This window comes from Ischnura elegans, chromosome 2 (genome assembly GCF_921293095.1).
Source record: "Ischnura elegans chromosome 2, ioIscEleg1.1, whole genome shotgun sequence".
NCBI lineage: Eukaryota > Metazoa > Arthropoda > Insecta > Odonata > Coenagrionidae > Ischnura > Ischnura elegans.
Genome location: NC_060247.1, coordinates 60,967,141 through 61,111,319, shown reverse-complemented (window position 1 = coordinate 61,111,319; position 144,179 = coordinate 60,967,141). Strand labels below are relative to the sequence as shown.

Sequence of the window (144,179 nt, the reverse complement as noted above, 5' to 3'; positions counted from 1 at the left end):
CGAAGTCCGCTGGCCTTGAAGTCCACGCGAAGGGGGCCATATAGATTAGTGATAGTGGCCGAAAAGTCGGACAAATGGCGTAGATATTTCTCGACTGTGTTCCAAGCTAAAACTATTTATAGACTATTTTCATAACTAGAAAAACAAAACAGACTCCGAATAAATTACTAGGAAGAGACCTCATGTAGATTTTTGTGCAAGTATTTTTAAAGTACTTTTGTGCACTTTTATAAATTCGGCATACATCAAAAAGTTAAATAAAATTTTTATAACTTGCAGAAAAAAATCAGAAATTTATCTACTGCTATTTGGGACAAAAATAAATTATACAAGTAAGAAAAGGGATGTTAGATATTTAGTTACCAATCAGAAAAAACCTTGCCTACTCGATCAGTACAACACGTTACTAAATTAAACAATGGGAAATCGTACTGCAATTATTCCTCTTAAATACTATTCATTTGTTTTTATTTATTGATCTCGTTGCAATTTCAATTGCTCTCAGTAATAATAACCACTTCCTTAGTTATATACAAAAATTTTTCGCCATTCGATAATTTTATCATAACTGTTTATTTAAATCTTATGATACGATTTTAAATTACTTTTAGCCGATTAATTAGTGAGTTAAAAACTAAAGACAAGTCCTAATAAATTGAAAAAATGTCGTCACCAAATACGGCATCCAGTAACACTGCTATTGAGCAATGAAACCCAGAAGGTACTTTACGATACAGTGAGCCTCGGAGGTGTACGAGATACACTTGTGCATAAAACAATTTTCATTTCAAAAAAATTTTTGTCCATTATTATAAATATTATTCTGGTATGCCTCAAAAAGTTAATTACTAATATACTTTTTGGAACTTACAAATTACAAATACTTATCTTACAAATTACAAACAATATATCTTACAAAAATAAAATTAGAAATTTATCGACTGCCATTCGATTAAAACTTTTACCCGCGCGGTATCCTGAGAAGAGTTTTTACATGTTGTTCGCCGCGAAAGTGTTAAATCTTACATAAATAAAATAAATTACGTAACTAAGAAAAAGGATAAAATATTGATTTTTATTATTATAGTATTCTAACGATTAAGGTAGGCTTCCATGGAGTATTAAAGAAGTAATATGGGAGCCTCCCTTTCCTCTCAGCACTGCCTTCTTCGATTTACTGTAAGGCCTACTCCCTTTCAATCCATCTAAAAATCCTAAATTCTCTTTCTTCTCCTCCCTCGTTTACCTAATATTCTACCCTCTAACAACGTTCTCAGCAACCCCTCCCCGCTAAGTACTCCCTCCGATACATCGACCACCTTCTAACCCACCTTCTATCTCCTCCCTATCTCATCTAAAAGTTGCCTCTCCTCACCCACCATGTCCAGCACTTCGTCGTTTCTCCTCCTCTCCATTCATTTCACCTTCTCCATTCTTCTCCATACCCACATCTCGAATGCCTCCAATCTTCTCTCATTCTCTTTCCTTAGTGTCCACGTTTCCGCACCGTAGAGAGCTATACTCCAGATTGAACTGTTAACTAACCTTTTCTTTAAACTGTTACATAACGATCCCCTCAGAAGCTCCTTCCTGTTTATGAACGCCTCCTTTGCTAATGAAATTAGATTCCTTATCTCCCTTCTAATGTATCCGTTTTCCTCTAATGTGCTGCCTAAATAGTTGAATTGCTATACCTGCTCAAGCTTCTCCCCACCTACTTTTACCTTGAATCTCACATTCCTCGCTCGCGATGCTTTACAAAGCCGCATTATCTTGGTCACCTTGTGATTAATCCTCATCCCATACTTCTCGACCGCTCGTCTAACGAATCCATTAGAGCCTGCAGTCCCCTCGCTGACTGGACAATAAGCGCCTGATCATCCGCGAACCTTACCGATTTAAACTACATTTCTCCCACTTTCACTCCAGCTTTATTCCAATATGTTAGTTAAATTAGGCTATTATGTGAATTACTTCATCAGTCAGTAATGTATTTTAATGTTTATTCGGCAGAATTTCCGTTACGTTTGGATTTTCCCCCGTCCCGCATAAAATCGAGATAATTGAGGGACCGAGTATCATGCAAGCGAGAGAGGAAAAGAAAACAAAAAGAACAGCTTCACCCACTTCCAACTGAAATCGATTACCTTCCTTGGACTGGAAGGACGGCTACTTTTAAATATAAGCGGGATTGAAATGTCAATCTCTACGTGCGTTAAATTGCTTATTCAATGCAAAAAAAGAGGCCGAAAATCGCGAGGTAACCCAAGAGAATTGCGTAAAACTCACGAAATCTCAAATCCTCCTTTAACTCCTTTTTAGGTCCACCTGGCCACAGGTCTCATTATTTCAGCGAAGGTCACCAGGTCGGTATTATGTGCGGTCACCAGATTGACTTTCACCTCATGAATTACAAGCGCTGGGTTGTGGAAGGTTCCCTGCAACAACATGAGCTACTCACGTTTACCATCCCTGCAATGCGAAATCCTTGACTGGAAAGTGTGGGAATCCCGCCCTAAGATAATCTTGGCGTTTGAGTGCGAATTATAATTGCTTTCTCTGGGTGGAGAGCGCGGCCGACAGCAAAATAATGAACAGAGTGAAAAAATTGGCAATTTTCCAGGGGCTTATAACGCTCTGCGGCTACAGACTTACTTCCGGAAACTTTAAAAATGTGGGGTCACTTCACAGGTGCACATAAATCAAGGCTGTAGCATACATCCATCGAGAAGAACTTCTTTCACATAATAATTGCAAAGTAAAACTTAAAAAAATACACACTCTCTTCATTAAATATGCACCGGGTGAATAGGCTAAAGCTGACGGAAACGGGTAAGGTCAACGGTGAATAGTTGATAGCAATTTCCATCATGGTAGAGTGTTGAAAAACAATATAGGTTGAATGAAAGCAGGCAGTATTGCTAAATCACTCGCATTTAGTCTTTCCAACGTTATCATTCATTTTCCAACGACATCATTGATTGGTTCCATTTTTCCAAGAGGGCCCGCAAACTTTAGCCAAGTATGATCTCTGCATTCTCTTCGGGTTTTCACCGCGTCCGTTGGGTTTTGGTGACAACAGTTTCGCTGATATTGCAGTCAGCGTCTTCAGGTCAAAGGTGAAGTACCTCGGAAATTTTCCGCCTTATATAGGCTTCTTCATCCCGCTGCTGCTCTCTCATTGGTCGGTGGTTGTCCAAGCATATCATTAAAGCTCTAGGAAGGAACGGCTGTAGATTTGTGGAGCAGGAGAACAAAGACGCAGCCCTGAAAAGGACCTCTGAGGAAGAGAACCGGCCGGAGCCAGAAGCATACGCCACAATTCCCTTCGTAGCGGGTACATCAGAAAAGATTGCCAGAGTACTCAGAAAGCACAACGTCATAACACGTTTCAATTACGTGACAAAAATATCAGACAAACTACCCGGAGCAAAGGACGAAATCCCAATGGACCTTTACGAGGGAATATATCGAGTGCCTTGCTCATGTGGAAAATATTACATCGGCGAGACTTGCAGATCGATGAAAATCCGATTGCAGGAACATCGAAGGGCTACTAAAAACAAGCATCACCAACTCTCAGCCATATCTGAGCATGCTTGGAGTGAACCTGGACACAACATGCTCTTTGAAGACGCCAAAATAATAGCAAAGGAAAATAAATACTTCCCTCGACTAATCAGAGAGCTATTGAAATAGCAAAAACGCCGGCGAATTTTAACAGGGATCATGGCTACCACCTGCTTAACGCATGGAAAAGGATTTGGGATTTCTAGCATTACATTAAAATCTATCAGCTTAGCCATCACGATTTTTTCGTGAAAAGAATTGTTAGAATTCATTAAAAGTTATCTAGTCCCATCAACTTACAAAAAATATTGAAGGAGAGAAGAAGCGTTTAACTTTCAAATGTGAAAAATGTCACGCCCGCGGGTCAAGGGTCAACAGCGCGTAGAAACACTAGGACACTATTGTCGCATTTCAAGTTTTCATTGAATTACTTAGAACCTATTTCTGAGAGAAGAACGGGCACCCCATTCCAACTGCAAATAGAAAAGTCTAGATGATATCTCGTCATATTTTATTAAATGAAACCTTTTTTGTGTACGAGGCAGAAAATTATCAGCAAAATTTGCCCTTTGTCGTGATAACTAAGATGCATCCAAGTTTTTTACATTGTGTAAAATATTAATTTGGCTCGAAATTAATTTGGATAGATCTTGTGGTGAACATTTTAATACTTGAAGGCTTTTGAGAGAGTTTGGGGTATTTCTAGGAAAAATCTAGGACTTTTTTCTCCGCTTCACTAATGATATCGAGATGATCGTCATACCATCACCTCTTTCTAACTAATACTCTGTGAAACTATCTGTAAAAGATTATTCATAACCCACCCATTTCTATACAATTCCTACTCACCGTAAATACCTTTCATGGGTACCATAATGACTCTGCTTGCCTTGTATTTCCTTGTCCTTTTTAGCCATTTTTCAATTGTAAAGTTAGTAATTGGTAGTAATTTTTAGTAAATGCGAAATGTTAAGGATAATTATCAGCACCATTTTCAGCAATTATCACCATATAAAATAATCCCTTTGGGCGTCTAATATTTACATCAGAATGGGTGAAATGGTAGCTATAAACCTCAAAAATTCCAGACGGCAAGATTAGTAACAATAAGAGATTTAGTGTTGCATTTATTAATATTACTCTATCACGTTGGACCGGTGTCTGTTCGAAGGAAACAAAACTATCGAAGTTTCCTTTTTGATTGTATTTATATTGATTTTCAGTCTACGATTAGAAATCTGAAATTGCTGTTTCTTTACATGCATTTTTAAATTTTCTTCATAAATGTTTTAAGATGTCAAAATGACATAAAAGTTTCAAATTTGCTTTCGAAAAACAAATAAGTTACATGTTTTTCATAGATTGAGTGTATCTATATTTTTAACACCCATTTTCCTCTTATTACGGTTTTTAGGAGGGGGGATTGATTTTTCTTTTTGTCAAATACAGAAAATAGTCCCATGTCATAGTTTGGTGCATAGTACATGTCCACTACCATATAAAACAAATGTTTATGGAAAAGAGGAGGAAGAATAGCAAAATGCTGGTTTCATTAATTAACTCATTCCATATTTAATTTTTACTTTAAGATTTTAACTTTTCGTAAACATAATGATTGTTATCGAATCATTTTTGTAGAAGTGATCAACTATTGATTCATTAAATAAATATCTCTGGTGTTCTTTCTTTCTTGCATGCATACTTAGGTTAATGTAGGTTCGAAGATTTTCGCGGCGTTGATCAGATGATCTCTGCATTCTTTTCGGGTTTTCACCGTGACCGTTGGGTTTTGGCGACAATAGTTTCGCTGACATTGCAGTCAGCGTCTTCAGGTCGAAGGTGAAGTAACTCGGAAAATTTCCGCCTTATATAGGCCTATATTCCGCTTTTATCGGTGAGTTACGGGATTTATAAAACGCAAAAACTTTTAAGTATTTTGACTAGACTGATTTTTCCATGAATGATATTTGGCCTTCGGGTATCCTGAGAAAAATAGAATTTCCTGCCCCTCCGGAGTCAGCGATAGTGCTTTGCAAGAGTGTAATTCACAGTATACAAGTTTTACAGCTCTTCCGACTTAACTTTATACATTGGCCGTTTTCAATTTTTGCCATTTTGGTTATTCGTATCACATTTATGGCTTGTTTTCATAAAAAATCCGCAATATTAAAAAATATAAATGCTGCCAAAAAATTGATTTTTCAGGTATTGATGGCATTAAATATATTCGTAATGCCTACGTTTTAATTTCAGTGCATTAAAATGAATGTCCCATTCTCTTGATAACGCTCCCAGTAGAAGGAGTGATACGTTGAGAGTGAAAATGTCATCTACGAAGCAATTCCCGAAAACCATCACCAACATTAGTAAAAGAAACTGTGAAAATCTTCATACGAAAATCTCAATAGTATTCCGTGAAAGTAAATATTACAGAAAAGCTATTTAACTAAATCTAATCCTTTCTAAGCATAAGAATACTTCACATGCCTTTCATCGAACAATTCCACGAACCACGAACAATTCCATCGAACAATGCAACTTCCACACAATAAACTTGACTGCACCAACACACGGCGTATAGTGCCAGAAAAACTAGAAATCGTATGTTTGAGAGGAATAAATCCCATATATTCTCTAACTTTCAAGGGCATAAAAATATCAACATGTTAATGTACATTAAAAAAGGCCTAGGTTTTGGTATTAACCAGTTTTATCTCTCGCAGTGGACAAAATGTTTTGATTTTAGCAATATTTTGAAGAAGAAATATTAAGTTGAATGTAAGACTCAGAATTTACTCTTTGAACGAACTTTTGAGTTTTTTTTCGAGTATAAAATAATAATAATTGCTTTTATTTGCTTATACAAACTTGGTCCTTCTAAGCCATATGGCTTGTCAGAAGGTTCCAGTTATTCAATACAACATGTGGAACATTGAGAGTATAGCATTTATATTACAAGTTCCAACTTCAACTTTAGAGACTTTTGAACAAAACTATGATAATTTAATGTATTTTGTACACTTTAGATTAAAATAAAGAAATTACAAATTTACAATATCACTTATTAACCAATCTTTCACTTTTCTTTTAATGTCGGCGAAAGATTAAGAAGAATTTAAGAATTAAGAAGTTTTAAGAATAAGTCTTAGAAACTGTGCACAAATTTGCGCTGGATAAAATCAAATGTTAGACATAAGAAATTTGAATTAAAAAATTTATTCTTGAAAAGTAATTATGATTATATTAACAGACGATTATAAAATGGTTGTAGAAGCGGGTGTAACGATATCTTACGGAGATTTTGAATAAAGCTGAACGCCTAGACACCACTGGAAACAAGAACATTAGAGATGCTCGCAGCCTTGCCATAAAGGGTATGAAAACATTTCAGACTCCGTCTCACAAAAGACATAAAGAACAATAACGTCACGGGGTGTTGTCGCAGGAATTTCGTATTTTAGCAGAGAAATTTCCTCCACGAGCGGCGGATGGGTCCAATAAAAAGCGTCGGTTTGAAAAAGTTTGGCTTGGTCAAGGTCGGCCTTGGCGGTGACCTCCGCTAATAAAAGGGAAAAGGTCTGGAAATTCAAGATTCGAACTTGGGGCTCATCTTCACTCTCACCCCCCACACTCGCGATTCTCGGCCCCCCTGGTACCGGGCCCGTTCAAAAAATATATCCCCCACACCTTCCTTTGAGTGGAGTCTCCCACCAACTTCCATCTCGCACACCACGGGGCGACTCCTTCAGTATGAGGACTGGTTCTGACCAAATTCGGCGATACCCAACTCCCCGTAGAGTCAAATGTAAATGGCTCCCGGGCTTTAGGATACTGCACGGTCGTTAACGCCCGAAGTCTCGACACGTGGGGGAGTGAATGAAGTCCCGTTTTCGACATTGAGCTGCAGTAATTAGTGCAATACTTATTGGAGAGCATCTACATTGGTGTGAATGAGTTCGATGAGGAGTAAAATAATATAACGTATTGTGCTGTACACTGGTTTATTAATAACTAGCAGGCCACCCAGCATTGCTCTGGGAGGATATTACCCATAAAAGTGGGAAACTTAGAATTCATGGTTACAAAGCAGGATATTTAGGTAAAGGAACAAAGCAGGTATGGTGACGGTATATCGGTATCGATTTTCGTACACCACGCATTTAATCATCTTATACCCCGTTCCACTGCATTGATCGTTATGTGTGTATGTACACTGTACAGTGGTCGCCAAAAGTTTCTTCACAAATGGAGCGGTGCCACTCCAGCTCCTCAGAGAAATCGAGCTTCACTTACTGCTATTATCGTCCTTGGTTACGCGCCGCAAATATTTGGTTTGTTCAAGATGTCTATAGTACCAGTAGGAGGGGAATTTGAATAACATTCCCATCTCCCGCAATATAGTCATTACTGTATCATTAAAGGGCAATGCATGCGGGATATGTACAATTGTAATTTAATTCCAAAGGAGTTGTGCAGCTCTTGCTAGAAAAGAAATACATCTCCAGAACTTCGTTTTATTTTCTCTCGTAAATTGACCGATCCATCGAAGAATATTTTCATACATAATATAATATTGATAACAACGCATTTAGACACTTAAGCGCTAAACCTGATGATGACGCTGAGCGTCGAAACGTGCTGTTATAATTAACCAACCACTGGAGAGTATAATAAGTTTTCTCATTTCATTCAGCATGCTCTTCCACCATGTCTTGCCACACACAGTTGAGCTCTTCAATGAGGAGATTCAATCAACTGATGAAATGAAATTAAAATTCAGTGATTTGGGTTTATAATCCTAAGGACATCAAACACATAAATTAAAATGACATTTTCAGTTTATGTTAAGTAAAAACACTACTGAAAACGTGTAATAATATGTATAATAAAAAACAGGCATAATAACATACTTCTCAAATAAGTGTGGATAATTAAAAATAAATAATTCTATTATTGATGTGGCATGTACTAATATTTGTTCTTATTGATTCCAGAGTCGTAATCGTTTTTATATTCTGAGGAATTTCATTCCATACAACGGGTAATCTGATGACTGAAATTAAATTCAACAACGAGTTTCGGATTTTAAACGCATTACGTAAACTTACTGTTTGCGAAATACGGTTTGATACTTTTCCGACGAATTATGTGGGTTAACTTCTCTTGGGATTACCACCGGGTTAAAAACTCCATTTCAGCCGACTTTTCGAGTTCCGACTCGGATCTCATTTATTTTCATTTGTTTTTATTTATAATTTTCTATTTTGTTTGCCAGTCTTTATTACCTAATTTTTGCCTGCGCCATCTTTATTAACGCCTTCGCCTTCGATTCAGAAATTTCGCCCAAGATGCAAAGCAAAAGTAAATGTGCCCGCTGTCTGCTGTGGAACTTGTGCGATTTCCACAGAATCAGATGATCTTGAAAAGGTCCTCGTTCGAAATAAACAGATAAAAGAGAAGCCGTCACAAAATTCCTGCGTGGAAGCACATATATAAAGCCACTGACGTCTAATACGCAATAAATAAAATCTAGACATCCTCGACGACTCGAACAGAAGGTATGATTTCGGAGGGAAACGGTTGAAAAGGTGGGGGGAAGGATGGGTAGTCCAGTGGATACAAGCCCACCTGAGTGTATAATTAAAAAGAAGAAGAGGGCACCCTCTCGGATGAGATAAGGATGACCACCAAATCAAAGGTCAAAGCGCAGTCGCGTCATCGCCGGGAGGATAGTTGTGGGGATGAGGATGGTCGCAACGCCCTACAGAGTGTCGCAAGCGAGGGAAAAGGTCAAATAAGGAAGGTGGGCACACGAGATATGGGCAGAAAGATTCACACTCCGCAGTAGTACCCCCTCGTGGCCAGGGAGGGGTGGGGAAAATGGAAGGCAGTGATCAGCAAAAAGGCAATATTTATGCCCAGAGTGGACCACTAAGAGCCTTCATCACTTCGTATTCACGCGAATGAGGATACCATTAATCTAAGCCAGAGGTAGGGGATAAGTATAACTTACCCTCAGATTGAAAATATTGGCGAGGAATACTCCATGGATTTCAATGGAAATTTTCGCTCTCATCGATGGATAGCGACTCTTTTGTGAAAAATGATACAAGTATGAGCAATAATCTTAAGGAACGATGTTTTTTTCTGTGTCAGACCTTGAATTATTTGGTAAGACAAATGAAAGAAACTACGACGCCAACAAACAAAGAAGCTTAATCGATCGATGATTTAATCACTTAATCACACATCATTTATTTAATAACTTTAGACGAAACAACGAAACCATTACATCAGTTACTCTAACAAATACAGAATTCCCTAATCGCAGTTGTAATAATAGAGATCCTGATAGAAGTTATATTTCGTTCAATCATTGATATAAAAATACAGGGAGATACTTTTTTTCACAAAAATAGTGTTCCCAGTATTCGCAGACAGCTTTATTGTAATGATAAAACTTTTCAACCAAAAATGGTGAAATATATTAAAATCATAGCTAGATCCCACTTCATACATGTAGATACATGAAAATAATAATTTGTTCAGAAAATAACTCTCTGAATAGCAAGATCTGATTTGCATCTCACGTCGCCCGTGCAAATAAGTCTCGAGTCCGCTGGTATGAAAAAGTTACTGACCCCAGTCTAGACGACTTACTTACGCCATAATGGAGGTCAGACATCACTGCAGCTGTGACTTTGTTTAAGAGACATCGGAGGCCAGGATATTAGAATTTATCCATTACACATGCGATATTTAAGACAAGGGTTATTGGGCGGTTATTTGAAATATTTTCACGTATTAATTAAACAGAAATGTGAATTTGAAAGCTCTGGTATAGTAAATTTAAAAAATGAACTCATCAAACATTGCTATTTGATGCCACATTTTTAGGCAAAATACCCAGAGATACATGTTCAAACAAGTAATGTATTATAGTTCCACAGCCGGGATTTTTAAATCCCGGTTGAAAAACTATAATTCCAAATATGCAAATTCATTCTGAAAAAAATAAAGTTTATATAATTTTCCCTCAACAATGCGATGAGTTGACGTTGTTTCTTTATTTATAAAAACCTATTGCATGGCACTTCTTGAAATAAGTTTACCTTTGATATCAATATCAAACTTCCTGCAACACTCTTGCTACCTTTCCCCACGAATATTGTAATTATAAAAAAAATAAACATGCTGCGACATTCAAGTCTAAAAATTAGAAATTTAACACTCGACTTTCTGCTTAATATGGTGACTGTTGCATTAAAAACATGGCTACGTGGAAGGAACAAATAAATTAATGAGATATGAAGTGAAATACTTTGCACTTCCCACATAAAAATTTATTACACTTAAGTCGACATGTTTCGCTTCACTGCAGCATTATCAAGAGACTAGCATCATTGTTATCATAGAATTATCATAGAGACATTATTGATATCATAGAGTCTTGATAATGCTGCAGTGCAGCGAAACATGTCGACTCTAGTGTAATAAATTTTTATGTGGAAAGTGCAAAGTGTTTCACTTCATATCTCATAATGGATCTCCACAAAGTATCTGCCTCATCCATCCAATTCTTCAAATAAAGTAATGCCCAGTGACTACTAGAGAAAATGTTTCAACGACCTAAAAGACACAAGAGTTCATAATGGAGAGCACAAAGTGCTAAGTAAAGGTGAAACCATGAGGCAATGACGATGGGTAGCGCAGGATATTGGGTAAGTTGATGTCGTGGGAGTCTTTGTTTATGAGAGGGATGGAACGCTGGGAATGCGCGTTACACTTTTGCTGGAGTAGGAAAGGCAAAACATTGTAATAGGAGAAATAAGTTGTGAGATAAGATTAAATGAGCACTATTTAGACTACAAGGCTTTTTAAGAAAAACAATTATTACAAGAAAAACAACTGGTGGGAACAAGGCTGAAAAATGAAGCCGGTTTACACGTGTAATTGAGCATGACGTGGTAGTAATGTGTATCCATTGCCATTTGTGCGGGCTCGCTGTTCATAAAATAACCAATAAAAGACATAGAAATATTTGATAAGGAATAAAGAAGTTAAACTTTCCGTTTCTCATACGCTTTCCATGTAATAAATCCACTCAACAATCGTGATAATTTGGAAGCTGCCAGTGCCGATAAGGCTTACATCAAGAAAAACGTGCGGTCTTTATGGGACCCTTTCTAAAAGATCACAAATTTTTAATCAACTTACTTTTCCACCATGCGGGTAACCAAGCTTGTGTATTGGCGCAATAATGAACATATTCAACGCTACCAATAATGCTGCGAATTACCTTGAATCACCGTGAAATTTCCAAAAAAAACAAGGCTTGTATGTTGGAAATTGGTCTTCACTTGGACAGTTGTTCGACTCTAGAACAGCGAGACATTCTTTCATTACACTCATATGCACCGACACAGGTGTCGAAATAGAACTTGCGAATAAAATACATCACTCATCAAACACCGTCGAACATTTCTCGAAATAGTTTGATGCAGATCCTCAATCAATTCGACAATAATGTTTTCATGAACCTCTTTCCCTTCACGTGCTTAATCACTTCATCCTTAAATCTAGCACGAATCCTATGTTAGCCGCGTTTTCTCATAAACTTATCCTGGCTGATAATTACCTTATGTAAATAAAATGCAATACAAATATACCGGACGACCGATGAAAAAACGCCGCTTTTTTAAAGATGTCATAAAAACGCAAAGGATTAATTCTCTACGATGTTATGCAACGTGAATTTATGGTTTTTAGAGTAACTACATACTCGTTCTTAAAAATATGAATATGACTTTATAATCGCACTGAAATATTAGTTTTTTATGTTTCCACATATTTTAGAGGAATGTAAAGATTATTTTCTGCGCGAAATTGTGCCAATAGAGGTATGCAAGTTAAGCTAATGGCTCAACTCGCTCAACTCTACTCAACTAGCTCAAGACTCAACGAACTGAATAAAACAAGAGCTCATATCAGAAAATATCAAGAGAACAAAGGAAATGTAAGCACGTTGAGGACACGCGATAATTTGTACAAGAGATAGCTTGATGCATTTAGTGGGAGGTGTCGTTGAATACGAGCTACACTTTTCCTGGAGTAGAATTAGAGAGTATACCAATGGGATGGTTAAAAACGAAGACAAATTACGAGATTAGAAATTATGAGCACCAATTTTAGACGAAAAATCGTTTAAAAAAGGTTTTAGCAAAGACAATAACGAAACAACAATGCGGTGGCATTGTTCCACCATGTGATGATGAGGGACATGAGATTTATAACTTTTTCAATAGCATTAACTTTTTTTCTAAAGCAGAAATTTTTATTTATTCAATAGTACAAATGTATAAAAAAATTTACTTGAGGACGAGCGGCTATCTCGGGTAGCGACCTGAATGCGAGACGAAGGAAAGACGCCTGTTGTAAGAGGTCGTGATATTACGAACCGAGGATTGAGGAGGAATGATGATCTTAAGAAAGGGCGGACTTTAATGTGTGCACGAGTGGAATGGTGAGACTGGTAGGTACTAATGTGACCGCAGCGAAGCGACTGGCCGATGCCTCCCCGTGGACATGGGTGTCTTCCCATGGGAGAGGAGGAAGGTCGCCCAGAGACCGAAGGTCATAGTTCCGGGAATGGAGTCACCCATGGGACATTAGCACGAGGGTGGTGCCGGAGCATCATCCTTCGGGGGTTGGAGGGAGGTGCTCATCGCATGTGACACCCCCTTCTACCATTTCTGTCTCCCCCTTTGAGACGGAGTACAGAGCGTATAAAAGGATCCGGAGGAAGGCACTAGGATCACATTCGCTGTGTTCCATCTTGGGTAGTCCACTGGACGGAGGAGGACGTGGGGACACCATGAAAAGTCTCGTGAGTACCTACTACTTACACCAGTAATTATTCCGAATTACTCTCTTTTAATCCACAAAAAGAGCGTGTGTGCGCATATATATATTCAAATCGTATATCGAATGGTTTAAGGGTTTATTCAGTGAAATTCTTCCATGACGGAAATAAAAGATATATGCAAATTTTACTTTGTGAATTTTAATCGAAACACGACCTGGGTTCCAATACCCTGTATCATCTTCAGTGGAGATGTATTAATTAAAATTAATTACGTAAAATCAGCCATTTTTATCTCGAATTAAAAAACCTTGTAGATTTCAAATAGGTAATTGGATATAAATATTAGGCAGATAATTTAACAGAATTCTACAAGGTATTTTGCTTCAGCGTGCAGCAATTTCAAGAAGCCCCGCCTCTAACTATCCATTTTAGCAGTTTTTATTTTCATCATATGCATTCAAATCAATTTGACAATACTCAATTACTCAGTGATTCAATCCGATGGTAGTCATGGTTAGTCGACGTGCAGCTCGCGCTCGACTAAGCCACGAGAGTGTTAATTTCTCAAATACAGGGTTGACGGGCCAGTTCCTTTCACTAGGGCATTTCGAACTTCGAGGATTTTGCCCGTGGGGTAGCCGAAGACACTACCAAGGATTCGTTGTAATTAGGCTCATTTAGACTATATTCATGGCTAATGTTGAATAGGCCATCACTAGCCTTTTATGTACTCACTCAGTCATGACGCAACGAAAATTCTCAGGTCAATTTTTTCCTGCATCTCGCTTACAATTTCAAATTAATCAACACCTTCTTAATTCATGAGAGAACCGACCTTTTCCGAGTTCAAATTTTTCTTGCCGCTCTAATTGAAATTAAAGAAATGAAAAAAATTTATTAGTGAACCTTACAAAGTTTTTCTTTCAATTGCATAATGGAAAGGTTTCATAAAGTTAAGCCTGAAATCATCAGTGAAATTAAAGATATTCTGCTCTTCTCTTGCTCATTTTGCGTCTTGGGCTACGACATTTCATGAAAATAAATTAATAGATAATTAATATAAACCACTCTAAAGGCCAACGCAAAAACAATTCGTTTTTGTTTCCACTAATGGGACGCAGAGCGTCGATGAGAGGAAAAAAATAATAAAGGAGTAGAAGAGAATATTGGTGGCACTTTAAAAGAAATTACGTCAAAATCAGTTTTACCCGATACTTTACGCTTACTGAAGAAGCAAGGTATCGAGCAAACGTCTTCAATTCATTATGAAGTACTAGGGTTTCAAATATGAGGAGAGGGATAAAGGTTCTTCATCTAACCAGGAGTATATGAATCAAACTAATATTGAATTTTGAAGTTACCTTCATGTCTAGTCGTGAAAATTAATTCATAATAAATTTCTTTCGTGAAGGTGAATTGGATAGGAGGTGAATAGTATATAATTAGTAAATATCAACAAAGAATCAAACATCATCCCAGACGTAATTATGTAAACTGGCGTAAGATTTTCCTTAACTAACAGAACTGGATATATATCTGGCAGATATAAGCAGGTTTTAGGAATTTTAATATTTTCCGTGAAGTGACTGATTTTTTCTACACTTCAAACACTCTCATTTAGTGATACCCGTATCTGATATGTATAAAGATCTTTTTCTCGTTGTTAAATATTCAAAAATTATTCTTATATTTATTATATTAAAATATTCAAACATCATTTCCGAAAAATGTCTAGATAAATTTTTGTAAAGTAGCTTACTAGCGATCTATAGGGTTAGGTTAAGAAAAAAAATAAAACCAATTTCTTCGAATTTTCTCTTTTACATGACTACATAGCACACCTTGAACATATGCGCTTTTATGGTGTGCATAAGAGCACTGGCTCAAGTCCATTTAAAGGTCATGTCACGTGGAGTAGCAACATGTGATACGTAATACCTAGAAGTCATATTTTCGTTGATGGTTTTCATTTTACTAACTCAAAGCTATCATTGAATTAATCGATTTAAAAGAATTGCTATTCATTTCAGTTATAATTCCAAAGATATATTTACTAATTAGGCGTATCAGTTATTAGCAATTGAATACCTATAAATGGAAAATTAAATAAAATATAAAACCATATTTCACACACGTGAAATGAAAACTTACTGAAATTTATAGAATTTTAAGTCTAAATAATTCTGGAGGAATACGATTGACAAACGAGGAAAAATAAAGGAGCACATTGATCAAATAAATGTCAAAAGTAGTTTTGTAAAAAATATCAATGGCCATATGAATTACCTACATCAATTTCTACCATAAGTCGCCAAATACGTATCCATGAATAACTCAATCGGCATCATCATCAGTCGCACATAGGAGGAAACACTCACAAATAGAAGTATTGGGATAAGTTTCTAAAAACACTCGTGTTTTGGATTGTACTCTATTAGCCGGGGGGTCGTGTTAATGGAATTCTTAGAATGTTAATCTCTCGCTTATGTAACCACGAGTGAGGATCCATCTGTGTCTAGGTCTTGTGCCTATAATTACAAAGTTTCCTCGACTGTCGAGAAGTTATACACGTTGTCCCACGAATCTCCGCTTTGTCTTCCATCATAGATCTCATATTTCTAAATTATAGTAAAATCGAGGTAAGACTTGTTTGTGAAATCGGATTAAGAACTTTCCTCTTGTAAAAAATAAACGAAAGTATTGATTTCATCAATTAACCATTTAAAATATAAAATCATCTTTAAGGTTGAAAGAGGCATTTCCAATTATCTTTTATTCAATTGAGTTATAACATTCATTCTTTGTATTCCTCGATTTTCTCGCAAGTTTCAAGATGTATAATGCCAAAATTTATACTACAGGACTCGATTGCGAAAAAAATTGCACAGGGCCATAGCTAGAAATCATTGCAATAGCTTGATTTTAGGCATTCTTCCTTTTTATTTTTTCTTCCTTAAGACGATTCTATCCGAAAAATAATTTTCTTTATCATTGAACATCTTGGTTGAATGATAATGTCGCAAAATTAGTTGATTTATAATTTCGCGGAATTCTAAAAGCACTAAGGAAAATTTGGGTTATGATTGCATGCCGAGTACTACCCGTGAACCCAGTACTAAAAAGTAATGATTTAAATTATTTCTGATATATATTTTCATCTGATATCGACAGTTATTATACTATCAGCAATCTTCACAGCGATTAGAATTCATAATGCTGCACATTTAACCTCTCATTCAGAAATTCAGTAATACTGAGTACATATTGAATCGTTTCACAAAGCAAAGTGATAATTGAAATAGTATTTCTGCACGTATTTCTTAGATAAAATCATAAAATTTATGGCCATCCTACCATTGTACTAATAAAGGGAAAAATCCTAAACGTCGGTCGTATAGTTGTCCACAAATATTTTCATTAAGCTCTAAGAAACCGATAAAAATCCCAAAATCGTACAAATTATGCGACTAAATATTTCAAAAAATTTACACTGCTTTGAATGAAACCATTGAACCCATTGGTTGTGATCTGCTATCATTCCAGAATTTAAGCTCATATTCTGCTTGCATTGTATTGATGTACTTGTTTTTTTTTTAGATCAAATCAAATGCATCGTAAATTCAAAAAAGAACTCCTACTTATGACGTAATAATTTTGAAATGATGGGATGAGAAATCCACGTTTGAATATTAAACATATAGTTGACCAAAAACATTGTAGGGAAAACTTATCTCCAAAAGATGCTTAAATGATGGAGCGAAAAGTTTGTGGTAAATATTGACTTAATAATTTAACTCTCACTGACCAAACCTATGTAACTCCTCCCTATCATTTAAAAATAAAATCCTAGAACGTCTACCAATGTATAAAGTAAACATGTAATTAGGATATCTTCAATTTAACCATTTCAGATCATCATCGGGCTGCTGGCCCTCAGCGCCCTAGCTAAGGAAGAAGCTGACAAGGATAAGTCCCCGGTGAAGAAGCGCGCCTACTATCATGGCCTAGGCACCTCAAGCCTTGGCTACAGTTCTGGTCTCTATGGCAGCGGAGTTTACGGGAGCGGAGTGTACGGAAGTGGACTGTATGGCGGTGGGCTGTATGGTAGTGGACTCTCCGGCAGCAGTCTCGGCAGTGGAAGCCTCTACCGCAGCGGCGTGAGCTACGGAAACGGCATCTACAACACGGGCAGCGGTATCTACGGAACCAGCAGCGGTATCTACGGAACCGGCAGCGGTATCTATGGAACCGGCAGCGGTATCTATGGAACCGGCAGCGGTATCTATGGAACCGGCAGCGGTATCTATGGCAATTATGGAAACTACGGCAATTACGGCCTATACAAGAGTGGTCTAAGTGGGGTCGTTTCCACACCCGTCGTATCTACTCCAGTAGTATCCACTGGTGGTTTGATTGGAGGGGTTGGCTACCATCATGGAACCGTCATCCAGAAGACCGTTGCAGTCGAGAAACCAGTTCCAGTAGCCGTACCTCACCCAGTTCCTGTTCACGTGGATCGCCCGGTTCCCGTTCCGGTCGCCGTCCACAAGCCATACCCTGTTCCCGTCCCGAAACCATATCCAGTGACTGTTGAGAAGCCAGTACCATACCCAGTTGAGAGGAGAGTCCCATATCCGGTGGAGAAACCCGTCCCCTACCCAGTCGAGAAAATTGTACCGGTTCATGTAGAGAAGAAGGTCCCCTACCCCGTCCACATCCCAGTAGACAGGCCGTACCCCGTTGAAGTTCCCAAGCCATACCCCGTCACAGTTGAGAAGCGCATCCCGTATCCAGTGGAGAAGAAGGTCCCGTACCCCGTCCCATACCGTGTCAACGTTCCTGTACCTCATCCTGTACGTGTGGAAGTCCCTAAGCCCTACGCAGTGCGAGTGGATCGCCCAGTTCCCGTGCACGTCGACAGGCCTTATCCTGTTCACATCACCAAGACTGTCCCCGTACCAGTTGACCGACCCGTACCCTACCCAGTCCCAGTATCCCAGCCAGTTCCCGTCACCGTTGAAAAACACGTTCCCGTTCACGTTTCGACTCCAGTGGCCATCAACACCGGAGTCGTTAGCCATGGATATGACACCTCCCTCCTTTCAAGCGGCGTCTACTCCAATGGCGCCACCTTTGGCTATACCGGCCCTTCATACGGTACATCCTTTGGCGTCAGCGGAAGCACTCTGGATAACAGCGGTGCACTCCTTACCACAGGAGGAGGTTCGGTTATCAGCAGCGGAGAATCGTATGGCACTAACGGAGCTTTTGGTTCCGGTGAAATCTACGGAAACAGCGGTTCATACTTCGGATCTACCGAAGGGGCATATGACGGGTCATTCTCCCAGGGTGCCTTTGATGGCAGCTCTTCCCAATTCGACAAATTTTTCCAATCCGGACAATCATTCGGCACGACCTCGAACGGCAATTCCGGAGGAACTGAGGTTTCGATTGAAAAGAGCGTCGAAATTCCAGTCAAGCCACTAGACAAGTCTTCATCCGGCGCATCAGGATTCTCAACATCCACCTCTGTATCTGGAACGCAAACACTCAACTCCTCTAACTACAAGAGGAAGGCAACGTAAATTTATTTTAAATCTATGCCAGCCGCTTAACCTTTCTGCTCGGCGTTCTTGGATCATACGTGGTTTATAGCCACAATTTTCAGACAAGCATGAACTGAACGAGCATAGCAATAAATCTTCTCCATGTCTGTCTGTTCTGACTGTAAATGTCTGTTCCGACTATAAATGTGTAATTCCTTTTCAGATGCTAATATTAAATAATTTTTCGCAGCAAAACTTGATTTTAGTCATTCAAAAATGGTATTTCCTTCCTATTCTTGTATCAGGTCAATGTAACGCATTGTGCATGTATTTTCCCATTCATAATCAGGTTGCACTTTTCAATGACAAAAGTTCTGAGTCACTTGAAATTCATTCCTAAACGTAATATAAAGAATCATCAACTCTCATTCTAACCTCCAGTAAAATTTATTACAAAATGGTAGTCAATTTCAGTAGTCTTTCTTTTCATTTAGGACAAATTTTTCAGTTACAATAGTTTCTTAATAACATCAATAAAATAAATTAAAATTTTCACTGGAAGAGTCTAAATATAAATTCCTGAATATTGATCAGTTATCACCACAATGGTATCGAAAAAATAACATAGAAAATATGACAGTCACTGAATCAATATTGATTATTTTTCATACAGGATATCCTATTAATCTATGCTGTACATTTAATAACTAAAATTCCATCAAAGTAGAGCACGATACTCCAGTTTTTGCATGTATCTAACTCGCTGAGGAAAATAATGCAGTCTAAAGTTTAATATTCCGGGTGATATTAAGTATTCATCAAACTAAAGGTAAAGAAAAACTTCAATATACGATAAATGAGATTACAAACCTACTGTTATGCATTAGGATAACTAACTTCCCGCGACCGAACATTATTCAAACAGCGAATAAATTAGTGAATAATTAAAATAGCAGTAACGCCTGCAGTTCTCTTGAAGCAGCAAAACCTTTCTGAATTATGTTTCGTCATGGTACTAACTCTCTAACCATGAATTTTCGCGATTATAGAGACCAAGCCATAGGCTTTGAGTAAAAGTAAGAGCTGTAGAAAACCGACATCGTGCAAGGTGTATAATGAAGTATGTAGAAAATTTTCCTCGACTTTTTCACTAATTTAGCAACAAATCGGATGCTCGAGTAATCCCTGAATCTACCTTGCCAATTCACCATGATGTGAGATTCATAATGACGTCTTTATATCCCTCATTGCAACTATTGAAGCCTCTGGTTAATCTTATTTTCATTTGTTACTCGTTTTACTTCAAGTTGTTTTTACTCTTGCTTTGACTTTCTTCTGATGTTTTTATTTCCGTGAACAATTTTAACTTAGAAATGCTTAAGTAAATTCTTGGATTAAGCTTAACCTATATCACGCAAGCATCAACATGTATATTCCACATAAAAGCTTGACATACCACAATAAAACGTTAACTCTATGGAATGTTTCCATGCTGAAGTCTCTAGTGATGAATCGATTATAAACAGGATTCCCTTAGCTCTGTTTCCATGGTTAGAAACAGGAACTGCTCTGCATGAGCCATATCTCAACTGTTATCTATATTGTCACAGAAAAGGAGTGAACAGAGCATATTTTGGTGTTATCGCCTATGTTGCGAGAGAAAAACATGATAAGTATACCCATTCTAAGGACGTCTAATTATTTCTGCCCTTCATGACGATGAGAGAGGTGCACATTCACCTTATCACTACAACTTCCAGCATCAAGCCTATGTATAATTAATTATAAATAATCAAATCAATAAGTCTTAGATGGGGAGAAATTTTTCTAAGCATATTTTAGTTTTAAGAGAATTTCAAAGTACTGCACCTGATATTAAGGCTTCACTCACATGGCAATGGGTTATGATAACTATCAGCCGCGTATGCTAGTAAAACAATCACGACACCTGAACTAAGTTTACGTATGATTGACGCACATTTTAACTCATACATCATAGAGAATATTCGAGGCATTAGGTTATATATCTACTGAATAAATATGAAAAAACTCAAAGCTCTTTCGTATTGTTAATTCAATCGAGAAAGTACGCACAACTTACTGAAGTCTAAGTACAACGCAACTTTCCACGAGTCGATAAATAAATTGAATAATAATACAAAATAAAAATAATTTTATTACAGAAAACAAAGTCATCATGGCGAACTAAAAGGAGTACACCAAGTTCCGTGAGCCTGACACAGTATCTAAATAAATTGCTTCATATGCAACAAAAAATGTTGGGCGCATTACCCACTACAACACCAAAATTATACTATACATAATGAAATAATGATGCATGATGAATTACAGTTAACTACATTTTAATTGACGTTAAGTATAAATTGAGTGTTATAGTGGAACATGCGCCAAAAGTTTTCCGTTGTATATGATGAAATTTAATTAGAGTCACTTGAGGCTCATAGAAAATTCACTGAAGGAATTCTTTTTAGTTAACGAAAAAAATGTTGCTTTTTATAAAAAATATTTTTATTTTGTATTGTTATACTTAATCCTTTTGGGTATAGGTGAAATCTACCCTTACTGTCAGATATCTTCCTTGAAACTTAATGAAACACAATGAATGAAAAATACTTATATGTAACTATTTACGATACAAATATTTACCTAGTTTTAAGCTCATAAATTTCAGTCATTGAGAAGGAATACTATTAAAATTTCGGTAAGGGTAGAACTGGTCTTGAGTCGTAATTATTTGCTCTTGAAACACATTATTTATCCGTTCAGCTGCTTCACTTTGATAGTAGTCCAATTGCATACGCTAGTATAGTTTTCCTAAATAATAATTGCGAAAAAAGATAATATTTATTTATTTAAGGAGTTGCTCACATACAGCATTTCTGCCAATTTATAGTGACGCAGTAACAAACACGAAATTTTAACATAAAAATTCTGAACAAAGAGCACAGGCATAAGATATTAAAGAACAAAATAGAAGGCACGAAAGGGAGGTGGAGAGGGAGGTTTATTCATTAGCCGAGGAATGGGACATGGCGAGTTTGACAAATGAGTTTTAGGGCCGAAAAAACGGGTCAATATTGTCTGGTAATGAATTGAGCAGGGAGTAAAGGCGGTGTTGGAGTGAGCGCTTAACGAGGATTAGTCTAGGGATAGGCGTATGGAGTAAGGAATGTGTACGAGTGGGTCGGCAAGGCACTCTGAAATTAATGGATGGAAGCAAATCAGGACAATCAATGTGTGAATTTAGAATATTGTGAATAAGTTTTAAGTGTTTTTTAATCCTTTGTTGGGAGAGATCAGTCATTGATAGAGAAGATAAGAGTGAGCTGATGGACTTGTCACGTAAGTGGGGAACTCTGCGTCTTACGATTCTGGCGAAGAAGCTGGTTATACTGTCAAGAGAGGTGAGGTTAGAGGGAGCTGCGATGGACCATATGGGAGAGCAATATCCGGTGACTGGAAGGATAAATGCCAAGAAGTATGATTTTAGAGCTGTGGGATCGGCTATTTCTTTTTAGCGGTAGAAGAGACCTAAAAGTGACATAGCTTTGCTCTTGATTAAATGAATGTGTTCCGAGAAGTTAAGGTTGGTGTCGGTAATGACGCCTAAATCCTTCACAGCCGAAACACGTTGAAGAGGCTCGGAATTAATTGAATATTGAAAAATATTAGGGGATTTTTTAAGAAAAATCGAAAGGGAGTTGCATTTACTGAAATTTAAGTATAGGTTCCAAGTATTGAACCATTTTCCCGTCAAGTTTAAAGAATTTTGAAGGACTTTGCTGTCCGAGGTACTTTGAATTTGCTTAAATTGCTTACAGTCGTCCGCGAAAAAAAGAGTATGTGTCTGGGATGGAGGCAAAAGTGTGGCTAGGTCATCAATGAATAGGCTAAATAAATCCTGACACATACCTGCTATTTATAAATATCGGATAAATTTTTATCGGATTTATAAATATCGAGTTTAAAGGGATTAAAACAACAAATGTTTCAGCGTGGAATTTTTCACATGTACACGAGTCATGAATAATTAGATTTTCCAAAAATTACATTGTAAATTTCCCACCTCATCTTTCTCCTTTTTTGTTTTTGCTCCTTCTTCTTCTTTTGTACGTAAATATTTAAGTAAGGGTAAAAAATGGTAGGGATCAATAAACAAATGGCACTGCGGAAGAAATTTCGGGGCATTTGGGAGGGTCAGAGAAGACCGAGAAAAAGGAACGGCGAGTGAGAGGCTGAGGAAGAGAGGACCATCGCAACACGTACTCAACGGAGGATCAATGTGCACGCATTGTAATTGTATTACGGATTATCTCTCGGTTGCATTCGCTAACCGGACGCCATACAGGGAAAGAGTTACGAGAATAATCATGAGAATAAGCGATTGTTTCATTTTATTCACGTGATAAAAAATCATGGCAAGTTATAATTATATTATTATATTAAGTTACAAGATGGATATTTACCACATGGTAACAATTAATATATAATGAAAATACGTTGTGGTCGGCCTTTCATATTCCCTACCCATTTAGCAGGGGTTTTCAATCTTATGTCGAAGTTCCCCCATGCTTATACCCTCAAAAATGGTATGTTATGAGAAGGGAATCAATTTGGAGTGAAAACAGCTGTTATTAATACAAAATTATGATTTATGAAAAAGAGTGTGTAATAGTCAGTATTCATTTTTGAAGTTCCTATACTGCACCTTGGTCCGGGAGTAAAATGTGGCTATCATGGATGCACTTCAAATATCTTCCGGCTTTGCTTTGATTTTCTCCTCCCATAACCCACACACAGGAAATTTTCCGCAGCCCATAAATTTCGATTTACGTTTTTACACCTATGCATGGCGTTTTGAATCTTTAATCAATATCCGAGAGAATACAATGAGTGGAGAATTTTTCAAGGGCAGCACTTGTAAAACGTTCGATTAAAAACCATAAAGACTTTGAAGCTTGTAATCTTAATCAATGAAATAAATGGCAAATCAAGTTTATATAAATAGCCTAAAATACGTGATGGATAGCTTAAATATGAATGGTAAAGCACAGATAATCAAGAAAGATGAGTAAGAATGATTACTTAAAGCAATAAGTAAGATATTGGACAGTTTAATGCACACAAGTAACAAATTCAATTTACTCCTACGCGGTACTATGGCATTTGGTAGGCATGTTAACTTAGATTCTTATTTTTCAATCCGACATATTTGGAGGAACTGTTGACCAAATTTATTCGTATTAAATTTGGCACCCAAGGAGAACAGATGGATATTTATTTTCACGTAAAGCAACGCATAGACTAGAGCTAAAATATCATTCAATTTTATGATATGGTCGCACTTCATTACTTCCAATTAAAAAGTAAAATTTTGCCAGTTCCGGCGTCTATGAAAACAATTGAAAATATGAATATTGCTATCACTGGTATTCACCCATATAATCGCAAAGAAAATGGATAAGTGAGAAACGCGTAGTTAGGATATCGTTGAAATTCGTTTTTCGAGGTAGCCAATTTTGGAGTAACGTATGTGCCCTGACCCAAAGAGCTATATAAAGCACAGATAGCTATCACAATCTGAAAATTTGGCCGCTAATAATATCATAATAACCGATTTAATCTTCGACCATGGCAAAGTTTTAAACAAGCGCATAAAGCAGATGGCATGGAAGCAGTTGTTATATCTCGGAACCGTGAGATCGGCCCATTGGAAAGATGATACATCACTGAGATCCCTGCCTTGAATGGATTTAATTTCATTATTGACCGAAATCTGGATCACAAAATTTATCGCGGAGCAGCCAAGCACGTAGCCAGGGCTTTCTGAGATTCAGCGACCCACAAAATTCTTTCTCTTTCGGCGACTACCCGCAATACATTTGGTGAGGAGACCACCAGTTCAGGAGCACTCCATTCCTCATCTGGCCATCCATTTTTTAATCCCATTTCATGTCTGCCAATTGCCAACGATGAATTTTACTTTCAGAAATATTCAAACAAAACATTTAGTAGATTTTATGAAATGCTCGGTTTTCCCATGTGTGCGACTCGGAAAAAAATAAGAATAGGCAACTCGCATAGCCGACTGCCAATCAATCGTCTTTACCCGAACACCCCACTCAATTAAAGGTCGTTTTTGGCTACGTTCATGGGGACGGCAATAATCAAAAATTCGAGTTAAAGGAAAGAGGAAGAAAGCCTCTAGGAAGGATAGGTGGAGCATTTGAATTACATGAAAAGAGATTAGCAAGAAGATATTTTCAAGAGAAAAATGAAGGAGAACTTCCCAAGGATGGAGTGCACTTAAAAATGTGTACTTGAAAATGAGTTTTTATCTCCCAAGTAATTATTAGAATCCACAGTCAAGTTCTCGCGTGCCAAATGGCTCTGTCCTTCATACACAAGTCATGAAGAAATCACTACGTGAGGTTTCAATACCCTTTTATTGGGACCGGTTTAAATTCACCATACAAATTCTTAGTTAGCTACTCAGTTAGTTCTCTGCGGTAAAGCATCAAAAGGCTCCAGATAGCAAAATAATATATGCAATATGATAATTCTAAAAATTACCTCAGATGCCCAACTTCCTTGGGTTACCTCGGAACTATCCGAGCAATGAAACTTGATAGAAATTAGTAGATTTCGCAAGCGTGAGGATTTTTCATGGCGTTGTCACATTGGACGATGCTCGGCTACTAATGCGAGTTAATTTTAATACCTTCCACGATCGCCAAACTACCTTAATGCTTTAATGCCGCAGTGAAAACACCATCACCAAAAGTTTATGAAAACGATTCCAATAGTTAAATTCATATATTTGCATTTTTTTATTCAAGTACTTTATTCATAAACAGTCAAATATTGTAAATTCCAATTAGCTCTATTAAATAATTGTCGTTTTATGAAATATGTTTGCGGTATTTAGGAGGGTGATATATATACCTACTGCTGACAGCCAAAAAAACAATTACTGTAAATTTTTAATGGATTTTGGCATGTCTTCTAACTGCCTGAAATAATACGTGAGCGTACATTTAAATCAGATATAGGTACCTTCCCTACATTGATTTAAATAATATTGGTTTATTCAAATATTTACAACTTTTTTAAACGAATAATAAATTAATACAAAGAGAAATGTAGCTCAAATAAGTCCTAGTTTATGTGCACAAAAATAAGCTTCACACTATGATTTTTGACTAGTAACAATATTAATTTGTCAGTCTGAATTAGCTGAATTTAACGTATGACCTTAAATCAATCCAATATAGTAGACCGTTCAAAAATTCACATGAATATTTTATACTTATCGTTAATCCTGCTTTCATTAAATGGGAAGTGAAGCTTTTTCAAGAAGTCTCAAACCTCTAATTTATTTCAATAATGGTGAATATTTTGAGTAGTTAATGTCGTTAGCGCATTAAGGGTAATGGATTTTAGACTCGTCAACCATTAGGGGAAATGTTTCCCAAGTTTCTAAACAGGTCATGCGGCAGTTAACAGATCAAAGAGAACACGCTCATTCCCACTTATAGACTGGCATTCAAGGTTTACGGAGAAGCAGAACTTGCAAATTACCATAACACAAATGTAATAGTATGCTGTTGAGATCATCCAGCCGCATTCTTAATGAAATCCTCATCCCTGATGAAATCATCATTCACTGAACTATGCAATAGGTTCCTAAACAGACGTGAAATTAAAAAAAGAAGTTTTCACCGACTAATTTGCATGGAAGAAAAAAATTCTTCTGACAGTCAATTTATAAGTAGAAGAGAGGAATTAAAAAACTTCCAATTTCGCAAGGCTCATAAAACGATTCTCGACCACAATAGACCAGAATGTGACCATTACCTACGGTGTTTTTGTAAAGAAAAGCATTTCAATCTCTATGACCCATTGAATTTGCTTAAGGAGCGGTTGGGCTGCATCAGCGCTGAGATGACTGGCGTTGTCACGGATCAGAACACTTCTAGAAGTCAGAATGTCTCCACTCATGATTTGGATGGGGATGGGCGTAATATTTCACCCAGTTTCACACTTTAGCCACAGTGCATTTAAAAAATTCTCTTGCATTGAAATAAAGGTCGAGACATGTCAATGCGGAAGACATTCGGCGAGTTTTCTGGCTGTCGCCGAAGTGCACACTTGGCGGGAGAATTAGTTTGAGGCAGTGCAGTTAATGAGATTGCCACAAACAAGAAACTAACACCTTAAGGTCAGAAATGACATGAAAGTGTGGTGCGGAGGACGCGCAGTTACCCGATCCGCGCAGCACCCCCTTTCGCTTTTACGGTGTTTTTGTCGAGCGATCAGGGGTTGAAAAAAAACGCCCCCGTGTTAACGATTTTTGAACATACTTATTATGTGTAAGGTTTATAATGTACTGAAACTGTCGAATTAATATACATGCTTAATCACACACATTAAGATAATATTAAAGGAATTATTTTGAACCTTTAAATGAAAATTATTAGGAAGCAGTAAAGGAAAATCTAGAACGAAATATTTTAGCAAGAATTATAAACCACATAGAGAGAAGATGATAGCAACAATCATAGTTGATAAATTTGCAATAAACGTGATAAGAAAAATAATTCCCTCTTTGTAAAATAATGCATGCAAGCTGAGCTGGTGGCGTAGCCATGGGAAGGTTGAAATTGTTTCCGGGTTACAATAGCCCCCCTTGAGCCTTTAAAAGAGTCGCCAAAAACAAGTAAGATTGCCTCCATAAATAACTTTTGATAATTTCTCGTAAAAATTACTGTTTTGAGTCCTAAACATCATTTTTTAACACAAAAAATCCCAACATTTTCTGGGGAGGACCTCCATTTGTTTTCTTTCATACATTCCGATGGGCCCCGAAATCTCAGGTGAATCCCCCATTTCAAAATCTACGCCGATGCCAAAGAGCTGAGCTTGTAAATCGTAAAACTCAGCGGCAAGAATAATCTTAAAAGCGAAAAAATTCTATGAAACAAGCAAAGGTTGATCAAATAGAATAAGGATGATGCCTCTATTTCATTACTTCAGATTGTAGTTGCCAATCACTTCCAACGATATAATTCCGGAAAAAAATATGAATTGAGCGAGAAAACTTGGAAAACAAGTTCTTTTTATTCCAAGATATAACCAGGTGTTATATTAAACATATTACCACCAATCCCACTAAAAAATAATAAAAGAATTTTAAAGAATTCTTCGTTAAATCCTTCGCGAGTACTCGAAATGTTGGACAAAACATTTTGAGCAAAAGTTTTATTTCTAACGTGAAGTTTAAAGAATTCGAAAAGCTTGAGCAAGGGGAAACTACCCGATTATATATGCCAGGGCAATCGGAAAGATGAGCAGCTCTATGAAGAGAATCCGGCAAGTGATGCAACGGCAGCTATAGGTCACGAGAGGAGAGTTCCCTCGCTAAAGGGTGTGAGAAAATAAAAGTGGGCTCGGAGAGCCGGTCAACCTCCTCTTCGGTCTTGGAGAAGTATAAAAGACCTTGTGATGACCCGCCAACGACACACAATTTTAGGAGTTTCTTCTTGTGACACACGTGGAAGAGCCACGGGACGAACGCGATGAAGACGGCGGTAAGTTCTAGTCAATTCAACTATTGGCAATCCATTTAAAAGATTCCTTGAACCAAATGTCTAAGCCTATCTCTATGAATGCTGAATCGATTTCGTTTTCTTTGCCTCAATTATATAATAATTAATAAAGTCTTGGAGAATAGCATATGAAATTCAAAAATGTTCGCCGACGTTTCGATATATTGATAAGTAAATCGACGATCGTTTATCGACGTTATGATATTTAAGAAATATTTTGCAATGTCGGCAAACATTTTTGCATTTCATTCCCAAGCCTAAACTCCAAGTCGTTATTAGTTATTGTATGTACTAAGAATATGGAAATGGACAGGTAAAATATAATTTTCTTCAATCACAAGTATATTAACACAAAAACACTAATGAGACTCTGTGTCAAGAAATTCGATCATTCAGAAAAGGAATGGAAAGAGAAGACAGCAAAAATGTCAATGATGAAAAATAAGTCTTAATTCACTGAATAACTTGATTCCATTGCAATAATGTAATCAGTTTAAAACATGTAATCGTAATAATTGTTGTTCTGAACTCTTTGGTGCAAAAAATTATTTTTTCGCATTCATTCTCGTTTATTACCCGCAACACATGAGTAATCAGTTCTTTCCACGTTTTAAATCCTATTTTGAAAATCATCAATGAATGAAGTCTATATTTATACATATATTGTTTAAATTACCATATGATTTGCAGGCATTGGTCGCCCTATTGGCGCTCTGCGTATTGGCCAAAGAACAAGAGGAATCCAAGGCAAAATTGGAGGAAAGGGTCGACAACCAAAAGCCAGATGTCACCAAGAGGGGCCTCCTACACACTCCTGTCTTGAATTCCGGCATTGACTTCTCCCACACCGTTGGCAGCGGCTCTACTGTAGGAACAGTATTAACCAGTGGCAGTACTATCGGCGGTGGATACAACGGCGCAAGTTTCATCAGTGATGGACTTAACAGTGGCATTGCCTCCGGTAGCGTCACTGATGGAACTACCCTTGTCGGCAGCACACTGGGTAGTGGTTCAATTGGAGTTGGTACCCTTGGGACTCTTGGTGGCAGCACTATTGGATCAAGCAATTACCTCGGCGGTGTACTCGGTGGTCACGCCCTTTGCACGCATGGAGTTCTGCAAGGCGGAGCAGAGCACATTTCTCTTGGTAATACCTTTGTCCATCAACAAGCTATTCAGCCGGCGCCCGTAGTCCAAACGCTGAAGGTAGAGCGACCAGTCCCCGTACCCGTGCACCAGCCTTTCAACGTGCACGTCGAACGACCAGTTCCGGTGCCACATGGCGTTCCGGAACCGTTCAATATTAACGTTCCCAAAGCTTATCCGGTCGGGGTAGAGAAACAAATACAGTACGAAGTCATTAAGCACGTTCCAGTCGAGGTGGAACAGAGAATTCCATATATTGTGAGAAAATTGGTTCCTTATCCCGTAGAAAAGAGGATTCCATACCCAGTTCATGTTCCCGTTGACAAGCCCGTCCATGTCCAGGTTCCAAAGCCGTTCCCTGTAACCCTGACGAGGAGAGTTCCTTACATTGTAGACAAACATATACCTCACCCAGTTAAAGTCAATGTGCAAGTCCCTGTTCCTCATCCAGCACCTTACGATGTTCCAAGGCCTTACCCAGTCAAAGTCCCTCACCCAGTTCCTGTCCATGTTGATCGGCCAGTAGCAGTCCATGTTCCCAAACCCGTTCCTGTACATATAACCCAACATGTTTCAGTTCCCGTCCCCCACCCAGTCCCCGTAACAGTTGTAAAACCTGTGCCGGTACCTGTGCATGAGAAAATACATGTTCCCATTACTGTGGGACACAGCGACATCTCTCATGGGCACATTATTGGGTCCCACATAGCAGGAGCACATGGATCTGTAATTGGTTCTCACATATCAGGTACTCATGGGTCAGTAATCCATCACCCTACAGTTATTGTCGGGGAGTCCAAACCTTTTGTTAGCGGTCAAGTTATAACTCATGGAATAACTCCCACTGCACTTCCAGCCGTGGTTTCCACTCCAACGACATTCGTTGGAGGAATAGGAACTCACCATACGGTCATAGGCCATCATCCCTTCAATATTCCCAACAATTTCAAATTCACGGGCAATGGCTTCGCTTTCGGAACGAAAATAAATGGGGGTCATATCTCTCACGTACCGTCACATGTGGGGGCTCATGGATCATTTGACCTTAAGCATAGTGATTTACCCCACTTATTTCCCTCATCTACATTAAAACCTGACTTTTCGCTAGACCACCACTACAGCCAATTGGACGCCGATCTCCATGGTTTCAATATCCCATTGACTGTGAAATTGTCGAGGTCATCAGAAGAGGGAGATAAAAAGTCTGAGAAGTCCAAAGAGCCACAGTCTAACGCAGAGAAAAAACAGAGTTAAATAAATTGAAAAAAATATATTTCAATGAATATAGCATCTGAACGAGTATAACAACCTGTTCCTTAACTATTCTTCACCATGATGTAATATTTTCATTGTAATAAAGAAATGTTATCGTACCTTCTTGTTTTTTTACCTCAAAATTAAATTTATCATAATATGCATAAATTATGAATTAAATTATTTACTTGAGCGCATTACAGCTCAAGAAGTTCAATTCCCTGAATAATTCAGGTGTAACTAATTGTGCATAAACTCACTTTCCTGAAAATGCATAAAGGTATAAATAACCACTGAAAAAAAATAAAGATTAAGGTAAGATCAACAAACTATCACAAAACAAACCAATAGGTGATTAAAAGGTAGTTCATGAGTAAAGTATTTTTCAAGGAGCTCTCCACAATTTTTTTGCATGAATTGTGCAACCATGAATAAGGAGTGAAGACAAAATACTTCACAAAAAAGGAAGAAACGCCCCTTGGCTGTATGGCGCCCTAAATATCTTCAATTTTACTATCTACTCACAACCTTTTACGACTAATGAACTAATTAGGCATCAATAACCTATTTGGGATAATTTTAAGGAAATTTATTACCCGAAGTAAGGAAAGAAGCATGAGCACCAATTATTCTAAGAAATATTATTATTTTATTATCATCCCATATTATAAAAGCTATTTTATACTTTTCAATTGCTTTAATAAATTTATGTGGACACATTCTTCTCTCGCTTAGGCATTGAAACCCCAGCTTTTATAAAACGATGCCGAAAAAAAATCCAGATATTGGAATAATGCTTGATCAATACAAATAATAATAATTCTCAATGTATTAGCGTTTTCTTATGCATTATTTAGAGCAAAAATAACCCTAACGTACACTCCGTATGATAATTTTACTCATGTAAAAAGATTCCTGAAGAATAATAGTTCTCAGAAAATAAATGTAATACTTACACAAAGATGACATTGAAAAAAAAATAATCACAGCTAGACTTTCATACAACCAAAATAGTTCTTAAGTACTTTAAATAGCAGTGAAACCAATGTATTTAATGCAAAACCGTGAAAAACTTGAGACTAATTTCGGATCTTTATAAAATATGGGTTTAAGGTTTGACATCATGCTTATTAATGTTTAAGGTTTCAATAGATGAGTGGTATATTAGCATGTTAAATTGAACATGAATTAAAACGTACAGCAGCAATAAGCATCAAGATACGTACTTGGGCTAGATTAACTAAATAATATAGATAAACGATTCATTTAAATATGAGAAAATCATTTAATGTACACTAAACGAATACTTATAATATAGGCAGTATCCTAAGTAATTTCTTACTCTGCACTAATTTTACCTCGGCTAAAACTAACACATCAACATATTGCTTTAACCAAACCTTCGAGAAGCGTAATAATTTTTATATACTTATTTTTTAGCTTTTAGGAAGGAAACATTCTTTGAATGTAAAAATTGAAAAAAAATGCCTATCTCGTAGAGCCATTTTCTCCTGCCAAATTAAAAAAATCACCTAAACTTTCGCTTGCACCTATAAGCATTGATTTCATCAAATTTTCAATTGCTATTGTATTAAAAACTTAAGTAACAAAGTAAATGTAAGCTCAATAGTTTCTAGTATGCAGTAAGGTTGGATTACAAAGTGCCATACCGCAGATTTCCTCAGTAAATTTACCATTTGTTACACTATAAATCCATTCAACGCGCAGGAAAGATTTCTCCGAGAAAACCATATTATTATCAGAATATTGAGGTTTTTCTTATTAATTTGTCATATTGTGCTTTGGTGTAAGATTTTTAACATATAAATCTCTGACTATCAAATGTTTTATTCCATCACTTCAGTCACCATCTCTCATACGTATTCCATCCCTCGTTTCAACAAGTAATTCACCTTAATGCTTCTACACTAATATTTGCGACACAATATTTCCAATTTTATTTTCAAAATTAAAATAATTTTAATCCATCAATAATTCTCAATCTCATCGCACTTCTCGCTGTACATGGGCATGAGAGATTTTCTGGTAGAATTTTGTCTCGTTTTGATTTCGGCTAAATTCCAAGTCTTATTGCAGAAAAACTTTTTCCAATACTACCAAACTGTTATTGGTGATACTGTATTTATACCACCTCATATACCAACATCTATGTAAGACTTCCTGCGCATAATTAGATGATTCTTTATGAGAAGTTTCTGTTGGATGTTATAAAGAAACTGCAACAACAGAATTTAAACTCACCCTATAGTATTTAAATGATAAAAATGCGATTTGTTGAATAGTTATGCTTTAAAGGTAATGGAATAAATTTTATCAAAAACAACTACCCTAATTTATGCAGGTAATTCAAAATTTCAAGAAAATATGGCTGATGTTATTTTTCTAAGAAATATTTTGACTGAGGCAGTTGATTGTAACTGTTCCTTATCCTCAATAAAAATTAATTTCCTTACTCGTAGAACTAGGCACACTCCACTATTTCTATACAAGCTCGGAATGGTGGAGGTAACGCGGTTCGAGCCATTTAACCGGATGATATGCACGGCTAAAGCCTTTCTAGAGCATAATCCATGTAACGATATCTCCTGTGATTTGTTGAGAAGTCTTAAGAATAGATTACTTATTTAGTCTGACTTTTAATAGTATCTGCCTTAAGTTATTTTATTTGTTAATTTTATTATACAATTATTTTTTATGTATTCTGGGTATTATAGATCCTTGGGGTTACCTGTTAGTGTTGAAGGAATTATTATAAAAGATCTCCTTTTATGAAGTAAAATATCACCAGTGGAAAACGCTCAACCTGAATGTAAATGACGAAGGTTTTCTCCAACATGGATGTCTTTGCTTTAATTCTCAAGCTCTTCGAGAATTTGAGAATTACTGATTAAAGCTCGGATAAGGATTAACGAAGTAAAAAAGCGATAATCATATCTGGAGTTTCCATTCACACCGTAAGCGGTGTCTTTATTTGAGAGAATTAGTTTGAACAGCCAGTGATTATTTTAAGTACTTCCCATTTTTAATACAAGAAAAAATACTTTGAAGAAAGAATTGTTAAAAGAACCCAAGACTTTCAACCTTACTTTTTGACGGACAGAGAAGATAGCATAGACCAAAGTCATTTTTCTTCAAATTATTTGTTCTTGGAGAGCTCTTCAAATAAAATTATTGTAGAATCTGATTTTTTGCATCTGAAAAATTACTGATAAAATCTTCTTATCAAATGCAGGTAGTGCAGGTAATGCAACCTCGATAGTAGGAATTTGTTAATAAATACCATAGCCAATCCCAAGGTAATGTCCTCTATGTGTTCTGAAATTTATAATTGGATAAAAACATAGCGCAAGACATCCTTAAAATTATTGCATTAACATCCTACAGTACCATACATTAATTGCAGAGCAAAATAAAAATTTCAGGGTAGGAAATTTCAGTAGCTTATACCCACATAGAACCCTTATTTTAGAGAAAGAATAGCTCCAGGCTTAATTAACGAGAAATTAGGAACAAGAAAAATCAGAACCACAAATTAATTTAACATTTTCAGAACTTTATGTAAGTGGCATAGACGGTTATAACATACATCAATTGCTCATGTCAACTATATTTACAATAACTACTGATGAACGGAACGACGAAAATAAATATTAAACTACGCGGCACAATAAAAGGAAAAATATAGAAAAATATGCACCACTGGAGTCAAAAAAAATAGACCTAACCAGTGGTTGAAATTCAATAGGAGTTACATTTGATAAATACTTGAAATGGTATCACCATATAAATGATTTAGTGAGAGTCTTACGATATTATGTATCGAAGCTGTATTTTATTCGACATAAGTGTCCTTACCATTTTCAAGTAATATTGTACAACGCTTTGGTTGGCACTAAGTTAAGTTACGGTTTGATATGTTGGGGTGGTGCCCACAAAACGGCATAGAACCCTGCAGTGATACTTCAAAAAAAGTTAATTAGAATAATTGCCAACAAAAATCGTTTTGAGCCTTCTTACCCCCTATTTGTTAGTCTTAAGTTATTGCCATTAAGGTACATGTTTGTTTATAAAACTTTAAAGTTATTTTTTTTGAGAAGTGGTAGTTTTCCAGCAATTTCTGGAACCGAGCATGGCTATAACTCACGTAGGAATGTAAATTTTCTAGTTCCCAAGCCTAATCTTTCTTTATTTAAAAGATCATTTCTTTATTTTGGGCCGAAACTTTTTAATAAATTACCTTGTTTGATCAAAGAGTTAAAGAGTATAAATAAGTTTTGTAAAAAGGCCAAAGATTGGTTGTTGTCCCATGGTGATATGGATGATCTGTTTGATGTTTGTGAATAATATAAATATTATTATATATTATTTTTATATTTTTGTGAAAGGAGGAAGAAAAGAAATTAATTTTGTTCTGTCCACATATTATACTTTATTCTTGCTTATTGTAAGTGATTGTATCACATGTATGTTTCATAGTGATAATGTTTCAAAAAAATTATATATACTTTCTTTTTGTTTCTGGTCTGCCGTGAAATTATTTTTTTTAAGATGGTAGCTCCCATGCTGGCTTTTTAACCATTGGAGCTACCTAAAGCTCCATTTGTGGTGTCCTGTTTAAAAAAAAGTGTACATTCAAGCTTGGAGTATTAAAATTCAATTCAATTCAATTCAATTCGAAATATAAGGACGCAGGTCTATGTCACTGAGAAAGAAATAACAGCAATACCATGATAGACTAAGTGAAATAATAAAAAGACACAGGGACGGCTAACTTGCATCATGTTGGGTGATACAGTTCGCCCCCTCAAAGTAAAAATAAAACTTTCTAATTCCCTCAGAGAAATTTGAATTCCATAATCTTTAAGGCGAGAGAATACAAACTTTTGAGAGGTTGAGGAATGGATAGCCTTGCCTCCAACCGTGATGACCCAGGAATCCGTATTTCGTGGGAAGGTAGAATGTCAACACACCTGGGTGAGTAAAAATCGCGTAGTGTCGCAATAGGTCAGCAGATGAGAGCGCCGTTCGTAGTGAGGATCAGTGGAGGCCAGCGACACAGGAGAATCGGTAGGGGCGTGGGGAAGGTTGAGAAAGAGCGCATCATTGAACGTGCTCGACCGAAGGGAACATATAAAAGGATCAAGAAATACGCCTATTCCTTGCATTCCTGATCATCTCTCGGTTGCCACAACTGCCAGGAGGACGAACGGGAGAAAAGCAATGAGAATAATCGTAAGTATCTTTCAAAGCTTCATGTGCAGTGAAAAATTCGTGGCATAATTTTAGGAGAGCGTAGTAACTGTGCGAGTGATCAGTAAATTCATTTAGTTCAGGACAAACGGCGTTACTAGCTTTTCTAATACATTTACTTTTCTAATCTAATTTTTCTTCTACTTTTCTTTTCTTACATTCTAATCTAATTTTAATCTACTTTTTTCTTCTTAATTTACTCTAATTTACTAGCGTAATCTATTTTCCCTAATAGTGGCCTGCAGACTGCTGATACATGCTATATTTATACTTGATCAGAGTTTCCGCGGCGTTACTCCATATTGGTAACGGCTTTCGGGCGTTCCTCCGCGTGGTCTTGTCAAAAGGAAACGGCAGTCTCTCCAGCAATATTGCTGGCGTCTTCAGGTCAAAAGTGTTGATGCGTTGAAAAGATGCTCCTATAAAAGCTAGCCAATTTCAACGCATTGACACTTCTGAGCTGAAGACTCCAAGAGGATGACTAGAGAAACTGTCGTCGCCTTTAGACAAGACTACGCGTAGGAACACCGAAAACCGTTAATAATGCCATATAAATACTAAAAGCCAAAAGTTGAATGAATTTATTTTTATAATCTTGTAAAAATATTTCATAATTACGTAGATAAAATTTTTCTCATTTTGATATGAGTTTTTCCTCGCTGGATCAACTTATTATTTACCATAAGTCTTAAAGTTAACTGCGGGTGATGCATGAATACGTGTAGGCCCACAAAATTACTGTAAGTAATTTTAATTTAATTTCAAATGCTATTCGGCAAACTAATTTTCCCGATATTTAAGTAGTATTCATTGATAGTTTTTATCAGCTTTCCTTGAGTAAATCTGTTTGGGAAATATTTGGATAGTTGAATTTTATTTGGGAGTTCAAATTATTTATAAAAATATACTGAAATAGACTACCAGCGAATGAGAACAAGTTAGTCGCCATACTAGTGAAAGAGGAAAATGCTTCGTTGCTACACGTGCATGTTAAGAAATAATCTTCTATCAGTTTCCATTCCAATTACTTAAATTTCATGATGAATGGAGCATGCTTAATACATTATTTAATTTAGTAACTCATAAGAATATCCTTTTATTTCCTTTATAATAAAACGTCAAATAAAATTTGATCACATTTTTATGAGTGTTAAATCCTCACATTTTTAGATATTCAATCATGCTCTAAAAATGTTAAGAAAATATTTCATAGGTTACTTTTCGTTCCTTACATCTTTTTGAAGGACATAGTTGATTCACTATTATAATCCATTTTCGGTGTACGTCTGCGTGCTTAATATTTGTCTCAACGTTTCATTCCTCTTACTTTAAACGTTGAGACAAATATTAAGCACGCAGACGTACACCCGAAAATGGATTATAATAGTGCATCTAATCACTGCGAAAACCTTAAAACTAAGACATAGTTGATTGTTTACGGGCATAAAATGGAAGCACTCGCGTAATGCGAGTAAATCAGTGGTAACAAAAAGTCCTTCATAATTAAATACTAATCACAATTTTAAAGATAAATAGCATATTTTTACAACTGAAATTTATAGTCAAAGCATTAATACATGAATTGGAAGAAATCAGGTATTTTTAAACCTGAGTATGGCGGTACCTTCTCCAAATACTTCACAAACTTGTTTTTTGGCATCAAAGATGAGACTGTATACTTAATTGTGAATACTAAAATCTCAAAGTGGCAGTTAAAGATGGTATTTTGACAGCAGCGTTTTCATGCATTACAAAAATATGATCCAAATATTTATTTAATTGTTTATTTATTTATTTATTTATTCATTAATTTTTTCCGATGAGCAAATTCGAAAAAGAGGTAATATTCATCAGTCAAGAAGTTTCACACACCTAAAGCTACTACGATTTCTAAATATTACTTCTTTAAGTTAACGAGCTTGACGAAACGCTCATTCTTATTCAAATAATTGACCGGTAACGACATCCCTTAAGTTTTCATTTCCTGTTAAAGATGGCAGGGGGGATATTGTTTATGAAAAACGAAAGTAATAGGATACGCAATATGCAATAGGTACGAATATCATAAATGGACCAATATAAAATCAAGTCACCATTGCTTTACATTTTATTATTGAAGCAATTCCTATAAATTGTCTAACTTTACAATTCCTTTCCCAGTCTTTTTACTAACGTGAGAATATATTTCGGTTTAAACAAAGTGGCTAAACGCAGTAACATGACGGAATATTTATTGTAACATACTTGGAAAGTAAATTGAAATATGTAAAATTAGAAAAATAACTGGAAATAAATTAGATGTTTTTTTACCATTTCCAGTTTGGTGTTGCCTTGCTGGCGCTTTGCGCCCAGGGTAAGGAAGAAGCAAAACCTAAGGACGAGAAATCTGACATCACAAAGAGGGCCTTCCTTCACGCGCACGACCATTCTGCCGGTCTCCTGAATGCATACGGTGATGCCTTCAACGGAGTGATCGCCCACCCAACCACGGTCATTGGAGCTGGAGCCATCGACCACACGAACCTCTACAACGGAAACACCCTTTACGGACAAGGTTATCTCCAAACACTCGGCCATACCAATTTGGGAGTCGTTCATCATGCAGTTGCAGCGCCCGCCGTGGCCGCTCCTCAAGTCATCACACAGACTGTGACGGTCGACAAACCCTTCCCCTTGCCTCACGCAGTACCCGTCAAAGTGGATCGCCCAGTCAACGTTCCTGTTGCCGTTCCTCAGCCATACCCTGTGCTGGTGGATAAGCCGTATCCAGTGGAACACGTGAAGCCCGTGGCCGTTGCCGTGGAAAAAAAAGTACCATATCAAGTGGTGAAACCTGTCCCGTATCCTGTGGAGAAGATTATCCACTACCCCGTGGAGAAGAGGGTGTACTACCCTGTTCACATCCCAGTCGAAAGGCAGTACACCGTCAATATTCCTAAGCCTTACCCAGTGTACCAGGAGAGGACGGAACGCTATCCAGTGGAGCGTCCAGTCCACGTGCCTGTTCCAGTTAAGGTCGAGGTGCCAGTTCCGCAACGGATTCCAGTCCCCGTGGATAGACCCTACCCCGTCAATGTTCCTCATCCCGTTCCAGTCACCGTCGAGAGGCATGTCCCCGTCAAAGTCCACACACCTTACCCAGTCCCTATCATCAACAAAGTAACAGTTCCCGTACCACACCCTGTACCCGTACACGTTGAAAAGCACGTTCCAGTCCCAGTAGCACACAAGGTCATCGTTCCGACGCACATCGGCGTCGACACCAGCTCAGACTTCGACATCAGATTCGGTAGCGGAATCAACGGAGGATACGTAAACGGCGGTCTCCTCGACGGGCAATTCCTTCTGGGAAATAACGCTCACGACGGTTTGCTCACGTCAGGGGGACATCTCTCCTCCAGTGATTACAGCAATCTGTTTTCCTCGCAAACCTTCGGAGCAGACGGACTCAGCAATCTGGGGGATTCGACAATTGTGAACATCGACAAGAGCGTTGAAATCCCCTTCCAGGTACATAGATCGACATCATCGAGAACAGACTTCGAAGCAAATGCAAGTGAGCCAGTTCCCGCTCAGGTGAAAAAGGATTCAAGCACGTCAACAACAGACAAGGGCAAAAAAGAATAGAAGATAAAGTCAAAATTATGAAAATGGAAAAAAAATGGACTTTTAGTTTTCTCAGTTGAGTGCTATAGCTAAAACCCAGGTCTAAGTACTTAGGTATGACCTTTTACTGTTCATAGTTTCAACAACAAATTGTTATTTTTCACACGTGGTATGAATTGAAGAGTTTATTTAATTGTTGAGAAATAAAAGTCCTTTAAAGAAACAAGCATTGGAGCGTATCATTGATTTTGTCAAATGAAAAAACGACATTTATGGAGTACTTTACTACGTTTTCGTATTTATTATCATTTTTACATGATTAATGATTAATTAAAATGCTTAATTCGGGTGTATATGGTAAGCATCCATTTAAATAAATGAACACCGCGAGTAAACAACAACAATTTCAAGTTTCAAAATATATACTGTTAGACCAATAATACTTGGGATAATAATACATTTACCATGCTCCAGCATAGTAATTTGTATTTAGTTGGATTTAATTGCTGTTGTTGAGCATGTTACTTCTATTGCAAAAAAATGCTTACCCGATATCGTTTTCATTGATTTCTACCACGTAAAAACTAATTATCACGGTTTAACATAATATCAAAAATTATTTTTCATGTTGGTGGCAGAAAAATATCATATAGAATCAGCTACTTCCTGATAATATTTAAATGCTTACGGTTTATTATGAAAATAATTGTGCAAATTTAACAATCTGTAAAATAGAACAACTGTATCTCGGCAGCCCTAAGAGAGAGTCCGTGATCTTGTTTGGTTAAGGATGAAGGAAAACCATTCATATAGAACAGGGTCAAAGAAAAGTTTACAATGAGGTACTAATATTTTTTCACGACACATGGCTAACCTAGAAGGCGAAGGAAACTTAACTCACTCAATGAAAATTTTCAAAAACCTATGTAAACATCAAAATTATTTCATGTAAAATAATGCAATATGCGAGTCTCTATTATAACCACACAAATACTAATTACAAATACCGGACTAATTAAACACAAGCATTATATTTCGTAGGCAGTGCGATATTATATTTTACGGGAAATTATCATAATCTATGGCAATATTAGAAAAAATTTAACAGAAAAAAAACTAATAAATTAGCGAACAATACGGTTGCACCTGCGGGAGGCTTAGATTTTTTAACTTTGGCATTACATTCAGAGAGAGAATAACATAATTAGGGTATGAAAATGGAAAAAGAAAAAACTGAAATTATTATATACATATGACCCAACCATCTCAAAAATACTAAACACATTAAAACAAACCTATGCTGATATGAAATGCATAAGAGAAACATAATCATATATGTTTGTGCTCAAATTATGTGGCTTGACAGGAAAATCTGTTGAAATTTATCTCTGGAAAATGCCGGGAAAGCCATGACAATTACAAAATAGAAATACAATAGTATTGGTTTCGGCCTCAGCCACGTTTTTGTTTTGTAATGTGACACTAAAGTAAAAGTGATCTTACCTGTTAATATCTAAAGGTACCTACGTAGAGAATGCGTTATAGTGATGAGAGTAGAATTTCTATCAAAATCGCTGGAAGGTTTCCATTTCCGAAAATGATGAATTATTGTCTCAATTTCTGTGAAGACCACGGTTAAAAACTTTACTGAATATTGATCGCATTTGTAAAGTTTTTAACCGTGGTCTTCACAGAAATTGAGACAATAATTCATCATTTTCGGAAATGGAAACCTTCCAGCGATTTTGATAGAAATTCTACTCTCATCACTATAACGCATTCTCTACGTAGGTACCTTTAGATATTAACAGGTAAGATCACTTTTACTTTAGTGTCACATTACAAAACAAAAACGTGGCTGAGGCCGAAACCAATACTATTGTATTTCTATTTTGTAATTGTCATGGCTTTCCCGGCATTTTCCAGAGATAAATTTCAACAGATTTTCCTGTCAAGCCACATAATTTGAGCACAAACATATATGATTATGTTTCTCTTATGCATTTCATATCAGCATAGGTTTGTTTTAATGTGTTTAGTATTTTTGAGATGGTTGGGTCATATGTATATAATAATTTCAGTTTTTTCTTTTTCCATTTTCATACCCTAATTATGTTATTCTCTCTCTGAATGTAATGCCAAAGTTAAAAAATCTAAGCCTCCCGCAGGTGCAACCGTATTGTTCGCTAATTTATTAGTTTTTTTTCTGTTAAATTTTTTCTAATATTGCCATAGATTATGATAATTTCCCGTAAAATATAATATCGCACTGCCTACGAAATATAATGCTTGTGTTTAATTAGTCCGGTATTTGTAATTAGTATTTGTGTGGTTATAATAGAGACTCGCATATTGCATTATTTTACATGAAATAATTTTGATGTTTACATAGGTTTTTGAAAATTTTCATTGAGTGAGTTAAGTTTCCTTCGCCTTCTAGGTTAGCCATGTGTCGTGAAAAAATATTAGTACCTCATTGTAAACTTTTCTTTGACCCTGTTCTATATGAATGGTTTTCCTTCATCCTTAACCAAACAAGATCACGGACTCTCTCTTAGGGCTGCCGAGATACAGTTGTTCTATTTTACAGATTGTTAAATTTGCACAATTATTTTCATAATAAACCGTAAGCATTTAAATATTATCAGGAAGTAGCTGATTCTATATGATATTTTTCTGCCACCAACATGAAAAATAATTTTTGATATTATGTTAAACCGTGATAATTAGTTTTTACGTGGTAGAAATCAATGAAAACGATATCGGGTAAGCATTTTTTTGCAATAGAAGTAACATGCTCAACAACAGCAATTAAATCCAACTAAATACAAATTACTATGCTGGAGCATGGTAAATGTATTATTATCCCAAGTATTATTGGTCTAACAGTATATATTTTGAAACTTGAAATTGTTGTTGTTTACTCGCGGTGTTCATTTATTTAAATGGATGCTTACCATATACACCCGAATTAAGCATTTTAATTAATCATTAATCATGTAAAAATGATAATAAATACGAAAACGTAGTAAAGTACTCCATAAATGTCGTTTTCTCTTTGCCACATGTATGAAAAGTCGAGCGGGTAAGAGAGCTGACTGGAAAATTGCGTCATATCAATCTTAGGACTGTTGATGATGATGATTAAAACATTCGCTTCCCTCTTTCATTCTTGCATTTTTTTATTGCATATGTAATTGTACGTGTACGAAGTCTTGCTGATTTTTTTATAACCATTGCAATGAATGACTATAATTTTTCTAACCGTGATACTGCCTCTAAAAAAATTGGTTAAAACTGCTTTTTTGAAATAATAGACGATTTTTAGTACAAAACTACATACAACGCAGTTCACGAAAGACTATGGGAAAAATTAAAGAATAATATTTGCAAGGTCCACAAAAAAAACATCAAAACGGACAGTAAAACCACTTAGAGGAAATAAAAGAAAGCCCTCTGGCAATTTTTTGGATGAAATATCTTTTTTTGCCACAGTGGCTCTTGGTACTGTAATTTAGCAGGTGTTTGCAACGAAGAAATTATTTAGGTGCTTTAATGCAGTTATTGCATGCGTAAACGCTAGAAAAATATTATTTGGTGCAAGATACCCCAATATTTTGAAACGAAAAGAATACATAATTTGCAGCAAACTATATTTTAATGGAAAAGAAGAAAGTCTTAATCCAATTAACGAGCTCTAAATTCATTAAGCCCTAATAAATCAAATGAAATTAATCCCTATTTTTCACGAAATCCTGAGTTATTTATAACATTGTCATTTATATCAGAACTTGGTTTCCAATATCTTGAAGGGGCTGTGTTCACGGTTTACGGCGACAATACGGTTGAATCATTTATTAAAATTCACACTTGAGTACATTAAAGAACATGAGGCAAAGAATGATTCGGAACAGGGCCTTTAAGAATCGTTTCTTATATCCATCCATTTCACATTCACCGAGCACATTACATATATAATGGTTAAGCACTAACTCTAAGATAGCAACGAAGGAGCTTGCAGTCGTAAATCCAATCATTTTATGTGTTGGTACGACTATATTTTCCATCATGCTATCTTTATCGTTCAAAGCAAGGCGATTTTGCATCATTACATTACTATTTTACCTTGAAGCAAAGGCATAATGTCGCTTGTTAAATTTTAGACTGATACGAAATATTTTTCCTTTAAACAGCTTATTCTTATATCTAGCAAACCATTAATATAAAAAGGGCAATAATCACCTATTTTAAAATTCTGAAACCTTTTTGAAGCGTGCATTTCCTAATCCCGCTAAATGCTTGAGATTCACTTGTACTGGCTTAATTTTATGCAAATGCTAAACATCCTCTGCTACTAAAGTATAGGTTATATGCAAGAGCTTCCATTCAAATGCCCAGACGCCATAAAATAGTCCTTTTCGTAAAGCATATTCAGGCTTCTAAATGAGCCAAATGCTGGGGCAACAACCGTAACACAGACTTTATATTATTGTCATTTACAAGGATTATTACATTTACATTATTACATTTACAAGGTACGTCCGAAAGTACACATTCTTTTATAAATAAGAGTGGAAAGTTTGACCGTGAAGTGATTATATGCGCCACAGGGACAAGGGGCGCTTGGACAGAAATATGGATTTTGATATGGGAAAAAAGCCTGATTTTCTAAATCAAGTGAGCACCTTGAGTACAAGAAATTAACAGTGAATGGTGAAAAATCGATGCATTGTAAGAGAATACGAGGGCGGTTTTTTTTCATCCTCAGATCACTCGGAAAGAAAACACCATTACAGCGCGATAGGCGAGTACTGCGCGGATAGGGAAACTACGCATCCTCCGTTTTCTGACCGTAAGTTGTTAGTTTAAGGTCAGTAGCAATCTCATTGACTCAATTGATTTTCCTGCCAAGTGAGTACTGCGGAGCGGCAGCCAGAAAACTCGCCGAATGGCTGCAGCATTGAAATGTATTGACCTTTTTGCCGATAAAAGAGAATTTTAATGTCAATTTAGCAGCTACGTCCATTCCCATTATAAAAAAAGAAGAGACATGCTGACTTCTGTAAGTGTTCTGATCCATGACAACGCCCGTCATCTCAGATTCGATGCAGCCCAACTGCTCGTTGAGCAATTGCAATGGCACGTTTTCGATCACTCTCCGTGCAATCTCGACCTTGTGCCGTGTAACTTCAATTTTTTACGCTAAAATTAATATTTGGCTGGGAGAGAAGAATTTTCAAACGGGCGATGAGCTACAGGACAAAGGCAAATTCATTGGAGGTCATTGGCATCAACATCCTATGAAGAAGGTAAAGTAAAGTTTGTCCAAATGCACGACCAATTCCTCATTCTCCGAGGCTATTATGTCGAAAGTCCACCGTAAGTGTGCTCAATAATTAGATATGAAATAATTTTCAATCAATCGCTTCGTCCTATGTTCATTTTGGTAAATTCAAGTGGTGAACTATTAGCGCGCATATTACTTTTAGCAAACTGTTTTCACGTTGGTAGTGCTTTAATCAGAATTTGAAACAAGCGGACATCATTGAGATTCGAGGCCAAGTAATTTCCTATTCGCGGCAGGACAACTTACTTACGATGGCCGGTAATGGACATAAAATGGGACGGAAATTAAGTTTTACCACATGAATACATCTTTAATGAGTGCATCAAACGAGATCAGTCCATTAGTAAGCTAATATATCCAGCGAAAATTTACCTTATTTGGTAAGTTCTTACTTTCGTTACATAAAACTAACATAATTCGTCATTTAAATGGCCTAAGTTTAAACGTCTAAAAGTTGAATGGAAATTAAAATAATTTGTTTTCTAAGTCGATCAACCCTCATTTTGTTCCTTGCAATGAAAATTCTTGGAAATAGTTGAAATAACAATATCCACACATCACCACATTAGCCAATACCGATTATAATTTTTTTCAGGAATTTTCAATAATTTTATTCTTGTATCACATGCAAAATAATTAACGCACTGAAGTTATGTATGATGTACACCCCACAGGTGACACAATCAGTATCTTATAATAAAAGAACAAGGATTTATGAAAGAATAATGAGGCTCATTGATAATTTTATTTAATGATTTCGTAATTTAAAATTTAATAGTTCTATAGATAAAAATTCTAGCTAATTAAGATGCATCCATTTCATTGTCTAGATATCCATTTCAACTTCAGCGCACAAATTTTAATTTCCTCAACCATTCCAGAACCCTCTTTAAATGATGTACTCAGTGAAATACCTTGCTAACACTAAAATACCTTGCATCATAAAACTGATGATAGACACCTAAATTGATTTATCATAAAAATATATCACTCTGCATTTAGTTTTTCCAAGATTAAAGAATTTAATAACCCTCCGCAATCGATGCTCATTGCTGTGGCTCAGAATGTTTGAATTTCAAAGGAAAGGTAACGTTAATTACAAAACGTTCATTCTTAGCCATCCTGTGATTTAATAAGGATTATTGAGTAAAAATATCGTAAAAACAAATTTCAAATTAAATGAACTTATTCCAAAATCATTAATAACCAGAAGCGGCAAAAAATACTGGATATAATGAGGATTATCCATATAACAGCATAACTTAAATGTTCAAATTAAATAGAAATATCTCTAAAAAATCTAGTGCTTGTATAGGTAGTACATGTCCAAGTATCACCCCTAAAATATATGACAACAATTGTTTTTCTTAATCAACGCGGATGTTGGTAGATAGGATGTCTTAAATTTGCAGTCAATTTATAGCGATTATAATGTTTAAATTATTATCGATAGTTCTTATACTCACGCTACATTGCTTTCATACCTTTAATCTGGCATCATATTTTGGGAAGGATATGTATGGATTCATTCACTGCGGTAAAAAAAACACGAATTTATTTAATTTTCTCTTGGATTGTTTGAGGTATAATATTTTTATTGGCATTAAGTGTGGTCACTGATACTCTAATGTACTTGAATACCGTATTAAAATTTTAATGAACTGTTTCGCTGTAATTCATACTAGAATTTTGTGATAAAGGAAGGAGTGAGAGGAAAATGGGTACCAGTGATTTTTTTCCAAACAAAGTTAGGAACAGAAATTGATAAAAGAAATTTACGAAAACTTAGTGGCGAAGGATATGAGTGAGTCTCTGTCCTGCGCTGACTTCGAGAGGAAAACCAAAGGAATTACTGAATGTTAAGTTCACCTCGTATGTTTTCTTAACCTAATTTCCGTACATAACTCTGTTTAGAAAAAGAATCACTTGTATCCCTAGCCTTCTCACCCCCTCACATCTAATTTATCCATAATATATGTATCGATCAGATATTTTACTTCTAACTAATTTTTCCGACCTTTTATGTACTTGATCATACCAGATTTAAAAATGGGAGATAATCAGGAGGCTTTGTGAAAGCGAAACTAATTCAGAGCACGGACTTTTTCAGATATTATTCCGTATATTCGTGCAAGCACTTACACAGTATAGAGCTCCATGTGTAAAGAGAGAGATTCAAATCTGTACTAGCAGAAAATAATGTTGTTAAACTCAATTGCCATGAGTTCCTCTTCCGCTAGGCGTCATACTTTCATTGACTTTAACCAAAATATTAGCATGTTTGAATTTCTAAATGAAAAATTTTCCTTGAAATTGCACAAAATGTCTAAGAAATATGCAAAAATATTAGATACCTCTCAAACCAAGGTCTAATCGAGAGATTAAATCAAACTGGAAAATTTTTTTTTCCCAAGTGGCTAAATTATTCACACAGAAACACCCAGCCCATAAAAAGTATAACGTAGCGATGATTATTGTGTCGTTCTCAAATATTGAATGCCTCTCAAATCAAGATCATATCGAGAGATTAAATCAAACTGGATATTACTTTTTCCCAAGTGGACAATTTATTCACAAAAATAAACAGCACCTTACAAAATATAAGCAGAACGTAGCGACGGTTTGTTCTTGTTTGCAGTATGCGCCCAATCGCGAAGGAATCCGCAGAATTGACAGACAGAGGCATAGCCACGTAGAAGCACTATATGATGGATCCATTTAAACGATTGAAGCTGATAAGACAGCGTGTCCGCAAGAAACCTCACTCATGAGGATCGAAGTTCGAAGACAGTATTGTCTTAAAAGTGTAATAAAAAAATGTGGACTTTCCACAGCGTATCTATCATACTGTGCAGTCAATCTTGGGTATTGGAACAATTAAAATCTGCATATTTTACCCTCGGAAATCTCTCGGAGCAAAAAGTAAATAAATATACTCTTTACAATGTCACCAAGCTGCGAAATAAAAATTACCATAACACCGCCGCGCTGTAGAGTGATCAATCGTAATTTTTGGTGGGAAACAAAGTCAGGTCGCAACGTAATCAGGACTATGTGTTGGAGGGCACGACCCGAAAGTTCAAGAGAGCTGAACCCCCTCTGTAGAAAATATGAACATTTGTATCTCTAGAAATTACATTTTATGCTATGTTGGCACCTAAAATTACACAATAGTTGGGTCGTCGGGAAGGCTAGGCAATAAAATATAATGTCTAAAAATGAAATTTTTTATTAAGTCTGATCACTGCACTCTATATCTTTGACTCAAAGAAAAGAATAATGAAATATAAATGAATCACTCTAAATTCATGAAAGATGTAAATTCGGTATCTATTTGGTTACCTACATCGTTCTGAAGTCCTTTGAACAATCCTAACTTAAAATTTAACGAATCCATATAATTATTTAGTGTCCACCAGTCTAGGGAAAAGAAAAATAGGCCAATTATTAGTAGCGGGCCTAACTTGATGGAATTTCATAATCGCAGATCAACTTTGCTTACTATATGGAAATAGCAAATTTGTTGATCCTTCTCCTGCGAAAAATAGGTCTATCTTAAATTTCCAAATCCATTCTTCTGAATCTATTTCGGCTAAAACTGGTTGGTTTTGATGGAGGACGATCCCCCTTTGCCCCCTCCCGGCAATGGCACTGAACAAAGTATTAAATCACGCAATAACTTAGATGTAGACGCACTATAAGAAGAGTCCGCCTAAATGCTCCGTGCAGATGAGACGGCGACTCCACGAAAAAAAAACTTAAGCCAGTGAACAGCTGATTTTTATATGTGCGCGCCGACTCGAGTAGGTGGACGGAGGGAGGTGGGCGGCGACAAAGGCGAAATGCCCTTCCGTTTTCACCGATTGACCTTTAGCCGCGGACCAACCGCAGGGAACTCTTAGGCGAGCCAGAGGCCGACCCGTCTGGGGCGACAGGGGGCGCTGTCCATCCCACTCAGTGGAAGGGGATGTGGAAATCATTGGAAGAAGCACGGGCGGCACGAGAGGACGCGTTCTCGGAGAAACCAAGCGAGTTGTCCGGATGATGTGCGACCGCGGGGTGAATGGAGCAAAAAATGCAGATAAAATCTTGAATGGAGGAAAGGATAGACTGGAAACGAAAGCGAAGAGATGAGAGATTAGCCAAAATCTGCGTTCCAGCGTTCGATTCCCAAGAGGGATAAAGAATAAGTTGGCAGGTGCTGGTACACTTTCAGGGGCGTGCATTAGGGGCTCGAGGCCTCCGCCGAAATGTCTACCGCCCGCCTCTTGTAACTATCGTAGTGCTTCCTACCCATTATGCTATAAAATATCATCATTTTTTTATTTCCAGCCGGCCTCAGTGGTGGTGGGTTACAGTTGTTGCCTGCCACATAAGACAAGAGGTCGCAGGTTTGTATCCCGCCAGTGTGGATTGCCCCTACCGAGAGCATGGATGCTCGTGTAAGCTTGATTATTGAGTTAAAAATCCCGATATAAAAGGCCTATGGTACCATTTTCGGCGATGCAAGAAAATTATATTAAATTTAGAAGTGCATTTCACCTTCATTTAAAATATAGAATACATTTTAATTTTCCAAATTTTATTGCGAACAATTTGAGTTCATCATAAATTTGAAAATAAAATATTTCCAAATTTATGATGAACCAACATATAGCCTTTCATGTTCATGCCCCCTCCCAACGCCAAAAATATATAATCCATGAGCGCCAGCCACTATACCAGTCAGACAGATAAAATTGAGAAGAAAATATCGAGCTAAAATTTTAAACACAATAAGCAATAACGCTTACTTATGGAGATAAAATTAAACAGTAACAAATTCATAAACTTTTACCTCGAACATCTTCGACTCTCAACACGCATTCAAGTTTCCCTCTCCTCCAAAGGAAAGTGATTGGACACAAATCGAAAGGATGTGAAGGTTTTAATAAATAAATAAATACTAAATAAATGGTCGTTTAAACTAATCAAACCTAAGAGGCTGCCAATAAGCAGTTTCTCAATTCTATTAATTCCTTTCCCAGGCCTGAAACCGTTCCACCGCGGAAAATGAGATGGAATAAAAAGTGACACGTGTGTGTAGATATAGTCATTTATACTGAAATGATTATTTTCATGAAATTTAAAAATTAAACAGAAATGGGATTATTAGGATTTAAATACAATCCACTTCTATGGTCTTAATTTTTCTATTTTGTCCATTTCCCGTAATAATATTATATTATTATTATTTATCAAGGTCATTAAGGAGTATGGGGCTTTTATGTAACCTTGTGCCTTTGGTTGCCTTTTGAATGCACATTGAATATTTTTTCTGATGTTAGACAAAATAAATCTCAACAATCGGGTTCTCGTCTCAACTCGCGCGCTTACATATTCGGTTGAACGAATTTATTCAGGATCGACAGAATCCACGCAGAATTTAATACGCGCATATTTTATGAAATTACGAATGTCTAGATTTGGACTCGTGGAGAGCGATCCGAACGCACGTCACTAGCGACTTTCAACATTCCTAATGCACATGTAGGAGACCAAGGAAAAATACTATCACCCATTCTATACCCTTTCAAGGCCGCTCGCGAGAAAATTACGCTAGCTCGAGAAATAACACGAACATTTCAAACGACACTAGCGAAAATCAGCATCTCTTATTGCACATGTAGAAAGCCATGAAAAAATACCTACTATCACCATTATGTTCTCTTTCGAGGCCGAACGCGAGAAAATAAGCTAGATCGAGAAATAACGCAACCTGTATAAATTCGAAAAGTTACCTACCTAAGGATGAACAAATCCGTTGGTGTGCACCGATCCATCACTTTCGCTGGTAGACGAAGAATCACAAGCCAGGATTTCAAAATATGGTCTCCCTTTTTCTTCATTTAACCTTTAAAAATGATAAGTAATGAAAAGAGGAAAAACAGAGATGAACTAGTCTCCAGGATATTAAAAAGTATATGACAAATTCTTCACCACTACGGAACTTCAGAAAATCAAAGACCTTGAAGGCCTTCAGGTCATTGGTGCTTGTATTTTCCCTCACTTTTGTATTAAACCCAGTTACTGGAGGTAAGTATTTGGAGGAAGTGAGTCACAGCTAAGGCCATTTTTTCCTTAGGGAAGGTTAGCAAAAGAATGGTGAAATGAAACTCGGCATCGTAAAAAGCTTGCTCTTAGCGTTGTCAAGGGGATGCACGGTATAACAACCCATATGACAAATGGAGTGTTGCACATGATATGCCCTCCGCAAAGCACTCGACCATAGACCGAGATGTTAAATAGTCTCCCCTACCTGATAAATTTCAGCCAAAGTCCACACGGGATAGAAACAAAATTATGCACAATAATTGAAAGAGAGTATACAGCTGTGCGAATATATAATTGACATCGTTACCTGCAAAAACACTGAAAGTTGAGGAATGTTCCGTACATGTTACTCATCTTCGTGATTTGGTAACAGAAACATGTACAAGATAAATAACAACCATTTATGCATTATATGTTTTATTTTCACCAAGCCTATTCACCAAAATTAGCTCAAAATATCAACTATCACCCAAAAATAGAGCAAGTAGTACAATCCACTGCAGGCCGAGTGTAATCACAACGAATTCATTGTTTTAACTGTTAATTACCATTTCTAGCGTAGTAGTGAAGAAAATAGCAGTAAATTACACAGAAAGGATAATGTATAAATGCTGATAGTAGTAGATTTTATTTATTTATTTTATTTATTATCAAATTCCCCGTAAACAGCTCATAACGGCCTTTTAGAACGAGGGTTTCCAACATTAACCAAGTACAACACAAAAATCCAAGCCCTGGATAGTGATCAACTACCCAGGCAGAATTCGAACCCACGACCGTACAATATACTTCAATTCTCGTACAATATACAACCCTGAGATAATTTCGAACCTGCTACGTTATCGGCGGAGGAATTCACAACAATTGCCATTGGAAGCGATTTTTTCCCCATTACAACAGTATTGTGGAAGCACAGCCCTTTAGTTTTTTTTTGCCCAGCCCCATACTTCATTTAATGCCATAGTATTCTCAACGACGAGTGCTCAAAAGGAAGCAATAATGAGGGAATACAATATGGATGGTTTTGAAAGCGCTTAACACTCTTTCCCGCCAATTTCAGTACGCGGCTATTTTTCATGAGCCAAAAACCGGTCACTGGCCAATTTAAGTGGACTTTTTTTAAGTCTCAGTCCAAAAAGTCCGATACATCTTAAATTGTTCTAAAAATATGGGTATGCATATAAGGCAATTTTATCTGTATAATATTGGGTATAATAAGATTGTATTATACTCAATATCACTAAATCATGAGCGTTTTTAACGCAGCTGTGCTCAACGCCTACCTGAAAATATGTATTTTCGAGGTACAATGCCAAGGAAAGCCTTAAACGGTGACGTACAACTGAGGAGCAGGTTCTCATAACTATATTTCATAAGTCATAGGGCGTTTTTGCTCGGGCGTTTGAAGGCTTTAATCAATCGAGCAAATGAAACAAAAATTTTAATCGGAGGCTAAGGCCGGTTAAGCCAACATCGAATTTTTTCATATTTTTTTTCCACCAGAAACTTTGAAAACGAAATTTTTACTTTGGATCATTTGTTTTATTAAAAGAGAATCTTCAATAAATCAAGAAATTTACGGCAGAGAGAATGGACACATTTTTATACGTGAAAGTAAATTTAACAAACGTCGTCCACGGATGTTCGTTCGTTTTTAAAACGCCTCTTATTAAACTTTCCCTATTGTATATAGTTAATTTCTAGGCAAATTCTTGGCACTATCTTGAGAATGAAAATTGATGTGATACCACAATATGCACGCGAATTTTAAAATGCCAATAAAATGAAGGGCATTAAACCTATCTCTATGATGACTTCCGCATGAACTATGCCCACTTTTCGTGGAACTCTAAATGTCGAAAGGGGAATAAATTGTGCATAATGGTAAAAGCATCTCGGAGGTGAAACCTGTGATGCCGTCCTCGCAAGTGCAAATCGACTGGAGCAGTACAGATTGCGAAACGCAAGATTCCCCACCAGAAAATAAAAAAAATCAATACGCAATAGCCAACGATATCGTTGCTGGGATGCGGTGATAGATGGTAATAGATTGGAGGTAATAGATGCATGGGATTTGGGAGGGAGGGAATAGAAATAGAGCCATTAGATGAGCATCTTTTACGCTGGTAGAAGCATTGAGAGAGAGTTCTGCAGTCGCATCTTCTCGAATAATCGACTTAAAGGGCGGCTTTGGCCCAGAGGGATGTGAAAAAGGGAAACTAATACCAGCTTGGCGTCTCGTTCTTTCCAGATTCCTTCCCAGCAATTCCATTAATGAGGCTGGCCATTTCACATTAGGGAGGACAGCCAAATTTGATAAGGTCCCTTGAAACTTCAAGTAGGATAATGAAGTAGTCATTAATCCATTAACGGAAAAGGAATTTTACTTTCCTCTTAGATCAACCATCTAAATCTACAGAAGTTACACCCACAACCGGACGCCCATCTCTAACGCCTATAGCCCGATACGACAACAATTATCTACAAATTGAGAAAAAATATTGGGGATACAGCAAGATCATAATGTCAGTTCTCGGAAAGTTAACTCAGGGGGAAAACTTCATTAAAAGCTCAAAATCTGGAAAAGAGCCTTTGAGCCATAATGTGGTGCACCTTTATTCTCTTTTTATCAGTTTTATTGGTAAAAAATTAAGCAAATTAATTGCAATTTTCCCTTTATGTCGTTTGCATTCGTATCACAAAGATAAATTGGGTAATGCTACAGAGCTATAAATTAAAAAATATATGAGAATTAAATAGAAAATACTCCTTACATTTGACTGTGAAACTACCAATAAAATTATTTAAACCCTTTAACAAATATTGAAATGATAAAAGTATGCTTTCGAAATCTTTTTCTAAATCTGCGGTAACTAGTAACTATTTAACTTCAAGCAAACACTCCAACACAATTAACAACTTAAAGAGAAAAAAATGCCAAAAATCTTAAAATACATATTTTAGATGATCAGTGATCATAAATCTTAATGCATTAAAATTAATGATCATTTGAAAATACAGTGATGGGAAAAAATTAATGCTTTTAGATTCCCACACATCGGTCCGAGCTTAAAAAATAGTATAATAATATTAGAAAAAACTGGTATTGTCATTTAAATATTCATAAAGTAATTGCTGAAAATTTTTAAATGTAAAAAACTAGCCTTTCATCTTTAATATCCGGTAAAGAATCAGATCAACTGGGTACAGATTTTTTACGGGAGGGAACATTATTCTTTCGGGAATTTCATGAACATTATTACTATCGATGCTATTTCAGGTTATGGCAACGAAACGTAATTTTATAAATTAATCCATCATTTATGAAAGCCTTAAATCCATTTTCTTTAAAAATTGAAACAATTTTATTGAGATTTAGGCATCAAGACCAATTCCACAGTCAATGCGTGTCCACTTTCGCCAAAGAGCACAAAAATATGCAAAAGAAATCCGATTGTAAAAACGCATCTTAACACCCTATCCTTGAAGGACGGGAATTCCCAGAACTTTTCCCTCGCAAAAAAAAAAATACCGTATGTCTTAGCTGTACATCAAGTCGCTGAAATCCAACAAAGTTCACGTGGAAGAGAGAAGTGACGCACCCCGGGAGAAAGGATACCACGCGCACATCCAATGTTACACATTCAAGAGGCATTTATCCGCGACTCTCTCTTTCGCTTCGAGAGTAAAAATTATGATGAGGAGAGAAGCCGGGGGAGAGGCGTGGGCTCTTAGAAGGAAGAGCAAGGGGATGGGGCGAGTTGAGCACACTTCGGGGCGGGGTCGCGGTGGCCGAAAGAATTGGCGAAGATGTTAACTTCCTCCCCCCGGATGCTCCCGAGCCGGGGCGAAGGGGTGTGGAGCAATGGACCACCACGAAGCGGGGCGGAAAAGTGGAAGCGAAAACCTCCCTTGTGACAATACCGCCGAACCAGAGGGGTTGCCAACGATGTATATAAGGGAGGAGCATCGACCACAAGAGTCACACTCATCCAAGGAGTCCTCCAACAGTCCACACCTGCCCAGACGTGAGCAAGGATACGATGAAGGCCTATGTAAGTATCTGCTTCTGATACATCCTTCGTTCGAAAGGATTTAGGACTCCTAAGTTGACGTAGTGCCGAGTTATAATTTGTACTCACATAATTTTCTAAAAAGAAGGCACGCATTCCCTGGTACTGCACTTTTAGTCGGTGTTGTTTAATCTAGTGATCTATTCCGCAAGGAATTTTCAAACTCATCTCCTCATTACTGAATGCACCAAACTTCATAGGCTCCATTTCTCACATTTAACTTAAACGGTCAACGTATTTCAGGTTTTGTAGAACAAAAACTGGAAGATTACTCGCAGAAAGTATTTAAAAACTTGTGCAAATAATCTCTTTAAAAATTTCATAAATGTCAATTTTTTTCAAAACTTTTACAAATTCATGCTTCACAAAAATCATATACATTGCTCAAAATTTATTCAAAGCTAGCGCTCTCCGTATTTAACAGTAAAGGCTTGAAGTTATTACAATTTACTAAAATTCATCATTCTTTTCGCGCTTATCTAATCTGAGACCGCATTTTCAAGCAACTTATATTTTAACATTTCCAGCGCACAAATAGCTTAGAATTTTACACCTTTTTACGCATTTTCATTTCATCGAGTTTTCAATTCAAATTATGGTTCATATTAAGGTGAGGCATTACTTTTCTAATTTTTAAAGTCCATTACTTGTAAAGCTATTCAAACGAAAAGCCTATTATTTGATGTCACATGACGCTATATAAAGTTGGAATACATATGAGATAATAGTGAATAAACGTGAGCTGGAAATCATTAGGCGAATAATTTTATTATTCATTAACAATTTTCATTTTGATACATATCATGTAACCAAAATTTAAAACCATTAATCCCTTGAAGTATAAAACAAAACTTTATTTTCCATTTCTCAGATCTTACTAGTCTTCTTGGCGACAGCGGTTCTCGCTAAAGATGCCGGGAGCGAGTCGCAGAAGAAGGACAAGAGAGGCGTCATTGGATCCGGGGCAATTGGAGACATCGGTGGAATAGGTTCCATAGGCGGCGCTGTGGGCTCTATCGGCGTGGGAAGCAGTATCGGATCTTATGGCCTGGGAGGTGGGTATGGAGGATCATACGGATACGGAAACGGCTACGGACTGGGAAGTATCGGAAGCATCGGCAATACCTACGGCGTGGGCAGCGGCATAGGAATCGGTAGTACATACGGACTCGGCAGTACCTACGGCCTGGGCAGCGGCTATGGACTCGGAGGCTCCTACGGAATCGGTAGCAGCTACGGAATCGGTAGCGGCTACGGACTTGGAAGTGGCATCGGTCTCGGCAGTGGCATCGGTCTCGGCAGTGGCATCTCCGGAGGATTGTACAGCGGAGGAATCGTCGGCGGTGGTGTGGCTGCTGCTCCCCAGGTCCATACGGTGACCGTGACACGTCCAGTAGCAGTACCCCATCCCGTTCCCGTACCCGTCCCAGTCAACCGCCCTGTTCCCGTCCCCGTTCCCCAGCCGTACGCCGTCTCCGTCCCTAGACCCTACCCGGTGTCCGTCCCTCACCCTGTCCCAGTCACCGTCAACAGGCCAGTTCCAGTATCCGTCCCAAAGCCGTACCCCGTCTCCGTTCCCCACCCAGTTCCAGTATCTGTCCCCAGGCCTTACCCCGTGGCCGTCCCCCATCCAGTCCCCGTTTCGGTACCTAGGCCCGTAGCAGTCCCCGTACCTCACCCAGTCCCCGTCCCCACACCGGTCGTCGTTAACAGCGGAATCAACACCGGGTTCGCGACTGGAATTTCTTCCGGTGTCCTCTCCGGCTCCACCCTCGGCATCTCGTCAGGGTCCTTGGACGGTTTCGGGGTTGGCGGCATCGGCGGTCACGGAATCATCGGGGGATCCTCGCTGATTGGTGCGGGAAGTCTAGGCTCGGTCGGATACGCTGGAGGGTACGGTTACGGCGGTGGGTACAACGGAGCCATCGGTGGAACAACAGGAGCCATCTTCAAAAATCACGGCGTGGGAGGAATCACGGGAGCCTACAAGTACGGCGCCGGCAAGTGGTGAACTGTTTATAGGAGCAGATGAGTGATTTTGTTATTATTATATTGTGAGGTGCCGTTAGATCTGGAACTTTATATCGTCCAAAGATGAGGTCTTTCATGCTTACAAAGCTTTCCTAAGATTTATGTTCTCTTCATTACGTTATCAACCATCCAAATGTAAAATGACTTTCTAATCTAATAAAGAAAGCTCAAAAAACCATGCACTCTTTCAATATTTTACCATGGATTCTCCACCACCACTTTGTATAAATGCTCTATCCCTACACCTACGAAGACGGCAAAATGTAACATGGAACACAAATAGAAAATACATACTTTACAGCAGTATATGTACATAATATCCACTAACAACATCATCAATCAACAAACTACATGAAAGGTTAGTATTTAAGACATCTTAGCCTGAGCGTAAAGGAATACGACAGAAAAATAGGAATCCATAGCGCAAAGTAAAAACTCTAACTAACGAAAACAAAAGCAAAACAATCGTGCAAAGATACGGTTAAAACATAACATTAGGAAATATTAGGAAGTACAACCAGCTCAATACGCAGCCAGAACCATTCACTACACCGCATGGGGAAATTTTCAAGAAGGCGAAATATGGCAAAAGCGAGACGTGAAGAAAGACACCACTGAAAGAACACTAAGTGGTGAAAAAAATTTCGCTATCATTACATAAAATGTGTAATCACTCTTTTAACTTAAGAACTAAACAAGAAAATAAAATAGTTTGAACCTATAAGCCTCAAATAAAACGCAGAATATTTCATCTGAGGACATAAAAACCACAAATGGCTCACTGAAATAAAAGTCAAGGATTTCCGCGTTATTTGAATTCTGAAACTAATGCAAAGGCGAAAGCGTTGAGGAGTTCAAGATTTCATTATTTTTTAGGCCAAAATTCAACTAACTAGAAACGATGAGGAGCAGAATTATAGTGTTTTGAATGTAAAACAATAAGAAAGACATAACAATGCTAGATAAAATACCTGAGGGTTATCAATACATTTTTACTAATTTTTATCAAAAATAACGTACATGATAAACGCAATATATAAATGAAATAAGATACTCAAATATTACCATTGAGTAGTCAAAGGATATAAAAGTAACTATGAGAAGAAGTTGCTCAGGTTTAATTCTTAATTGTATTCAATGTCATACCATAAAGAATTGTAAAACTAAAGATACATACCAAATATTTCGTATCGAAATCATTGGCAGCAGAAATGTCCAAGAAAAAAACAATCGACGAAAGCAAATATTATCAATTTGGCAGATTTCTGGACCACTTTTTTATGGTAAAATTATTTTGTCAGTAGTACAGGTATTTATCAAAAATTCATCCCACTTAGCCATACAATTTTTAGCCCTGAAGATGGAAGTACAATTTACGAAACGATGACTAAATAACTTTTTCAATCATATTTTATAAAAACCTAAACCCCTGATGAAACCAATCACAAACTCTTTAGCACTTCTGGGAAATTATGGCGTTGTTGAGAAATAAATTTAAAAAATATATAATAAGCGGGGGATGAGAAAGTGCGTGGAAACAGTAGCAGCAAAAGGAAGCGCTTGAATGCCCATGAGGGGAAAAAAGGAACCCACAGCTCAAAAGAGGTACGAGAGCGGTAAAAATGAGAATGAACATGATATACCATACAACAACAAAAACTAGGAGCGAAAGAACTAAAAAAAACCTTACGGTGAGAAGAGAGAAAATGTGTGAATGAGATTACTCCAGCATAAAGAAAGTTAATTAATTGAGATTTTCATTTAAATAGTATTGATAGCAAAAGACTGGGAGTAAATTAAAAACAATGAGCGCTCAACAGGTTACCTGCAGAAACTTAATACTGGTATTGTAAAGTAATAGATTTACCGGACGGCAAGTTTAGATTGAAATGAAAAATACGTTTTTAATTATTTAATATTTTTGCATCTGTTTATAAGGTTAAATTCTATTGCAACTTTGTTTTGAATATTTGAGCTATTCTACGAAATTATTATGAGAATTATATCAGATTCAAGAGAATAGGGTAATTTCCCTCATCAAAGAAAACGAAAGGCATTGATTGTGATTCATTACCCACCATTAGTGTATTCATAATATACAAATTATTTGGTTTTAGAAATCCCAGTTTAGGCGAATGGCAATGGTCAATTTTAACCGCATTTGAAAAAGGCCTTGCGATGCCACTCCACGTGACGTCACAGGGACCTAGTTTCTATACGAGTAGATAGGAGTTTTACATCGTCTGAGATTACCAATGCATGCATGAGGCACAGAGCTCGGGGAAACATGTCTTAATAATCACCTATTAAAACTGCCAATGGACGGAAAGTTTCCTTCGTTTGAGAAGGTATTAATAATCCATAATGAAGCCAAGCGCTACCTGCTAGCAGCCTGCGCCTAGCGGCGCACATTTCGTCGCCCCAAGATCACCTCAATTTGCGGCAGCGGTAACCAGAATGACGTCTCACGGGCTTTTCCCGGCATTAATACTTAGCCGTCGCGTTTTCGCGCGCTTGAAATTTTTCACTTTTCATTTAATCGCTAAAAATAGATATCGTCATCTAAAAATCTAAAAGTGTGAAATGCGTACTCCAGGAGAAATATTCTTTCGATTTAGGGAATAAAAAAAGAAAAGGAAACCACCGTATTGCCAAAGGAGGGAAAATTGCCTATGATTGGTGAGAAGTCACTTGGAGACTACTGAGGACACAGAAGGTAGATAATTAAAATGATAATTTTCTTAGCCGTCAGTGGGTAATAATGAAATATCAACATCCATATCAGCAAGTGAAATAAGTAGGAGAGTGATAGGTCTCTTGAGAAATGTAAGTTAAAATCCCACAATGTATTGATTAGAATAAACAAAATAAGGAGTTAACTAAGGATGAAAGAGCGAGAGGGAGGAATGAAGTAGCCTCACTCACTCACTGGTTCAACCATAAGGTTGGTTGACACGAGGCATTTAGAAAAAAATTCCGAATCTTTACTTACAACGGTGAAGGTAATGGTGAGGAAATTAAGCTATATTCATTCTAGCAAGTGTCTAAAATAATTTAGAATTTATCTTTATCCTTGTGTACGATAAATAATATATCCCGTCCTTCGTTTAGGAGGGCCATGAAGAAAATAATTATATATTTGGATGGATTGTGATTATTAAACAACCGAAATCCCAGTGGAGGGTATGAATTGATTAGGCGGGAATGCATGAGAAATTAATCCTTGCTATGACGTTACACTATTCGTGAGTCCTGCACTTCCAACATAAACTAGCTTCCCAAAAAAATAACCGTTCTGGAAGGTAGATAAATGCCCACCAATGCGCCATGCTGTCCTAAATCGCTTATTTATACTAGATCTTCGAAACGTTTTTCATAACTTGAAAAATTATTTTGGAAACTCATTCTATGCTCTCTACCGACATCTATGTTCCTATAGGTAATAGTAGCGGGCGTAACTTGGTTGAAATCCATAATCGCAGGATTAGAAGGATCAGCAACTTTGCTATTTCCACATAGTAATTTATTGACACCGGCCATGGTTTCGTTAAAGAGTAACATTATCAAGGTGATAACTTGATAATGTTACTCTGTAACCAAACCATGGTCGGTGTCAATAAATTACTATCACCTTGATAATGTTACTCTTTAACGAAACCATGGCCGGTGTCAATAAATTACTATGTGGAAATAGCAAAGTTTTTGATCCTTCTATTCCTGCATCTATGTTCCTGATAGAAAAGTAGCTAAGCTCAGAAATAATTATCCTAAAATAGGTATAAAACTATATTGAACATTAGTATTCCATAAATCTAAGCCTAAAAATAAAGGGAAACTGAAAAATGTATGAATTCGGGTCAAATCATATTAATGATTACAATTGTAGAACAAAATCGCTCGGTTAAAAAAGGTAACTAATGATACGTTAGCCTAAAACGCGCGCAACCGTAAGTTAGGCTAGGCAAATGAGTCTTTCCACCTAGCCTAAACAGGGCTTACTGAGTCTTGCCTAGCCTCTTTTCCTTATCTAGGGCACGAAATAGCTTCTTTAAAGGAGAAATTACTTTACTTGCTGTCAAAAAATATTCCTCCAAGATCTCCAATTATTCTTCCTTGATAGATTGAATTTTGTTCCAGTAAATTGCAGTCTTGCATTAAAAGTTCTAATGGATACTATATTTCCCATTAGAGAATGAATAAATGTAATGTTGCTGCGAAATCTTTTGATGGAGTAAAATATGCCAACTTAATTTGTTCACGGTAGCAAAACCCTATGGTTATGCATAAACTAAAGTAATTAAAAATGGATCTACAAATATTAATATTTAATTTTAAACTTCTATTTGCATTACCACAAGTTTCTAGATTTTGTCCACGGTTTTACTCATACTCATCAAATGCTGAATGAACGGGTGCTCCCCTTCAAATGTGAGGTATATAATTTGAAAACTATCAAAAAGGTAGCCTATCACAAAATATATATTTTTAAAAAGGAGAAAAAATATTTGATAATAGATTTTATGTTTTATTTCCAAACACTTTACAATGATATTGTGATTAAAATGGTAACATAGAAAAAGCAGCTAACAAAATAAACAATGTAAAGCTACATCACGTCATTGGAATTTTACACTCAATGATGAACTGGAAAGACAATGGCAAAGGATAAATTGAAACTTAACAATGAGTCCTCGCACTACCACTTCGAACTTCCATACTTGCTCCCTCCGCTGATACCACCTCCGTATGATTGATAGGAATGTTCCTTGATTATTCCACCTACTGAGCTTCCTCCTACCGCACCTCCTGCAACGATTCCTCCTCCAATTGAGCTTCCTCCGTAGCTACTACCGTATCCACCTCCATAGCTGCCTCCGTAACCGCCCCCATAGCTGCCACCGTAGCCTGCGCCGTATCCACCGCCGTTGCTAAAGGAAGATAAACTTCCTCCTCCAACCAAAGATGAGGCTCCAAACGTACCGCTCCCGATGGCACCCACACCATATCCTCCAAGAGATGCAGAGCCGATTCCGTAGGAGCCGCTGGAGACGGAAGATATTCCTCCAGATACGACGGATGCACCGCCATTAACGACGACAGGCGTGGGGACAGAGACAGGGTGAGGAACGGGGACGGCAACGGGTCTGGGGACTTGCACGGGGACGGGATGAGGGACGGCTACGGGGTAAGGCCTCGGGACGGCTACAGGGACTGGGTGCGGGACGCTGACGGGATAAGGTCTGGGGACGGCTACGGGGACTGGTCTGTCGACACGTACGGGGACCGGGTGAGGAACGGATACTGGATAAGGCCTAGGGACGGTAACAGCGTATGGCTGAGGGACTGGTACGGGGACTGGTCGATTGTAAGGGACAGGAACGGGGTGTGGAACTGCGTACGGGCGATTGACGGTCACCGTTTGGACTACGGGAGCGGCTGCAACGGATCCACCGACTACACCACCAACCAACGCTCCACCGCCGTAACTGCTACCGAATCCGATACCGCTACCGTAGCCGACGCTACTTCCGAGTCCGATGCCGCTGCCGTATCCAATGCCGCTACCGTATCCAGCGCTACTTCCGAGTCCGATGCCGCTGCCGTATCCAATGCCGCTACCGTATCCAGCGCTACTTCCGAGTCCGATGCCGCTGCCGTATCCAATGCCGCTACCGTATCCAGCGCTACTTCCGAGTCCGATTCCGCTACCGTATCCAATGCTGCTACCGTATCCAGCGCTACTTCCGAGTCCGATGCCACTGCTGATACCACTCCCTATTCCGGCACCATTAGCGAGTCCAACTCCGATTCCTCCGCCTAGACCGTATCCACCTCCGGTTCCGCTGTACAGCCCTCCTCCATTTGCTATTCCTATGCCACCAGCCCCGCCTAACCCCCCTGGTTCTCCATATATCCCTCGCTTGTCCTTCTTCTGCAAATTTCCGCCCGCGGTGTCTTTCGCGACGACTGCAGCCGCCAATAGGACTATTAGCATCTGCAGAAAAAAAGCGTATCATATTAGAAACGTTTCGTTAGCAATTTTCTCTATGGCTCTCCCTCCTAAATTTTGAGAGTAATATTTTATTTTGTTCCGACTAATGACAAAGATAGGTATATAACATTAATAAATTTTAGCACCGCAATATTTTTATTCAAAGCATCCGGATAGAAAATTTTTGCAAGTTAGTCTGGAAAGTTTTACTCAACATAAAGAATTTTGCAAGCCGCCAATAGGGCTATAAGCATCTGCAGAAAAAAAATTGGTGTCAAATTAGAAACTTTTTCAGTAATGTCTTCTAAGGCTCCCCCAAATTTAGGGAATAATTGATTATTCTCTTCCGACTTGTAGATGAGCATACGAATATCACTCGAATTCAACGAATGACTTTCGCATTTACAGATGATTAAGTCATGAGTAAGTCAACTTAATTATAACACAAATTTAGTGTTTACGCTCATACATTAGGGATTAATTAAATAACCACTTTAACAGGGATAAGAGCTTCATGCTTCTTAACTTTTACAGAAGCTATGCCGAACATATTATCTAAAACACTATTTTTAAGCATGAGCGCGTAATTGAATAATTCCGAGTATAAGGAACTCACTAAATATGGTTATATTGGACAAAGTCAGACACATATAACATTGTTTCTTCGGGAAAAATTGTAATGCTTTGCATAGTTTTGGAATTTTTAAAGAAATAATAGGAATTACTATGGTTTGAGTGATTCTCAAACAATTACTTGATCCTTACTTGATGTTATGCTTTACGCAAATTACTCTAGAACAGGTTTTACTCGACATAGAGTATTTTGATAGAAAATGCATCAATAATCAAGCATGACAATTGTCTATTTTTTCGCGAAAATACTTACAAAAGCCTTCATTTTGAGTTTCCTTGACTGGAGAATGTGTATCCCTCACCGTGTCTCAAGGACTGAGTGTGAAGTTCGAAGACTATGCCTTCCCCTTTTATACAGGCAGAAAACCTACGGAGGGATATTGTCCCGGATAAATGTCGCTCACACTTTCTTCGTGCCAAAGCATCCCATCCCACTCAAGCATCCAGAGGAGTAGGAAGGGGGCATCTTCAAACGCTTACTTTCGGACGCACTTCCTTATTCACCCTTCACAATGACCCCACCCTATAGGCGGTGTTTCTTTGAAAAGCGAATTATATTCTCAATTTTAAAAAAGTACATGTGAATGCCCAATTCATCGGCAATGACGGCCATATTTTATGCCATGAGCCTTATTTCACGAAGTGGTTAAAAGTTGAGATAAGTACGCATTAACGCGTCACAGAATGCAATCAATCCTGCACTTGAAAATTGCTTCGTCCATCACTCTTGTTGATACACGATTGGAATAAGTTGACTCATCTTAATAAAGCATGCAAATTAAAATAATGGTGATATAAAACGCACACTATAAATAGAAATATCTCTAAAATAAATCCACAATAAGCTCGTAGGGTGACTGCCTAATATGAAGCCATACACTTCTGTTTTACATTGGTTCCACTCGTACTTACGCCAGCGTTTGCAAGCGGTGTATGACAGCAAAAAAATTTATCGCTCGAAATTACTTGCTGTCAAACACGGTGTACCCAAATGGTCAATACATGGGCCATTGCTCTTTGTTATTAACCATCAAAATCTTCCGGATAACATACTCCACAGCAAATTTGTATATGGTCGACCTACAGATATTTATCGATTGCGGTCGCAATGTGATTTAACCTCAATTGCAAGAATTAATGATACATACCCTTTATGCGTGAATATACCTCAGAAATTTTCATAAATCTTAGCCCAAAAATTTTATAGTAGGTTGTGCTGAAATTCTAAAATTCAAACACGTAGAGAATATGTTAAAGATTCAAGTTCAAAATGTAGGCATAGAATAAAAATACAAAATATATTATGTAGGGTGGATTATAAACAAAACACTTACCTGGGAAGAACGAAACACGAATATTTCTAAGTTTTAAAGGCTTAAAATTTTTGGGAATTACCAAAAATGAAAATTTCTAAACATAGAGCAAAGGATAATATGGTGAGTGGGAGTATTCATGTACAAATTGCTAAAATCTGAAACTTCCTCTTATATTTTTAAACCATACTTAGATAATCCGGATAATGGTATAAATTGAAGGAATAAAAAACTCACCATTCAGTGTCATGAACTACTATCTTCCATAGGTATGTCTAAGTAAGCTCTACTAATGTATGGAATTCGATTCCGCAGGGTTTAAAAACATCATGGCAATCAAAAGCTTTAAAATACACCTATTTATATTCCATAAAAATGAAAATATCTTTTTGAAGTATACGTTTTAAAAGTGCTTGTTTTTTTTTTGGAATCTCATGCATATTTTTGTAGTAATGAATTGGTGAGATGAAACACTTTGAAGTATTAGTTTTGAAAGTGTATATCATTTGGAATTTCATGCATCAAGTGAAAATTAATTTCTATTTATTTTGTTACCCATTGCTAATTAGGTCATACCTTTTTAACTCCATGTAAAATGTCGACGTTTTCAACGTTTTAAAGCCTTTTTATCTCCCTTGACCAAATTGAATCTACTCATTCTATTCTATTCCAATTGAAACTATGTGGCGGACTACGACAACTATTAGCTTAATAAGATATATTCCATTCCGAGTAGGCAAACGTATTCACAAAAAAGTTTCCTCCATTAATGGTGAGTAACAATACAGAATGAAGTAATGAGGGATACTATCGAATCTACCAACATTTCGTCGTACTGGAAGCGCTTGGGGAAATGCAAACGATGACATTCAATTTTTACCCAATTATCAATTTCAAGATTTCAGCAGGCAGTATTTAAATAACCAATCAAAGTGTGCTTTCAAAAAAAGAAGCAAGTCACAAGTAGTCATGCAGGTAATAAATGCTTCGTAACTTAACTTGATCACAAAACCATTTCTTCAGAAGTTAATTCTTAAAAAGCATCTAATGTAAAAGAATGATGATGTAAAAGAAACGCAAGTTCAAGCCTTATAACCGTCAACTCTCCACCGACCAACAATTTAACCCCCTGGCCTACGCGTTCTCTCACAACCGATCTTCTCTTGCTATATGATGTTAAACTATCCATATGATATTGAAGCATGCGTTAAATTAAAGCGTTTCAATAATAAAAACAGGCGTCATATTTATAATAAAATGGCTAATAGATGCTGAATTTCATTATACTTGTTCATAAAAATTGATTGATCATTCCTACGGGCTTCAGCACTTTCACTCAATCTCTCTCGCCATTTTTCCTTCGAAAGTCACTAGGGTGCATAATAGGATCGCTAAATAAGTTAACAATAAATGGACCAATTTCACAGACTTCAGGTTACCATTTTAACATAATTAAAGATTTAAATATGCTTAATTTACTCTACAAACCGAAATTCTTTTACGGCATCAATGTTAGAAGGATAACCCAAGTTCCTAATTTACCTCAACTCAACAACTTAGGTAACCAGTGTCATCCACCACCACCTCACGCTGATCCGAATAATTTTAAAACAGCACCTATAATTATAGGTAAAGCTAAGATTCTAAAATTCCTAAACATCGAGATACTGCAAAAGATTCAAGTTCAAAATTTAGGCATAGAATACGCAGAGAAAATAAATTATATCAGGATGATTATAAAATAAACCCTAACCTGGAGAGGAAAAAATGCATATTTTTCTAAAAAAAAAGTTTTGTTGCTCTGATTACCCCATTTTCATACTCTCGTACACCTCTACTGAGACTTAAACTAGCAAATACCTTGTTGAGTCCCCGTGTACTACATTATTGTTCTCTGGTAATGTCACACATACCTAAATGTCGACTATACAGGTTATAGAAACCACAAAACAGCATTATACGCCGTATCAGGGATATTTCACGCCTTGACCATGTAACTCAATATGACCGAAAATGAAAATGTTTTTCAATAGAGCAAAGAAGTATATGGCAAAAGGGAGTATTCGTGTATAAAATGTTAAAATCTGAAAGTTACTCATATTTTTATAAACATAAATGTAATATCGTCCATCAATAGAGATTGGTTCAGAACTGTTCGCATGAAAAAAAATTACTAAAGCACCAAATAAGTTATAAGAGTCTTCGATGAAGGTGAGAATGACAACTACTACATAGAAAGTTTCTTCTGGACATCTATTCTGTTGCCAAGGGAGTGTACCACCTGTACCTATCTTTTTCTTTTACCACACAAGAGACGGTATCTTATTTAAGACCACACGGTGAAGGTGGTTGCTCCATTATCGGCGAAGATAAAATATCTTCGTTGGAGAAAGAAGAGAGTGAAAGACAAAATAAATAACACAAGGGTGATGTTCTGAGAACGGCATCCACTTTCTTTCCGTCCAGACCATACGAAGAAAAGGAATGGGGATGTTCGAAACCCGCGGTGCCCTTTGCCATTTCTTCCAGCGGCCGCGCTAGGAAGAAAATGTGGCGAGAAGGTAGCGGAAGGAAGGAAAAAGGTGAGGCTTCAGGGCCATTTCACTTTCGACCATCCAACGCAGAGTCTTTTTTGGTTCGCATAACTCTTCCATCTAAAAAGGGTTAAAAGGGAAAGGTTTAAGAAAAGAAAATTTTCATCACATGAGAGATGCCTTCCTGAATAAACTTCAACTCTCTAACATCCAATATTTTAACCCCATAACCTACACGTTCTCTCATTACTTCTTACTTTATCATATAATACATTTAATATGACATTGAATCAAGCCCTCCTTTTTATAACGAAATCAGATTTCATACAATTCATCTTAGCATTAAAACGAATTACAGATTTTGATTCTCAATATGTTCACTCTTAAAAGTTAACTCATCATACTTATAGACTTTCGCACTTTCACTTGACCTTTGTCGTCATTTTCCTTTGAAAATCAGAATAATATCGCCAACCAATTACTGATTAAGATCATGATTAATATAAAGTGCTTTATAGTTATTTCAATACCTGGAAGTTAAGGGATACGAATGATTGGATTGATATAAAATTCTGGTATTAAAACAGGGCTCGAAAATTGGTTGAAAAATTAAATAAATTGAAGTATATACTCTGCTGGGCACTGCAACTGATATCAGCTCAATATCAAGATAAACGTTAGGTCTTTTCTAATTCTCGTTATAGGGAGATAAGCCTATAAGCAAGTAGGCAGAAATTGATATCATAGATACCCCAGTGAAACGACAGTCGTGATAAAGAGATCTTCATACTAATTACAAATTCAATAATTAAAAATCTGCTTGCTCTGCAAGAGTAGCAATGAACTGGTAGAACCTAGCATATATACACTAGAAAAATTAAAACATTGAGTTGAAAATTCCCTCTAATTTTATTGAAAATTTACATCATAACTGGCTTGTTTTCTCAGCCTTAATACAATTTCAATTAACTCATCCTCCCCAATACACATTTTAAAAATTAATTTTCACTTTCAATGAGTGAAAAATTCCATGTCAAGGATGCAAAATTAGTTCTTTTTTCTCTGGGCTCTTAAAATTCTAATTTCATTATCAATTCACGGTGTACACCAATACCCTAAATTAATTCCAAAAATATGTTTCAGTGAATATCCAAGATACAAAACCTCCATTCACAAATAGCTCGATGATTAAGCATCAGTAACGGATCAGCAGTTTTTTTTTCTAAACGTTAGTCTCCATTTATCAGAGCTCAATGTGGGATAGTATTTTTTTCGTCCTTAACAAATTGTTTACGTCCACTTCCACTTTCTCTCTTGTACCTATGGTAAAATATAGTCTCATATTAATTATTAATATGAGACTATATTTTAATTAATAAAAATAATAAGTAATATAAGTAATAAGAGTAATAAAATTATTAAGAGTAATAAAAATAATAAGAGTAATAAAATTATTATTATTATTATATTATATATACAACATATCCACAACTTTCCACGTTGAGTCTCGGCTAACAACACTGATGCTTGCTGAGTTAGTAATCTACCACATCAGGACTGTACAAGTCTTTTACCCCTCCCTTCACCAAATATTTTCTCAAAGGTCATCTCCCACATAATGCTTAACCTCTACTCAAGAGTCAGAGCTAACGGGCACTTTTCTCCTCCGTATTTCAACGCGTATTCAAAAGGCAATGATAATGGGCTGTTAAAGGCTATGATAATGGGAGGAAAATGCCAATTGTAAGTGTTCCCAGGGAAATATTTTCAGAATTGTTGATTCACACACATAAATTCACATCAGAAAACAACTTCCGTAGTTGCGAGAATCTACTCCATCTTGAAGACGCTCAAAACTATAAACTTTCCATTCTCATTTGGATTAATTACGCATTGGGTTTTTAGACAAATAAATAGTTTTCTTTTTTAATTTCCAAATAAGGCAGATCTGATAGACAAACAATTCCATTTGTTATTAAGATTTAGAATCTAGATAAAATTATGCTGTTTTTGCACTAAAAAGGGAAATATTAAGAGTAAATAGATAGAACAAAGACCTGTTTAGGCATTCGCTATCTCTTAATGAGGGTTCCTTGACGGTTTAAAGTAGTGTCCAATGAATGACAAACAGCATTGAAAACAATTCTCATACAGTAAATGATAAAACGAAATAGCAGAATGCGTTGATATCAACGCGTTCGAGACTGTAAAATTTTTAGCAAGAATACACGATTGTCGAATAGTGTATAGTTGACATTTTTGAGGGGAGAAAAATTAGGAATATACATATTACAGAAATAGTATTTTGATAAGCTATATCCACATCTACTAATATCTACATTCACATAATCGCTATTCACAGTTGAGGTCCTTTGGAAAATTGTACCGCATAGAAGTTCAATACACAAAGAAAAAAGTTAAAACCAAACACATACGTGTAATATATAATTAATATTAAATATACTAATAATACGGTGGAGAGCAATTCCGCGTTCCGAGAATGTCTAATAACCAGGTGTTGAATGACCTAGTCCACGAGGCAGACGTATCAGCAGAAACGGGAAATGGAGATGACCGAGGATGCCACGTATGAGCGCGAAGAGAGAAACTCCCAAGGAAACATATTCCTCTTTGCTTCTCCATCTTCTTTTCTTAAACATTAAAGGAAAATGCATTCTTAATCAAGTATCATCATCAATCATGGCATTCTTAATCAAGTAAAGGATAATGACACGCGCAAAATGTGTCCTAAGTAAAAAGGTTAAAAATGGTTATAGCAGCCAAACTTGAAGGATAAATAGAATTGTGAAGGCCATTCCATAAATTTTTATAGAAGAAGATGAAGCAAAGCGAAATGTTTTGCAAATATATCAGATAGAAGGATAACTGAAGGAAAGCACAAATAAGTGATGAATGTCTTGGTGGTGTAACTGGTAACGTACCTAATCGGTTGGCGCGCCTTGGTTTATCCTGAACCAAAACATCAGAAAGGATCTCAAAATTACTCCTATTCTAGCGAAACTAAAATCTGCTCTAAAAAATTTGCCCTCACATTTGATGAAACAAATAATGCACTGTTAAAAAATCTTTGGGACTACAAACCTCCGCTGAAACCAAAACACCGCCTCCCCAAATCTGCCCTCAACCATATCACTATCCCCTAATTCCCTGTCCAGTATTATTATGCAATGACTCTTTTAATCTGTAAAACGTGATCAACTAGTCTGCCTGCAACATTACTAAACGAAACGCCCAGGAGACACCTGCAAAGCTGGGAACTGCGGAAAACAACAACGAGAAATATACTTGGACTTAGACCTAATCGCTTTGATTCCTGGTAGAGCCGAATGATGTTTTGAATGAGAAAAAAAATATCGGATAATACATAATTTATTTAATTGGTTAGATAGGAAAGGAAAAAGGTAATCGCTATTCATTCATTCATGGATTTTATTGCTTTGTCAATAGATGTAACGCCTTATTTTTATACGAGGAATCCTACGGTCTCCGTTGCTCGCAAAATCATAAACATTGTCCATCCTTAGGTGGTCCATTAATAATTCCAAACCTCTAGTGAAAAAATCCTCTTTATCAAAACTAAGCCAAAAAATGGATGACTTTCTTCATCACTTACGTTTATAAAAATAAAATATAGTATAATTAAAGTTCTAATGCTAGGTATTCTTTGGAAATAGAAATTCATACTCATAGCACAGTTTCAGAAGATAATTTTTCATTATCAATAAAATATTTTCCTTTATCTAATTAAAATTCCAATTTCCTGAATCACAATGCTTGAATCACAATATCTATATATATAAAAGAAAGTCGAAAATCGTGTTAGTTAGAACACTTATAACTCGAGAACGGCTGCACCGATTTCAATGAGATTTGGTTCTTTGGATTCGTCTCAGGCGGGGTTAACATATAGGCCATTTAAAAAAGGATAATTTCACAAAAAAAATTCATCTCTTTCCTATGGGCATGCTTTTAGGAGTTATAGTAACACAACAATTGATAAGTCGTTCAAAACTATAAATTAAATAATTTTTTTTGTTTTTACCACTTTAATAACTGAATTTAGTAACAATATAACATTTTAATTACTAAATATATTCAAAATATTAAAAAAATTGAAATTACATTTTAAAAATTTAATTCGAGCTGATTGTAAGCCCAGCCGTGGCCCAGCTCGAGTTGACACTTCACTACCGTGTTTGTAAACAAATCTCCAAGCAATTGTTGACAAACGGTAATGTCCGTGTTCCTGTCGAGGAATCGAGTAGTTTTAACTCATTTCCTTGGAATGATTGCAAATTAGTTTCAGTGAGCTCATCAACAAAGAGTTCCAGAATATGATTGATCACCAAAAGAATCAAAGATGGTTGATTTAGAGAGCAAGAACGAAGATGTGGGTGACTAAAACGAGGTAAATTCAAATAGTTCGTACTCTGCATGGATTCGAATCTTTTAAATGTGTAACAAACGAAGACGAAATCACCAACTATCTATCTGAATATTTTAAGTCCTGGGACGTACCTGGCTTACCAAGGCACGATTTACAGAGAAATGTAGTTTCTGTACTCATGATCTTTCGAAGCCTAAACCAACCATAACTATCCAACGGAACGTGTTTGGTCATTAAAAAAATTGGTGATGAATGTGATTCACGCAACTTTACTCAAAGGAAAATTCAAAGGTTAGGAAGTCCTCATTCCGTAGATTCCATGATCTCAACTCATATGCCCTTTTGAGCTTAAATGTATTCAATTTACAATTCGTGTTGCATTTGTGATAACGATTAAAAAATCGCATGGTCATTCTTTCAGTTTTTGTGTTGTTTGTGCTCATGTGCTAATGAAAACCCATGATTTTCTCATGGTCAATTTAGCGTGCTATGTTCACGAGTCGATAAACCATCCTCTGTATTTCTTCCTTCGCTTCAAGTGCGTAGCTAGGATAGGGGGTTTTGGGCGCAGCTAATACCACGGGTCTGTAGGGTATAGAAAACTCGCTAAGGTAAGCGGGAAGTGTGGGGGCACTTCCCCCAGACATTTTTTAAGATAAATGGTTCAAAATAGTGGGTTTTGTGGCTGTGTGAATAGTTAAATATGTTTTGTTTGTTAGTCATCCGTCCCCCAAATATTAATAACAAAATCTTTCATAAAAAAATTCTCTAAGCTCTTGGGGGGGGTTTATCCCCCAAAACCTCCCCTCGCTGCGTCACTGCTTTGCTTCGCTATATTTATTTAGTTTCATCCGCTTCATCTTGCGCCTGATAACAAAACAAAAACTGTTGTTTCTCAGAAGGTGCTTGACGCAAGACATTAAACCCGAATGTGTAGGGCTCACCGTGGTGCGTTTACGCATGCAGTACGTTTACGCAGTGCATTTTTTCCGAACAGAGATACTAAAACCGGCGCGCCTTAAGTCATTTAATGCGAATGCTGCTTCATAGGGGCTTTTCTTGCACGATTTTGAGCATCAGTCAAGCGTCGGTCTGGGGTCGTGTCAACCTGCCCCCTGAATGGGCCAAGTGTATGCAACAGACTTGGACCTAAAAACATTTTTTTACAGCTAATAACGCAAATAGCCAACAACTGAATGCGTATAATTGTTATTTCATGAACTGCTTTATTAAACCACAATGCCCAAAATTTCTTAAGCTAAAACGTAAGAAAATTTGTTGAAAAAAATCCGCGTAAACGTGCTCCGATTCACCCTCTGTAGATGCAATAAAGAAAATGTCTTTCTGACAAGCAATTTTGGTACTCATTTACGTAGTTTTATTGAATTTGTATCCTTATTTTATTATAATAAATTAAACGTGATTAAAAACGACACAGCCGCTCTTGATTTATAAATGCTGTAATTAAACTGTAAGTTCATTGATAGGCGGTACGAAGTTCGCCGGGTCAGCTAGTATATACATAAAAGAAAGTCAAAAATCGTGTTAGTTAGAACTTTTATAATTCGAGAACGGCTGCACCGATTTTAATGATATTAGGCTCTTTGGATTTGTCTCATCCCCGGATAACATATAGGTCATTAAAAAAGGATAATTTCACAAAAAATATTCATCTCTTTCTTAGTGATATGTTTTTAGGAGTTAGTAACGCAACAACAATTGATAAGTCGGTCAAAACTACAAATTAAATTATTTGTTTTTACTACTTTATTAACTAAACTTCGTAGCATATATAACATTTTAATTACTAAATATATTCAAAATATTGAAATTGCATTTAAAAATTTAATTCGAGCTAATTGTAAGCCCAGCTCGAGTTGACTCTCCATTACCGTGTTTGTAAACAAATCTCCAAGCAATTGTTGACAAACGGTAATGTCCGTGTTCCTGTGGAGGAATCGAGTAGTTTGATTTCACTTCCGCGGAATGTTTGCAAATTAGTTTCATCGGAAGGTGAATTCATCAACAAAGTGTTCCAGAATATGATTGATAGCTAAAAAAATCAAAAAAGGCTGATTGAGCGAACGTTTTTGACGGCCTAGAATGAATTCAAATCTTTTAACTGTGTAACAAACGAAGACGATATCATTAAGTATCTACCTGAATATTTTTAATCCTTGGACGTACTTGGCTTAACCAAGGCACGATTTACAACTAAATGTAGGCTCTCTTTTCATGATCTTTCGAAACCTAAACCAACCAAAACTATCCAACGGAACGCGTTTGGTGATTTAAAAAAATTGATAATTGATGCGATTCACGCGACTTTACTCAAGGAAAATTCAAAGATGAGGAAGTTCTCATTCCGAAGATTCCATGACCCCAACTTATATGCCCTTTTGAGCTTAAACGTATTCAATTTCCAATTCGTGTTGCATTCATGATGACGATTAACAAATCGCATGGTCAGTCTTTCAGTTTGTGTGATGTTTGTGCTTATGTGCTAATGAAAACCCATGATTTTCTCATGGTCAATTAAACTTGTTATGTTTACGAATCGGTAAATCATCCGTTGTATTTCTTCCTTTGCTTCAAGGGCGCAGCTAGGAATTAAGGATAGGGGGGTTTTAGGCGCAGCTAATACTGCGGTTCTGTAGGGTATAGAAAACTCGCTAATTTAAGTAACAGGTGTGGGGGCCCTCCCCCAGTCAATTTTTAAGACAAATGGTTCAAAATAGTGGGTTTTGCGGCTGTGTGAATAGTTAAATATGTTTTGTTTGTTACTCAACCGTCCTCCTAATATTAGTAACAAAAGTTTTTATAAAAAAATTCTCTGAGCTCTTGGATGGGGGGGGGGGTTTAACCCCCAAAAACCCCCACGCTGCGTCATTGCTTCGCTTCGCTATATTTATTTAGCTTCATCCGCTTTATCTTGCGTCTGATAACAAAACAAAAACTGTTGTTTATCAGAAGGTGCTTGACGCAAGACATTAAACCCGAATGTTTAGGGCACAACGTGGTGCGTTTACGCATGCAGCACGTTTACGCAGTGCATTTTTTTCCAAACAGAGATACTACAACTGGCGCGCCTAAAGTCGTTTGATACGAATGCTACTTCATAGGGGCTTTTCTTAGACGATTTTGAGTCTCAGTCAAGCGTCGGTCTGGCGTTGTGTTAACCTGCCCCGTGAACGGGCCAAGTGTACGCAACAGACAAACTAATCCTAGGATTGTTGACCAGTGATGATGAACACAAATAGCCAACAACTGAATGCGTATAATTTTTATTTCATTAACTGCTTTATAAAACCACAGTGCCCAAAATTTCTAAAGTTATTTTGATACTCATTTACGTAGTTTTATTGAATTTGTATCCTTATTTTATTATAATAAATTAAACTTGATTTTAAACGATACTGCCGCTCTTGATTTATATATGGGGTAACTAAACTGTAAGTTCATTGATTGTTAGGCGGTACGTAGTTCGCCGGGTCAGCTAGTTCCATTATAAAATATACCTACAAATATTAGCGCATGAAACATTAACGAGCATTCGATTATTCCTTTAGGGGAAAAAATTATCTAGATGGATTAGTAGTTGTAATAAATAAAATTCGGAATGATAATAAAAAAATTCTTGATTTATTCACTCAAAATTTGCTTAACACCATCATTTGGAGGGAGGTTTTTATTTGTGAAGAATGATAATAAGATTTTTAAGTAATCGCACAATCGCGCAAGGGTCGGAAGAATTCCCAAGCAGCAATCAATATTCAAACAGCATCCAGGCAATATTGTCGGCGTTAACATATAATATCCGTGTAATATGCATGTAAATCCAATTAACATTGTATGGATATCTGTCATGTATCCAAAGGGCCCGCCAAACAACGTTGCAGCGATGTCAAATAGTAGACTCGGAGGTCCATATTATATCTCTTGGATATCTTCACAACATCAAATGAGTAGACGTGTGTGCGCTTATTATGTTTTGTTTGTAATATCCGGGCAAATCATTTGTGCTCTTCAATTCTATACAGAACAGATTGATACTGTTTGGAATAACAATTTTTCTACTATCACGTATTATAAAACTTGTATATCTATGTAACGTTATTTTTAAAACTGGTTGTGGATGTAACAAATAGGATACTCTTTAGATATCCGATCCGATAGCAAATTCTTTAGACACACGATGAATATCGTATTATCTTAGATATTAACCGAATGGTACCAAATGGGTTAATTATAAGAAAAATGATTTCTTAAAGATAAGGCTAACAATAGGTATGGACATTTGTAAGCGATGTCGGGACGAATCGAAAGAAAATTTTGCGATGTCCAGAAAATTTTATACTAAAGTTGCAGTTTTCTTAAAGAGATGCCGAATGCAGATTATCGTGGGCGAGGCAGGGTGAAAAGAGAGATCAACGGCCGAAAGTGTTCATCCCAAGTTCCCATAAACCCCATCTCCACCCCACATGCAGTCTTCCTGGCGTAGGGTGGGGGTGAAAGGTGAGATCATGGGGGAAAAAGTGGGACCGATGCTCCACCACAACTGTACGTACTCGAAATCGTTTTCGTCTGATATAAAAGGGGTACGATAAGCCTACTATAACCACACTCGCTCCTTGAGCCATCTAACGGTGCACATCTCCTCTGCATCGAGAAAGGACACCATGAAAGCCTTCGTGAGTATAGTGCTCGAATAGCCAGAATCTTTCTCGCAGCTCTCATTGCAGAGCGGAATATCACGAGACAAAATTCACTGTTTAACCAAGCACTAAATCTTAGCCTAGCGCTTTACACGAATCTACTAATTATTTTCAAACCAAACCAAACTTTTGATTTCGACCAAAATTTCGCAAAATTCTACTCTTTTTCAAATTTTATTCTTATTCAAAATTCTTTCACTTTTAAACTATTATTTTTAAGTGCATTACTTATTCCAATTGAATACGTTACTTCCCATTGTTATACTGAGATGATGTTTTTGAAGCATAATAATATCATGAGCCAATGAAAACTTAAAATCAGTGATGTAACGGAAACTTAATCACTATTATTTTATTCATTAATTCACCTGCGCTCAGAATGCATAACCTAAAATTGGAGAAATAATCTTAATAAACTCAAATTATTCCATCCACAGGCCCTAATAGTCCTCTTGGCGGCAGCTACCGTGGCGAAAAATGTCGCAGACGAGCAGCCACAGAAGAAGGACAAACGAGGCATCTTTGGTGAATCCGGTGGGATAGGTGGAATTGGAGGCGTTGGTGGATTCGGAATCGGAGATGGAGCCTATAATGGAATTGGAGGCGCTGGATACGGTGTCAGCGGCGGGTACGGTTCAGGCGGCGGATACGGTCTAGGCGGCGGATACGGTCTAGGCGGCGGATACGGTCAAGGCGGCGGATACGGTCTAGGCGGCGGATACGGTCAAGGCGGCGGATACGGTCTAGGCGGCGGATACGGTCTAGGCGGCGGATACGGTCAAGGCGGCGGATACGGTCTAGGCGGCGGATACGGTCTCGGAGGAGCAAGTGCAATCGGCCAAGGGATCGGAGGCGACATTGGATTGGGAAGCTCAATCGGAGGTGGCATTGGAATCGGAAGCGGCATCGTCGGCGGTGCTTTCGAAGGTGGTCTGGCCGGAGGTGCCGTCGCAGCCGCACCCGCCGTTAAGACCGTGACGGTCAACCGCCCATACCCAGTCCCACACCCAGTTCCCGTCCCCGTAAGCCGACCAGTGCCCGTCCCAGTCCCTCAGCCGTACCCTGTAACTGTCCCGAGACCCTACCCTGTGTCCGTCCCGCACCCCGTTCCCGTCCAGGTCGACAGACCCGTCCCCGTGGCCGTCCCCAGGCCTTATCCCGTGAGGGTCCCGCACCCAGTCCCAGTGGCCGTACCCAGGCCTTATCCTGTATCCGTGCCTCACCCCGTCCCGGTTCAGGTGCCCAGACCCGTTCCCGTACCCGTGCCGCAGCCTGTTCCCGTTCCATCTCCAGTTGTCGTTAACGGAGGAGCATCCGCATCCCTAGGAGGATATGGCGCGATCGGTGGAGGCGCTATCGGGTCCTCATCCTTGATTGGAGGCGCATACGGTGCAGGATACGGAGGTGGATACAGTGGTGGCTACGGATCAGGGTACGCTGGTGGATATGGAGGTGGATACGGCAGTAGCTACGGAGGTGGCTACGGAGGTGGCTACGGAGGTGGCTACGGAGGTGGCTACGGAGGTAGTTCCATCGGAGGAGGAGTCATTGGGGGAGGTTTCACGGGTGGTATCATTAAGGGTCAGTCATATGGGGGTGGAATCGGCGGAGGCAGTAAGTATGGTGGCTCAAAATGGTAGAGCGAGTACAATCTGCGACGAAACAATGTCTCGATGCATCCATGTCTTTCAATGATATCAGTATTCAATGGGTTAATTTTCCCTAAAAGTTCATTGTAAATTATACAAATGGGCTTATGCTCCGAACAAATGTAATATTGCAGCCTTCCTTCAACTGTAAATGTTGTGCAATAAAGTTTTCTTTGTAAATATAAATTGACTTTGAAATTTCTTCTTTGATGTTTCCTCTTCTCTTATGAGTAAATGAAGAAATATTTTTCCTAAGAGTAAAATTTCTCCTCCTACATTCCTATGGGTATGATGCAACTTGATGGCAATGGCCTAAAGCTCAAGTGCACGTTGCACAGTACTAAAAATATACAGTTTAAACTTTCAACTTTAAATATTTTAAACATTGCTAACACACCTTATGGATATAAGTGTATTGGCTGAAACTCGATTATTCATTTACAAGAATAATCATATTTAGGATGTAAAGTTACAAAATATTCACAGAAAAATTCTACAGAATACATGCATTTGGTTACCGCTGAATTCTAAAGACGTATGACCCAAAAAAATGCAACGATGGAGAACTAAATACTGTGTTACTACAAAGCACATTTTTGCCTATCATTGAAAGAATGTATCACATTCCACACAGAATCACTCCTAATATGAAAAGCCGATAAGCTTTTTAACTTTTCATTTGCACTCCGTAGTTATTGCCATGAAATAGAGTTACGAAAACTTTCAGGAAAATTGTGTTGCGAATGCTACCTAAAGATCAGCTTATTGCTCGAAGCCAAAGGCAAAAGTAAGTTATGGATGCATATTTAATCTAAAATCTTACGGAAGAGGTAAATCTCAGTTGTGTAATAATAACGGCTTTATGTCCATAATTACTCTCTCTCTATCGCCCGAACGCTCTGTGCTTTCGCGTAGTCAATTTGTTTTTCAATTACTTTTTTCATTCATTATTAATCTTACTTATTAAAATTAACATTACCTATTCATCAGTGTCTCTCCTCACCCCAAAGCATGTGTAACATCAATGATTTTTTTAACTACTGAAATAACGCAACAACTCAGAAAATGGTTTCACACTTGTCACACTCGTTAGGCTGCAATTACTCTAGTTTTGTGTAAAACTGATTAATTTTGACATGCTGTTGAGCTATGGAAAATACAATGAAATTTCCAATCTTTCTGACTGCTTATATTTAATGAAAGCTGGAAACGTCACTAAATGTATGAATGAAGGCTGAAGTGCCTCACACCCATCACTTGCACGCAAGCTACGAAGAACTTTCCATCGATTTTTTATAAATTAAAATCATCTTTTTAAAAAATCACCATACAAAAACGCAGAAAAAATCACTATAAATATTTATTTACATTTTATATTGAATTTTAAATTTTAAAAATAAAAATTCATGTCTGTTAGTAACAATCAGCGACGAAGATAGAAAAAATATGTAGGTATAAGGGTATTTTTAAAGTACATTTTTATTTATTTATAAGAATATTCACAATTTCCAAAGAGCCATATTCTTTCTTCACATTTTTTGAGAAATGAACTTTCTAGGCACTCGTCACTATAATTCAATTAACTACCTGTAATCAATAATGATAAATTCGATTAATATGCCTACATGCACTATAAACCTATTTTTTATGAGGTTTATCTTGCGTGACATTAAGTTTAGTAGAAAGCATAATTTTTTAAGTAGTTTCTGGCGTCCTTCTTGCGCCAAGAGCTCATCCAGATAGATTTCCCTCACATCACTTGTATTTATTCTTAAGGAAAATTCCGCGATAATAATGAGACACATGGCTTAGACCTTAGAATTTTAGCTTACATTATATGAGCCTCCGAATACGACCACACTAAATTGAGCATTCAATTCTATCATACATTATATATTGCAATGCACCATATACATAAGGTTATGATAATATTGCTGCATCTATGACAAAAATGCGAGACACTAATAAATTAAAATCTTACATATAGGCATAGTTAACCACTCTTCCAAATGATAGAAAAATATCAATCGCAGCATACGCCGATAATTTTATCTGATAGGTAGACAGATTTTAAAAAACAATGAAAAAACATATAACCTTGAAGTAATGGGCTGTATTTCCAGCCGCAGTGGGCAGAAAATTACGAATCCACAGTCTAAGTTCTATTCTTTTTGGTAAACAATTCGATAATTAACTAACTTTCATATAACCCCCAATATTCATACTCTTCTTACCGGTTGAAGTACATTTTTTCCCGATATCATGGCATTGACGACATTCTCGATAATTAATTTTAGCCATGCCAATTATTTAGCCAAGTCTGAATTCCAGAATATAATGGTTGCAATCGTGCTTGTAACATTCTTCGTTTTCCAATTCATTTTTTGCGACCGAAGGTTGGAATCTGAGTCATGAATTTTTAAGATGAAATATTTAACAGCCGAATTCGACGCCTCTCTTCGCCTCGTCGGCGAATGCCAATCCTCCATCATCCCAGAAAAACTTCACTTCGTGACTCTGCTTACACCTTTTACTTCCACGGGGCATTGTTTGATACGCATTGTCATCGTCCTTATTTTCAATTGCTCCTTTCGAATATGCACGAAACATTTCGATGATTTCTCGACTGATCTCCGCTCCACAAAGATCTCTGTCTTATCAAATTCACCACGCTCGATCAAGTCATCATTACAATGGGGCTCCCTCCTCATTATAAACCGAAATATAGGTCTCCCTTCACTCAGAGATGTCCTTTTCCACCATCTAGTTAGACGTGTACACGGTTGGCAGAAACGCTATGACATTGCGCGCCTTTTTTAATTCCACTTAGGCAAGGTAAACAAAAAATCATAGAATTAGTTTTAGGTCATTTTTAAGCCTACGGCCAGGACTGTATTTCACTCTTTCCATACCAAGCGGCTAGTCACATCAATTTTTCATGTGGTTTGATTGCACAAACTTACTTTAGAACTTAGCAATGAACAAAATGAGTTAACAGCCATGTTACAAAAGATTCAACCTGAGGCATCGATAGAAGCTGAGGGATGTATTAAACAATTTAGGCAATATCTTGCGAGAACTACTTAATCGATTTTTAACTATCAATAGCCTCCAATTATAATAATTTCACATTCATTAGTCTAAAAATATGAAACGCATAACAATCAATTTGTAATTGGGTGGTGAAATATGAGAAAATTCACCAAAGAAGGCATGATGCAATAACGTAGGAAAGGAGTTCCAGAAATAAAATCCTCTGCTTCACCTCGTCCATTGGGATAAATGAAACAAAAAGTGAAATTGTTATCTCGCAAAGATCATAAGAACAATCAAATGGTGTAGAATACCTAGAAAAACAACATGAATGATGATTACAATGAGAGACGCATTATTATTTTGATAAATAATGCGGTGACTTTCAGCAAAACCGCCCTTCATTCATTCGTGGTCAAATTGAAGGAGAGGAGAGACTTTAAAAACAATGACTTTAATGGATTCATTGATACTAAGATAACCTATTCCCATCAAGACTCGGCCCTAAACATTGACAAATCGAGTTTCCAAAATTTCACGGGTCATTTCACATCCAAACAGCAAAATCATTTGATTCCAAATGAGTTTCCAAATCCATCATCGCCGATACTGGATTATAAGGTATGAAATACGACTCGCAGGTACAGATTGAAACATGTAGATTAAAAGACGCTGAATAGAAAGTCTTTTGTGCTTTCCGTCATTTCAAACGAGATGATAATCAGCTCTCTGCCCGATAGGTAACCTTTCTTCGGCCGCAGGCCATTATTTTGCACCTTTCCTGGGGTCTCAATAGCAAATGCTCTACCATCGAAGGTTCCACTTCGCATGTAGTCGCGAACAGAACAGCCGGAGGGCGAGCATATCACAGCACACGGAACATAGATTAGCAAGGCAGCGGAGATAAGGACTTTATGTTCCCAGTGAGCTTCTAATATCAGCATTTCATCGCGAAAGACAATTTAATATTGACTAGGTGGAAAAATGAAAAAAAAAACAGAAGAAAGAAGGTGAAATCTTAGAAGAGAGAAGGTTGATGATGATATGAGATATGAGACTGAAGATTTGAGGTTAAACGGACATAATTCTTACTGATGTCTGCAGAATAGGGAAGACTCTAAAGGATTGAAATCAGGTCCTGATATAATCACTCATCGATGCGAGGGCTGAAATCGAATTAATAAGACAAAATTATCGACCGACAATTTTCCAGGAAGGTAATTGAAAGTCTGCAACGACATTCAAAAATAGTTGTCAAATAGTATCTAAATATATGAACTATGTAAATTATAACATCATGGGTTTAATACACTCAATCCCAAGGACTTTACCCAAGATTCAACTGGGTGAAAATTTATGCAGGAAGATAGAATGGCTTATAGGTTTCCTCTGTGATTTTTATTTTTTTTTGTCAATGAAATTTTATGCCCGTACAGATAAAAAAGTAAATTGTTCATAGTATAAAAATAGTGATCAAAAAATTGGATGTCGACAACTCAGTAAATTCGCCGTTGTCTATATATCTAACAGGGATGCAAACATGTAAAAAATTTCCCAGTATCTGTGCTTTTCAGTTTTCTTACAAAATCTCGTAGATTAATTAGCAGCCGACGAAATTGAAATTTTTTTAATGGGATGAAAAATGGTACCACCTATTAACATGATGCATTTTCCTCACTTCAACTTAGCTTAGAATATTTTTAGCAGAGTTTGGTTGACCTTTCAATATGAAATGGTGGGCTCTAATTTTCGTAATTATTTACATAAAATCGAAGTAAACTACAGTAACTTTGATTTTATTTCACATAACAAATAAACACCAAAATATTATAAAAATTTCCAGACTAGTAATTCAGCTTTAGTAGTTATCGATATTTACAGGTCATATAGCGATGTAAGATGCCGGATAATTTGCCGTATTAATGGAAAATAGTGAAAGTTGTATTGTCTCAATGCACATTTTCCAGCGTAAACTTTGCATTCCGACCCTTTAACCCGAACCCAAAATAAACTATATTGTTTGGATAGGGACTTCTAATGAAGTATAAAATTAAGTTTGGTAAATATTATTTGGACTTTAATGGACCTTGAAACCTGTTTTTTCACGCCTTATGTCGTACGAGAGGGTAATATTAAATTGGGCATTTTCGGCATCACGGATTTTTTTCGGAGTACTGAACGGCAATTCACATATTCTTACGAGTATTCCATGTCTACGTCGATATTTCTTTCTCCATAGGAATATTCGTCCTGCAGAAATATATCTCCGGCTTTATTTATGTTTCAAGCATGAATTTAATAAAGCGGAAATAACTAAAGGATCGGCTATTCGTCCACTAAAGCTTTCTGCCACCAAATTATCATTTTTAACGTCTCTTTTCCTCTCTACATTGAGAATTTCACTGAAAAATAATTAAATGATATGACAGTGCCATGCTTTATAAATAACGTTGACGTTATTTAACTATAGCTACTGTTTGAATAATTTCTCTTCCAGCATGAATTAGATACTATGAGTTTCCAATAAGAGCTTTAGCAGTGACATTCCTGAGAGATTGAGATATAGGACGATAAGTAATAACCAATAACACGGGGTTATTAAAGTGGAGCATGGGACGAGACCTCGGTTATATCCACATATATCTTTCCGCAATAAGGAAGCCATAATTTCTCTGCGTCTAGAATTTCCGCTCTTTCAAATACTTTTTACAGCAAAACATAAATTCAAAATGACGTGAATAGCTATGTGAATAATGACTTGAATTATATACATACTGTTCCCGCCACATAAAACTAACGTGTTGTTCACTATTGCATACATACCGGGCTATCTTTGACCGATACTGATCCATGTTCTCTTTTGTTGCATCTTTTTCGCAACTCCCATAAGAGCACCCACGGAGGAACTGAAAGCCGCCAATGAAGAAGGCATTGTTTCCGAAGAGCCGGTCAGGTGAGTGGGCTGGACTTGATAAATGCACGGCCCACATGGCGCGTGAAGTTTACGCCAAGAGATGCACCCCTTAAAATGTCCCGGGGCAGGATAAAAACCTGGTTCAGGAGAATGGACTTCCATGACAGCACGTATTTCCGGTGTGTTTGATTTCGAAATTTGGAGAAAGTTCTTGGATATGGGGAGTGAAATATTCAAATGGCCAATTAAGGAAGAAATGGATCTCGTTCCTATTTCCTGTCATTTTTATCTCCCCTGGTACAATAATATCCTTCAGCCATGATTCGGAAGTGTTAAGACAATTTTCAAGTTTTTGTCTCCAATGAATAAATCGCAAAGCATTCTAGCACCCACCTCGATAGTCAAGCGCTCACATTAGACTATCAGCGGACTGAGATGTATGCTTCAAGAAGTAATGATAACTGAAGAAATTAAGGACTAAAATTGAAGCAGAATTGCAGTATTATGCAAAAAGAGCGAAAAATATCCTCAGACATAATTTAGATGGATTTGGCTGTATCAAAAGGGTGAGAAAAAGGAATACAACTGAGAATTCGTGGAACCAAAATACGTACAATTTACTTTTTTATCTGAACGGGCATAAAATTTCATCGACAAAAAAAATAAAAATCACAGAGGAAACCTATAAGCCATTCTATCTTCCTGCATAAATTTTCAGCCAGTTCAATCTTGGGTAAAGTCCTTGGGATTGAGTGTATTAAACCCATGATGTTATAATTTACATAGTTCATAAATTTTTACGAAGTTTTATAAATAATCCATATGTCGCTATTACGGAACATAAATAAGGTAACCCCCTGATCAAACATGAATACAAGTACTGTTCAGTTGAACGTTACGGATGAACACTCTAATTCATCCAAAGTTATTAATAACTAATTCTCCGTCGACAAAAATTTTATCTTTCTAAACTGCCTAATCCTAGCCAACTTCATCTCACAATTAAGCTTATGACATGATTCAATTATTCGGCCGTTCTCGAAGCGCCATAAGAGCGCCCTAATGCACGAATAGATGGCTGAATAGAGTCAAAGTTAATAGTTTTAATTTACATGGGTAAAAGAGATTGACTTTAAAGCAAACTACGAATGTACTCCGAGTAAATAAAATGTATTACACGTGATAATTTTTCCAGAGTATTAATTATCAAGCATGAGTTTTATTGTGTAAAGATTTACAAGCATAAAGCCAATTGAAAAGTGTAAGATGCTGATTATTTAAGACAACGTAGTTATATCTAGAAGGTTCAGTATTTCCATTAGGTTCGGCATATGACATCGGCTGGATAAATCGACGTAAATAGAGCACCGCATAATGCCTAGAAACAAAAAACCAAAATTCATAAGGAACTCTCCTGCTGACATAAACTCTATTAACGATATGTCACACGTTATATGAGACCGAAGTGAAGTAAAGTGAGGGGGGATATCCTCTTAGCGTCACGCGCCGTCCGTAATTGGCACTTGATCGGAACAAAATGGCATAATAAAAGCGGGAGGAGGGCATGGAAGAGAATAGGCGTGACAGGGCAGATACATATGGGTGAAGGTGAAAGCTGCAACACCTTGGGAGTTATACAGTGCTCACATCCGGTCAACCACCCCTAGTTTGGCGATTCAACGAAAGGAGGCGCTGAAGAGAGAAATCAACAATTTGGATATTGGGATACGAAGGTAGGAAAACCGGTAGGATATAATATGTAGACAACGAATTTGCATGAGAATGAGGAGAATAAATGTGACTTGGCTCTGGGGTCACACAGGTAATAATTTAGAGTTAAGCGAATTCCCTCAAGACTGCAGGGATCAAATACATAAGATATAGGAGGTTTAAGTTTCAAGAGGGCAAAACGTTGACATTGGTAAAACATTATTATAAAGCTGGCTATGCACCACATTCGCATATTCATATGTATTACGCATAATTTTGCGTAAATTCCGTATAAAAAGGTTAGAATTAAAATTAAAATTTTCAATTCACAGTTTTATCCACCCTCGGATAGATATATTTCTATAAATTTGCAATGTTTGAATGACTGCATTTATCCGCAAAAAAAATCAAAAACCAGAACTAGAGCTTCTTGCCCACGATATCTGTTTTCGTACAAAATTTTAAATGATTACTACGGTATCATATCAGATAAACCTTAATCGTTTCAAGTTTATTTCCTTCTCCCCTCATAATTTAAGAGCAGTCTTGTTGAATTTATTTATTTATTACTATTCCTTAATGTATTAATTATCGTATTAGTTTTGCGTTTCGCTCTATTTATCACGAAGACAAAAGACAATTAAATGCTTAAATTCCATTTTAATTTCACACTACCAAATGTTTTTCATATACTAAGCACCTGGTCACCTCTAAAGCCTCTGGATTGAGTGTAAATAATAGCATTTTCCAAACACTTATTACTTTTCATCTTCCTCGACAGTGCTCATACGTCCGCCATGCAAAAGAAATTACCATGTTCCAATTTCATGCTATAATTGAAATACTTGACTTAGCAAAAACATGCTGATATAATGGGTGACTTCCAGACTACTTAATGATATGTCGAGAGAAAAAAAATTAGGAAACAAAAGATAATAGCCAGCGTCACATGAGTATAAGATATAACCAAGTCAATATTTTAGCACGGCTATAATATTAAAAAATTCAAACTTGGGTATAATAAGACAATTATTATACTTGTAAATTATTACGGCGAGGCATTCCTCTGGAAAAGAGGCTTATACTTCAACTATCTCACTAATGACATCAAGTAACATCATTCAAGATTGGGGAGTGAGACGAAGAAAGGGAAATTCGAGGAACAGGTCTACCCAGTGGCTTCCCGGGCCAGAGGAGCGTCTGGGCACCGCATGTTCCGTTCATGTGTGGGTGTTGTCGGGAGGGGATAATTTACCGCGGTCTCAGTCGAGAAACTGGACTCGCTCCCAATTAACGATCCAGGAAGTCTTCTGTGCGAAGAGTAACCGCAAATTGATTGGGAAGACTTGATCCGAAATATTTCCGCTGCTTCTTATATTGCACCTGCGGATTCTTAACAAATATTAAAGTGAAACTTTGGTTTGCCCTTTATAAATGTTACCAAGGAGAGACGTATAAGATAATTATCCTAAAACTTGCTTTAAGAAGCTAGTTTTATGATAAATGAGAGACAGTGGTTGGTTTATATATAAATTAAAGTAAATAAAATTTAAAACCTTATATCACAAACATCATTCACTTTGTCTCTCAGCACATGAACCCACGGGTTGACATAGTTAGATGACACTAGAGATCACCAAGTGCAAGGCGCAAGTATGAGAATATAATTTATACTAATATAAGAATATAATTGCGGTACAATTCCTTTCCCGAAAACACCTCTCACTGCTAGGATGGCGCAGGGGGGGCCCAAAGGCTTCAATCGTGATGGAAACCTGGCACCCTTTGTTTAGCTACCAGTCGCGGTACATCGTAATCCATCAAGCTCACATTTTTATTTCCCATGTTTTAAGATTTGTATTTCATTCCAATTATATCCCGAATTCATACATCTGATTAAATAATTGTAATTAAATATTAGTGAATGAAATAAACTCACAAATAATCATAAAATGTCTGGATTCCCATGCGAAAAATGGAAGTGAAAAAAGACTTTGGTCGACCAGTATATGGAGTCGAATGATTGGAATGAATCTCTTTCATAACTCAGGGACTCCACACAAGCCCTGGATCAAAGAAAGGCAGTATTAGAGGACAAATAACTATTCGGGGTGAATTAAATGTCATCGTCATACTTCAAGTAAATTTTTCTTTGGAGTTAATTTTATACAAAAAGCTGCTTCATTCATTCGCCTTAATGAAGAAATTCTGGGTAAAAAAGACACATTAACAACGCTCCTCTAAATGAGCGACTGAGTGAGGCCAAGTAAAAATCTTAGTTAACTAAACTTGACTTAACTTAGCGAAACTATGGAGTTGAAAATTTGAGAAGAGCGCTTACTAGTTCGACTGACCTAAAACAGCGTAACTCCGCCAGCATTCTGAACACTTGAAAAAATAGCCGAAATTATTCTCGAAATTAGCGAATTACAAAGGATATAGCTGTGACGAAAGAAAGTCTATTGAATGTTCGAAAGTCCTTTGCAATTAATTACACGATGGATACGCGGTATAATCTGAGCATGATGCGACATTTCAGCTATCGCTGTTGGTCGTAATAAGTCGAGTCGCGACAATTTAAGGTGCAGTAGACGGGCATTAGTGACGTTCATATCATAAGACTCATTGACAGCTCAGCACAAGATAATTCCTTCAGCAGAATACCTTCTCTTGAATATGCAGTAAACGGGCTTGATTATTTTCCCAATACTTTCGCAGGTTACTGAATTAAAGAGCATATTGACCGACGATTGAGAACTGATCATCATTTTCCGATGAGGGCAAGGTTTTCCGACAACGAAAAGCACTTAAAGGTTCTTAGATGGGACAGTTTAATTATGTCCGAGAGAAAACGGGCGATACGTATATCACCTCGATTTCGAATAACCAACCGAATGATGCTTTCGTCGATTCATGTACAAATCATACAGCAGAGTCATAAATATGTAGTTACTCTTGCCCGTCCAACACTTTCACTCGCAGAAAAATGACACCTGGTTCCACACCAGACACCATCAGAAATTTCTCGGGAGGAATTGGTTGGGGACACACAAAAGATTCCAATGGCAGTCCAATTTATTTTACCTTTATTTCAACGGAAGGAAAGTAATCACTCAATATGCGGAGCTAAAAATATTCTCTCAGAAGCTTTGCTAGCATCCCGTGTATTAAACTTAAGCTGATTAAGCCATAAAATTACCGTAAACTGACACTCCTTGAGGCAGTGTGCATGTATACTTTACGTGTCGCCAAGTAAGAAAAAATGTATTCAAGTGACTGATTACTAGAAATCGATCAAATTAGTTTATATAAATGGTCTTTTTGATTTGAAGCTACGCATCAGAGGACAAAATCCATGTTTTATAAAATTAGTTTATTTTTTATTACTACATCGAAACTTAAAGGGCGCTAAAGTATTTTAGACGCACAGCAATTCTCATCACAGGGCTACCTTTTACAGTTGTTAGGTCTAAATAATTGTATACTTGAAATGTTGAAAGATGGGAATGGATCATAGGGGATATTCATTTGCAGCTAATCCAGAGGTTAATCGCCCTGATGCCCTTTTAGCCGCAGTCTGTCGAAAATGTATGAGAAAAAGCTCGTAAGGAGCAGTTATGCAAATGCAAGCGATTTATTGGGAGCATTAAGAAAGTGAACCGGAAAATTTTCTCCTTTCAAGAGCTGTCAGAACATCATTTGTAAAAGGTGCACAAAACTTAAATCACTGAGAAATTATACGTCCATTTAATGAAATGGCCACATGAATAGATAAGAGCAAAATTAATTCCATAAAACTAACATACCATTATGATGTTTTCATCGAATGGCTGCAGCATTGTTAAAGCTAAATTTTTTATATTGATCAAAAAGAACGAATACGGAGAACAGCCATAAATATTGCACGATTTATTTGTACATTTATGACACATCTAACAAATTAGAAGTTAATCTGGAATAAAATTCATATAGTCAGGATTATTTATTTAAATAAAATATAATAAATTGATTGATTATAGCAAAATATAAAACTAGGCCCTTAAAATTCCATAATCTTTACTTCCCTTTCATCGTAAAGCAGAGATTCTGCCGCTAAGTAGATAAGCAATCACTATTGCTGATTTTACGCCTCTTCAGCAAAAACACCTTCTCAAAATCGATCAAAAAATGAACACACTCAATTCACTTCCATTCTTTACAGTGTATGATAATATTTTTCTTCGTCGTAAAGATTAAGCCATTGGAACGCGTAAGACTTACACGAACTGTGTATATAATAGCAGCTTTCATGCATTTCCCTACAATTTTGTCTACTCGGCACGGAAAATTTATAATTACCATCATAGTATGCATCATTTAATGTATGCATATAATAATAATAATAATACAGTTCCTAAAAAATTTGTTAGACTTATTCCTGAATTCAAGAGCGAAAAAAAATTCACTCTTCTCAATTTTAACCATTTTCATATACAATAGTACCATCGGAGCTGATTGATAAGCTATGTTTTAAAGAGTTTATATTTATCCACCCAAGTTTGAAATGTCCACCAATGTTAATGAAACATAGACATAGGTTTTGATGAATCCCAAATGATATATTAATCAAATTAGTATTTCCTATCATTTAAAAACTAAAACATTAGGCTGGAGTATCATTTCTTCTTCTAGAAAACTTTTTATCATTTCGTTTCGATCCAGCGCTCGACGGATTTCGTACATTATTCCTCTAACTATGTCGACTTTCCCCACTTCCTGATATCTTGATTTGGTTGTTGGTCGCGTATTACGGGAATAAAAAACCTCGCCAGAGGAAGGACTCGATCTCCGACCTTTAGAATGACGAGTTATTTCACACCGCTCACTCGTCCAGATTCTCGACTTCCACAAGCGCAGAGCATTCTGCAGTCCACTTTCCAGTAGTTTAAGCTGTTAAAAAGTGGTTTGGTCAGAATTCAGCGCATATCATTACCCAGTATGATTATGATCCTTTCACAGCAGCTCATAACTCACTACCTTAGACCTACCAGATTGTGATGAATACGATTCACAGCAGTATGAGATACTTCTTTCTTCCTGAATAATATATTTTATATTTTTACATCAACGAGCTTTCACCAGTATCATTCATCTGAGAGGTACAAAGGGCAAATATACTTTCTTATACCATATCGTGCTTATTCCTTGTTTTGACGATCCAATCTCATCGCATTCTGATCGCGTAAACAACTACTTGTAATGACAACCGATAGGAAGAATTCAGGACCCCCTAAAAACCACTCTAACCTGAAAGGTTAAAATTTACACACTTGAAACTTAATCCAGGGTTAGCCCCGTGCCAAACTATTTATCTCAAATATTGTGTTGAATCACTGAGTAAAGAATTAGCGTCCATTTCAACTATGGATAAAATATACTCTTTACTCGGCATACATTCTGGGCAGTGGCAGCTTCGGTTTTGTGCTCGACGAGCCTCGTCTTCCTATCCACACCTGTCCAATACACCTAATAACGAATATCATCCGTTGAAACCCGCATAATACGCGCCTATAATTCAATGATATTTCACAGAATTTTTCTTGCAGTAGGTATAGTCTAAAATAAGATACTTCCAATTTTGATTTTAATACGGGATATAATTTTGGTGAAATTAATGATAAATCGGTATCATAATATGTTCTCTGGCCAGCTGCCATCCCGCAAGCATTTTACAAATATGAGTCACTTTAGCCGACAAAGAGTAACACATACAATATTTAGATGGATTACTTATAAGCTCTCACCTAAATGTTAATTTTTATTCTCCAACAAAAATGAAAATATAGCCTACATAAAAGATACAATTAAAGTTTCGCGAGCTTAATCCTTTTTAAGGTGATAGTAAATAGCGATGCAGCATGTACAAAGGTTTCATGATGCAATAATTCCAAACTAATCCTGAAAATTCAGTTTATTACATCTTATTGTGAACTATCTCATAGAATTTAATTTACATTGCTTGATGGCATTGAAGGACTGAATTATTTTAAATAATTCAATGCATCAAATGAGGCATAATTTATTCACATTATTCCGGAGCATCTCTCAGGTAAGTTCAATTGCTACCGAAAACAGAGGTTTTTGCCTAGTTTTATAACTTTCACCTTTATCTGTAAATGTAAAAAGTTCTTATTAATCCTCAACGCCCCAAACTTGAAACTTTTAAACAAATAACTGACGTCAGATTTTCAGACACTGTACATATCTGTACCAAAGATAAAATAACTAATATCGGTGACTAAATGTTCACAAGTCAAACTCTAGCCACGAAATTTTACAATGTTAATGTTACTAGTGAGAACTACTAGTAATGAAACGTTAACTTGTCTCTGAATTTAAATAAAAAACTTTTTATCATCATTTTCATTTGGGCCAAAGTAACTCCTGTTTATGGTGCGTGAATCCGTTAATTATTGAATACTTAAGAAATCAAAACAACAATCAGCCCTGTATTAAACTGCCAAATGAAAGCAGGTGGAACGAATTTTTGATGGTCGATGGGAAGAATTCAAAGAGGGAGGAGAAAGTTCTCAGAGAAAAGCAAGGAACTAAATCGCCAGAAAATGTGCTTCAAATGGGCGGAGCAAAGGAAATATGGGAAACTTTGCTTGAGATCAGTGATTCTAGAAATTTAAAATTCACGCGTTACGACCCAATGACTTTCGTTTCTGAGAGCAAAACCACTAATGTCACCAGCACATCATTCATATATTATAATACTTACTTAACAGCTAAATGATGACAGAATAAATAAAAAAGAACAGTTTGAACAGTTTTCATAAGATCATCAATGTTTTTTTTATGGACGGACTATGCAGTTCCTCAGAGGCGAAGAAAATTGAATACATTTCTAATTATAGTAGTTATATAATAAGGCCCGATACATTACTGACTCCAACATGAGTTCTGTTTCGATTTTATTGGGACACAGTTATGATAAATTCCTGAAAAAAATTATATGCCATTCAGTAACAGGGCGTATGGAGTTGGAACACTATTACTTATCTTTCTATTGGCTTGATTTGCAGGTGGAAGCATCGGTGGCGATTACTTCCTTTGAATTTCTGCGCAAAAGCACACATTAAAAATGATTTCTTACAATGAAAGCTTAATTTATTCACGCAAAAAAAAACTTTTATCAGAATCTCTGCCTAAGCACTCGATGAAAATCATTTCTAAATTTCATTGCACTTCCATCACCATATAACCTGCTAAAACTCAACCATTCGGCAAACTAGCATCACATCACAACATGAAGCATATCAAACCATAAGCGCGAAATACCAACGTTCATTGATAACACACTTAATAATATAAGTTACTGAATATTTTAACTCAACAGGTTCTAAAACTTATCTTATGCTTATGAGTGAAAGAAAAACAGTGTTTCTCGTGTAACAGAAGGAAGAGGTAATGTAAAAAAAGTAAAAAAAAGAATGTGTTTATCATCAATGTACACGAACTCGAATCTAAAATTATTCTATGCACCTTCAAATTGCCAAATTTATATGTTACCGATGGAATTATATTTAGGAATATATAATTAACTATAAGCGATGTGTTGGTCAAGATGGTACTTGCCATTGAAACCACTGTGGTTGTTCCAATCTGACAAACTATGTGCCATTGAAAAATCAAGGGCAGATCAAAAGAACGAGAAACTATTTTTATCGGGTAGTTGATGACACATAAATGAATAGATGCATATCCCAGAAAACCTTAAAAAGTAGAGCACCAGCCATAATAAATAGGGACACACTAATTAAGTGAACACAAATGAACGCACTTGGCAAGTACCAAGTTGAAATCTAATTCAATCTTTCGAAAGCTTACACACAAATTTCAGCTTTTTGACTCCATAAACACAAACATGGGTTCTCCAGATGCCAATTTATTATATACATCATATGTTTTAAATCTATATTCCTAAATAAAAACATATATGCCTCAATCTTGCCAATTAATATAGAATAACCATGAAGTAGGTACTCGAGCGAAAGACAATCTATATAATAGACAATCCGTGCATTCTGACAACAATAACTTGTTCTGCTTTCGCATATCGTTATGAGTTGAGGCTATTTTGACATGGGAAAGGTAATTATTTCCACGAGGGCTACTTTTAACATTTCTTTAACAACGGTATTAAAAAGGCTACTTACGATAATCCAAAACTATTCGACCAGTAAATAGTCATTACTGAGTCGTCAAACTTACCTTACCTAATTCAACCGTGGTTTATTAGGGAGAAAGAAGTAATGAATATCAAATGTACCACCAACGTGAAAAAATACTCGGACTCAAAAGTGAAAGTTAAGATGCGGAATAATCATGCAGGAAACGACATGACAATAAGGGAAAGAATAGGGCTGGAACATTTACGGTCTCTGACACTCCATTAAACCTTTAATTTGTACACATAACCGCTTCCGTAGAAAGACAAGGTACTCTTATTTGCAGGTATAATAAGAAGTAAATATATCGGCAACTAGTAAGCAACAATAAATCCATGTTTTTTATGCTAATAAAATTGCACACGAAGATAATCTCAATTTTTAAGTTGAAAAAATATAATCTAAAATTTTTTTACCAAACAAAAATAGAGACGATACCTAGCGATGTTACCTAGGAGGCGAAATGCATGGTGTAGCTAAATATGTGGCGAAGAGAACTGGAGCATTTGTTTCACAAAATTATAATAATAAATACAGAAATGTAAAAAAAAAACTTGAAGATTTCCCATAAATAATTTTAATATCGACCAGTTTCATTCGCTGTACGATATCGAACGAAACTGGTCGATATTAAAAGTATTTATGTGAAACCTACAAGGATTTTTGATTCAACGTGAAGCAATATCAAGAAGTCACGCATCCTCTAAGTATCCATTTGACGCAAATTTAGGGTGGTAAACATATTTCTAGCATTAATATAATCAAGAATTCATATTACATGAAATTTCCTTACTTATCGACATAAAAATAATATGAATGACGAAAATTATTTTCACCTGGCGTTTAAAATTTCCATACGGTACACGGTAAATTCATCTGGACTTATAAAAGAACAATTCTTAAGAAATTTGAACGAAAAATTATGCGTCCTCCGACCCACTTATTGGGCAAAATTGACTGTGAACTTAATAATTCATAATCACAGGTCATGCACTTCGTTAGCATTTTAAGGAAAGTAAGAAATACCTTTTATTTATCCGACAGCCTTATAAAAATCAGAAGTTACTTAATTGTCTATGAAAAAATACTTGAAAATTTTCCAAATACTACCTAAATAATAAATCTATAAATTGAAAAATTTATATAAGACTATAAGGTAGATATACTATGCTTATTGTCCTCAAGTCGTGTAAAAGGTGGAGTTATTAATCCATCAAGAAATATAAAAACCTGCCAAGATATGCTGCCCAGTAATCTCTTATATCGAAGAAGGTCGTAAGAAGCATTCGCAAAGCTACCTCTCACATAACCTCCAGTTGCCTGAAGTGATAATACTCACATCAAATGTTTTCATGGGGTTGGATTAAGTTTTTTCTCTGTAATTTCTTCTTCTTAGATTCCTTCCCAATAAACGTAACCTTTAATAAATATTAAAACTTTTAAATAATTGAGGAGGCTGGTTAATCTAAGTATATTACTCAGGTTTGAGAAATATCCCAAGTTTATTAATTGAACAATCGTTTTCGTAAATTTGATATGCTACAACATAAATTTCCTCATGGGGTCAACCAATATTTATACTAATGTTCTCTCGATTAGTTATTGGTGAAATCTTTATTCTTAGATGGATCATTTTCTCGCCATAGTTGTGCGTGACCCGTATGCCATAGCATTAGAATAATGCTAGAGAAACATAGAATTAAATCCAATTATTATTTTAAAATATCAACACTTCCCACCAATGTAGGCATACATAAACCCTTCCCAAAGCTACTCTCACAACATCCTGAAACACATGTGAAATTTAAATTACTACTTCGTTTTAAAGACCCTCGCAAATCAAACCAAAGTCTATCACTTTTTCATATTCTTCACAAGAAAGGAAAGGATTCAGCTGATATGTAAGAAACTAGTGCAAATGGTAAATTCACCAGTTAGTCAGCACATTAATACAAATACAGAAACGACGAGCGTGCTGCGCCCGCTCCCAGCGGGCTTCCCCCGCTCTTTGCAATGCAGGTCCACAGAGGGATAGGCGCGTTTCTAATTTTAAAGAGTAGAAAAAAAGGCAGGGTCTTATGTACAAATTTAATTGGAATGTTCATGTACAAATTGAAGTGAGAGGACATCTTTAAACACAACACAGGAAGTAATTACACTATCCTCTGTTAAACGCACATGATGACTCATACTTACGTATCAACAGGAGACTAGAATGTGGAATCAGCCGCATTTTGATAAAAGCTATTTAAAAAATGCGAGATACTGTTGCAAATGAACAAATATATCAGTTTGTGCGCCGTTAACGTCAGAAATATTTACCGGTTTTTTATATTTTTTTGTTTTTTTTTTATTATTTAAAAGCCAATTTTAGGAAACAATAGCAATATTTAGGAAGTAAGATATGCCGTCGCATGTTTTCTGATAAATTCTGTGCATTTTGGTACCTCATTTGTAGAGTTTGGTTGCGTGTAAGTTGAAAAAAGGTACCTATGCAGTAGAAATAATATAGAAGATAGTGCAAATGAGAAGAGTAAAGAAGCACTAGGGCATATTTTCATTACTCGAAAGTAGAAGAATCAGTAGTTAATGCATAATCTGAATAAATACCAAAACCTAACCATCTTGATTGCACCCGTCGCATACCTAAAACAATTCTGCATAAAGAATAATTAATGTCAAATGATGATAGAAACGCTAAGTTAAGGCAGAAATGGGCACTTGACATTTCTTTCTGATGGTGATTGCAACACTAAGGCATACTTCGAAGGAGCCAATTACGTCCGTTACACTTTCATTTGATGGACATCTTCTCCCTTACCTGGAATCGTATCATGGTCAACCGAAGGTGAAGACGGCAAATTGTTGCAAAATCACGGCGAGAGGGTTCACCAACGGCTTAGCGACAGAGCACCGCAAGGCATTCACACGTACCATCTCTTTTTCCTTTCAGCACTACGACAAGTGGACCAAAATCATCCCTTTCACGACCTAGTTTTGAGGAAAAAAGTATATCGTCATTTCATAATCATGAGTTCAGAGCATCAAATTACGTTCTGTTCAAGGTGATAAAAAAGAGAAAGTAAATAAGGAGTAGCTCAATAATAGCCCCATTTAATGAACTCTCCTCCAAAATCAAGAATTTGATAGGTTAAAGGGATATCAGGGACTTGTACGGATCATTTCAGCATTGTGGTAAACTTGCGAATACGTTAAGGTTATCGGGGATGCCCAAGCAATTCCCACGATCTATTCCCTGAGAAGCAACCTCAAACATTTAGTGAGACGAAGACTTAACTTTGACTTTATAAACTTCCATGAATAGCAGATGAGTTTCCATGTAAATAGATTCACAGGATCTGACAAACATGCTCTTTGATATTTTTTTATTAAATAATTATTAAATCAGCTCGCGCATATAAGAATGCATGCTGTAGCTTGCAGTAAAATGCATAACTTGCGTCGCTAAGTCCTTGAAACCTAAGTACAGCTTTGCCACCGCAGGAAATTTGATCCTCCCATCTGAATATTTTATGACCAATAATACGATGAATGGATGGGTGTAATGAAGGAGTATATAGAGAAGACATAACATACTTGCAAAAATAAAAACATGGTCATTTATGCAATTATAGCTAACAAAAATGTAAAGCCCTTTAAAGTTGAATGCCCTACATAAACAATAAATTTTTAATCATCCATGACTAATTTACAAATTGATTAATTAGCTAATTTTACAATATACGTGCATTTTATTCTTGCTTTTGGATATTTCTATAGCGAGTATTATTTCAGACAATAACATCATTAAGACTTCTAATTAAGATGGCATGAAGTATATTCGATTACCGGAGCTTTTTCCCATTCAAGATAAATAACCAGCTTAATGAGCAATCTCGTAAACTTTAGTGGTAAATGTGAAAAATAAAAGGGTGCATCTTTAAAATTCATGAAAATAAAAATGGATTTTAACTACACTCATCATGGAAAAAGAACGCATTCCCCTGAACCCAAATATTTCTAGTCCGAGAGTCCCACTTGAGCGCCCAAAAAGTGAAAGTTAGGAGCTATCTGACTTGCAGAGCAGGGAAACAGAACAAGACTGTCTTTATGGGAGAGGGAGGAAGACAAAAGAAACGATGAGACAGTGGTGGAATATTTGGCAAAAAAGAATCAAGTCAAATGGAGGAGTTCCATCGTGGAGTCTGAGAACCAGACTGTTGCCACTCGGAAAGCAGGGCACTCGCAGTAGATTTGGAAAAGGACAGGGACATTAATTTGGGATCTGGTGACTCGAACTCTTCCGCGTGGATGTTTCGGCCAAAAAAACAATGAATCGAGATCAGTCATGAGACCGGTTGAGAAGTGCAAGGACTAAAGGGGACCGACTTGACGGAGACGATCGATTTGCGAATGCGGTTATATTCGGTTGTGTGTCTCCGCACCGGTAGCGTGAGTTTTGTAAGGTAATTACGACGTCACCAGCCCCCTCCATCTCATCCGGTCAACGAGCCCAAAATACTTGCTTCATTCACTTCGTCCCTCTCATCTTGCGGAGACTTCTCACCGATAGCTACATTCCCCTCTTTCTTCCCTCGTAACACCCCACCTCGTAATACCCCCGACAACAACCTGTCAAGAAACCTGCCAAGCAAGCCGCCGACTCGAAAGGGTACGTACGGAACGAGGGCGAAAGGTAATTTCGGGAGGAGCGATGAAATCGAGTTTTGTTCCCATGTTGACGGAGGTGGGTTGGCTTTGGTGCATGGGTGATCTTTTTAAGTCTGTTTGGACCCTGAGGGTTATGGACCTCGCGTGGCCCGGGCCGTGAGCGAAAGTATTATCAACTTCCACTTGGCGGATCGCTCCTTTTTTTGTTTCCTCCCTCCCCCAAGTGACGCAGAAGGCACGTTGGGCTATATAACGGCCGCTGGCTCTGCATATCGGCATACTCACACTTCAGGCACTCATTCGGGAGTATTACTGTAGCAGAATGAAGGTCCTGGTAAGTAAAAGTGTCGGAGACGATTTTTCTTGACGGGGAAATAGCGGGTGCAATGAGATTCTCTTCTGTAACGCTAAATACCTTCAAAATGGAGATCACCTAGCACAACTAACCGGGGAGAATGCATTTCAGGAAATGCACTTGGGAAAACACCATTCATTAGCACTCTCATCATTTGGGCTATTCAAGAACAAGGCTGAAGCACTTAGAGCCACTTTGTTAGGATTAGGTTTTATTCCGTCACAAGTAGTATTTTTTCAACGGCAGCTCATCATTACTCATCTTTAAACGACGACACTCCATATCTAAAAACTAATATCCAACATAATAATATCTTTGCTGTAAATTATTTTTGAATAAATCTCTAACAGCGATCTCCGAGCGACTGATTCGATTGCTCAACATATCTTGTAGGCAAATCACCATATTCACAGGATTTTCCTGCCGTGAATACTCAATGGAACAATTTTCAAAGAATTAACAAATTTAAGAAATTGAAATTTGGTGTAAGAACACCGACTTATAGACATCAACTCAGAGTGACCTCATAGGTAAATTTGGTGACAACAACCAAAATACTGTTATGTATTATAAATATTCTAAGTTATAAATTTATTTGATTGTGCAAATACGAATTTTCATATGGGATGGGAAATTTGGCTTCCACTTACTTGGCGCTGCCAAATTATCAGCAGATAATTCACCCATTTAGTTCTCAGTGAGAGTTATTATTTTCGATCACAGCTGCTTAAATATAAAATAACAGCTAATATCAACCCTTATTCTTATTTCTTCAGATTTGCGTCACCCTTCTGGCCTTGGCCACCTTGTCCTGCGCCGAGGAGAAGACCCAGGAGAAACGTGGAGCCATTGGATTGGGCTATGGTGGACATAGCGCCGGATTTTCTGGTGGCTTAGGCCTCTCCCATGGATCAGGACTTAATTACGGCGGTCTAGGATACGGTTCTGGTATCGGCTATGGGGGCGGATACGGTCTGGGTGCCGGCCGTGCTCTCGGTGGCGGAATCGGCCTAGGAGGCGCAGGATTCGGCGGAGCTGGACTGGGTCTTGCCGGCGCCGGGTTCGGAGGAGCCGCTCTTGGAGGAGCCGCAGTCGGAGGCGTCGTCTCCAGTGTCAGGACCATCGCCGTTCCCCGCCCAGTTCCCGTGCCCCAACCATACCCAGTCAACATCAACCGTCCCGTTCCCGTAGCCCAACCAGTCCCTGTCCCCGTCGATGTCCCCAGACCCGTCCCCGTCCACGTTCCTCAGCCCATCCCTGTCGCAGTCCCTCGTCCGGTCCCCGTCGCCGTTCCCCGCGCTTATCCCGTCCCCGTTCCCCAGCCAGTCGCAGTCCCCGTAGCAGTCCCGAGGCCAGTCCCCGTGCCCCAGCCGTATCCCGTCCCCGTTCCCAGCCCGGTCGCAGTTCCAGTAGCCCAGCCGGTCGTGGTCCCTCAGCCAGTCGTGGTTGGACGCATTAACGCCGGTAGCCTGGGAGGCGCAGGAGGATTTGGAGGTGCAGGAGGATTTGGAGGTGCAGGAGGATTTGGAGGTGCAGGAGGATTTGGAGGTGCAGGAGGATTGGGAGGTGCAGGACTGGGAGGAGGCGCCGGTTTTGGAGGCGCTAGCCTTGGAGGCGGCAGATTTGGAGGTGCCGGGATCGGAGGTGCTTCCCTCGGCGGAGGATACAGCTCAGGTCTCAGGGGAGGTTTCGGAGGAAGCATCGGAGGTGGATACGGAGGTGGATATGGAGGTGGATACGGAGGTGGATATGGAGGTGGATACGCCAGAGGATTCTCTGGCGGGTACGGAGGAAACTTGGGATACGGAAAACACTGATCCTGCCAAAGAGTCATCGCGGATACACATGAAGAAGTCGACGGGGGAATAGTCAGTCAAGCATCTAAAGGACCTCATTCGTCTTGTTGCTCATTATACTATTTAGTCACAACACATATGTAAAAAGACATTCAAAATCGTTCAAATAAATTCTTTATATTTTTAGTAACTTTCTTTCTAATCTTTAAAAAAAATGAATGACCCCGGCATTTACCAAATTTTGGTTTACTGGTAAATTTCCTGAAGTGTAATTGACCTCCTAAAGAGAGGTTAATGACGTTTATTTTTACTATTTAATATAAGTTCGTTACCCAAAAAATAGCACAACTAGGCCTTTACATCGGGAGATTTGATAACCAGTAGCAACGGACGATCATAAACATCCATGTTCTGGGTTCGAGAACCCTTCTTAGGCGGGACTCAGACCCGAGAACTTGAGTTCGGCAGGCAACGATTTTATCCTTTATCCCACCGCTAGCGAATCCAGTGCATGAGCAAAAATACGTTATTTAAACAATTTCAATATATTATATGGCAAAATTTCCTAAACTCCTTACATTATCTAAAGTTTTACTAAGACACACAGGCAAAAAAATCCTATCTATTAATTCATTCTATGGCAGTGTCTTACTCCTTAGTAAAATCTATGTAACAAAGCATTTCTCTGGTATTAGCCAATCGTATCTTAAAGGAATACCAGAAGAATAAATCTTTAAAAATACGCGCAAGAAAAATTGAGCTTCCCAATGGAATTTCAATAAGCAGCTAATTATTTGTCCGTTTTAATAGCTTAACTCTTCTTCACATTAATATCAACACCTCTTCCTACTACTATATATTATTTAAAATTTTAAACAAACTAAGTGCAGAAGTAGTTCGGTATAAATGCATAGGTTTCAATGATTCGAGGGATAAAAAGGAAAATTGCACATTCTATCATGAATTTTTTTATCGTGCATTTCCATCACATTTAGCCTCACTTTGAAAAAGCCGAAGCAGAATTTGAAATTTAAAAGAAACTTTAAAATCTGCTGATATGTGAACGCTCATTCAGTTTCAATTGAAATTGTAGCATAATTTCGGAGGTTTTAATGTTTGACTCAGCTTTCGATAAAGATGTATCGAAGAGTTCAATATCTGAACATCGAAGTCATTCAATCCAAGCTTTGCTTGAAAACAATTTTTCCTGCCTCTCCGTTGTGATCTTTGCTTTCTCAAGGAAGTCTTATACATTTTTAAGAGTGCTCCACACCCCTCAATAAACTTTCACCACCCCAATTTCCTCTCCTTCAGTGAACGTTCGATTCATTTCAGAGCAACCTGATTTTGCGCCATTGGGAAACACTACTTGGCAACTTCGTCGATTGAAATTACGCAGCAAAAAAAATGATGCAGTGAAAAGATGCATAATTTTTGGCAAAATCAATAGTAAGTCTTTTTCGATATTCCTCGTTTTGTATTTAAGTTGCATTGAAGGTTCCCATAACTTTCAACTTTTAACATAGCAAAGAAGTTTCTTTTGTTTCATCCCTCGGAAAGTTGCCCACCAAACGAAAATATACTCTCAAATTCTTAGGGGCGTCAACTTTCTCCCGGTGCAATTTTCTTAACCCCTTAATTACACAAAGTTTGCGCGACAATTTCAAAAAAATACCTCCATTCATAACTAGAATGCCCTCAGCGTAATTTATGTCTGCATCTCCGCTGTCTCGCGACAACCTCTCAAATCTCTTAAAATGGTCTTCATGGTTCCAAACCTGTATTTGAAGCTGTCATCACCCGTATTTTTACTGATATCTCGAATTCGTACCAAAGAAGTGAAAAGAGGTACCTACCGCAAAGGGAACGGGTCTCTTAAGTCGCAGAAGACGCTACAAATGCGAAAACTAGTGTTTAAATTTATTGGGGATATTGAGACAGAAAATCTACTGTATATTTTTATTTGTACATAGTCTATTTTTGTGCCATTATTTCGTACTTTGTTCGAAATGGAACCAGAATGGGGACAGGAACAATAATTTTGAAGAGGGTGAAAACAAAATAACACACACACACATACATACAAGTGTAACAACTGCACAAAAGTTTGGACACAAGTGAACATTAGAAAGTTTTATTCTTTTTTGACCAATATTTATACGAATTTGCTTACAAGTTGACATTAAATACAACCAGGTCATAGAAAGTTGTATCCAATGCGCATTCGTAAAGAGATGTAGAGTCGTTCGAGAACAAAATCTTTTACTCGAGTCCAGTTGGGCTAAAACTCTCGAGTTCCGAGTTTGAGTTTTAACGCTAGCTTAAGATTATTATCGAAAACTGCATACATTTGTATAGTGAGGTATTGTTAACTAAAGCAAGTAATTGGCCGTAAAACCTAATGAAATAAGCTTCATATGCACAAATAATCGCAGCTATCGATCAAAACCGATATTTGCATATTACTATGAGGCATATTCCATGCCATATTTCTCTGCATGTGTATAATCCTCCCCCAATTTCAGCCTCTTCCAATTTGGGGAGATTATTTTTTTTATTAATCAATAGACCGCAGGTTCTTTTAGGTCTGGTTATGGTCTTAGTAATCTTGGCCTCCTAAAGTATGCAAAATTGCCATTATATATGTATCTTTTGACATTACTGCCTGATGAATGCTCAATCCGATTCTAGGCATGGTTGGTAAGCGGACGGAGAAAAAGAGTTCTCTTTTGAAACATCCATATTATCCCTCAATTTAGAATCATAGCAATCCAATATTTCTGTTCTTTTATATTCATCAAGGTTAAAAAGAAGAAATGTACTCGGTTTTTTCCTAAACTTATCCACCAAGCTGTCGCGACTGAAGAATTCCAAAACCTAATAAAAACAGGTAAATCGAATTAATATTGCAATCTTAGCTATATATCGTAGAGGCTGTTTTTACCAATGCAATTCCGAAAGCGAAATTCTAACACTTCACTGAAATTGATTTGTTGGAGACATGGGCCGTAACGATCTCTCGACAGCAGGAAAAGGGATTACATGTATGCGCCGTCGTCGTTAATATAGTATAATTGGTATAATGATAGTGAAAACCAAGGCACATTTACGTACTATGTATTAATTTAAGATAGGCATTAATTTTCCATTGGCTTTGCAGCCCATACACCTAGTAATTCCATGGATAGCAAGCTATTACGACTGCTGTGAAAGATCATACTGTGCGCCCTCAAGCTAGATAACTGATGACCAATGAGGTATGTATTTTAAACCTGTAAAAGTTCTAACTCAAAAGCCCCAGATTAATCATTCTCATAACTCATATCCTGAAGGTGTGAGAGAAAAGGGATTAGTTCGGAAAAATAGGGATATTGAGTAGCTAAATGTGACGGAATCACAAGCCACACATATTTAATCGTTTCAGGCGAAACATGATGGAACTCCTTCATGATGTATCAGAAAGGAAATACAATGGCAGGTTCCACAATTTATTAATTACTGCCACCGATTTCGATTACATGGTATCATCATCAGGCATGTTCAATAGAATTATTTCCACATATCTGTTAGCCAAGAGGGATGAAGGGGTAGAGGAGAGGTTGGGGGAATGGTTAATAGCGTCAAGGAATGGGTGGTAGGGATGGGGAGGTTAAGGGGGATTGGGTAGCTGCGTCAAGTCAGGGGCCAGCAGTGATTAATAAATTGTGGAGCCTGCCATTGTCTTTCCTTTCTGATACACCACACATATTCCCCAATCTTATTAAATATTTATTTATATAGTCACGCGCAGCCTATTTTCAACCACCATTCACATTTCACCGGCTCAGGTTTTGAAATAAGGCTGGAGTCGAGTATTTTTCTTCAACTACACTCAAATTTCGAATTGCTAACGCAGCCCGAGCAAAAAGGCATGGAAATGAGATATACAATCAGTACGGACCGCAATCTTCCCAAGCGAGGTGGGTATGGATAACCGGGGGTAGTGGTCAAGAAGCTCCGACACGGGGTGTAAGACAAAGCTATCCACTATCGTCTCTGCTGTCTAACATGCACGCTAGGGTGATAGCAATGGACAACCGGATAGAGTTGGTTGTAGAATTAAGTGAGCAAATGAATAATGAAATCACAAATCACATTGATTCGCCGATTGTGTGGCGTTAATTAGGCGATTAGGAGTTATACAGCGAGAGGCCACAATAGCTACATGATTCGCACAAGAGACCTCAATACATGCTGCATTTTAAATCCAGGAGAAAAAGAAACGGCAGCTAGCCGTAAACCTGAGCAGATGAAACATTTTAGTAATATACACGATTAACATGGTAAATATAATATTAGTCGCTGAGTCGAGACGTAGCAGTACATGAAAATGATGGCACGAGAGTAAAATCATCTCTCACGTAAAATTACCTTGACCGGTAGATGACGTCTTACCTGCTCCTTACTTCACTGGCTGCCGAAAATAGTGAATAGTATGCTAGAAACGTAAAGGCTTGTTAGAAGCTTTAAGCATATGTAAAACTGGTGGTGGCTGACGACTCTCCCAAACTATTTCCAAAGATCAAATAATAGACAGGAAGGATATGTATTTTTGAGAAAAGGAATTTCATAGAGGAAAGCTAATCGTACCGGTAAAATCAAATTATATCCTAATCATCGTAACTAAATAAACAACCAAGAGTAGTGAAAAGACGTACTGTCTTTAAAATGTTCACTTCCAAAAATTAACTGTCAGCATTCCATTAAATATTTTTTTAAATAATTTGAATCAGTCTCCTGCAGGCCCTGGCTTCATGTCTGACACGTCGTGATCTCTATACTACCTATGAGCATCACAACAAGAAAGTTTTTATCCTTAGAGAGCGTCTCATAACACAGTTAAAGTACATTTGTCTCCATTTCTATTTTATACGAGTTTCTACCCATTCCGAACCTCAGTAGTAAGCTGAAAAGACAAATCAGAACTTGAGCTATTACATTTCCGAGAAGAGAACACGTGTACTAGGGTGAGAAATCTGCTAAGATATATAGCAACTCCGATGTCAAATGCTTCCATTCATGGCATGATTGTACCACCTCATTCATTCTGCCCGCGTCAATGCGGAAGAAGTAATTTCCAAGAAAATTTAAACCTTGGCCGTCAATCAAACTGAAGCTTCCGTCTATTTCCACAGTTGAACTCCATTCTTGTCTATCCTTTTAGCATGGGAGAGTTACTCAAAGAATGGTAACGAGAATCAAGGTCTATGTAGGTCACCCCGGTCACCGGGTGTGCAAAGGTTTTTTAAATGTACCAATTAGATAGTAACCATAAAGAAACACTGAGATGAAAAAATGTGAAGTATAACAGAATATAACCTAATGATAATATTTATCGTAATTGACCTCGAACAGCAGCGCAATTTCGGGTAATAATCATACCCATGCGATAAAAGATACAAAAAAATGGCTACGCTCTTCAATAACTAGTCCCACAATAAGATACCTCTATAACACACTCTCTCCTAAATGGTGTTAAAGAAATACTGATACAAATATTTTTAGTCTACCCCGGAAAACAAGGAGAGATTTAAATAAGCGTATAATAAATGCTCTCAACTGGTTCAAATCTATTTGTCGTTTTGGAACTTATTTTCCAAAAAAATGGCATTCAGTATAACTTATTAGACAAGCTACCGTTACGCGAAGGCAAATTCTAGTATATGCCAGTTTAAAGTAACTGAAACAAATATTTAGCTTCTAGGCCTGATTCTTTAGTTGATTTAATTTTAATATCTTATAATATTGAATAGTGAAAGCAATGGCGCAGATGAAGACAAAAATAGGGTATAAAATTTAAAAAAAATTCCATTAATTAAAAAAACGAAAATTTCGATTCACATTAATGACAATTTAACATGTTGTGACGTGGATTATTTATCTCTGACCAAGAGGTAGAATAATTATTTCTGTATCAAATAATAAGATTGTTGGTACTTTGACATTAAACCTTCAAATTTATGAATATTTATGAATCATCATTGATAATATTTTAAAGGAAACCGATTTCTTAGACTATTATAAGAATCTATATTGTTAAATTAAATTTATATGATTACCATTTATAAAATTATTATTTATTTGATAAAAAAAACCAACTTTTTCAGGATTATTACATATTTCTATTATAACGGGCCTAATTTTCTTCTGCTTGTTCAATTTCAGCCACCAAACACGAGAATTTCTGTTCAATAAATCTCCGAATCTAGCTGTGTACGTCGAAGTAAAATATGCTATTAGTCTACCCCGGAAAACAAGGAGAAATTTTAATAAGCGTATAATAAATTCTCTCAACTGGTTCAAATTTATTTGTCGTTTTGGAACTTATTTTCCAAAAAAATGGCATTCAGTATTAATTATTAGATTAGCTACCACTACGCGAAGGCAAATTCTAGAACATGCCAATTTAAGTGAAGTTTTCTCGGGTTTCACACCGAAAAAACTTCAAAAAAAAAAAACAAAACCAAAAATTATATGCCAATTTAATGTACCCAGTATTAAGGGAAGCTTAACCTTCACCTGCCGTCAACTGAAGTATCGAAAGTAACATATGGCAAAGACTGAAGTAAAGTAAACCTAACTTTGCAATACACTTTGCTGAAACACAAAAACATAAAGAACAATAGCTATATGCTTCAACGATCAAAAAATGTGTAGTTGAGACGTTGAATAAATAAATAAATGTATGAACCAGGCGGCATATTTTTTTGAACATTGCTTCACCTATAATGCTGTGGTGAATTGGTGGTGCACTCGCAAATGACTAGTACCAAAATCATCGTAAATACAAGATTTTTTCCAATAACCATGTCAATGCAAATCAAGGTTCTATTTTTTATGTATTTTTAGAGGAATTAGCAGCAAAGAAGTTTTTTATAAAATCAGAAAAACATCCCATTTCACCTCCTTTTGTAATAAAACGAAATTATTTGAATAAAAGAACGAACCCGTAACCAAAAAGTTCTCCCCCAAAGCTCTTTCTCATATCACCAACCATTTCCGCAAGGGATTAAAGAAAACTGTTTGAAGTAAGGAAAAAACAATCATAGTTTATTTATAAATTATGCACAACAAATTCCGCTCATAAAGCCACTTCGTGAATTCAAATTAGTAGGTACATACAACCGTTACTGAAAATAAATTTTACACGACAAATTATACTGTGAGTAATATTCCAATCCTTCCGAGTGGACGGCGGGAAATTCTCACGAATTGGCACGAGAAAATATTCCCCTAAAAACATCTTGTACAAAAGCAATAAGAAGTCGGAAATCTGAAAACCGTAGTAGTCTGCGCAGTGGTCCGGAAAGCCAAAGGTTGATTTTCGGTCGAGAGGTTTTTTTTCTATAGCGATGAATATAAATTCTTATCTTTCTTATATATATATATATATGTATATACAAAGATTTCCTGTTTTGCGGGAAAGTTTGTCTTTTTATGGCATGGTGAGGGTTATACCAAATTTCTTCCGTAGTTTTATTTGTAATTTCCTTAATAAAATATTTCCGCTATGAAACACCTAAAAAGTCCACCAACTAAAATACAATAGTACAAACTATGACCTTAATGAACTCACACTAAAGATCACAGCAACTACTTAGAATGAAGGAGAAAATCATCATAATATTTAGTCACTAATGCAATGTCAATATTATTTTATAAACGATGACCGATAAGGACTGAAAACACCGTTACCTTCAGTCACTAATTCTTATAATTGATACAAAAATAAAGCTCAAGATTACGGAACAAAATCGAATAAATTAAGTGATGAATTCAATTGAAGAAATATCTTTTATACATCTCCTTCTATTAATGTGGCTCCTTAAGCAATTTAAGCTGCAACACTTCTCACGATAAAAACAAATCATTTGAACCGCAGTGAATGAGAGGTATAATTTAGAATATATGATAAAAAATTTAACCCAAATAGTGACCCAAATGATCAATTCCGTCCCCTTGCGTGACATTTAATCTCGATTACATCATCTTTCAAAACCCTTCACCAGTTTTCTGCGGCCCCATCCAGTTCCGACAGCCTAAAAATGTTAGGTTAAAAAGCCTCATCCATGTGTACACGTCCTCATGGCCTTAATTGTGATCCGTTTTCATTTACATATTAAAATAATTATCTCTTAACGTTTGGAATTCCATTCCGTTATTCAGAATAAGTCACTGAAGTCACTACGAACGAACTAACTACTCTATTGGTACCTTGAAATGCATCCAAATACATTCCAATATACGTTACGCTACCAATGTGCTTCCAAAACCAGAAAAAATTATAATATGAACCGTATATCCGTATATAAATAACACATATATTTCTATAAAAATCTAATGAAACCCATCATATCTTGAGAGGTTATAAATAAAAACAAAGGTTCAACAATCGGTTTTATTGAGTTTAATTTAATTAGAGAATCATAAAATCCATCCCTTCAGAAACTAAAATTTAATTTAAAAGGTATAAATAAACCCCCATTGAGTACATTAAACCAGAATGCATACCACATTCATCAAATCAGCAGCTCCAACAGACTAAAGTACGAAGCATTACAAAGCTGAGTGAAGAATAAAAATCACATCCAAATTGTTTGTCTTGAATGTAACCCGAGGCTCAGAGAACGATAAGGTCAACTGCTCCAAACAAGAGCCTTACCATTCAAGTAAAACAAAGCCTGAAGGCTTAAATCCAAATCAATGATAAAATTTAGGTCACTTTTGAACACAGATTTGATTCGGAACGGGTACCAAGCAGGTTTTTTGTGAGTGCACTCATTTTATTTTTTGGTCCAAAATGAAAGTCTCTGCCCGCTAAACTCGAAGGCCTTAACCTTAGATTTCATTTTCCATAAGGTTTCGACACTGTTAAAACGTTCCAAAGCACCATTCAAGGGTTAAAATTCTGCTCTTAACGGAACTGACTATTACAGCCAGCCAACTGAAATGGAACTCCAATTTGCATGTTTATCTTTTCCCATTAGTCTACTTTTACATGGATTTACTATAGGAAGTACCAACCGTTGGCTATTTTTGCCTTTGCATGAATTTCTGCGTATTTTTTGTTATTACGCGTAATATTTTTATGATTGTGTGGTACGAATGTGGGAATTGTCCTGCGTGCTGGTGAATGGTCACCACCTGCCAAACACCCTGGTGGTGGCTCGCAGGGTACCATGTAAATGTACATATTTGTAATCATTATTTTATAAAACCTTGAAAAATCTTTACGAGATACGAATGTCAAACTCAATCTTTTCAGCCCATTTTTGTGCAAATAATTTTCAGTCACACTTACCACCATTCTATGCGAGAGGTATGAGCAAATGAAAATGGCTTTAAATTTCTATCATACGTAGGCTCTTGGGGAAACAGGCAATTCGCTTCCCTATTCCAGTTGATACGACACTATGTGAGGGTGGGAGGGAGGAGGGGAGTTGGTGATTTGGCAACTGTGAGACAGTTGAAAACCCGAAATGGTTGGAGGCCGATGACTGACTCCCTAAGCGTCCACTGACCGCCGACCACGGGGTTAGGAATGGGCAGGTGGAGCGTGCATTTATGCCACCACCTGTGACCTCGGTCTTCGACGCCATTGTGAACGACGACTCACCAGTTAGAAGGGGAGAACTATTTAAGAAGCAGGCGAGCACGCATTTGGCACATTCAAAGGAGAGACCGAGATAAGCACCCAGCAGGCCCCAAAGGACACGATAACCATGAGGACTTGGGTAAGTTGAGCATTTATTTCAGCTTGAGCGGCAAAGACAGGAAAAATCACCCCTTCAATCGACCCTCTTGAGAATATTCAGGATCAAAATACCGAGATTTCAACCGCGGTCACTATCGTAGAGCAAGTAGGTCGCGTAAATGCGTTGTTATTGCACTATTCTTCGTTAGGGAAAATATATGTGCTACTACGTACTTAACTTTATTGTCAGTAATTTGACTTGTAATCACAGTTATAAGTGTTTAAACGTGGTAAACTCCATATCAATTTCACCACACTACAATTTCGACGACTGGCAGCAAGATATTCGATGAAATATTTTTTTACAACCCTTGCTTCACAAATTCCACCCATGTAACTATCAGTGGACAAAAATAAATTTTGAATCAATTGCTTTGCATTATATTCGGCTCATCTATTTTTATGATAATTTTTTCGATCAATATTCCAATCTTTAATTCCTTTTTAATTGATTTGTCTATTCTCTGTTTTTTTAAATTAATCAACAATAATCACACAAGCAAAAATTTTTGGTTTTACGATAATTCTCGAGTTTACTGTTAAATACAATGAAGATTTTGTAGCCACCAAGTAACGGAATACGCCATAGTAAATTCAAAATTTTTATAAGTAAACGAAAATGTTTACAAGTAAAATTTAAGTAATCATTTTTTTTAATGAAAGAACCATGGAGAGCTTTCACGAATTCGATTAAAACCCATAATTAACGAAAGGCGTAAAAAGCTTCACGTACACTTCTTTAATCCGTTGGAGGAGCCGTAGTAGTTCTCACACGTAGATACCTAGTAAACACTAAAAGATATTCAACCACCGCAAAAAATCCTTGTGTTCACGGAAAATTTTAATGAGCACGGCGTCGTTCATCGATGAACGCTTATCCTCATCACGAAAATTCAATTCATTTGAAAATTACTCGGAACAAAAGGAAAAATAAGGAAACAAACAGTTACGAGCGGCTACGTAAAATTATAAGTGTTTCTTCGTAATCCTAGGGTTGCATAATCACTAATACTACCGTAAATTAGGGGTGCGTTTATTTGCATCATGAATTACCAAAAACAATATCCGGCACTAGCCTAAATCCTTAAAAACCCAATTCTTTAATATTCTCGTTACCATTTAACGTTCGCACTTAGAAAGTCGACTCTTGATCACATACTGTAAAAATACGTAATATTTAAGGATACAAATTCTATATTTTGAGCAGCTATTCCATTAAACAACATAAAATAATAAGGACGTTAAAATTATTTTCTAATGAGCAGGAGAATACCTAAAATTACTGTTACTTTTAATTTACTTGAAAACTTATTCACAATTTTCTGAAATTACCCGCATATACTTCAAATATTCTTGCTATTTTATATTCGTGGAATATTGCAATTATTAACTGCAATATGGATAATTTCCATCCCATCATGCTTCATTCTTGGGAATTTATTCTTTCACAATAGATCTGCATCACCCTCCTGGCACTCGCCACCCTCTCGCACGCCGAAGAAGAGAAGAAACAGGAGAAGAGAGGACTCGCCGGAATCGGCTATGGAGCAGCGCCCGTGATCGGTGCCGGCCATGGAGTTGCACTTGGCCACGGTGCCCTGAACTACGGTGCCGGCTACGGCGCCGGCTTGGGCTATGGTGCTGGTCTCGGCTACGGTGCTGGTCTGGCCTATGGTTCTGGTCTGGGATACGGCGCCGGTCTGGCTGGAGCTGGACTCGCCAGCGGAATCGCCTTAGGAGGAGCAACCGCTTCGGTCCGCACCGTGGCCGTTCCCCGTCCCGTGGCCGTCGCACAGCCATACCCCGTCCAAGTCAACCAGCCAGTCCCCGTCCCACAGGCAGTGCCCGTCCCCGTCGCGGTCCCTCGCCCGGTCCCCGTTCACGTGCCACAGCCCTACCCCGTTGAGGTCCCCCGTCCCGTGCCCGTCGCCGTCCCCAGACCCTATGCCGTCCCCGTGCCACAGCCGGTCGCCGTCCCCGTGGCGGTCCCCAAGCCCGTCGCCGTTCCCCAGGCCGTCCCGGTCCCCGTCCCTAGCCCAGTCGCAGTTCCCGTGGCCCAGCCCGTTGTCGTTCCCCAGCCGGTCGTCGTTGGACGCATCAATGCTGGTGCCATCGGTGGTGCCGTGAGTGGGTACGGTGCTGGTATCGGTGGATACGGACTCGGAGCTGGCTACGGAATCGGCTCTGGCTACGGAATCGGCTCTGGCTACGGAATCGGCTCTGGCTACGGAATCGGCTCTGGCTATGGAATCGGCTCTGGCTACGGAATCGGCTCCGGTTACGGAATTGGTGCCAGCTACGGTAATGGTGCAGGTTATGGACTTCACGGAAAGGTGCACTGAATAGACTGAAATGAACATAATCCTCAATGTTCATAACTATTTTTCATTCTTCTCACTTCATTCTACTTCCTGTTCCTGTCATGTCTTCCATAGAAGGCGCATCAGCTACATAATTTAATTATTATTATTTTATTATACAAAATACCTATTTTTCTATTAATAAAAACTTTCTTTTTGAAGTACGTTATTGTTCATTGATTCCTGTTTCCCCTCACAAAAACATTCACCTGAAGGTATTTTATTACAAAGCTTACTTACCTATTATTTCTTACCTTTCCCCTACTTTAGTATAGCTAAGCCATAACATGAGGCAGTACGGTATACCTACTGAAGGTAAGGAAGTGGAACTGTAGATTTTATTTCCATTGGATGACATTTCGTACGTACAATGTTTTATATCAACTATAGCATTAACGTTGGCGACCATTACGCTTGAAGCTCTCACGTTATTCCAGAATTGACATCACATTTATTAATGGAGCATTAATGAGGAATTTTACTGAAGCCTAGCAGACCCACCAATTAAAACATCAGGAAACCATTTCCATGAATACTCGTGTATCGTAATAAGATATAAAATATGATACGAAGCACAAAAAACCTCCAAATAAAGTCAACCAATGGAATGGTCTGAAGAATATAAGATATTTTATCATAATTATCCTGCAGCACTACCACAACTGTTAACTTAAATGCCACCAAATACAATTTCTTGAATAAATTACAGAAGAAGATCATCAAATGGCAAATGCTCACATTGAAAGGAAACAATCACTCTAAGTAGGCTTGGTGAAAACACCCTTCATCAATAATGTAAGAAATATTGAAATCAGTAAACAACAAAAATATTTAAATTGACGACGTCACTCCAATGTTGTATCGGCTGGAGTGCTCTTTTTTGAATTAAGTACCTCTTCCTTAATTTAGTTCTAACCAAACCAACGAACTTCATCTCCTCAAATATACTAAAAATTAAAATTTTCTTTTCCATAATAAACATGAATGTTCCTGAGGATATAATTTTTTACAATTTAATTAAACTCAAGATGATTATTTAAGATTGAAGCCTAAATCGAAGGCTACGATTTCACGAAATCGTTGAAATGTATTTGATTTAATTAACTATAGGAGTAATTCACGTTTTTACATTTTTTTCATACTCTTACACTTTAAATCTCATTTAAAGAACAGACATCAAGCAAAAAATTTTTACCGGTCGACAATGTTCACTTCTCAACACTTACTACTGAGATTGACGACACAACACCAAAAACCTCTCACCAATCCGATCTACAAGTGGTCATGAAATATAGATCAATGAAGCATTCACGGGAGAACAATAGATTGAGTCGTCCATGTGAAAGCGAACGTAATAGACAGATTTTTCACGAGTGAATAGCATTCATTAGGTATTGCGAATTTTCTCACACTCCGACTGGGAAAGCATTCTTGTTTCTGAAGCGACGAATGCTCAACAGAGCACCGAAGATCATACAAAAATCCCGGAGATAGGCGTTTCACCTGAAAGGCAGAGTTATTTCCCATCTTTACAGAGAAAAGGCCAAAAATGAATGCCAAGCATTTTATTTTCGCTCATTCGCTTACTATGCCGAAATTTTAGAGAAAAAGGATATTTTATATAAACCATTTCATTCACAATTGGAAAAAAATATTCTTCACTTCCGCGAGCCGGAATCCTAGAAAAATCCATGTTACTCTTAAAATTATCTGCTTATGTATTCGCCCATGCTCCCCAAGCGGAATAAGTTTCGTGCATAAGATAAATGTTATACTTTAACTTAAATTTTTTGCAAAACTAAAAATTTTATCTTTCCCAAGGAAAACAATTAATACCTACAATCGTCCGCAAGCTGAGAAGTGTCGAAGGTGCCCATCAAAACTGTTACTCTGGACGTGGAGGATAACCGTGAATAATTGGATGGTCTTAGGCGCGTCGTAAAACAGGTGATATATCGGAATGACTCCACTCTCCAGTAATGAGAGAGACTTAATTGGGAAAGAAACAAAAAGCTATTAAAATCTCCTAAATAATGGAGCATGGTAGTCTTAAAAGTGGTAATTACAGGGGGAGTTTTAAAAACTATCAAACTGAAGACGAAGGCAGGAATCCATCCTGTTCCTTCAAAGAAGAAGGTAAATCACCTGTACCGCTAACAACTAACTGTACAAATTGTAGCTTTTACAGCACATTAAGCTCATATTGTTATAGTTTTCTACCAATTATGGTAGGTTTCCATGGAGTTCTTGAGAAGGAATTTGGGAAAATCCTCTTTCTTCAAGCACTTCCCTCTTCAATCCAGAATAATACCTAAACCCTTTCATCCTGTCTAAAAATCCTATTCTTTTCCTTCCTCTCCCTCGTTTACTTACCATTCTACCCTCTAACACCATTTTCAATATCCCCTCCCCGGTAAGTACTCTCTCCAACCATACCTTCTATCTCCTCCGTATCTCATCTAAAAGCAGCCTCTCCTCACCCACCCTATCAAGCACTTCTTCATTCTTCTTCCTTTCACTTCACCTTCATTTCCATCCACTTCACGTCCTCCATTCTTCTCCACATCCATATCTAGCATTAGCTTATATAAATTGTTGAAAAAATATGCAGCTAGCCACTTTAATAGCATTATACTATCAACAGTCCCTCCTTATATCAGGTCTTAAGCAGAAAAAAAATTGTACCGCGGGAGCCTGACAAATCGACCGATGACCAAAGAAGTAACAGAACTCCGACCATTACAGAAGTTTTTTGGCCCACTACGAATGAGGCGCGCCGGTTCACTCAACTCTATGACCTTAGCACATGTCACGTAGACTGTAGCGCCTGGATGAGATGAGAGCACTCCATGTTATTAATGAAAATCTATTTGAATATGATTTTTATGAAAATCTGTTAACAAGAAAAAGAAGGCCAAAAGGAGAAGAGAGTGGGGGAATAAAGGGGTTTAAAACCCCCCCAAAAGTTTGAGAGACACTTTATTAAGAGTCCTACAAAGAGTACTAAGAATCCTCCAAATGAATCTCCTCGAAATATATTCTCTCTCCGAATGAAACACCCCGGAATTTTTTCTGGTGAAGGCCCAGAGAGGATATAAAAATACTTATAATAGTAAAAATTATTATGATAATAACACAGCATTAACATTTTGAAGCTCAGTTACAGAGCGTATCAAAAAAATTTTCGGCATTAAATCTTCGATACTGTATGTTAAGAGTTACACTTCTCGACTCACTTCACCTTTGAGACAGTTGATCCAAACCTCAACCCATACCACTGCCGCCACACTGTTCATATTTTCACTGAAGGAGGCCATGGAAAATAATAGTTTTAGCTAGCTGTATCGGGTTATGCATCCGTAGCACTACTAATGAAAAGTACGACACTTGTGGCCCAAGGAAATTCCTTATTACTTCGTATGATATACATTGCACGTATGAAAAACATTGGTGCTGGCATCAATATTGTGCATTAGCAGCACATCTTATTTTCACATGGTCAAATATTAGACTTTAAACAAATAAATCACGATCTATGATTTGGACAAGGTAAGTGGCATAGTTATCGTTCACGGTTAAATAATTTAGGCCAATACTTAATTATCCGATAACATATCGCAGTTTTATGCATTATACTACATTCACAATCAAATAAAACATCTGAGAGCATCTTTCTGAATTAGGGATATTTACCTCACACTTATATTATGCATAACGTCATGGATTTATACTGAACAAATATTTCATAAAAATTAATGCCTATCCCCATTCAGTAAAGTAGACTTGGAGTATCTTCATTCATTATTAACACTTCGTGCATAATTATATCGAACAGGACTCCAAATTCAATACCTTGAGTCCTACACAAAAGGGCAATCAAATGAAAGAACATAAAATGCCTAAAAAAATCAATATTTCCGATATTTCGGCATATACTGTAAACCTAAAGTTTACGTAATACATTTAGGAAAGCTATTTAAGATGTGGTATGGTTTTTATCAAAGCAAGAGATATTTAAACAGTAATGTCATCATTAAGAGTTCGCCTTTCAGAGAAGCACCAGTTACGCACCAGTTTTCATTAAAAAAAAAAAGTCAAGCAACAAGAGCATTCACCGAACGAGGAGTAACGACTCAAATAATTAGCAGACTAGGCTAAGTAAGGAAATGCAGCACCGCGTAAAATTGCCTTTATGAGCTCAAAACACAATCGCAAACGCTCCATAAAATTTCATGTCTTGGATTCGTGTCAAGAGAGCATATCATGATGGTCTGATGACTTTCCAAAATAGTTAAGTGCAATGAAAAATATAATTATTACCTAGTGTCTATCATTTTTTCAGCAAATTTTACTCCATTTTTTCTTGATATTAAACGGGCACGGATTCAAATATTACCCAAGATCAAACTGTGGTCACCTCCAATCATCACCGGAGGTTTAAAATACCATCAAGCTGTAGCTCGCCGAAAAATTAAACTAGCAATTATAACCACCGTATAAAATACGGCGAGAGATTCATCACCAGGAGTTAGTGAAATTCACACCAATTATAGATGCTGCAGAGAAAGAATATAGCTATTATGATCACGAAGTACATCCGAAAGCATCTCAGCATAGTCATCGGTACTAATACCAAACTCTAATCTTGTGAGTTTTAACTCTCGTTTTAGTACAATTGTTTGTATGGGTTACGTGAAACTGTATTTCAAGCAACATTAGCCCATAGTATACCGAGCTTGAACAATGCATCACGTCAAGGAGCATTTTTATAAACATTTAAGAATATACAATGCCTTGAAATTATAAACGTCTTCACAAAGGTAGAAATAACGTGAGCTAAATCCAATTGACATCTTTCATATGCGTGGTGTCTCTATTACTTCAATTATCGTAATGAATGAATGGACAGCCGATCATTTATGAGACTATGAAAATGCTCTTTGCGTGACCAATGAAAGACAACTATAAAGTTAAACTAAACCAGATAGTGTCAAAATATGCTAAAAGCGTTCGACATTATGAGATCTTTTAATAAAATACGAATATTAAAAGTACGCATTGGTTAAGTATACTAACGTGCACATTCTTTAACACAAAGAAAACCTGAACGCAGGATGGGTCCCGCGTAAGGCAAAGTGGTTGGCAAATGCAGTTTATATATTTTAAAATGAGTTATCATGCAATGAAAGAAAAATAAGATTTATTATATATTCTAATTTCATACTTTACTGCAGATGGAACGAGAATCCATTACTACATCGCGTTGTAGAAACAAAAATCCAACAATAAGCAGTGTACAGACTCTAATACTGCTCAAAGACGTAAAGGAAGACCAGCAGGAAAGGTAGCTCATAGTACAATAGGCTCATATGATATGAAGGATTAACAATTCTTGAGAGGTACAATTCGTAACTTCTTACAAAACGGAACGCAAAAGACTGTAGAGAATTCATGAAATCAGTGCACATACCACCCAAAACAAGTATCTTAGAGAAGGAGAAAAAGGATTTTTCCTAAAAATACCTAAAGCGCCAACCTCATTCCTCGATTTGGATCCCTTGGACCTCCCATCTCTTTCGTCACATAAAACGTCCCTTGCTCTTCAATATATTTCGTCCCACCAGACGTTACTGCTGTTCTGCATAAAATATCGGATCATCCAATCTATCCTTCACAATAGATTGTAAAGAACTTCCATACATTCAATAAAACAAAGCCATAACACTACATAATAAATTACCAAACCTATTAAAAAGATTAACCGGCGGTTAAGTTTTATCGTTCAGACAAGAAATGATGAAGGATAGAGATTAATAACATTGCATTACCTCATTCAGAACATTTAAATGGAAATATGGCATAGGTAATGAATCACAGATAAAGCAAATGCTTTTATTTACAACAGTTTACGGAAGAATAAATGTCAATTTTAATGTAAAACCCAATTAAATTTCAGATTACTCTCTTGGAAGAGGCATGTTAGACGATACGGGCCTGGAGCCATAAACTTATCTACTATTGGTAGTGCATCGATGAATTGGGTACGTATTAGAACAAATTATAATCCATTGCGATAAAATGGAACTATTCCATTAAAAAGAACCACCGACTTCGGCAGCTACGCCTAAAAGGATGCATTCAATCTCTTTTAAAGTTTTAAACATTCATTTATCAATTATTCTGTATCCTACTATCACTAAAAATACCATTAGGGCGACAAAATTTGCGGTAATATTTTTCGTTTTCATTTTTAACTACCAAAGGATTCGTGTATCTAAAATACATGCTTTTTCAGAAGGAAATAATGCCATGTAGTAACATGATCATTTTCACTAATATAGATACTTGATAAATTGGCCCGTCGATTTTTTCACCTTCAAAATCGAATTTCACTGGAAAAATGAAGCAGTGACGATCTAAAGGAAATATTTCACAATTACTGGGCAATATCGAATGATGTCCATGAAAGAGTTCTCTCCCTAAAAGTACCAAATGCTAAAAAAAGTATTTAAACCTCATTTAATTAACCTATCTTTCAGACAGTAAAATCTTCATTAGATTAAACTTATAGGTCATCAGAACATTCGTACCACATGTCATAACACAATCTCTATTTAAATCAGAAAGGAAATCGGCCGAGTCATGTTTTAATGCAACGGAAATGAGAAAATAGTGACTATGCGAAAGATCGACCCTTAAGCGCCGAAAATAATGGGACTTAATTTCCGCTTCATTCCTGAATTAGTCTACAAAGTGAAATTTGTAGAGGGTGCAACGGATAACTTTAAGAATCGAAATGCTCTTAGAGGTACAGATTGTCAAATAACAATAAAAAGCGATTCAAACATATTAAAATAAGACAAATACGCTCGCGGGAACGTGGGAGGTGGGCGCATTAATTAGAAAGTAGAGCACGCAAGCGATCGGAATGAGGAAAAAAATAAGTGAAGAGAGCCAAGCATCCGAATCGGTCGAAATAGTGGCGGAAGATGAATCGAGTCCGTGGGGAGGCGAGGGGAAGACGATGATGATTGCTAAGGGTCCTGCGAGGGGTTTGCTTCCGCGCCTGAGAGCCGCTACCGGGTGAGCGGACGAAAGAAAGTATGCACTGCAACGAAGGCCCATCTTCTCTCCCCCACCCACCCCGCTCCCACCCACCCACCCACTCGCCATGATTTCAGCGTAAGCTTCCGTCCCTTCATTTTCACGAGCCCGAGGTATATAAAGTGCGATGGGCACCTCCATTGTCACAACCAACTCTTCGCTTCTTCCGAACACACCTCGAGGATAGCTGGGACGCCATGAAAATCCTGGTGAGTAACAAGTGGTATTCGATGCCTCCGAAGGCTTATATCGGACAGTACTTCTTTCGCAAGCAATCCTATTCGCTTGCGTAACACTTGAGATCATTTTATTCCCAATAGTATATTTAATCCTAATGATTACAATTAGCTTCATTAGATTGAACTAGGTCATCAGACAATTCATACCACAATCTCTATTTAAATCGAAAAGAAATCGGCTCAGTCGTGTTTTAATGCAACGGAAATGAGAAAACAGTGACTATGCGAAAGTTCGACCCCGAGGCGCCGAAAGTAATAGCAGTTGATTTCCGCTTCTTGCCTGAATTAGCCCACCAAAGAAAATTTTTAGAGGGTGCAATGGATAAACTTAAGAATCCAAATGCTTTTAGAGATACAGATTGACAAATAGCAATAAAATGCAATCCACACATTAAAATAAGGCAAATATGACAATCACAAAGGGAATTTATTTTCGAAATAAAAAGGGAAAGGGAAAATGATTGGAGCATTTTCCTTACACAAATAGTGCCATTGCAACGGTGAAAGCAAAATCTGCACTTGCGTCCATTATATATCCTAAGTATAAAAAATCTAATCAGTTTGACTATAGCAATATCATTCCAACCACAAATTAAATTGCTACGATTTAAAATTAGCCTCATCTCTATTCTAGTGATTTCCGTGCATTTCATTTTCGATGTTCAGAAAGTAAAGCACTAGCCGTATGTAAACCGCACAGCAAGTTTTATTTACATCACGTTCTTTAGAGCTTTCTTTAATTCTATCCATGCTAGTATTCAACGCGTAGACAAAGAGATACCAAACAAGAAAAGGCATGCTTTCATGGAATTTGTTAGAGATCTTTTGCAAGACAATACTCGACTCATCATAATTTTTTCAGCGGGAGACTCACACCGGTTGCTTCACATTTTGGGAGGTGCAGCGGAAAAAGAAATATCTCCGGTGGATGCAAAATGGAATGATGAGTATCTAGGTCAGTTCCCAAATGCGAACTATACCGTAAAAAGTTTCACCTTCGAACGATTGAGAAACAAAGGAACCATGAATTTCGAAAACATTTTCGTAAGAAATACAGGAAGGTTATACTAAAGAGTGTACTTCTATTTCGACGTCTGGAAAGTCATCATTTTATTGCATACTTATCTTAGTAACGCATGGCCGCATAGTTAATAATATTTTGACCATCTAAATACAGTATTTGTTTAGGGTCCCGAAACTGAATAGCTTAGGCAGTCAGCTTTATCTTAATACTCTCTCTCGTAAGTACATAACTAAATGACTAAACATGTATAAATATATGATGAACCAATGATTATAATTGGACGGAATTCAGCCTTCAAGGCCATCATAACAAACTAAACTCTATACGACCCCACCTAAGTGAGATGGCCATGAATAAAATCACCCTTAGAAATCCGCATTCAAAATTAAGAACATTCGACGCATTCGATTATCGTAGAATGAGTTAACACACTCACAATTAGATAATTTTCAAACTTATATTTTTCAGATTTGCTTCGCTGTCTTGGCCCTTGCTTCTTCGGGCCTCTCCGAAGAAGAGAAGAAACAAGAAAAACGAGGCTTATTGGGTCTTGGCCATGGCGGTGGACTCGGTGATGCCGGCGGACTATCACACGGCGGAGGATACGGGGGGAGCTACGGGGGTGGCACCAGCTACACGGGAGCCTCATCTTACGGCGGAGGTTACGGCCATGGAGGCGGTCTCGGCGGCGGTTACGGCGGCAGTTACGGCGGCGGTTATGGCGGCGGTTACGGCGGCGGATCACTCGGAGGCGGTCTAGGCGGCGGATTCGGAGGTGGACTCGGCGGAGGCGTCGGTGGAGGAGCCCTCGGAGGCGGCAGCGTCAGCGTCAGGACCGTGACTGTCCCGCGACCCGTCCCAGTTCCACAACCATACCCGGTCACCGTCAACCGACCAGTGCCCGTGCCGCAAGCCGTACCGGTTCCCGTCAACGTGCCGCGTCCCGTTCCAGTCTCAGTACCCCACGCCGTTCCCGTCGAAGTCCCGCGTCCTGTTCCCGTCACAGTCCCACGACCTTACCCAGTCCCCGTACCCAGGCCAGTTGCCGTCCCATACCCCGTACCCAGACCCATCTCGGTACCGCAGCCAATACCGGTGGCCGTCCCGAGGCCAGTTCCAGTGCCAGTAGCTCAGCCCGTGGTCGTACCACAGCCTTACATCGTTAATGTCGGCGGTGCTGGAGGAGCTGGAGGCGGAGGTTTCGGGGGTGGAGCCATCGGGGGCGGAATTGGTGGAGGATACGGCAGCGGAATTGGAGGCGGATACGGTGGCGGTTTCGGAGGTGGCTACGGAGCTGGTATTGGTGGGGGACATGGTCTAGGAGGCGGTTTCGGAGGATCACACGGTCTTGGTGGTGGCTTATCTGCGGGTACCGGTGGCGGTCACGGATTCAGCGGAGGATATGGAGGTGGAATCGGAGGGGGCCAGAGCCTGGGGGGTGGTATTGGGGGTGGCCATGGACTGTCCAGCGGAGGCTACCAATCCGCAGGCAGCGGAGGATACGGAGCTTCCAAATATTAGTCACCCCCTCCAAAAGTTGACGGAAGGGAAGCTGACAGACTGAGATAAAAATGAAGTTCCTCGCATCACACAAAGATCTATCACTATTTTTTTCATTTCTACTAATTCATACAACTTTTGTACATCTTTTTTGTCATTAAATAAAAGTTATGTTTACTTTATTCCTTTTCTTTTTATTATCAAATGGAATAATAAAAGTCCTGGGTATTCAAATAATGTAGCAAAAAAATCAAAAAAACTAAATTTCTATGCCACCTGGATGCACCTGGATATAAGAGTATAGCGTTTAGCTTGAAGCTTAACCAAAAGGGCCTTACATATCGCCATTTAGTCAACCAACACATTCACATCGGACTTCTTCATGGTGTGAGTTAAACTTCAAAGATACATTGTAAAGTAGGTAGATACCTTTGTATAATTTTTCCGGCATGCTATTTCAATGTTGAATACATTTAATTTTTCCACAGATTCCAAAATAGCAAACTTTTCGTTGAGTCCTACATCTGAATTGATCACCTTTATGTATTACAAAATATAGAAATAATCCTCCTTATAAATCCTAACCCCTGAATGGATAAATAGTATTTCGAAAAAAATGCCCAAAATATCGTTCATTTCAATATTTGTTATAATCATGCGTTCACATCCGTCTCCATCCAACGTCTTTATGAACGCAGGCGATCATAGAGCCCTTCAGCAGCTTTCCAAGTTTACCTCGCACAACGATTTAGCCCCTTTATATTAATTATAAATCTCAACCCTGAACACGACGCCATGAAGTGAAAGGGGATTAATCTTATCAGTCGGAAACGTTGTTTTACTACAACTCAATGAAATCAAAAGACAATACGGTTAGTTATGACCATTAAAAATCTCAGTTTTTAATCAGCTGAGGAATTGAAGCAGGAAAAATATGTCCTTTAGCGTCAAAATTAATACAATATTCATTTCCGTGGTGCTAAAATAAACTAACAACACTGCATTGCTACTCAAACAATAAATGTTGGTCAAATGAAATTAGTAAGCTCATGCCTTTCAGCTTTTCTTAAAATGTCTTAAAATTGACAGAATGTACCGAACTAAAATAGAGAGCACGCCATAGTTACGGCTTAATGGTACCTTTATAACCATGATGTATAATTGGGAGCTATAACATAATTATCAGTATTTCACCGATTATGACACAATACTCTGGTGAGATGTAAGTACTCGGTGAAGAAGTTTTCATCACGAAAGAGAGTTGATATCCTTCAACGATAAAAAATTCAACCGAATAATGGCTGGAGAAGAAATTCTACTTTTTAGCGGTATCATTAGCTGATGTCACTTAAAAATATGATTATATAATCACCAGATAGTGATATATGCACACCAACGTTTTCAGGTTGATAAGAGAAAAATCAAAGCTATTTATTTGGAGAAAAAGCAGGGAATAATATAAAGATAATAAAAGCTTCATAAGTAGTAGTCTCTTAATAAATTAAGTAATAAACATAAAAATTAAGACTTCATGGTAAGAGTAGTAGTTTAGTAGTATCAATGGTAATCAGAGAATAATGGTCACGTGGAGCAGTCACAGCAACTGCTGAGATTATTTCACACTTCTCAGGAATAATAACGTGTAAGTACGATTGGTCCTACATTCGAAAAGCATGAAATTTACAAAAATTAATGCAAATACTTGGCGTGATACTATTCAGTGGCCCTTGATTACGATAAAATATTACTATATCCTACTTAAACTCCATCCTCCGCATTACTGGCTGACACAAAACTACGTAACTTGCAACATATTTTGCGTGAAAGAAAATTTTGAACTTTATTTTATTAATTTCATCATACATGAACACTATTTTGCTTCCTAAAATTCTCAAGCTATGCAATTTTAATAGAGAAGCAAACTTTTATGTTCTAAGCATATTCAAAGTCATCAGTTACATCACCATAGCTCTTGGGTTCATTAATACAGAATCTAAATTACGGAACAGCAACTAAATGATTTAGTAAAAGAAATCATAGGATTTCATTCATCTGAGACTATATATATCTAAAATCCTGACACAACTCTGTATGATTGTATTCTCAACCAATCACAGGAAGCTCTTGATGTACTTGAATTTACGATATGAATTTATTACTTGAACCCTTAAAGAAGATAAACCTTCGATGGCGGCGTAAGAGTTTAGTCTGGTTTGATTTCAAGCAAGGGATTCAACAAGCACACTCATTTCCTTATCGAATTGAGGAAACTATTGAGTTCCCGATTTTTTACCCATTTAATATTTTCTCATTTGATGAGAAAGCAGATTTCCGCGAAGTGCGATGAAATTCTTTCTTTTCGGTTATTACCGCATCGGTTGCTTTGGCAAAGACAATAGTTTCTTCGACTTTCGGCCGTAGTGCCAGCGAAACTGTTGTCTTCGCCACAGCAACCGACGAGGTAGAAACCGAAAATGAAAATTTCATTTACCCATCTTCTTTCAGCAGGTTTTCCAGGACCTGTCGTCATGCTCACTATGTTTCATCAGGAGCGGGTTAAGTCACTCACTTCCCCTTCGCGAGTAATGGTCAAAGCGAGGATTCTTCACTCATTCTCCTAATTTGATGACTGATTCTTTTCACTCTCGGTTCACTTCCACCTTTTTCCTCCATTTTTGCAAGTGGACGTGTGAAAACTTTCCACTTGTTTCACATCGGGCCCCGGTTTCCGCCCTGGTCCGCATTCAACTCAACCCTCTTCCTGAACAGAGGGAAAATGCCCCAACTTGTTTAATGACAGCTGACGAGAAAAAAGGCGCCGTAGAAACGCCGTCTCAGCATATATATTCTATTCTATAATTGCTTCTATTTTTCATCACGAATTCGACACTACAAGCGTTCCCAAACTCATGACGAGTAGCTTTTAAAACTCCAAACGACTAAACTTTCTCACTGCTGCCTTAAGATGTCACAATGTTACTCCTAAAAGAAACTAACTACGCACATTCGTCCAAGAAGATTCTCACAAAAGGTTTTATGGAAAAAAATCCATTTTCCGAGGGTAAACTTCCAAATTTGGGAATCCTGAATCAAACGACGAATGGCACTGAAGAGAGGTAATTACTCTCTAGATTAAATTCCATTTTGAATTTAAATACGACTAAATCCAATAAAATTTCAACACAGAGCAAGAAGAGTTAGGCTTTAATAGTGTCGAAAGTGCGCTTCTAAAATCTTCACCTTGGCTTCAATACCCACACACATTTTTTATTAAGCAATGAGATTAAAATAACAAATAGCACGTACGAATGCCAAACCAGCATCTCAATTAGCAACCGCAAAGATTCGACGATGTTTCTCCTATCCCATTTCCTTGTGATTTTTTTGGTCAACTGGTGAGAGATGGTCCGATAATTAATTCCCAGAAATTTATTCTTCCACAGCTGCAAGTTCATTTTCAATTTCAATGATGTGATTTCAAATCTTCACGCCTGACCTAGAAAATCGAATTCTCTTCCTCGGGAGATTTAACGCATAAAAACTAATGTTTTATTTCGCTACATTCCAAATTATATTTTTCTTCACGAATAAAAATTGATTCCAAATGCTAAATTCAGTGAACACTCATACTTCCCGGAATTCATTTGCTAAAGCGTAAATTAAAAACATTGAGGAATGAAAAACAGTTTGCTGCATTTTTTAAGCAAGGAAAGAAGATGCAAAATAACCCCTCACCTGTAAACGCCAGGATTATGAAGGCTATTTACGAATAAAAATTACCGATTTCTCAAATATCAGGTAAAATGATAACTTATTCAAGAATATTTTGAAAAACTCAGTGGAGGGTTGTGGCTTTGGATCCTAGACCGTTTTAGTTTCCAAGGGACCCATTACTGCAAGGATCCTATAGAATGAATGAGTAGAATTTACCCAACAAAATTTCAGTATTCCCAAACGTATCAATTTTACAATGCCGTGCCGATATTTTTCATACAAAAATAGAGCATCATGTATGAGAACTTGAATAAGGTGATAATGCCATGAGTATTATTAAAGGTCTGTGATATTTTTCTTAGCATTAGTTTCATATTTACCTCGGAAATACTTTCGACACGGCGAAAAAAAGATTCCTGGATGTCGAGTAATTCATGTGAGTATTCAACTGCAGTGCATAAACTGTACTGTCCATTTTAATGTATGTTTATGTACAATCAATTTCATACATGCCCGAGATCAAATTGAAAGACCAAATTTTATTATAAATACACTAAGTTAATTAAAGAAGGTTATTCATCGCTAAAAAAATCATGGTTATTTCGTAATATGAGGGAATAAACATTTTTTAGGATTCTGAAATGGCCATACTAACCTTTCCTTTAACGTAGATTATGTAATTTACCTAAATAATACGCTCCCCATAATTAATTAATTAATTTAGCAGTTCTAGACTTCAATGAAGCAATTGAGTAATTAAATTTCAAATGAACGAAACTTATAACCTTTCTTTGAGAAAATTTTATCCCTGAGAAAGCTGCAGAATTTAAATAAAGAAACCATCAATCCATATTAATACATTTTTATAAAAACTAGTTTCCTTCAGCGTGTGTAAAATACTCCGGAAAACGTCATTCTGATTAATAAGAATTTGTAAGAAAAAATTTCTTATGACAGTTTTTTTTATATTCAACTTTTACATTCTTTACCCGGGTAAATCCAGTCCAATTAGACGTCACGGTGCATGAGCAGTTAAATCGCGGCATTCGCTTGCAGGGAAAAGTTGGCTGATTACTTGGAGAGAAGTTGACTCGTTCGCTCCAATATGAGGAAGGCCATTAAGCCTCGATGATATCTCAATATTTTCGAGGACCAACGATTTCCTTGCAACCACGCAGAGTGCATCTCAATTCTTGCTTACAATTAGCCCATATCTCCCTCCCAGATACTTCATGAATTTTTATATTTTTAAAATAAACCGGGAAATACCGGATTGGTACAGGTTTACATGCCTATGACAGACTACGATGATGAAGAAGTTAAAGACGTCTGCGAAGATATCAAGGAAGCAAAACCTTCTTGTGTTACTTGAATGGAACGCTATCGTTGGCAAAGATTCGGATAGAAAAAGAAATGAAAAAAATTGATTAAGAAATAGAAGTGAAAGAAAAGAAGGCTCTCACCTTTCTTCACAAAGCACAAATTATTGGATGCCAACACATTGTTTAAGAATCGCATGCAAATAAGATATAAATGGAAATGCTATGAGACGAAAGAAGATTTCAACAAGATAATATTTTAGTGAAACAAAGGTTTAGGAACCAAGTAAAGGACTGCAAAAGCTATCTGGCGGAATACATTGACAGCAATTCTAATGTCGTGACTCTATTCTAATTCTAGTGACGATAAAATGCCATTAGAAATTCAAGGCATTAAATAAATCAGAGAAGAACACATGGCAAGTGGAGAAACTAAGGGAGTCAAAATATCAATGTGTATTTCAAGAAGCAATAGAGAGCTGTATAGATTACGATCTGGCTAAGAAATCAGTGGAGGATAGCTGGAAAATATTTAAAAGTAACCTTCAGAGGGCGCAAGGAGGGTTCTAGGGAGAAGGAAAGTAGCTGAGAAAAAGCTATGGATCACGAATGAAGTCCTAGACATCATTGAAGAACGGAAAATGCATAATAATGTGAAAACTGAGGTACCATAGGCCGGTTACAACATAATAAGGAACGAGATATGTCGCAAAGCGAGGAAACCTAGAGAAGCGTGCACAATTAACCTTTACGAGGATGTGCTGAGTAACCTCACAAAGGATCATTATTTGTGTTTGACAAATATGAAAAGGACAATGGCCAGATATCAGCTTAAAATTAGCAAAAAAAAAATAAGACTATGATATTAGCATGCAGAAAAATAGAGGAGAGTACAAAATTACACTTGGAAAACAAAAGCTTGATGATGACTTCCAACTATAGATTTATTTTAAGACCTTTCAGCGTCTCTTGCTAACTATCCTCCCAATTGCTATCCCATTGACCTAGTGCTTCCGGTCACGTCAGCAATCACAAGCGAACCAAGAAATGAAAGCCTGGGCTACAGGTAATCTTCCAAATGCTAAGAAACCAGTTAAAGTTATGTTGGAATGACAAAGATATACACGAGAGCTCAAGCACACGCAAGTAATTATTATTCGATTTTCCATACTTTGACATCGCATAAACGGCAGTGTAATCAAATTACAGCATTTCAGCAAATTATCAATAAAAGGTTTCACAATTTCTGCTTTTACATGGCCTCGTTTCCATCACATTTAAATATAATTCTCTAATAATCCATCAATTATTTCACTTAGCCTCTTTCATTTTCCTCCTTTCACGGGCATCTGGGCCGCAATAATCCTATCAATTTCAAGGATAAGTATAAGACTTAAGGAGAGCCTTTTCCATAAAAAATAACTTGATATTTAAAACTATAAAAAGCGAAAACGGAATAGTAAACCCACACGATAGGTAAAACTTTTTTTATATATAGGCGCTAGAAATACGATCAAATTCCCTCTTTAGAAATCAAAATTACTTGGAAAGGCTAACTCACCACAAGGGCTAATTCTACAACGATAGGCTCAAGGAAAGACACGGTTTGAAAGCAACATACGCTAGATTTTTAACCGCCAACATAGCATGACACATTTAACCGCCAGTGAGAAACGTATAGATATGGTTCAGAAGAGTCAAGCCAGGATCTTACATTATTCTATCCTTCCTTACTATTTTGTCAGAGATTATTTTTGGTGATTTTTTACTTGGACCTAAATCGTTCATATGCCAATTTCTCGGGTAGAGCGCACGCAGAAGAACATAACCAGAGGAAATTTATGGTTTCCTTTACGAGTGATTTCAAACAGCGAAGTGAAGGGTATGTCTTAAGTGAGACCTTCCACGGAAGTTTCCCGATCGAGCCTCCTAGCTTTCGAACATTCTGGAGTTGACCTTTGGTACCGGAAGAGAACAATAGTTTATCGAAGACTTAATGCAATGACGTCACTGGACTTTTACTTTTATCCATGATTCTTCCCTTGTAATATCTAGAAGAAAAAGTCACGGGTACATAAAAGTCGTTTTTCTCACGATATTTCCGCTATTCCTTTCACTCACCATCCAATATTAACAGCTTTAGCTGATGAACTTCCTCGCCTAAAATTCGTTTTTCGACGGTTATAAAGACTGAACCATAACATAAAGCGTTAATGTTGGATTTCCGCATTATTTTTTAATGGCTATAATAAAGCTTCACTTAATACAGGAAATAATCGTGAAGCGCAACAGAAGCCATCCAATAGGAAAAGTCCTCATTTTCAAGGTGACATTATGAATTAAAATGCCCTTTTCACTTCTGAAGGAACCCGAATATTGCGTACAATATGTATGAATATTTACTTAAGGAGATTTATCATGTTTTAAATATGACTCCTCCGTCTCCTCAAAGCTAATAATGTCGTAAAAAGCCACCGCAAGATGCATTAGATTTTGGTGAGATGAAGGACTGAACTGGTGATGAAAGAATGAAGGAGTGTTATGCAGTAACGCAGGACGCAGGGAGATTGATTCCAACCCCCAAATTGAAAATAATCACATGTAAAGAGAAAGAGTATGGAACACTTGAGCGAAAATCTAATGATTCATCGAGAGCCTATCCCAGTCCAGATAATCATTTTTCTTTCGTGGCTAGTAATTAAACATGCTCTTGTAAAGATGAAGGCTTGCCTCCAACCCACTTCAATATATTATCGTTAACATTAAGTAACAATTTCTAAAACGGCAAGTTTGATTATTAGAATGTATCCATTCCCATAAATCATCTTAACCAGCAAGCATCACGTGAACGGGCTAGTATATTATGTTTAAAATACATACATTATGAGGAGACTGGTAGCCTAGTGGGTACAGATTTTGGCTTCATATCGAATAGTTCAGCATTCAAATCCGAGGGAGCTTTTAAACGCCATCGTACAAAAGTTCTCCCGAGACGAGGTGACCTAGGTCTACCAAAATAAACTAACTGCACAGCCCTCACGTGCCAAAACAAAACCTTGCGAGTTGGAGTTTGAATGGGAGATACATAATTTCGACCGCGAATAGTCAATCATTTGGTACTTGATTATTATCTTCTTCAATGACAATATCAATATCTCTTTCAATATTTATTCACTAGTTAAGAGGGAAATATTTATATATATCACTTTCGAGGTTCTACGACTTCTAATATTTTTCTCATTGGCATAGATCATTACCACCAATACTTACAGAATAAAAAAAGCAATAGATAACCCAATTCCAATTTGAAATCAATTCGTAATCAAAAGTCGAATTCCATGCCTTTTCACCGAAAATATTTGCCTAACTCGCATTTTTAAGTGATTAGCTATCGCGCTCCGTGATTACCAATATTCTATCAATACAGAGCCTTCACAAAATTAATATTTTAGTTAAGTTTAATCCATTTTTTAAGAAAATAAGTTCCATATTAAATATTTAATACAAATTTATTTAATGAGATTACATGACTTAAAACTGCAAATATTATTGAGACTTTTCCCTAATGCCTAAGAAGAAATATAATGTTAAAAGGCGTCACCTCCATAACTTATTGATAGAATTGGCAGGCAATATAGAAAATCAATATTAAAGTACACGTTGTTATATTAACTTGAATTTAAAAAGGCTATATTAGCTGTTTGGGAATGAGGACAAAAAGAGCATGAAATTATCACAGCACAACGGAGGGTTAACTTGAAGATTTCATTAGAGCTGATATTGTTAATTAATTGTCACAGTCATTGATCTAGTAGAAGCATCCTAACACAACAAGGACTGGCTACTCAATTGGTAAAAGTGTTGTGCGTGTTAGAATATGATTGCAAATAAATATCTCTCAAAACCTTTAAAACTCTATTTAGCAACCGGGATTCAAAAAAATGATTTTCACCTTAAATAAATGAAAAACGTTTTTATATTCCACCAATTTATTTTAAGGAACTACTAGTTTCGGTGCAGGGGCGTCTTCTTCAGGTACGAAACTAGTAGTGCCTTTAAAAAAATTGGTGGAATGCAAATAATTTTACATTTCATAAACGATCTTCCACATTTCATTCCACGAAACATTTCATTAAAATGATCTTTCACAAATTTTTGCCTAAGGTGATAGAGATAACAGATTTTTATCAATTAAATTCAAGAAGTTTCGTTTCCTTGTATAACGGAAACGTGCAAAAAATGATCGAAAAAAATCCATTCGATCACGGCCGCGGTTTGAACTTCCATATTACGCGAGCATTGAATTCTATGGCAGTTACCGACTCAGCGTAACCGACCGGCGTGACCAACACGCGAAAATTAGAAGAACACCGCAAAGAGCGAGAGGCGGAACCCCATTTTTGAAGGGGAAAACAATTGAAACGGCGGAGATTGTAAATCTCAAAATTTCCGGGACGCTGGTTTGGCCTGGGAAAAGCGCCCGAAAAAAAAGATAGGGGAAAAATACGAGGTTACGCGAGCCGGGCGGTGGGTTTTGACGGAGAAAGAAAGACATGGCTGCACACACCCAGCCCTGACTGTGAATGCTGGAGCTCGAAACGCCTTATGGCGATTTTTAAGGAGATGATGGGTGTGGGGCAAGAGTAGGAGGGGGAAAAGGGAACGGTACTCTCTGACTGTGCATCATTAAAGTCCACTCTCGGTGGGAGGGTAGAAAAAAAAGGTCATAACCGATAAAGAGGGGATCACCGTTAAGCGAAAGGGAAAGGGTTGATGGCCAGCCTCAGCGAAGAGATCCCACGACAGCGCCCGAACATGGAGTTATGTTTGCACCGTAGCGCTTAGCGATAAACAAAAATGTTATGTGTTTCACGGTACAAAATTCTTTCCACTGCTGCTGCCATGTCCGAAATTTCTCTCGGAGTTTTTTTCACATCCGCCAAGCCATTCTATTCGACTCCACTTCAGTACATAAAAAGATGCAAAAGTCTATTATCACTCTCTTTCCTCTATATTTAATGCTTCTATAATTTATTCATATAGGTAGTGAGATTATTCCGTGGTGTAAGCCTAATACATGACGGCAAAAGCCATGAAATAAAATAATTTAAAAAATGAGAGCCGTATTTCCTTCATAAGCAATTATCCTCATAGGCAAACAGCTATCGATTTTAATACTACCATAATTGAGGTGCAATATAAGAAATATGAATCCAAAAAATATCCGTATAGGTATTGAATTATATATCCAAATATGTAGTGACTTAAGAATTGGCGCTCCACATAATATCTCCTTGTAAGGTTTCCTCAGTAAAAGTTCACATGTCATCGCTACTAAAATGTAAAATACACTTTGCTGCCTCTCTCCGTAAATCTGGAATGCACAATTGTAGCCGATTTACTTAACATGACAATTTTATATGTCTCAAAAATTATAAAAGTTGATTTCTAGGTTATCAGGATATTACAATTCCACTTAAAGTCAAATAACAGAAATATTAAAGAATGTTACCTTCCTCATTCATGTTGTACTGATTATTATACTTGGATATAATACGTTTCATGGAGAGTTTAATAGCCATCAAAGGCATGACTTAAAAATATCCTCATCTATACTATAAGTGTTCACTACCTAAACCACCTGATTTCGACACGTTCTAAAAACTGAAGAACCAAACACGATGTAATTTCGGCGAAACATTATCATGATGCCTACTTTATTTAATGAAATGACATTCACCAATCCGTCATCCCTCTCATTTCGACAAATTTCCGAACGTTACGCTCATTATCGCCATAATTCCTACGGTACTCAAAGAAGGGTGTAAAAAGATTGCGCTTTTGTTTAATGATGCTGTCGGAAATAAAACAAATTTTAATCCATTAGAAAACGCCGTATTAAAAATACAATCGAAGTGGGTACTTCCCTTTGCCATTCCTCGTCTGATGATTATTATAAGTTGGAACAATAATTTCCTTGTTGTGTGAGAATACTTCTACTGGAACACTGACTGTGACAATTAATCGACAAAATTAGCTCTAATGAAATCTCCAATTTAACCCTCTCTTGCTGTAATAATTTCATACTCTTGTTTGCCCTCTTTCCCAAACAGTTAGTCTAGCCTTTTATTTTCAAGTTCCTATATTTGTACCTAGTACTTTAATATTGATTTCCTATATTTTCTTCCAATTCTATTAATAAGTTATGGAGCCAAGGCCTTTTAACATTATATTTCTTCTTAGGCATCATTGAAATGTCTCAATAATATTTGGCAGTTTTAATTGATGTTATCTCATTATTTAAATTTATTTAATTTGTTTTATGTACAGAAACATCCAGTCTCTCCCTTTCTGCAAAACCCAAAGATTTTCCTCAGAAAATGAAACTGCCGCTTGAAATATTATTTTAGCATAGGCATTCCAGAATTTCCCATGACTTTGACCATGTGCTATTTTCAATATACATCGTCAATAATTCATGAGTGGTAAATACGGGACTACTTAGTTAGCCTGATCACGAGGCATGATGGGCTGGTGAAGACAATCGGAGAAGTAAGAGTTGGAGGGAAGAAGGGCAAGGGACTGCCCCGAATGAGTTACATAGGACAGATTATAAGGATGTAAAAGAGAAGAAATATGTCGCTATTAAACGACTTGGAGGTAAGAATGGATATCTACGTAAAATCAATCCTAGAATTGTTGACTAGTGATGATGATGTGATAATGTAAAACTTCCAATTCATTTTTTTTCCTCAGTATAAATGAGAGCTAAAAGGATAGCTGAACAACAGCCGAGAGATTGACCACCACGGAGAGGAGGGCGGCCCCCAGGAGTGAACGTCGCTTCCGCAGCTGACTGGATGGGCTGGACTCGCCCCGCAGCGAAGGCGAAAGTAATCTCCCTCAACCCCTTCTCCATGTAAAACGCTCAGCACCTTCTCCCCCAATGAGAGCACCACTCCTTCCCCACAAAAGCTTCCTTCCACCACCCTCTCATCTCAACCCTCACGCCTCCTCGACGCTCCCTTCCATTCGGCGAAACCCGAGAGACTCCTCACGATATAAAAGTGCCGCGTACAAATCATTTTAGCACAGCCATCCCGGAGTTTCCCACGTGAACACCAACCAGAGCGCGTGGATACACAGTCATCATGAAGGCCCTGGTGAGTATTGGTGGAGTACCTGAACTCGGCTATGGTAAAGGGCAACCTAACTGCACATACCCATGAAGGATGAGGGACTGGCTCCAATAGCATCGGTCACCAAGGAAGTGGAGCAAATCGTGGATATTAGCTAGCCTTTTATCGAACGTCGTTGGGTACTGCATCACTTTGACATTGCAAGCAATATACCTTAGAGAAAATATGATTCTAACACGGCACTATTGTTTCAATGATATCCTAATTAAGTCAAATTTGGTATTACAAGGGTACTAAATCTTTTGTTTTCCGCGAAAATGAAAAGAAAGCCGCATTTTTTCGTAGAGATCAGACTTCAAGGAATAGGTTTAACGCATTACTCTTTCATAACTCATAATATAGCTAGCTATATATTGCATATATAGATAGCCTTTTATTGAACGTCGTTGGGTACTGCATCACTTTGACATTGCAAGCAATATATCTTAGAGAAAATATTATTCTAACACGGCGCTATTGTTTCAATGATATCCTAATTAAGTCAAATTTGGTATTACAAGGGTACTAAATCTTTTGTTTTCCTCAAAAATGAAAAGAAAGCCGCATTTTTTCGTAGAGATCAGACTTCAAGGAAAAGGTTTAACGCATTACTCTTTCATAACTCATAATATCATTTGGATCCTTACGAAAATAACGCGGCGAAGTGATTCCCGCATTTTCCCATCGGCAGAAAGGAGTACTCAAATCATCCTTTCATATCATAGCACATATGGAGACTATTAATTAGACAAAGTTAGACAAATTACCCCAGGGATTTGAACCCGGTTCCGTGATATTAACCCACAGAGTCACTCAGATATCCCCTCAGCAGCTTTTTTTTAATATGAAAGCAGAAACTCGGACGATTTCTTCCTTCCAGTCCAACGCTGAGAACTGGTTTCAATAACTACGCTAATGATGAAGAGTCGATTTCTATACAATACTAGTTCTTACTTTTCATAAAAAGTAAATGGACCAACAGACACCCTCAACACTTCCGCATTTCGATTTCATATAAAATCATTTATAGGGATGATAAATACTCATTCGACCGAAATTAAGTACCAAGGTTTTGATAAAGAAGATAGGAGTTCAATTATAACTGATTCATTATATTGTAAAACCAATGGACAATATCCGGTACGAGATAGGTCTAAAGACACGATAGGTAAAATAATAGACAGTGACATATATATACATTATATCGGTGTAGATCTATAGATGCATATATCCTTTATTTCAAAACTACAATCAGTTAACATCGGATTATTACGCACAAGGCAACCTTAAATCGCTACCGTGATTCCATAGCAAAACTTTCCGTAAGACTTTAATAGACTCAACTATAATAACGTAGAAAATGAAACGAAGCAGCGGATAGGGGATGTTCGCGATTTTTATTAGAGGCCTCTAATTTTGCTTCCCCATTTACCTATACGACTGGTTTTAGCAGCATAGGCAGAATAGACCCCTAATGATGTTGCGCTAAGGTGATACGTCACTGAAAATAAGTCCTCATTCTAAAGAACACCTGCACTTAGAATTTGTTTTTGCTTTTATTTATAATTACGATAAGTTATACAACTATCATTTTGAGTTGCTAATAGTACCAATATAAAAAGTTATAAATATTACAGTGACTTGTATTAACTCTCAATATAAACATTTAAAAAATTGCTCATCAAATCCTCTTAAGCTTACATTTTAACGCTATATAACAGGAACTGTTAATTTTCCTCATGAATTCTTTGATTTACTAATTATTCACACTCCATAGAGGTATCGACTGGTTAAAATAGACGCACGGGGATTGCTTCAAGAGGGAAGGAAATGGATTCAAAGTACTAGATCTCTTTCAGTTAACCAGAGGTATAATCCTTATTTCCATTAATATCATTCATATTATCAGATGTTGTTTATATATATACACAATATCCTTTAATTTTTAAAGACAATATTATGCAAAAATGTCATGAATAGTTTAGTAAATTTTTTTGATGCCTTATTTACGTTTATCGGTCTTTGCCTATATCTACTAGTAAACATTTCACCGGAAATTTTAGCTCGTTGGTATATCATCACTTTTCAACGTGAGTGTTTCCTCATTCCAAAACGTAAAATCTCTAAATATGTAAAAAGTATAGAAAAAACAACTTTCTACTAATTAGGAAGCTGTGTACAATGATTTGAATGAATATAAGAAAAACTCGCATATTCTGCTGTAACTCAAATTTTAGAATACAAAAACAATATATGACAAGTGAAACTACTCTCGGATTGAAATCCATGTAAGACGTTGCATAATACAATGACAATGAAAAAATTTTCTATTACCAGGGAAAGAATCACAAGAACGGAAATCGAAAAGACCGTCACGAATTGCTTGGGCTTCCTTGCTGACAGCAGATTCAAAAACTTGTTCCACATAGTCATCAAAAGTATTGCACCATATAAAAGTAAACATTTAGAGGAATTAATCACGATTAATAATTATTGAGTGATTAACGAATAGTTGTTCCTATCATATTCTAAAAGAAATTCATTTTAAATAAGGTGAATACATTTACCTATTTATTTGTGATAATTATTCCTTCGTCTCGTACTTTACATGCAGTATTTAAACTTGTTTTTGGAGCTACTTTATTAAGATTACATTTATTATAATTTCAAGCAGTAAGTACCAAATAGGAAAGCCTAAAGCCAAATGCCTACCAAGCCACTCTTTGGAACCTCTGAACACTCTTTGCACTGCGATAAAATTAGCCTTAAGCGGTAAGCACACTTTCTTCTTCCTTGGTGTCAAAATTTGCAAAATAAAATAAAATTCTGAAGGAGGATCAGAAAATGAAGCAATGAATTATCATAAATTATTAGCAAATGCATTGTCATAGACGACTTCCCTAGGCAAAATCTTTAGGTTCTTACTGTTAAATTGACAGGTACTGGATTATATTGCCTAAAATGATATAATTTATTCATAGAATTTCGTCTCAAAATATCTGTTGGGCATGACAGGATATTTTGCTGCACACAATATATTTATCCAGGCGGCGTAAAATTAAGAGCTTCACTACAATGGAGAAAATGTCACTTCATCTCCTCAGCGTAGCAACCTGAACTTTATTTTTAACATTCATCCCCTGACTCAGTCATGGGCGCGTGAAAGTCACATATTCAGGTATAAAGACTCAGTGTCTCTCTCTGAACCAACTCGAATAGAGAAAATTGATTTGGGCTTTGAAGACTTCACCGGAGCATTGAACCGCGAACCATTTCATCTGCATACTAGCACTATCCGCCAAGCGGTCACGTTCTTTGCACGCAAATAATTCCATCGACGCATAAATAAGGCGTAAAGATTTAAAAAGTAGAGATAATAATTGTGTTCCGTTATGAAGCATGCAGGTCTTGTGCAAATATTCTACAGAGAAAAATTCGTACGCCTTAATCGGGATTCGAACCCAGATACCCCGATTTCCTATCTAGACCTCTAGCTAGTTAAGCTGCTGAGTTGTCTCTTCCTTACATGGAAATTTATGGACATATGGACAATTAGTGGACTATACCGGACAATTCTGTCATCGACTCGGAATCGGGATACCCGGATTCGAATTCCGACGATGCGAATGATTTTTTTCTCTGTGGAATTTTTGCACAATTTGTGCATTGCGGGCGACTCCGTAAAGTTTTCGCCGTGGCTAGTCCCGGTATACTTAAATTATTCATAAACGTCTTCAAAACATAAATTAAGGTATCTCATTCCCTTTTTCAGATTATCCTCGCTGTCTTGGCACTTGCTTCCTCTGCCCACTCCGAGGAAGAGAAGAAACAAGAAAAACGAGGTCTTCTTGGTCTTGGGTATGGAGGTATTGGCTCCGGTTATGGACTTGGCCATGGTGGTGGCCTGAGCTACGGTGGGGGTCTTAGCTACGGCGGTGGCTACGGACATGGAGGTGGCCTAAGCATTGGAAGTGGAGGCGGATATGGAGGCGGATATGGAGGCGGTTATGGAGGCGGCTACGGCTACGGAGGTGGATACGGCTACGGAGGTGGTTTGGGAGGAGGTCTCGGCGGAGGATTCGGCGGTGGGTTCGGCGGAGGCCTGGGCGGAGGAGCCATCGGCGGAGGCGTCGCCAGCGTAAGGACAGTGACCGTCGCCCGACCAGTGCCCGTACCACAGCCATACCCAGTCACAATTAACCGACCCGTTCCCGTGCCACAAGCCGTGCCCGTCCCTATCGCAGTCCCACGCCCCGTCCCGGTCGCAGTACCCCAAGCCGTTCCCGTCGCGGTCCCTAGACCGTATCCCGTCTCAGTTCCCCGACCTTATCCCGTCGCCGTACCACGACCAGTAGCCGTCCCAGTTGCCGTCCCGAGACCGGTTATCGTCCCCCAGCCAGTTCCAGTTGCAGTTCCCAGACCCGTAGCAGTGCCTGTGGCACAGCCCGTTGTGGTTCCCCAGCCAGTCCTCGTTAACGTCGGCGGAGGTGGCGGAGCCGGAGGTGCCGGATTCGGAGGTGCCGGGTTCGGAGGTGGAGCTATCGGAGGCGGAGCTATCGGAGGTGGATTTGGCGGTGGTCTTGGAGGCGGATACGGAGGTGGTTATGGAGGAGGTTATGGAGGTGGTTACGGAGGTGGTTACGGAGGCGGATACGGTGGTGGTTATGGAGGTAGCTACGGAGGCGGCCTTGGCGGAGGACACGGCCTGGGAGGTGGCATCGCTATTGCAAGCATCGGTGGAGGCCATGGACTTGGGGGCGGATACGGAGGTAGCTACGGTGGGGGCTACGGCGGCGGCTACGGTGGGGGCTACGGAAAGGGCAAGCTGTAGGCACCATTCAATCGACACATCCTTTAAGTCACCTCACAGAAAGAAAGGCTGAAATTTATCAATGGAGCTCATCTATATCACATCGTACGAATTCTCATCGAAGTCATTTCATCTTCTGTACAGTCATTTGACATATCTTTTGTATTTGACATATCTTTTGTTGTTTCAATGCTTCAATAAAGTCTATTCTTTTAACACGTTATTTTTATCCATACCCTCGCTTACCCTTAATTTTAAATACTTCTACAAGGTATAGTCAGATGAATAAAGCCAAATACAACAACATTATTGAAAAAATATACTATAATAACCCAATAAACATATTTACCTGATACTAATATTGTAATAATAATATTCGGTCTAAGGTGAAAAATTAGGCCTTCATGGTTCGAAGATTATACATAGGGTATTATAAAATGACGAAAACTGAAATAAATTATGAAAGATTCATAAAAAAAGTAGATTTATCAACCGATTCACCAATCAGATTTAACAACAAAGAGTACCAATCCTTGTACAGCAACAATAACTAAGATTATCATTTTCTAGAAAATAGTGAGAATTTTTGGAAGGGAAAAGCTATTTTTTGACGAGATATCATGCAAGAAATGACACGACGCCAAATTTCATGTCCAGTTCAAGGAAGCAAAGAGTAGGATTCTTATGGCAGAGGAATAAAATAATAGGAAGGCGTAACAATTGAAATATTAGGTAAAAATATTTTTACGTTAAATTATCCGAAAGATAGATAAATGTTTGGAAAATGAAGTAGAAAAATAGTGAAAAGAGAAAAGGAAAATTCAATCGCAAAAAATATGATTTCCACCTTCGTTATAGATTAATAAAAAACATTTTGAAACATTAAAGGAAAAAACTGTCATAATTTAATTATTTTTAAGAAGAGATATTACGGCTTATAACGAACTTCCAACAGCATTCGATTGTACTCCGCAGGCGACTCTCCGTCCGGAACGCGCCAAAATGCAATAATGAGTGTCTGCCGGTCGGTGTCACATCACAACTGGACGGTTGGTGATCTTCATCGCCTGAACCACAATTAATGTTACAGCATAAGCATTTTTTTACAATTCTATCAATAAGTAAAGAAAGGCCATGCATGGAGTCTACGGAGGATAATGGCCCAGTTTTTTAAATGTGAATAATACTTTCGTCAACTGCTTCTCATTTTCTACGAAATCTCTCTCAGAGTTATTTTTTCACCTCTTAGTAATGACAGACTTAATTGCCATAATTGTCAGTAGCTAATTTTTGCTTACATTTTGTCGTCAGAATCGTAAAATACATTCATAACAAATTGGGTTGGTATCTTTCCATTGTGTTCCAATATCTTTACACTGTGTACTTTAATATTGCTTATAGTATCATCTAAACTGTTTAAAAATGTAATCAATTACGTGGTTTTTGGCACATTAATTTAAAGTCCCTTATGAGATGTGTCATCAATAATATTTTCCGCACAATACTGATTTAAGGAAACATTCTGCTTTGCTTTTGTAATTTGGAGGGGTGAAACCAAGAAAAAGCTGTGAATGATATTCTACATGATAAAATGAAAAAGTATTCATAATTATTTTATACATGTAGCACTACCATCCCAGAGTTTTGACGGTTTAATTAGTGATATCACAAGGGAGAGTAACATTATCCACATTGTGTGGATTGCAGCCACAAAATTTAGCTGCGATTGTGTTATAGGGGTCAGTGAATCAAACAATAAGGGGTAAAATTTATCAAATCTTATGTAAAGAAATTTGACTTTATTTTTATGAATTCTAGTCAAATTATTTCGTAATCCCAACTACTGCTTTTAAGGGGTAAGGACTATGGAGGCCTGTGATTTTATTTGAATTGGCTGCTTATAACCCTGAGAAACATTACTTTTTTCGATTCGTGTAGAAGTGGATTCCTTATATTCTTACTTGGAATTATTTACTTAGTCAACGAAACAGCCAATTACCATTTACAATTTATAGATTACTTGGCTCAACTATTTTCATAATTTTAAAAACGATAGGTTTGTTATTTATTGAAAACCTTTTTTATAGGAAAAAATCTATATATCTTTGCCACGACAGGAATTGAATGGGCACCAGAGTATAAGTATTTCATTCACTTCTTAAATTGTAGAATAATTTGAGAGGAATTACATTTTCAGACAGAATTGGTGGGAATATAAAATTAAGTGGTAGGTATCGCATAAAAAAGGAATAAACCAGTTGTTCGATTGAAATATGGGTTATTTTTTTGGTGAAATGATATTCATATCCAACTGTAAATCACTAATATCCCGCATAAATTTCTATAGAATGTGAACAAAGGAACTATTACCTATATGAATGTATAGAAACGCCACGTATATCCAATCATAGATCATCACAATTTAAAAGATGTAAATAAAACAAATTGTCGAAGGAAATAAAAAAGGGAAAAAAATAAAAACTGTAATGAGTCACTCCATCTCACGTTATGCGTCCACAAAATTCCGTGACTTAATGGTTTGAAGTTATATCCAGATAACGCACGACTGATCTTATAGAATGCGGCTAAAACTTCCGCGAGAATGTTTCAAAGAGAGAGTCAAAATACAAAATTGTGCCAAGAACCACTTTGCTAGCTCAATATACCCCAATGGCTCTCGAGAAAAGTCATGTATGCTTAATGGAATGCAAAAAATTGCTGTGGTTAGAAGAGGCAAAGAAATTTTTAACCAGGCAAACGAAACACGCAATGAATTTAAACATTTGAAATCACAAATAGAGCGACATCAGGAAACATATTTTACACTAGGGCATAAAAAGAATTACAGTATAATTTAATTGCGCTCAAGCGTGTACCAACGGTATATAATAATAATAAATTAATTCAATCATAATTTTAGAGTTACAAAATATTACGGGTATTTGATGGGAAATAGGTATATCAAACAGTATTTATTTTTCAAGAAAACTAGATCAATGCGATTATTTATTTTCAAAAAAAGAACCCATAGTTTTCATTTTCACTAATTTAACTTGAAAATGACAATAAAAATCTACTTTATAAGATATCTTTTGAAAACTTCCTCTTTAATAAATACCACCGTTGAGTACAGTACAAAAGACATTTATGATATTCGAATACAAAAGTAAAAGGTCAAAAGTATTTTCCAAATGCCTCTACTTTCATCGTAAAAAAATGGCAATAGCCTAAAGAATAATATTTTAGAATAGCTAATAGCATAGCTCTTAGACTTTCATGGACTTGAATGCTTTTTATTTCTTTAATTTCTTAGGTAAATAAATCAACATATTATATAACGCCTGAATGTATACTTAAATTTAGGATAAGAACAAATATGTAGGTACGGCACAAGATCCGAGGTTGGTTCGAACGATAAGCAAAGAAAACGCAGCTAATATATTATTCTATAGCTCATGTAACTCCTACCAGAAAGAGGGATCTCAAGACCTAGTGACGATTCGAATTTACGGCAACATCATGCTGCTAAAAAAATCTTCAGTCGATGAAAGTCACGTCATTTCCATTGAGGTTCAATCTATACTGCTATGGTGAATGCTATTTTATGATGCTATCGCGCTCTAGTTATCGGTGAGTCTATTTATAGTTATTTACACTACTCTCGAATAGTGAAAATTCTTCACAGGAATATCAATCACCTTGACTTGCACTTGAACTAGAATACCGCAAATAGATGACAAGGGAAAAACTCCAGCGGTAGAAGGAAACCTT

At 37.3% G+C, this 144,179-nt stretch overlaps 7 protein-coding genes across 7 annotated transcripts; 6 read left to right on the top strand and 1 right to left on the bottom strand.

Moving 5' to 3' along the window:
* The first annotated feature begins 13,227 nt into the window (after window positions 1-13,227).
* Window positions 13,228-19,236, top strand: LOC124153821. The gene is made up of 2 exons (XM_046527193.1): window positions 13,228-13,456; window positions 17,347-19,236. Exons 1-2 carry the CDS (start codon window positions 13,445-13,447, stop codon window positions 19,018-19,020), a joined length of 1,686 nt encoding a protein of 561 aa, XP_046383149.1. The 5' UTR covers window positions 13,228-13,444; the 3' UTR covers window positions 19,021-19,236.
* A 9,287-nt stretch (window positions 19,237-28,523) lies between these two features.
* LOC124153817 (tetra-peptide repeat homeobox protein 1-like) lies at window positions 28,524-31,094 on the top strand. Its single transcript, XM_046527189.1, has 2 exons — window positions 28,524-28,592; window positions 29,301-31,094. Exons 1-2 carry the CDS (start codon window positions 28,581-28,583, stop codon window positions 31,008-31,010), a joined length of 1,722 nt encoding a protein of 573 aa, XP_046383145.1. The 5' UTR covers window positions 28,524-28,580; the 3' UTR covers window positions 31,011-31,094.
* A 5,115-nt stretch (window positions 31,095-36,209) lies between these two features.
* Window positions 36,210-40,101, top strand: LOC124153818. Its single transcript, XM_046527190.1, has 2 exons — window positions 36,210-36,263; window positions 38,601-40,101. The coding sequence occupies exons 1-2, from the start codon at window positions 36,252-36,254 to the stop codon at window positions 39,906-39,908; spliced, it is 1,320 nt and encodes a 439-aa protein (XP_046383146.1). The 5' UTR covers window positions 36,210-36,251; the 3' UTR covers window positions 39,909-40,101.
* A 15,216-nt stretch (window positions 40,102-55,317) lies between these two features.
* On the top strand, window positions 55,318-57,504 carry LOC124153820 (glycine-rich cell wall structural protein 1-like). Its single transcript, XM_046527192.1, has 2 exons — window positions 55,318-55,382; window positions 56,272-57,504. The coding sequence occupies exons 1-2, from the start codon at window positions 55,371-55,373 to the stop codon at window positions 57,409-57,411; spliced, it is 1,152 nt and encodes a 383-aa protein (XP_046383148.1). The 5' UTR covers window positions 55,318-55,370; the 3' UTR covers window positions 57,412-57,504.
* Window positions 57,505-61,940: 4,436 nt separating this feature from the next.
* On the bottom strand, window positions 61,941-64,397 carry LOC124153819 (glycine-rich cell wall structural protein-like). Its single transcript, XM_046527191.1, has 2 exons — window positions 64,310-64,397; window positions 61,941-63,426 (listed from the first exon to the last, which is right to left on the bottom strand). Exons 1-2 carry the CDS (start codon window positions 64,319-64,321, stop codon window positions 62,128-62,130), a joined length of 1,311 nt encoding a protein of 436 aa, XP_046383147.1. The 5' UTR covers window positions 64,322-64,397; the 3' UTR covers window positions 61,941-62,127.
* A 12,549-nt stretch (window positions 64,398-76,946) lies between these two features.
* On the top strand, window positions 76,947-101,495 carry LOC124153166. The gene is made up of 4 exons (XM_046526268.1): window positions 76,947-77,002; window positions 77,464-78,662; window positions 82,098-82,329; window positions 100,348-101,495. Exons 1-4 carry the CDS (start codon window positions 76,991-76,993, stop codon window positions 101,386-101,388), a joined length of 2,484 nt encoding a protein of 827 aa, XP_046382224.1. The 5' UTR covers window positions 76,947-76,990; the 3' UTR covers window positions 101,389-101,495.
* Window positions 101,496-111,057: 9,562 nt separating this feature from the next.
* Window positions 111,058-123,569, top strand: LOC124153165. The gene is made up of 6 exons (XM_046526266.1): window positions 111,058-111,140; window positions 112,615-113,499; window positions 118,755-118,864; window positions 119,477-119,561; window positions 120,732-120,833; window positions 122,356-123,569. The coding sequence occupies exons 1-6, from the start codon at window positions 111,129-111,131 to the stop codon at window positions 123,406-123,408; spliced, it is 2,247 nt and encodes a 748-aa protein (XP_046382222.1). The 5' UTR covers window positions 111,058-111,128; the 3' UTR covers window positions 123,409-123,569.
* Window positions 123,570-144,179: the final 20,610 nt, after the last annotated feature.

Coding starts and splice junctions, on each gene's coding strand:
- LOC124153166 (XM_046526268.1), top strand. Junction 78,663..82,097: donor AAGTATGGTGGCTCAAAATG/GTAGAGCGAGTA, acceptor GGTGACTTTCAG/CAAAACCGCCCTTCATTCAT. Junction 82,330..100,347: donor CGCCGATACTGGATTATAAG/GTATGAAATACG, acceptor TTATTTCTTCAG/ATTTGCGTCACCCTTCTGGC.
- LOC124153165 (XM_046526266.1), top strand. Junction 113,500..118,754: donor GACTTCACGGAAAGGTGCAC/TGAATAGACTGA, acceptor ACTTTACTGCAG/ATGGAACGAGAATCCATTAC. Junction 118,865..119,476: donor AAGGAAGACCAGCAGGAAAG/GTAGCTCATAGT, acceptor ATTAAATTTCAG/ATTACTCTCTTGGAAGAGGC.